Below are 121896 nucleotides of genomic sequence, written 5' to 3'. Positions count from 1 at the left end.
CCACCGGTCCCTTTTCATCGGAGCTGTGCTCTACACTTACATCTCCCAGCCTCTACTGACAGCGGGGGTTGCTGTGACCCAGATGCAAGATCCCGCACTTGCATTTGTTGAACCTCGTGAGGCTCTCTTGGACCCGCTGCTCGAGCCTGTCTAAATCTGTGGATGGCATCTCAGCCCTCAACTGTGCAAAAAAGCAGGGCGCTGGGCGCTGCGGGTGAGATCGAAGTCCGGTGCCCGTACGAGACACCCCGACGGGCGGCCCCGGCTGAGGCGGGAAGCAGCGGCCGCGCCCTCCCGCCCGCCCCCATGGCGGGGGCGCTTCGGCCGGGAGCAGCGGGCGGGCATGTGGACGTCGCTGGGCGCCGTTACGGAGCCGGTCGGCCCCAGGGCAGCGAGCGGCCGCTTCTGGGCCGTCACCCTGGGGGCAGCGGTTGGGCTTTTCCTCCTCGGGTTCCTCATCGGTACAGTGCGGACTTCAGCCCTTTTTGGAGCGGAGCCGGGCTGAGCGGCGGCCGGGTCGCGGGGGGTGGGGGCGGCAGGGAGAGGGCGGGAGTCGGGGAGCCGTGCTCAGGTGGCTCAGGATCGGGGATGGGGTGAAAGAAGGGGACAGACTCTTGATCAGGGCCTGTGGTGATAGGACAAGGGGAAATGGTTTTAACTGAAAAAAAGATTGAAATTGGATATAATAAAGAGGTTTTGTACTGTAATGATAGCGAAGCATTGGGGCAGGTTGCCCAGAGAAGCAGTGAATAGCCGATCCGTAGAGAGACACTGAAGGTCAGACAGGACGGGGCTCTGAGCACCTGATGGAGCTGTAGTGTCCCTGTTCAGTGCATGGGAGTTGAACTGGATGGCCTTTAAAGGTCCCTTCCCACTCCAAAGATTCTATGATTCTGTGTCCTGACTTAAAAATAAAAACAGGTGTCAGAAACTTTCTAGCCACGTGTTCCTTCATCACTTACTCTGGTAATGCCTGTATAGTAAGGGAAGGTTTCCAGAATAAGAACCAGAGACAGAGAACATAGTTAAAAGACATCTGTTCCTTAAAAAGGGACTCTGTTTCTTTCTTTTTTTTTAAAGCTGCTATCTTTCTGCAATGACTGGCAGCATCATGCTCTGTGTGCAGGGAAGATAGGAGTTCTCAACATCTCTTCATTTGGAGGAGAGGAGGCTTGTTGACACTCTTTACAACTCTCAGAAAGAAGGTTGCAGCCAAGTAGGGGTCAGCCTCTTCTCTGAGGTGAAAACGATAGGATGAGAGGTAATGGCCTTAAGTTGTGGCAGGGGAGGTTCAGGTTGGATATTAGGAAGAATTTCTTCTCAGAATGTGTGGTGATGAGTGGCACGGGCTGCCCAGGGAGGTGGTGGAGTCACCATCCCTGGAGGTGTTCAAGAGCCATGGAGATGTAGCACTGAGGGACATAGTGGACATTGTGAGAGTGGGCTGACAGTTGGACTAGGTGATCTTAGTGGTCTTTTCCAACCTTAGTGATTCTGTGATGTAAGATCTGCAGTAAAATGACTGTGATTGGTATAGCACTGTTTTCACTTCAGTGCCCTAGCTAACAAATACTGTGGTGCAGGGCTATCACTGCCATTACCAGTATCAAGTTGTGGCTGTTTTATTGTGCTGTGATAAAGAATAATGGTAAAATATGCAGTGAAAATCTTGTAATATTCAAGAAAAATGTGTTTTGATGTGTTGTATAGGCTGGTTTGCAAAACCTGTAGAAGAGAAGACACCTTTAAGACCTCATGTGGAGATGAAGGCGGCATTTATGGCTGAGATGAAAGCTGAAAACATCAAGCACTTTCTTTTGTAAGCAGTGTGTAGCCTTATCTGTCAAAAAAAATAATAATAATCAGGAACCAGCCCAAGGATACCACTAAACAGATCAGTGTGTAGGCTCTTGGCCATTGGTTTCAACTAATGTTTTCCAGTAAGATGAGAGAGACTACAGTCCGTCTTGACTCCTCTCATTCTTGTTTGTGTTGAAAACACTTGGAGTCATTCTCAGCAAACTCAGTACTTAAAAGTAATTAAGAGCTGGCCAAATTCTTGCTCTGCAGTTGGTGAATACTTGCACAAGCATAGTTCACTCTTTCATGTATGTGGCCTATTTAGACAACAGCAATGTTGACCTTACACTGTTTTTTTATGGAGGGTGTTTACTTCAAATTAGGCTTTATGAATGAACAGGACAGATTCAGTGCAAAGTAGTGGAGTTCTTAAACATAAAAGAGAAAAAAGTCATGCCAGTATTTGAGCTTGTGTTTCTTTGTGTGGAGACCTTTACACTTTTTTGCTGTTCTTCCAAATTTGTGACCACATTTGTGTTACTTGGCAGCATTCTGTCATGTTCTCACTTTCTTGAAGAAAGATGTTCCCAAGCACTCCCTCACCGCACAGTGAACAGCTAGAATGGTTATCTTTAAAGCTGTAAAGACACTTTTAAGACCATGGGTTTTTTTTCCCCAAGGAGGTTTTCTGCTCCAACAAGGAAAGATGCTAACTTCCTGAAAATTCAAGTGGTAAAAAATGACACTGTAGACTTTTAAAATCTATTGTAGTTGAATTACTGTAGTTAATTTCTTGATTTCTTAAAGTTTAGAAGCCTTAGCTGCTAGGAAGCTGATGCATTATTAATCGTTTGTTCTGGAGACCTTCTAAACAGATTTTCTACTAGGAAGGTGTGATATTTGTTAAAATAATATATTTATTCAAGCTAGAAGTCATAAATTATTGATAGAAATTGACTTTCTATGTAAAGAAAATTTTAAAGTGTCAGTGCTTTTAGAAGTAGGCAGTAGTTCTGGTTTTGCCTTTAAATCCCAGCCTGATTAAATAGCAGGAAGTTATATCTTACTGCAAAACATTACAAATTACAAAATTGCAAAACAAAACAAAACATGTTCAGCTTATTGATTGTGTCAATCCCACATATTTCGTTTTAAGTGCACTTCCACAAGCTATTGCAAATAAGTTAGCTGGAAAGCACATTCTCTTTACTGCGTTTATAGCCATGTCCTGGGCTATGTAAACATTGAAAACTTAAGATTTTTTGCACTCTTCAACCTGTTTTGGCTCCTGGAACACCAGCTGTTGCTCAACAGCTCTGTAAAAGAAGCTTTCTTCTCTCCAGTCTCTGTCTTGTGCCAGCAGGAACATTGTACCACATTTACTGACATGCAGCCAGTCTGTGGTGGAATACACAAGTGCTTAATCACTACTCAGAACTAGCAGTACAGGCAGTCAACAGATTAGAACAGGAAACGAAGAAAAACAAAGTTCTACTAAATGGGGGTATAACACAGGAGAACACTATTGCATAACTCAAATTGTAATCAAATGCAGAAAATGGTGCCTTGACTGCATGAGGAACAGTACAGCACAGTCTTGATAGAAGCTGTTGATGTTACCAGAAGAACATGGCTCTGTACAAAAGTCAGAAGTATATAATTCTTCCAAAGTACTTTGCTGTTTTTTGGTAACACTCAGTGGAACTTAAGAAGTAAAATTTTCCCCAACCTTATGCCTGGATCTTATCTGAGGTCTCCTTTCCTTCATTAACACCACTGGGTTCACGTGGCGTGCTGATGGCGCGGTCGTAAAACAGGATGAGAACATAATGATGATAATCTCATTCAATGGAGGCTTCTTTAGATCAGTTCACCACTGGGTTTTCTCATTAATCTGTCCAACTTTCATTTTCAGCTGATGAGTTGCTCACCATTCCTGGTATCATACACTATTTGTTATTCAGTGTACATGTCTCTTAAGTCACAAGCTGCTGAGTTTTTCTGTTCCTTGTTTGTAAGCTGCTACGAACTCATGCTTTTATTTGCCAACAAAACACACTCAGTGTCAACTTTCAGATAAATCAGTATTTGCACTAAAATTAATTAAAACAGTGGGATCTGAGGATACTTTCCAGCTAATTAAATATAGGGATCACAGTTTAATTATGCACATTTCTAAACTGAATACCTAGAAGTAATTATGCTCAGTTATTTTACTGCTTCAAGGAGGGCTGGTCTTATTATGCAGAGAAATGGCCCTAGGATGCCCAGAAGACAAGGAATAAAGCAAGAACAAGACCCCATGGCTGATTTTCTTCCATTCTTGCTAGGCTGCATTGCTAGCAAGATGTAAACACCTATGACTGAAACCTTTTGCCTCACGCTATGTGTATGGCAGACAAAAATATAAAAGCTGAAGAATCTTGGTCTTGATTCAGTCTGGATACATCTGGTCATATCCAGGAGATGTTTTTAGCTAGGTTAAGATCATATGCAGCAATGCCTGATCCTGACCAATTGCTTCTGTTTCTTCTAGCAATTTTACACAGCGTCCTCACCTTGCAGGAACAAAGGAGAATCTCCATCTGGCTCAGCAGGTTCAAGCTGACTGGAAGGAGTTTGGTTTGGATTCTGTTCAGTTGGTTCATTATGATGTCCTGCTCTCTTATCCTGATGAAAATAAACCAAATTACATCTCAATAATTGATGAGCGTGGAAATGAGGTACTGAAAACACCTGCTTTTGCAAACAGTGCAAAAAAACACCTTTATACACCTGGGAGGACTGCAAGGGAAAGCTGTCCTCTGCTCTGTTCATGGCACCTGATTCGGAGTTCATGGAAATTAGTGGTTCTCATTTGCTTTATTTATTTTTTCTTAATTTATATATTTGTTTCTTCATTTTTGTGCTGGGAATACTAATAACTGCACTGCTTCGTGCAGCTTACTGACACACATGGATGAAAGGAAAAGTGTGTGTTAGAGTTACTGTATGTAATTCAACTGTTTTAAAATTGCTGTGTTATTTAGGGAGAGGAAATCAACCATGGTTAGCATCATTACTTGTATTGAGTCATTTTACAGCATTGGTGATTGTGCTGAATTCAGTTCCTCGAAGATTACAGACTTTATGCCTCAAGATACACTGACACAAATAAAATCAGTTCATTACAGAGCAGCTCTACTGCTCACTGAAGGACGAGGGATGAGCAGAATGCAAACATTTTTCTATTATTGTGATCTAACCTTCTCTTACTTGCTATACTGACACCTTCAAAGGAACCTGGGTTCACATAAACAGGCTTCTCTGCTAAGTCTGTGACAGTGAGACTATCAAGATCACACACTGAATTCACATACAGAAAGTGAATCATTGGTTATTGAAGTTTTGGTCACATCTCATTTTGAGTTAAAAAAGTAGAGTCCTTTAAACATAAATGCCTGTGAAATGTGCCTGCATAAACAGTACTTCTTTTTCATATTTCCTGGTTTACTCTTTTGTTTGTTCCTTCCTAATAGGTGTTCAACACATCATTGTCAGAGCCGCCTCCTGCAGGGTATGAGGCAGTAGGAGATGTGGTGCCACCCTACAGTGCATTTTCAGCCCAAGGAATGCCTGAGGTAAAATGGTGGAATAGTGAAAGAGACAGAGATGGAAATAAGAGAAGATGGGATGCTGGAGCATAGCATAGTGTGAAGTAAATGGAATAGTATGGAATAGAGTAATGTAAAATTCCTGGGTCTTAGGCTGTGTGTGTACAAACCCTGACATACTACCAGTAAGAACGATGAGTCAGCCCTGATGTTATTGGGAGTTTTACATTGGAGCTGTGTTGAAAATGAACTGTCATACATACATGTTTGTTTGTTTTCCCCTCTAGTTTGACTTAAAATTGAATTGTTTTTCATTTTCCTAAAAATGTGAAAATAAGTCTTTTGTTTTATTCACTTCTTCAGCTTCTCTAGATATTGTGTGAATATGCACTATTGTTTTCCATCCTGGTGATCAAAATAAGACTTAAATTTAAAAGTAGGCAATTAACCAACCTCATTTTCAAAGTGCTGTTTTCCAGGGTCTGTCATACAGCTGTAGCTGTGCAGTGTACCATGGCTATTGCAAATGGCTATTGCTAGCATTTGTCTTTTCTCTGTTGCACAGATGGCACCAGCTAACAAACTGTCTATTCTGAAGCTGGTCTGTGTAACAGGAGTTTTCTGTTCTGTGGTCATTAATTGTTTTGATACATAATTTGTAAGAATAGGAAGTATTTTTTTGCTTGCTGTACCTTCCCTGTCTATACACAGAATAACATAGGTGGGGAGGGCCCTCTGGAGGTCCTCTCTTCCAAGCTGGCCTCTAAAATTGGAGCTGACTTTGGAATCTGCTAGCAGTATTAAATTCGTATTCTTTCTGAAGCTTGTTAATAAGCTGCACAAGCCCAGAAAGCAAAAGATATCCTATATTCATACTCGGAGGAAGCTGGAGAGCCAGACAGGTAGCCTGTCTCCTAGGATATGAGAATTATGAGCGTTTCAAGAATCACAGTGGGAATTTTCACAGATCACAGAATCACACAGAATCACAGAATCACCCGGGTTGGAAGGGACCCCAAGGATCATGTAGTTCCAACCCCCCTGCCTAGCAGGGCCACCAAACATACATATTCAGATCAGGTTGCCCAGGACCCCGTCCAACCTGGCCTTAAACACGTCCAAGGACGGGGCATCCACAACCTCCCTGGGCAGCCCGTTCCAGGGCCTAACCACTCTTCTAGTAAAGAACTTCCCCCTAACATCTAACCTAAATCTTCCCTCCTTCAACTTAAAACCATTTCCCCTAGTCCTGCTATTGTCAGCCCTTTTGAAGAGTTTACTCCCCTCCTGGGTGTAGGTTCCCTTCAGGTATTGATAGGCTGCAATGAGGTCATCCCGCAGCCTTCTCCAGGCTGAACAAGCCCAACTCCCTCAGCCTGTCCTCATAGGGGAGGTGCTCCAGCCCCCTGATCATCTTAGTCGCCCTCCTCTGGACCCTTTCCAAAATCTCAATGTCTTTCTTGTACTGAGGGCTCCACACCTGGACACAGTACTCCAGATGGGGCCTCACAAGAGCCGAGTAGAGAGGGACAATCACCTCCCTGTCCCTGCTGGCCACCCCTCTCCTGATGGAGCCCAGGATCCAATTATGGAAGGTAAAAGGCTACCTTTCCAATTTTGGAAGGTAATATAAGGTAAAATTCATCGATTCTGCCTTCCTGTTTTAATATTCCCACAGAAAGACAGAATATCCTCACTGTTTTATTTGATTTCTAGTGAGCTACTCTAAACGATGGAATATGGGAAGTAACAATAAAAACAAGTTTTAAAAGATGCAGCTTCCTTCTTTAGAAAATGATTTTATTTGAATTAAACAGGAGAACATTGTTTCTGAAAGAAACAATACCTAACGGACAGATTTTCTATTCAAAATATATTGCTTATGCTTCCCTTAAAGCATAATGGTTTGGTAATAGCTCCAGATACTGGTGCTGTTAGCCACAACGTTCTTCAGTAAGCAGTTGTTGCAGCTCTACTGCAAATAGCATAGGAGGGGGCACGTATAAAGCTCTGCAGTGGGATTGCTGCTTGCGTTTTGGGCTCGTCTGAGTTTTCCCATATCTCTTTATGTTAAAAGCCATTTTATTAAAAACAGAACTAGGCTGTGGAGACAGGTGTGGAACCTGCCAGGTGCATTCATTAATCTTAGGCTTTCTGCTCTGAATTTTGGGACAGTTCCTGCATAAAGCTCAAAGTTCAATGAAGGGAGAAGGCTGTCAAGAACCTGCATGCCAGCGTAACTGTAGTATCAAGAGTAGGACACTTTGCTGAGAAGTGGGAAGAAATGGATCAAAGTTCTTCATACTGAGAAAGGCCAGGAACTCAGCTTTCTTATCTTCTGGGTGAAAGCTCTAATCAGGGAGTTGTAGAGGTAGTTAGGCGCTGCTAGCACCATTACTATTTCCTGCAGCTGCTCTTTAAAAATAAGTGGTAGTGACTCTATTTTGAAGGTTATATACTGCCAGAGTGGGATGGTAGCTTCTTTTCTGCTAGAGAGAAACCCTGCAGAGATTCAGAAATAGCTGCTGCTCATTTCTGGTAGATGTAGTATTGTGACTGGGCTTTCTAGATCTGTCTGTGTCCGTGGCAGGAGAACAGCAGTTCCACAGGCCCACTGACCCAAAAAGGGGAGGGGAGGTTGTCAGTGGTTTGTGGGCAACTTCAGCCCAGTTCTGTGACTAATGGAGCATGGGACCCATGGATCCACACCCTGGGAAAGGGGAAGGGAAAAGGGGGAAGGGTAGGAAGATGGGAGATGGGCCTAAATACAGAACAGCAGCAACCATCTGAGGAGAAAAGATAATTTACTAAATATGATATCAGAATGCAGGATAACACACTATAATACAATATATTATTGGAATTTAGGCTAATAAATCAAATAAAATGAGAGAGAGAGTATCTGATACTGAAGGCCTTACTTTGAATTGAAGGTGGAATGGCTGGGAAGCACACCCACACACTGCCAGGCAGCAAGGGAGGGAGGAAGTCCCATGACTTGCGGGTCTTTCCTTCCCCTCTGAAGGAAAGTCTTCTGGGATATGTAGTTCTTTATCTCTTCTGTCCAGGTATCCAGAAGTCAGTCCAAGGAACTGGAGTATTAACTCTTTAATTCCACGAGCTTTACATGATGTGATGATGTGGAATACCAGTAACAAAAGTCATAAAACTATGACAAGTGTAACCTGGTCTCCGATACAATATATTTTTCTTCCTTGTGGTGTATTTCAACTAGATCCCAATAAACAGGAAAGAAGTTAAGTTTTGAGCAAAAGGTTCTTTTCTTATAAATCTTTAGTAGAAAGCTTATTTAGTGATGACGTGAAGTCACGTTCTTACATACAGTGGTATTGGTTTGGAACATTAGCATCTTAAATAGCAGTAAAATTCTATTCTTCATTGCTTTTTAAGTGACTGGAAAAATGCCTCATGCCTTTGGATGTCAGGGGGAAGTTCTTCACTATGAGAGTGGTGAGGTGCTGGAACAGGCTGCCCAGAGAGGCTGTGGATGCCCTGTTCCTGGAGTTGTTCAAGGCCAGGTTGGATGGGGCCCTGGGCCACCTGGTTTACTATTAAATGGGGAGGTTGGTGGCCCTGACTGTGGCAGGGGGATTGGAGATTCATGATCCTTGAGGTCCCTTCCAACTCGGGCCATTCTGTGAATCTGTGATGAAGCCAGTACAGTTAAAGGGCTGTACCTCAGTCTATGCTGTATGCTGTATTGCAAGGCCACCTGAATGTCTGGTTACAGACTGTGTTGGAGATTTAAGCTTACTCGTTTTTGAAATTAAATTGAATATCTCTCTGGAAGTGTGTGATCATACAGAGAAATGCACCTTGAGAAGAGTTATCTGTCACCTAAATTTAGCTGTCTGAAATGGCAAGTGTCTACCTTAAACTGGTTCTTCAGTCTCACTGTAGGCATTTATTCTAAAGAGGACAACGTGTTTCTTCCTAAGATAGTTTTGGGATACCTCCAACTGTCCAATGCTGACTGACTAGAGCTTAAGCAGGCTAGAGAGAAGAAAGGCCAATGCTCTGAGAGTTTACACTCAATTTCTGAATCATATCGTACGTTCTCTATAGAGTCTTGAGATCACACAGCTTTTTATATTACTGTAAATTCATGAGAAGTCACTTTCTTACCTAATTGTCTCTATCAGAGGAGAATTCATACAAGAGCCAATGCTGAAGATTATTGTTCCCAGCCTGTTGTCTTGCTAAATCCCATCCTCCTCCTGTTATGCTCACTGACATTCAAATTCTATTTCCTTCTATCAGGGTGAGTTAGTGTATGTCAATTATGGCCGCACCGAGGACTTCTTTAAGCTAGAACGTGAAATGGGAATTAACTGTACAGGAAAGATTGTTATTGCCAGATATGGGAAGATCTTCAGAGGAAATAAGGTAATCACTCTATATAGAAATGTAATTTATGCCATCCTTTAGTTGATTTCAAGAGACTGAAGCTTTTAACCAAAGTCTTCTCAAGCTTGTAGTGTAATTGAGGTTTTCATAGAGGTGCGTTCAAAGAAAATTATTTAATAGGAGATATAAAATATCTATTTGGTATGTATATAATACATCTAAAGGATAGAAGTGAGTTGGAAAATGTTACATATTTCAAAATGTATCTGCTTACTATTAATTGTTCCAAAATGTAACTAACTTGCTCCAGTAATATACTCTGAAGTAGTCTGTTCTTCCCAATTTGTTCAAATGCACCTTAATATAATTTGGGAAGTGCTGTATTTTGAATTTCTCAGTTAGATCTGAGTGTCAAACACTGAATATCCTCATTGGAATGCCAAAATTTATTACACAGACTTGAGTAATCTTCTGGAGAGGAACTCACTGGTTTACATACATACTATTTTCACCAGTGAAAAGTGACTTGTGGCTCTTAACTCTAAGTCAGATACCACTGTGACTGAATTTTTATAGGCTGCCACTCTTAAGGATACTATCTGAATGGAAAAGACTTAAACATTATAGAAGAATCTGAGTCATTTATTAAAATGAAATACAGATCAAAATTGCTCATAACCAGAGGGACAGGCAGTTGCCATTTATTTTGGAAGTAATATGTCCTCACTGACATAAGGGGATGATACGTTCACTCTTACAGTGGTGTTTTTAACAACTGTATATTGGTGTGCAAGTCTCCTACTTCACTATCTATGTATCTATATGATCTTTTTGATATGAGACAAGTATGGGACCTTTGTTTAGCTAAAGCTGTGTGAAAGGTTTCAAGTTATAATCACTGTAATTTATAATACTTTCTTTTGCCCCTTGAATGCTTATGTCAAGCTATAAAGGTCTGGATAGAAACCAGAGATGTGCTTTGCAGGTGAAAAATGCTGAGCTGGCAGGTGCCAAGGGAATTATTCTTTACTCGGACCCTGCTGACTACTGTGCTCCAGGAGTAGATCCGTATCCAAATGGCTGGAACCTTCCAGGTGGAGGAGCTCAGCGTGGAAATGTATTAAACCTGAACGGTGCAGGAGATCCTCTGACCCCAGGCTATCCTGCAAAAGGTGAAGTGTCTGTTCAGTGGACCAGCACACACTTCCTAAATGGGTGCTGAAATTTACAGTGGAGCTAGACATCTGTATGTCTTCAGTACTAAGAAGAAAGCCTCCATCAGAAAAGGTCACTGTGAATGCTGTATTAAGGACAAAATTCCATTCTATTCCACAACCTACTGGAAAAATGGCTTCCAAATGTTTATGTTTGTCCACACTGTGAAAATTTAGATTCTGGTTTGTGGGGGGAAAAAAAAAATATTTGAATTGTGTCTTGTCTGAGCCAAACCTCATTTATTTATGTATTTATTTTTGTGAACACAGCAGAACAAAATATTCATTAGTGTAGTGTGCAAGTCTGTATCTGAATCTCTGGCAGATGCCCAGCTCAGTGTTCCAAACATTAGGCTATGGGCTCATAGTTTAGTCTTGTTTTTTGGCTGTGTCTTTTTCTGAAGTTGCTTCCCACAAAGAGAAGTATTTCTGTATCATTTAAATGAAAAAAAAAAAAAAAAAAAAAGATTAAGAAATAGTTTTTAAATCTCCAGCCAATTCTGAATGTGTAACTGTAGATGCTGTGGGAGCGTGTTTTGTAGTGTTGTTTTGAAAGTGTGCTGATGGAGCACAAATAGGGAAGTCACCGAGGAAATGTCAGCCCAAGTTATAGGGAAGTGAAATGATTCTCTTTGAGACCTGTGGTGTCTTTAAGGACTGTGCTGTGAAATGTACAGATTGCTTCTGAGACTTCTAAGGACAGAAATCCTCGTCTTTGCCTTTCAGAATACACCTACCGCTTAGACAAAGCCAGTGCTGTAGGTCTCCCAAAAATTCCAGTTCATCCCATTGGCTACCATGATGCTGAGTCATTACTGAGGTAAGTGCTGGGGAGACAAAGAATTTTAAAATATGTTCAGTGACAATGAGAAGAGTGTTTGAAAAGAAAAGGAAAAGGTTTTTTCACTCAGCAACTTCTGTAGTTTTTGAAATCCTGTTTGTGATTAGGGATCTGTAGATCTACACGTGTTGCTACGTGCCAGATTCATGCAAAGTGTTTTGGAAAGGGCTGTTTTTAATACATCAGGTATTATGTGAAGTAACGATTAGCACAGGTACACTGAAGTTGTAAAGTTACTGTAGAGAAAAGGCAAGAACTTGTGGGCCTGCTGTGATGCTTGTTTTGTGAAAAAAAAAAAAAAAAACGAAAATAAGGAGTGTCCAGGTGAATACTTGACTATACATCTTTGATGGGACAGTATCTACATTGTGTTGTAGTAATATGAAGCCATATTTTTTCTCCTCATTTGTATTATGTTGTGTAAATGTGAAACGATGCTAGCACACGAATGTAAGGATACTGGAAAAGCTCTGGAGTGTTAAAAAGTATGTAATAGGTAGCCATATTTAAGGCAGTCTGCATACTAAGTGTGCAGGTGATCTGAAGACAGGCTCCGAGCTTTGCAGAGGATGGTATTAAAATTCATTTTTATGTTAACAAAACATACACACTGAAGAAACTAAGATGCAGTAGAGTTGGCAGGTGCAACACTGTCCTTAAACATTCAACTTGGAGCAAGAAAAGATGACTAGGACACATCATATTTGTTCAGTTTTAGACATCTTAAGAACACTTCAGCTATGTCTATGCCACCATATTAAATGGTGCCCAGAGACAGGCACTGAAAGACAATTGCCTGTGCTGTTAAACTGTTAGAATGGTCCAAATAACAATCTACTGAATGAAAACTGCAACTGCAGTTCAAGGCAGTAGAAAGTTCCAAGGACCATTTACAATGAGCAGTTTATATGCAAAACCCTTGGAAGCAAAGACTGTTTTCCATTCTGAACTGTCCTTAATACCCAGGAACAGTTCTTCTTGTTAAAATACTAGTATTAATGTAGCCAAAAATGTAGATTAGTCATCTTTGAAACCTTATGCTACAAAATGTTTAAGACAGTGACCATCACTGTGGTCTGCATTTGCATGGCTCTGAGAAAAATCTGTTTTCTGCTTCCTTGTTTGTGTTTGGTGCTGATTGTAATAACAGTGATACTACGTGTTTCTCTTCATAACAGTAATATGGGAGGATCTGCAGCACCGCATAGTAGCTGGAAAGGAAATTTGAATGTGTCTTACAATGTTGGTCCTGGTTTCACAACAAATTATTCTACAAGGTAAGTTCTGTTTCATAAGGGAAACATGTTTGGGATTGGAGAAAAAAAATTGGTAGAGCAATACAATTTGACTGAAAATACAATGGTCAAGGTTATATGCGTTGTTCCTTTGATTTTGGCCATTTCCTGGGCTGAACTGCTCTCTATGCAAAGCTGCAATAGATTCACGTCTAATTGGGCTCACATGACTGAATTGCTTTAGTTTTAAGCTAATATTGAACCAAGTTCATTTGACAGTCATTTAGCTTTTGGCAAGCTATTTGAATAGACGGGTTACTTTTTCAGAACAGAACCTATGTATTTGAAATTCTTGTTGGACTGGCTTTTGATCTTACCTTTTGCCATGTATAAAACAATATTAACCTACACTTCTAAGATTTCCAGAAAAAAATGCTGGAAGTGCAGTGTCATTTTTATTAACTCAGATTTGTGTTTAAGTAAATAATTACAGTTCAGGATCAATTCCAGGCATTTCACTATTGGCTGAACTACTGTATTGACTTCATATGAACCATTTGACCTTTTGTTTTTTAGTCAAACCTCTTCTTCCAGAAAAAATATGCAGGCATCTTTGAGGATGAGCTGTTGTACCTCCATCTGTGTTGTGGATAAACAGAGTCTGTGACACAACTCAGTTCATCTGATTTTCTGGTGTCTGAGGTGCCACATCAGTACGAACACGCAGACTGTGCTGAATTCATTACAGTTTATTCTGTATGCTTTTTAAAGGTGTTGATGCTTTACTATGTAATCTGGTTAACTTTTTCTTTGGATTTTTTTCCCAATGCACCAGAAAGGTAAAAATGCACATTCATAGCAACAACAAAATAACAAGAATTTACAATGTGATTGGTACCATCAGAGGCACAGTGGAACCAGGTAAAGTCATTTGTCTTCAGTGGAGTAGCTAGAAAGGGGAAATGAGGAAGATAGTTTTCTCTGAAATACTGCTTTGTGTGATACTTGGTGTTGAAATACTTACTGCGTCAGATTTCGTACAGTTAACAGTACAAGTGCTGAGTTCCAAAGGGAGAGTCATACTCTAGACAGAATATTTGTCTTCAAACAAGTAGTTTTGCAACTGAAGGAATACTCTTAAATGGATATTTTTCCCTATGAACGAGGGAATGATATTGCCAGTTGAAAGAATTCAAAACCAAATGGAAATGGCTCAAAACCAGGTTTTCCGTTCCACCTGAATACATCGTTTCCACCACTGTTGTCTGATCGCCTGTCTTATAGTTTTCTGCAGCCAATGTTATATTTACTTTTTTATATATTTATATAAAAATATAAATATAAAATATAATAAAAATAAAAAATAAAATATAAATAAATATATATTTATATTTTTTTTATTAAAAAAGCATAAATAGAGACATCCCTAGAATGATGCATTCATTTAATGTGTAACTGCAGCCCTTCCCTGTTCTCTGAAACACAACTGCTGACCGTATTACAGTATCACAGCTATCTAGTCTGACTTTGATCATATTAATCACATTTCCATCACGTTGAACACCTTTTTATGACTGACTATATACATACTCACAGATATACATGCTTCCAATGCTGGGAGTCAGCATGATGTACAGAAATACACACGCTATTGTAAAATGTGAAAAGATGCATCTATTTTCAGAGGCAAACCACAGAATTTCTAATAGTAGAAGTAATGTTATGAAATTTAAGAGATCTTATGTCCTATGGGTTGAATTGTTTGACAAGTTTTGTAGCACTGGCTGAAAATGTAGAAAAATGTCTGGATATTAAAAATATCTTTTGCCTTTACATTATGTGTGATACTAACTAGTAAGTTTTGTTACCTAACACCTACATGAAAAGCTAGAAATAAGTTCCAGTCCTGCTGTGTCCAGTTCTGGGCTCCTCAGTTCAAAAAGGACAGGGATCTTCTAGAAAAGGTCTAATGGAGGTTCACAAAGATGATTAGGAGTCTGGAACATCTCCCCTGTGAGGAAAGACTGAAAGACCTGCACCTCTTCAGACTGGAGAAGAGAAGGCTGAGAGTGGATCTCATCACTGTTCATAAATATCTGGAGTGTGAAGCTGATGGGGGCAGGCTCTTTTTGGTGGCATGCAGCAGTACCAGAGGGGGCGGTGGGCAAAAACTGAAACACAGGAAGTTCCATATGAACACAAGGAAGAATTTACTGTGGGAGTGATGAGCACTGGAGCAGGCAACCCAGAAAAGTTGTGGAGTCTCCTGCTCTGGAGATATTCAAGACCTATCTGGATGCCTTCCTGTGCAACCTGTTCTGTACGGAACCTGCTTTAGCAGGAGAGTTGTACTCTGTGATCTCTAAAGTTCCCTTCCAGCCACTACAATTCTATGATTCTGTGTGTAATTAACTCTATGGCAGGAAAATAATGTTTTTTTATCTAAGTAAACTTCCATATTTTTCTAGATAGATATGTCATCCTGGGAGGCCACCGTGACTCATGGGTATTTGGTGGCATTGATCCTCAGAGTGGAGCAGCCGTGGTTCATGAGATTGTGAGGAGCTTTGGAAAACTGAAAAAAGAAGGTAATTGTCATGAGGGAATAAAGCACACAAAAAACACCGCTTTCATCAGTGTCTGCTGATATCTCTGAGATTTAAGCATGTGCTTAAACTTTTATTTATCTCTGATCTCTCAAAGAAGCACATTGCTCTGCAGCTCTTAATTAATCACACAATCTCAGTATCTCTGTATTACATCTATTCAAGAGAAAATATACCTGAAGAAAAGCGAAAGTCAAACCATAAGTTATGAGAAGGATAGTAAAATAAATATGACATTCAGATAAAGTTGATTGCTGTTTACTTGATGTTGATCATCCTGGGAGTTTGAATGATGCTATAAAATTGATATTGTGGTGAACTGATTAATACTTCAGCAGGGCAGCATTGAAAGTATTCTGATCACTTGACTGGTCTGGAGGCAGACCCAAATACGAATAAAATCTGTGTGATGCAAAGAACGAGCTGTGCAAACATAGTAGGAGGTAATAGTTTTAAAAATACCTCTTACCTAGTTGTATTATAATAGGAGAAGAATATTAATTGACCAGATTTCTGTTTTTGTCAGAGCAAATGCTGATATCTCCGATAAAACTCAAGTAGTGTGTTACAGGAGCTTCTTTTGCCTTTCCATTGCATTATAAACCTATTAGCACTCCGTTTTCTCCTCTTTCCCTTGCAGTTATTGAATGTCAGGGGACACTCTCTTTGCAATGCAAGCTTAAATTAAAAAAAAAAAAAAAAAAAGTTATAAGGGGCAAACAAATGAAAGATTCCAGTATCCTCAAACTTTGTGCAAAGTTAGAGAGGTAAGGCAATACATTGGAGAGGCAAGCCTGCTGCGTTCAGCCTGGGTTTGAATGAACTTCAAGTGAAATAACTTTGTTTTGAAGATGATCTAGGTATGGAAATCTGATATTTGTGAAACAGGTCAAAGAAATTGAGTACTAGATGTGACAACTTTCCAAATACAACTTTTTTACAATCGTTTTACAGTGTGCACTAAGTTGAAATGAGCAAATAGAAAAGCTTTCTTTCAAGAATTTATGCACAGACATTCTTTTTTCTTGTTCAGTTTTAAATTTGAGGAAATTCTGTCAAGAGGAGAAGTGTACATGATATTAAAGTACGAGAATGCTAAAAAATAATAAAGCTTTATTAGATTAGAGAGAAAATTATGTTTAAAGTTCCTCTTTTTCCACAAATCAGGATTAAAGATGAACACCTCAGAAATGACATGAGCTGTTTTTATTTTGGTAATACACTTTTTATGGTCTTATTGCAGGATGGAGGCCACGGAGAACAGTGATATTTGCAAGCTGGGATGCAGAGGAGTTTGGCTTGTTAGGATCAACAGAGTGGGCTGAGGTAAACTAATGTGGCTACAAGACAAGTGTTCATAATGACATATCTTTAAGAAATCTGTTTAAGAAAGCAGCACTTCCTCTCTCAATTGCTCTCTGTCTGTCTTACATACACACAGTTTTCCTTACAGACTCCCCAAGGTAGATCTATTCAGTACAGATCAACAACCTTACCTGAAACAGCTGTTACTTCTGTGGTCAGAAAAATTGTTCTGAGGAGAAAAGTTTATCAACATTTTCTTTCTGTTTTCCTTCTCAGGAAAATGCCAAACTGTTGCAGTCCCGAGGAGTGGCTTATATCAATGCAGATTCTTCCATTGAAGGTATATTGTTTTGGCTTGCATTCTGTAGAAATGCCAGAGATGCATGTAGAAATGCAGAGATGGCATGTATGAATGACTGGGAGGCAGTTTGACTTAGAAATCTGTGAAAGCCTCAACATGATAATATTGTTGAGTTAATGTTATGCTGAATGTGGAAGGAAATGGTGACCCAGAATTGTAAAGCATCCTTCAGATATTCCATTCCTGGTGCTTTAGGGAAGAAGTACCTTATAGCAGCTGTATTATCTGGGGAGTCATGGTGAGCAACAATTGTTGTGCCTCTGTCAGCACTTCTGTAGCAACTCAGTAGGGTCTACATCCCCTCTCATAATGTTTGTAATCAGCATGGGGGCATAAGAAAAGCTCTTATGGTTGCTTAAGAAGTTGGTCTGTAATTCATCCTAACTAGCTCAAAGGAGAAGAGCCTCTCTACAGGAAGAATCAGCTTGTTTCTTGTAGAGTGTGTAATTTTCTGATGTCTTATTAACTAATAATGGCACAAGGCTTCAGTTGAACTTCCTTCTTCATATGAATATTTTTGTTCTGTTTTTCAGGAAACTATACGCTAAGAGTGGATTGCACACCACTGATGTACAAACTGGTGTACAGTGTGACCAAAGAGGTAATATTGCTTTAAATTTGTAGCCACAACATTCACTGTTTGTTTACTGGATGGGGCTTAGTGTATAAAATATGATGTCATGTTGCTTTCTTTTCTACCAAGGTAAAGGAAGTGTAAGAACTCAATGTAGGCATTTTCTGGCAATTGAAAGACAACAAATACAATTTAACTCTGTTAAAATTAGATGCCCAGTTGAAGATATTTCTGTCTGGAGCTGTGGAAGAGCTGATCACCTGCAGTTCCCATGGTAACTTGTGCTGAATGTGAGTGTTCAGAACTGCAGAAAATCAGGTCATTAGAGCCTTACTTTGGACACCAGAGCCATCATTAAATTGTTGACCTAAATACCAATAAACATGGTTGCATAACCCTTCCTTGAGCTGGAAAGCAGCAACAAAGGCCGATTAATGCACGTTACTACACCCTGTTGGTAGCTGGGGTCTGAAGAGATCACTCATCAGAAAGGAGGTTGTGTAACACCGTCCAAAATCAACCTGTGGCAGAAAATGTTAACACGCTTGTTTAGGCAGTTAGCTCCGTGTCCAAATAGCCAAGCATATTTTATTTTGATTGCTATCATGGAGTCATTCTTACAAATATATTAAAACAAAAATAGAGAGTAAAAAAATTTAATACAGTAAAAGCAATGAAACCTCAGCTGCCCATCAGTGAAGAGAAAGCTGAAAAATATACAGTGTTTATTGTGCTCAGTAATCTGGGAAATAATCTGAAAATAGTGATAGGAATGAACTAATAATGATTAGTTAATAATAATATACAATAATACTTGTATAGCTCTGTAGCAGTAATAATGATGGAAGCACTCAGTGCTGCATACTTTGTCCTTCTAAAGTCATTACTCTTTCTCTGGAAATCCTTGTTTTGAACTGAAACAAGGAAAAAAACAATTTTAAATTAAACCAAGACAGAATTCTTTGAAATTTCCTGCCAGATTGAAGCAAGAAGCTTTTTTTTCCCCCCATATTTTAGTATTTAAATTAAATGACTGAACATCTCATTGAAAGTATCAGAAGGTAAATATTGACATGAAATGTTCTGCTTTTCTTGTGCTTTCTTTCATTTAAAATTACTTATTTTTAGCAGATAAAATATTCCTTTGAAAAATGTGCATTTAAAACTTTGAACTGGAAATGTAGAAAGGATGAGGGATTATTTTCACTTATTTATTTATTATCCTAAGCCATAGGCTTTGAGTGATGGCCAGTTTTAGTTTCATTGACTGGTAATATTTAAAACTGTACCTTTTGTCTTTTTTTGCAATATATATTTTCTAGATACCAAGTCCTGATGAAGGGTTTGAAGGAAAATCTCTTTATGAGAGCTGGTATAAAAAAAATCCATCAACAGAATATAAAGAGGTGCCCAGGTTAGTGACAAAAGAAAATGAAGACAATGCCTTAACTTAAAGCAGCTTGTAGTTGTAGTTAAAGAAATACCTACTTGAAAAACTGAGCACTTGAATGAAACAGTGTGATTTTCAACAGATACGGATTTCAGAGTCTGATTGCTACTGATACAGTATTGTACAACACTTACATGAACTTGGACTTGTAGCATCAACAGCTTTGTGAGTTAAAAGTAGTGTTGGCATAGTTTAGAGGTGCAGACACATAAAGTATTTCACGTGAAAGGCAGTGGCAGGAGCACTAGATGATTACACAATAGCATTCCCTTGCAGTTTCTTCCAGTTTCCTGGCAGGCCTCTGAATTTCTATGGCTACGGAGCACACCAAGCAGGTTTTTGCAGTACTGTCCTTCAGAATTTACTGAATCTAAGAAACTGATTCTCTTATGTGAAGCCATGCTAGTACTGTTGTGTTTTTTTCTCAGTTGAGAGACTGGAAATAATGCAAGTTCAGCAGGAAGAAGGTGTTTTGGTCTTCTTAATTATTAAAGGCAGTGAGTTAAATTTTCCCCTTTAATGTTTTCTCTGCAATGGCTCTGTCCTCCTAAGAATACAGTTGTTGGTAGGAGATGAATACAGTGCAGGCTTTCAGTGAATTTGTGGTGTGTTGAAAGAAAGAACGTTCTAGGGAAAGATTATGTAGTGACTGTAGCAGGAGAATAAATAGCTATCTCAGTACTTGGAAACAAACTAGGAAATGTATGTTGAGTATTGTCACTCAAGGCATTTTCTTCTTTCTTGTTAAAAGAATAAATAAACTGGGTTCTGGCAATGACTTTGAGGTCTTTTTTCAACGTCTTGGCATCGCTTCAGGCAGAGCACGTTACAGTAAAAACTGGGTAAGTCTGCATCTTAGTAATTGCATCTCCCTTGCAATTGCCTGAATAATAACTGTAAATGAGCCATTCACAGTGGTAGCTTTTTGGAATAGTTCAGTTTACTGTGTCAGCGTGGAGTCTCAGTTCCTAACTAGAACTCTATATGCTACTATGCTACAAATACTTAATAAACAGGACTTGTCAACTTGGTGTCAATCAGACAAGAGAAGAGGAATTTTATTCAGAGTAAGTGGATGTACTCAAAATTATTTATGGTTCAGGAAGGGTTCACTGGCTTATGATGCCTTTCAAATGAATTTGATGGCTTATGAAGCTTTGAATTCAGCAGTAATTCATGTTTTGTGAAGAATATAGGGTCGACTCTGGTTCATGGTATGAAAACAACTGAGAAATGTTTGAGAAGCAATCCATTAAATTTAGTCTTTTCCTGTGAAAAAGCTCAGCCAAAGTCGTAAACAGAAATAGCTACTGAGATCCAAAGAGAGGAAGGGCAAAATCGCATTAATTCAGAAACTAGAAGTTGTGTCTGTTCTTGGCTAACTTCTTTAGGCCCAGTTCCAGGTCAGTGGAAAGAGCTTCTCCACATAACTATTTCATCATAAGCAGATGTCTAGAGCTAGCTCCACCACTGAGCAGTTCTTCCCATGTGATTGTCCATAGCGGCTACAGAGTAGCAGTGTGACCTGAACACTTAACTTTACTGTGCCTTAAATCCTACAGCCAAGCTTTTCAAACAAACAGAAAGTATCTGTAGCTGACTTGAATAATGAATTTGTTTGATTTTGTTTGTTTCAGAATGTAGAAAAATATAGCAGCTATCCAGTTTACCACAGTGTGTATGAAACCTATGAAATTGTGGAAAGATTTTATGATCCCTCTTTCAAGAATCATCTGACAGTAGCTCAGGTACGGGGAGGGTTGGTGTTTGAATTGGCCAATTCTATTCTACTTCCTTTTGACTGTAGAGATTATGCATCAGCTCTGAGCAGCTATGCTCATGTCATCTATAACATGTCAAGGAATCATGAGGAAGAACTGGCAGCATACAATGTATCCTTTGGTAGGTATAATCTTTTAATTCCTCTGTTAATTGTAGCGATGCCTTATTTTAATTTATAAGCCTTCCAATTCCTCCCTTTCTGCTTCTTCCAGATGCTCTCTTTTCAGCTGTGAAGAATTTTACAGAAGTTGCTGATAGCTTTCATGATAGACTGCAACAAATAGATATCAACAAGTAAGTTTAACTGTTTTTTCTTCCAGCCAAATCTTCATAGTCCTCTGGGCTCAGAGGGCATTGTCTTTGTTTGCATTGAGTCCCCTGAATAACCATGATGACCAATGGCAGGTGGCCATTTGAAGTCCTTACGGGCTCTTGTCTTTAAGGATCTGATTATTCTAAGAAACATAATATGGAAGTGTTGAACTAGTGGGCATCAGAGAGACACTGGAGAGCCTGGAAATCTAGCCATTTTCTCTTTGAAAAGTATCCAAGGTAATGAAAGTCAGTTCTGCTCAGAGGAGCACTTGGATGGTGCATGGTTGTGGCACAGAACTATACTTCTTTTATATATATGTAGATGTATGTTACATTTCATGGGAAGGGTGGAGCTTAGCCAGAGGCTTGCCCTTGTGGAATACTAAGAGTAAAAGCCCTATTTTTAATTGTGGCAACTTTGAAGAGAGATAAATTTATGTAAAATATTAGATTTATGACATATGGCATATTTGAGACATTTTTCTGGGCTTCATATTTCTATGGTGCTTATATCATGTTATTTGAAAAAAGGTTAGTTTGCATAAGCAGAAAAAATGACTTTTAAGCTAATGAATTCATTTTCTGTTTTGTGCTGCATTTGCAAATCATAACTTTCCTCCCGACTTTGTTAGATCTCTTCTGCTTTAGTTATTTTGATTTTGTAACTCCTGTCAGATTCCAAGCTTACACATTTGTAAATTTCAATGTATTTGTTTTCCTGCATGACTAGAATGTGTTGGTAAACATAGCTGAAGTTTCAAAGTAAATATAGAAGAGAACACTTTACCATTAATCTTTGTGATTCAGTAACATGTCTTGATAATTCTGCAGCACAGTAGCAAATGAGAAAGTTCAGTCTGAAATCATTTTACTGATGATTGACCTAAATCTAAACATTAATTCAGCCAACCAGATTCAGTTTATATCTGTATCAGTGTAAGCTTGAAACAATTTCATTGACAGTTGTAGAATTACTGCAGGCTTACAGTGATAGAAAATTTTCCACTTCTTCTTGGTGAGTGCTTTTGAAGCTTTACAGTAAGTTACTTTGGATGTGAACTATCAAACTCAGATATAGTCAGCATATTCTCCTTCACAGTTCTTGCATCAGTAGTATGCCCAGAGCTATTCAAAGCACACAGAAACAGATGGTCTGTGCTCCAGGGAATTTGCAGTCTGCTATCAGAAAAACAAAATTCTTGGATTACTCTAAAGATGATTCTAATGTTCCTGTTTCTCAGAGGTGATTTTATATAAATGCTAATGTGATTTTACTGAAGTAATTTGGTGTTGACTGGCTTTTTGGAAAATGGAGTCTTCTATAAAAGAAGAGAATGGTCTATCTAAGCATCCTAAGAAAAAGGAGGGAATAAAATAAAGCATGAAAGAAAATACCTGAAAGTCTGTCTTCTTTGACAATATTCCTTGGTCTGTAGAACAGCTTTAAAAAACTTTCAGGTCTTTTCTGTCCTCTGGGGAGACCTCATTGTGGCCTTGAAGGGAGCATATAAACAGGGGGGGGACGGCTGTTTACAGGGTGAAATAGGACAAGGGGAAATGGTTTTAAACTGGGACAGGGGAGGTTTAGGTTAGATATTAGGAGGAAGTTTTTCACCCAGAGGGTGGTGACACACTGGAACAGGTTGCCCAAGGAGGCTGTGGATGCCCCATGCCTGGAAGCATTCAAGGCCAGGCTGGATGTGGCTCTGGGCAGCCTGGTCTGATGGTTGGCGACCCTGCCCATAGCAGGGGGTTGGAACTAGGGGATCACTGTGGTCCATTTCAACCCATGGCCATTCTATGATTCTATGATTTATACACCAGACTGTCTCACAGTATAGAATAGCATAATTTGCTCATGCAGGTTAGTAGTCATGGTCTGTCTTCTGTGGGCTGTGGTTCAAGTTCAACACCCTGGATCTACTGTCCTTCATATTTCCAGAGCTGTATACATCTCATAGCATGAACAGAGTAAGCAAAAAAATAATTTGTTATATATAGCTGATGTCTTCTTTTGTTATTTTCTTTTTAGCCTGCTTGCTGTTAGATCGTTAAATGATCAAGTCATGTTTCTAGAAAGGGCTTTCATCGATCCACTTGGTTTACCTGGAAGGCCATTTTACAGGTAAGAAAGGGTTACTTTTCACTTTCTGCCTGAAATACTATATGAGAATTTCTTTGTAATTTATGGATCTCTAAATGAAATTGTAATGACTTTATTGAACATAGTAAAAGTACATTAAATAGGAAAAATAAGGTTGAAAGGGAAACAGTGCTAGGGAAAACTGCACTGAGAGACTCTATACAGAGTGAGTCTTGCTGTAAGCGTATACAAATCAAAAAATCCATTTCCATTGATCTTAGTGTGCTTCTAACCAGATCAGAAAGTTTGGCTCTGGTCCCAATGCAAATTCTCTGGTAAAAATTTTTTAGGAAGCTGTGAATTGGAAGTGACATAGGGTATACTGGAAACATCTAAAATTGGACCCATCGTAGCAGAACAGGCATGCTAGCAAATACATTATGGAGGGCAGTCCTCCAACAGCAGCAAATTCAGTAGTTCTCTCTTCCAGTTCAAGAAATAAATTTTGTTGGAGAGGCAGAATAGCCAAATCAAGCTTAGCTTTTTCGTCCTTATACTACTCTGCATTCTGAATAGTAATCTTTCCAATAAAAAGTAACTGGAGAAGGAGAATGTAAGATTCACAATCGTATCTCTCATGACTTCTGATTAAAAATCTCTTGAGAACAGCCTGTTGTTAGAACATCAACTTTCATACCTCAAAGCATGCCTGTATCTGTCAAAGGCTGTGTATATCTGTGAGAAGAGATGCTGGCTCTTTTTTTCTTTTTTTAATCTTTCCCTTTCTTCTGAAGTGAGGGAAAGGTGAATGCTTTAGTCAGTTTTATCTCAAGTCTTAGCTACAAAGTCGTTGAATTTGCATGGAGTAATGTAGCTTGTTTAATTTTCTTTCTTCATAGACTGTAGGCATTGTTGCTACAATGACAATATTTATTTACACCTTCAGTGTCAAGAATTTGACAAAGAATGTGGAAACACCAGATTTATTCAGAAAAAAATGTTTTATTTTCCTATTACAGAATTTTTTTTTTTCCCCTTAATTACAGACATGTTATCTTTGCTCCAAGCAGCCATAACAAGTATGCAGGAGAATCATTCCCAGGGATCTATGATGCCATGTTTGACATTGAAAACAAAGCTGATCAAGATGAAGCCTGGAAAGAAGTTAAGAGGCAGATCTCCATTGCAGCCTTCACTGTACAGGCAGCAGCAGGAACACTCAAAGAAGTAGCATAAATATCTGCATTATCATCAATGAAGACCATGTTTAACAGTGTGCAGAAGCCTCAAAACCAGAACATTTGAAAACACCAAGACAATTACTAGAAGTGCCACAAAACCCAAACAGTCTTGTTCTTTCTAATTATTATAACCAAGTGGAATGCACTTAGCAGTGTTAACAAGGTAATGATGTATTATATAAATTCTGGATAATGGATGCATTATATAAATTCTGAAGTGAAAGTCTGCATTAAAAAACACATATTTTCTCTGCTTCATATTTTAAGAATCTCTAGCAAGGGATTTATTTTCAGAGCTTTCAATTCTGCTTGCTTAATTTTGTATCTTTGTATTTTTTACCTTTGAGTTGCAGATTTGTACTCTGTGACCATCTTCTCACTTTCCTTTTACATGAAGATTCACATAGAAAGATGGGAAAACTGTCCCATACTGTGTGAAGAATGTATTAGGATCGTAACAAATTTTGAGCTGCCAGCCCAAAATGCTCATACCTATGTTGTATTATCTTGGCCATATCATAGCATTCTTAATATTAAGACAATTCATCATGTCTCTTGTGTGAAAGTTTACTAAATTATGAAAACCACCGCAGAACCTGTATTTCTGATTTTGGCATGCAGCTTACTCTTACACCAAGCTGCTGAAGGGACAACTGAAATCGGATGGAGAAGACTCAGAAAACCAGGTCAATTCATCTGACAGTCTGCCACTGCAGGAATTCAATAATATTTCTGTGAAATTTGATTTGTTATTTCATCTGAGTCCTCCACCATTTCGTAGAAGATTCATCTGTCATCTGGTGGATTTCAGTGTAGTGATTTTTTATTTTCCATAACAATTAATTTATTCTTAACAATTCTTCTCACATTAAAAACCTTTGTTGTTAGATCATTTTACATGGCAGCTACTCTTTCTCAAAATAATTCAGTTTATCAGGTAATGGGAAGTGCTCTTGCAGCCACAGTTGTTACCCAGTTGTTTACACATTTCTATGGAATTGATTAAGGCTGGAATAAAAGCATGAAGACACGTTCTCCAAAATCAAGTTGTGTGGATGGGAGGCAATGCTGTCTTAGTTTTATCACTGCTGTCTGCTCCACTGCTCCTTTTGTCAGTGAAGCAATGGATCATGATGTTCTATGGTCCAATTCTTGCAAAATTAGTGAGGCTAGTTTAGGTTATCAGTTAAGTTAACCTATAGGATTTTGTGTTTAAAGATCTCTTCTCTTCTCTTCTCTTCTCTTCTCTTCTCTTCTCTTCTCTTCTCTTCTCTTCTCTTCTCTTCTCTTCTCTTCTCTTCTCTTCTCTTCTCTTCTCTTCTCTTCTCTTCTCTTCTCCCCTCCCCTCCCCTCCCCTCCCCTCCCCTCCCCTCCCCTCTCCCCTCATTTTATTCTATTCAATTCTGGATTATGAGTTACAATGAATGAGCAAAAAATGAAAGAACAGTTTTGTGTGCACTGAGAAATGGCATTTCACATTACTCATTTACTAGGAGGACAGTAAGAAGCACAGGTCATGTGACATTTATGAATGAAGTCAAGGCAACTGGCACATGCCAGCAAATGAAGCATTCAGTTCCTATCAGCCTAGTGGCAAAACAACGGTTAAATAAACAATAAATAAGCATTCTGAGCCCTGCTTGTTAATATGTTCTTGAGAACTTTGTAACTTTACTGACAAATATTTCCAGTTCAGTGATTCTTAGAGCTCAGAAAACAGCCTGAACCAGCCACATGCACAAGGAGATACATCTTATGAGCAGGTCTCCTAAGACACACTGTGAGAAACCAGATTGAGGAACAGATAGTTTTTAAGCATCTGTTAGATCTGTCGGTGTAGCTCAGGTGTACAGCTGTTAGCTAACTGAAGCCCTGAGTGTGGAATCAGGGAGTGGTTGGTGTGTAAATTGGCTTCAGGTTGAAATGGAGCCCTGGAGGTCATCTAGTTCAACCCTGCTGTTGTGGGCAGGATACTTTTCACTAGATGGAGCTGCGCATGGCTCCCTTCCAGCCTGGCCTTCCAGGGATGGCACATCCATAGCTTCTCTGGGCAATCTTTTCCAGTGCCTCACCACCCTCATCCTAAAGGATTCCTCCCTTACATCTAATAAAAAAAACATAAGTCTTTTTTGTTGGACTTCTACAGTGAGTCAAACTTTTAAACATGCTACTAACATGCTACAAACATGCTACTAACATTCTACAAACATGCTACTAACTGCTGTTGACCAGATTAACCATTTTGACTCTTAAGCTTTGATATTAATCCACAATAATTGGCCAAGAAGGACTACTGAGTTAATTTTTTTACAACTGGTTGTAAATAGGAATAAAAAAGAAAATGAGTTGAATTTACAGTTAGTATACTGGTTGTATAACATGAGCAAGTTGTTCATGTAACTACAGATGTTTTCAGCTAGAGATGACCAATAGGGGAATTGCTTACTGTAACCAAGAGCTTTGTTCTCTAAATATGCTGTAATGACTACTTGGAAGAAATAACATCATACTTCCAGACAGCTCTTTGCATGGTCCTTGCAAACACTCATTTTTGATGTTTACAGCAGACAAATTCATTATGTCATTGATTTAAATGCAGAAGCAGCTGACTTAAATAGAAGTCAGGAGTTTTAAAAGTGTTAAGTAAGCAGAGGGGGGAACCTCTGGCATTATTAAGAGAAACAAAAAAAAAAAAAGTTTTTTTTATAAATAAAGTACATCTTCTCATATGTCATTAAACTGAATGCTGTAAAGATTTTCCAAAGAACTCCATGTGACCATACTGTGCACTGTATAGCAAATGAAATGAATGTATTGGAAAAGTAGAACCTATACTTGTATTAAAATTAATCCTTGATGTCAATGTTCGAGCAGTCCCTGGTAGTCAAGTTCTTTGAGACTGGACCTGTGCTTGTCTCTCTGTATGTAAGCTGGTTGAAATTTGCAGCTGGATCACAGACAGTGGTGTGGTGGAGCAGAGTAGACAACTCTAAACAGCTGCTGTCCGTGTGTGTCATTCTTTCATGTGACTCACAGCAGGTCCTGAGGGTAGGGGACTGCAATGCATAGAGCAACATCATTCAATCAGAGGATTGTAGGGTAATTCAGGCTGGAAGATACATCAGAGGACTGTAGTGCAAGTTGCTGTTCAATGCAGGATCAGCTCTGAGGGCAGATCAGGTTGCACAGGGCTTCGTCTAGTCTGGTCTTAAAGAACTCCTAGGACAGAGACTGCAAAACCAGTCTGTGCAGCATGTACCAGTGCTTCATTCTGTAATGAAGAAAAGCTGTTGCTTCAGTTGATGCCTACTGTTCTTCATGTTTCTTGAAAGACTTTTTGTAGACACCATTCGGTTGCTTTCGGTTTATGCTTAATGTGCAGTTCTTTACTCTTTCTATCTCACTTGGTTTATTCCCCTTGTAGAAGAAAGGCTCAAAGTCTGCAAGCTGAACTTAGCTGCCAGTAATGTAAACTTTATCTGGAATCTGATTAGGGACTTCTGAAGTTCAAGATAGCAGTCTCCAACTCAAGGCATCAAAATCTGCTGCCCTTTTAATCTAGCAGTCAGACAGATTGCAGAGGCCATGAGAGAGAGAACTCTGGGGAGACTGAGAAACTGGCAGAGTCAGAAGGGATCTGTTGACTTGAAATTGCAGTTGAGCATTCCTTGACTGCTAAATAAGATGCTCAGTGAGATCCATGCATTTCTGTTTGGAGCAGCTTCTTCTGCCTCCTCATAGATGTGATTTTCCATTCCAGGCATGCTGTATTTCAGGTCTCATATGTCAGGCTCATTTTTCTCTGGCTTCAGTTATTCTTAGATGTTTTAGCATAGTCAAGACATGCCAGTACAACTTTGGCTTTGTGATTTAGTAACATCTCTTGTGGGCTACTCAGGGCATGTATCAGGAAGTAGCAAATGTGCAGGACACAGGCTGCATTTCTTATGCTGCATACTTTAGAATTGGTAGTATGAGCAAGGAAGAGAAAGTAAGGGAATTAAAGAAATAGAAAATGACTGGGATGAGGGGGACAAGAAAATGAGCAGCAAAAAATACTAAAGAGAGCCCCCTCTTCCAGCTTAGGCAACGAGGCGAATGAAAGTGGGTACAGGAGGCATCATTCCCTTTCCCTTCTCTTGAGAAACAGTTCAAGCCACTGCCTCTGCACGCTCTGTAAGAATCATCTATGTTTCTGCACCCTGTTCCCCCTTCCAGAAGGGAAGATAGCAGCATCTACAAGTTCTGTGATCAAGCGTAAACTCCTGTTTCTCCATCATGAATGGATTTGGCCTTTAGATGTCATTCTTCTCATCTTCCTGCCAAGTGCGTAGATGGGATAATGGGATAGCTAATGTATACTCTTGCAGCATATCAGCAAGTGATTTTAATTCTATATATAGTAGATGTGATCCAGGAGAGAGCCAGCAAAAAAAGTTAGGTAGTAATGCCACTCCTTGAACTGGCCTCCACAGCACACCAAGATTATTGGAGGCACAGATTCATACTGTGGTATGCTTGTATTTAAATGAAACATAAGGTACTCTGCATGTGGCCAAACCATGGAGTCTAAGAGCATACCACAGCTAACAACTAATAGTATTAGAACTTTGTCTTAAACTGTAGAATCCACTGGGTTACTGCTGTATTAAACACAAGATGCCTGATTCAGTCTCTGTATATCTGATATTGTGAAGATATAGAAAGATACAGAAATAAATGTATTTCGTACTGTCTCATTGTTACTATTCTTACCTTCTTCCTCCACTGATGTTACCATCATGTGAGATCTAATTTAGGCATTAATCCCCAAAAGCCCTTGTCACTTTGCTGTCTATTATGTGCCAATCCCACACCTGTGGTGCTATATAAATGCCAATAATACACCGATATGCTCATTTGTTATATTTTCTGAAGGTAGAAATCCATCTGGCTTGTGTATGTCAAGTGAGATGGCGTGGAAAGACCTTGCTGTTCAGGATTGGTGATAGTTTATGAGCAGCTGGGAAACGACAGGAAAAAAAAATAAGAAAACTGGACTTGCTTATTGTTCTTGCTTATTGTTTGAACAAAGACATCCAGCCATGTGGCCGCATGCTCAAGTTCATGGCTTTGAGTGGAATAGAATCCCCAAGTCTTGCAACTCTTCTGTATCTCAGGCCTTCTTGAAAGGCCCTTCCTGTTGTGACTGGGATGCTAAGCAGCCTTTCCAGCTATTTCTGATTATTTTCCTCTCGGTACAGTCTGAGACATTTGAAGCACTTGGATACTTGATACTTGGAGCACTGCCGTTTCTTTCACAGGATCTATCTCCTTTGGACCTTTGGGATCGAGCAGTAAGAACAGTGTGCATGTCTGGGTTCCCAGAAAAGCTTTCCTGCCTTCATCCTGAGAAGCTGTCTCGTGGGCAGGCCCTCAGTTCCAGAAAGATCTGCCTTGGCTTCAGTGGCAGGGAGAGAGATACAGAGCCAGGGTAAGTTTCCACAAAAAGAATTGGCTTTTCCCTGGGCTGAGGCTGCATCCTTTCCCACGAAATACTGATGGATTTGGTAGAATTAGACTGTCAAAACTAGATCCTAGGGACCTCGTAGTCCAAAATGTAAAAAGCTAAAGGATGTAGGAAATCCTTTGGCAACGTATCTAAATTGGAAAGTGACATCTGGAAGTGTCCCCATTGGCTAATTTAAGTATTTATTGCTTGCCAACATAACCACAGATTACAAAGAGGAGCGATTCAATGCTTCCTCAGTAAAGAGAAAGTAATTTTCCCTTCCTCCGTTTCATCTTGCAGTCACTTCCACGGATTGTGGTTTCAGCTTGAAACAGGAACTTTCAAAAGCAGAAAGTCCTGATAATTAGTAGAAAATGGTTTTAAAAATAATAGTTAAGCACTGCTTGCTGCACAGCCTTTGTTCTGATACACAGACTGTCTTGTGGGGCGGTTTGCTGTGCTCAGAAAATCCTCCCATTCTCATCTCCGGGTTGCAGCTTCCTAGGCAGGACATGAGCTGAGGATCACCGAAGCTAGAGGCAGCCCTGGTGCCGAGGGGAGAAAGAGGAGGGGGAGAGAAAGGAGGAGAAAGAAGGCAGCAGCTTGCCTGCCCTCTTTGCCTGTCACAGAGCTGCCCGAATGGCCAGGAGCCGGGCCACCCTCTGCACATGGCTGGGCTGCCCTGCGCTGCTGGGCTGCTTTGTGCTGGGCTTTCTCATAGGTGAGTACAGAGCTCTGGGACTCAGCCTGCAGCTCTTGTCCTCCACAGACACTTCTATGCAACCCGTGTCGTGATTAAGTTCCCATCTAGGAGCTTGGGCTGCTGTCCAGGGACTTAGATAACGCTCACTTGCACCAAGAGTGTTCATCTCTCAGATTTGTGTCTTTGGAGAGGGAGAGGAATACAGCAGTCACGCTTCAGCAGAAGAGGAGCCACAGTGAGCTGACAGCTCCCTGCAACAGGCAATCCAGAGAGGAGAGGTTAACAGAAGAGTTTGAGATTTACATGACTGCAAAACCTCCAGGATTTTTCTTTCTTTAATTTTTATTTTGTGATTCCTTCTGAAGGTCTATTGAAATGCTCCTATTCTGTTAAAGGAATGCAGACAAGGAGGAGTGCTGTCTAACAGCCAGGAGCGGAGCTGCTGAATTTTCCATTGTGTCCAATGCACTGCACTACAACTTCAGATTCATTTCTGCAGTCACATGCAACATTTGATTTTATGTCTAAAATCGCATGTCTGCATCTGTCCTTTCTAACCTTGTGTTGCAACAGAAGCAAAGGGCTAAAGCATGAAGGAAGGCTATGAAATATAAAAGTTGTTGCTTTCATTTAGGAGATCCCTAAACAGCAAATTTCTGGTGATTTTGCTACAGGGGTTTTTGAGTCCTAGGCTTTTGTTTTGAATATGCTCATACACAGGTTTTTAAATACCTGTAAAATTAAGGAAACTTCACACATGATTGAGAATCTATACCATAGTTAAAAACTAACAAGAGATGAGTCTGCATTAAAAATTAACAATATCTACAAGAGGTTTAGCTTATGTTCTTTTAATGATGTCACTTATTTTGCAATTCAGCCAGTGAAATTTTTTTTGCTTCTCTGTTTCACTCCTCTGTTTGAGTCAGCAGGCACTGACAGAGAACACTCTAAGCCCCAGTCATCCTCTTGACTTTGATGTGACTGCTCTGTACTTGAAGTTCCACGTGGGCCCATATATGTGAGAGCTGGGGCTCTTGCTAAGTAGGATCTTTTCAATAATGACTTTTTCATAAATAACTTTTCAAAATGTCTTTCAGGATGGTTTACAAAGCCAACCGAAAAAAAACCCAACTCTTCAGATGTCTTTCAGAATGTGAGACAGAAACTTGTGGATGAAATGAAAGCCGAAAGCATCAAGCGATTCCTTCGGTAAGCCCTGCTCATCTTGCCTTGTGATTAATTTCATCAGCCAGGAAAGCTGGGAATTGATAACATCAGCTCCAAGAAACAGTCCCTGAAAGCAGAACTGCTAAGATGCATTGAAAATGCCTGGTTTGTGCAGGCTGCCTGGGGAGAGGGGAAGGGAGAGACCCACAACCCTTCTGCTGCTTTCCTCCCCATTTTTGAAATGGTCTTTTCAGCACATGGGTAATTCCCTCAAGCTCTATTGCTTCCAGTGCTCATCAGAAAATTTTGCTATGAAGATTTTCTATAGTCTACATCTAAAGTAGTATAACTGCTTTTTTCTTCATGATTCTCTGAAGCTCTAGCATCAGAGATGTGAAGAATTTTGTTCTTTGTTCTCCGACAGAGATTATTTTACTTTATTTGGTAAAGACTGATTGCTATTAATTACATTTGATTGATAATCTGTCCAATGTGTCCTTAATTTTTCAGTATAAGCAATAATCCAGTTAATCCAGTTAGTCCAAGTAGAAAATCTATACATTCAAAAGGTTACAATGCTTGCATGCCACTGAGTTATGTGTGTAGTTACAATTTGGAACAAAAGATGATGAAGAGAGGTGGCTCAGGTTTGATATTAGGAAAAATTTCACCTCAGATAGAGTGAAGTATTGGCACAGGCTGCCCAGGGAGGGTGTGCTGTCACCATCCATGGAGGTGTTCAAGAACTGTGTAGACGTGGCACTGAGTGACATGGTTAGTGGGCATGGTGGGGTTGGACTGTTGTTTGCATTTGATGATCTTAGAGTTCTTTTCCAACCTTAATCATGATTCTGTGATTCTTTGATTCAATGAACTGATAACTACTACTGGTGACCTTTTGTTTTATTCTAGCTCCTTTACCAAGTTGCCTCATCTTGCAGGAACTGAGCAGAATTTTCTTCTTGCCAAACAAATTCAAGGCCAGTGGAAGGAATTTGGATTGGATTCAGCAGAACTTGTTCATTATGATGTGCTGCTTTCCTACCCAAGTGAAACACAGCCAAACTACATCTCAGTAATTGATGATCAAGGGAATGAGGTGATATTTTTAACGATTAAGCTATATTTATGTAAGATCTCTTTTAAGAAATAATGTCTTCCTCTGTCTTCACACTCCCTCATCCCAGCACTGGGCTTCATATTCTGATAAAAAATCCAGTGGAAAGAGAACTCAAATGTAAAAATAGTTTTCCAGTCTGTGCAGCAAAACAGAATGGTGTGGCTTAAATCTCAGTGCCTCATACAGAAGAGAAAGGACATGAGAATAGGCAGGGACTCAGCACATGTATGCCACAACATGTGAGAATGACCACCGCTGGTTCATATTAGAGGTACATCTAGACCAAAATCCTCTTCCTGCAAACAGCTTTAAGTAGATACCCAGGCAAATTTAAGAAAAAGAAACGTGTCCAATGTGCATAATTCTTCCAGTGTCTAGATGTTTTCAGCTCAAATATGATTGTATCACATTCAGAGGACCTGTTAGACCTCTTTTCCAAGTATTTATTTGGTTAGTACTCTTATTATCTCTCTGTTCCAAGTGCCTATCCAGGGTCTGCTTGAATGGCTGTACAATTGTTTCCACACATAGCTGAGGAATGCCGTGCAGTGCTGCTCACTGTATGGAGTACTGCCTCTTTTCAATTGCTCTGAATATGATCTTACTGCCTTCCTGGGGTGTTGGAAGTAATAACAAATGACTTGTATGTAGTCACCTTCTTCATTTTTCACACCCAGGAGAATTAATAGGTAGCAGTGAAGAGGGAAGATGGAGCTGCTAGGGAAGCATCATAGCGCACTGTCAGGAATGGAGACCACTGGTAGGAACTGAGGAATATGTGCTTAGGAAGGTTAAAAGAATGGAGAGAGCCTTCCAGAAACTTCTTAACACAATCTCTGGGACTCTCACAAGGTAACAAAGAATAAAAGTAAACCTTGAGACAATGTGAGTGTTACAGATAGATAGTGGTGAAAGGCTGCATGTTTAACTGGAGTGTAAGTACTTCAGAGAGGTGAATAATGAATAGTAACATAGGTGGGAGTTATCAGAAGAAATGCCTGTGAAGGCATGGATGAACTAGGTGTGTCTGTATTGCCATCACCTCTTGGCATTTTTCAGCTACTTCTTTACTTAAGTGACTGATGAACATCTTCTGACAAGTGATCTGTATTCATAGCAGCGTTATGTTATAAAAATTCAGCCATGTATCCTCAGCTGGTTTTTCTTTGAAGTTACGCATGATGCTTAGCATTCCATCTTTTTGCTGACAGTTTAAGGAAATTAGCATATCATTTGCATTAACCAAACTTATACCTTGAGTTGCACTGCTTGACCAAAGACTTATGTTATTTACTGATAGATTTTCAATACTTCATCATTTGAACCACCTCCTGAGGGATATGAAAATGTTACTGATATATCGCCACCATATAATGCTTTTTCAGCACAAGGAACACCAGAGGTGAGAAAGAAAAGTAAGAGATTGACTGAAATCATGTTTTGAGAAACACTTGGAGTGGATTGCTTCAACATTTCAAAATTTATTTTAATAAAATTTTAATTAACCACTACTACAAGGGAAGAAGAAGACAGCTGGGCCACATATTGTGCGAAGTTTAGAAGGCTATTTAAAAGAAGCCTTCCTGAAAGTGTTAGAAATGTGGTTCGTGAAACAAGTGAAGAGCTTCTATTTCTATGGAAAACTGGATACATCTCAGATTACTACACATTACTCAGTCATGTGGAAAGGATTTCCATGAGTCTTAAGTGGAAATAACTATAGAAATCATTTTGAAAGACATTTTGGATTGAGTGTGTGTCTTCAGAGGTTAAAAAATCACTCAAACTAATAATTCTTCATGGATAGATCAGTCAGGGGCAGCACTGTTTTATATGTATATATGAATAAAATTATATAATAGCAAGTGTCTATGTGCACAAGAAAGCATTATTTATCCATGGCCACAGAACTTTGTTACGTTAGCAGACTGTGTTGCTTTCATTTGCAGCCTTGTTTTGTACGGCTGCTGGGCAGCATTTAAGTGCAGGGTAATACAGGAAGGTCAGCTGCCTAAGACAAGATTGCCTGTAGATATGATGGAAATATTTTGCTATTACTTTTATCGGGGCTGGAACTCATGTATGGAAATGCAAAGTATATCACACATGAAGAAAACTGAAGAGGTATTTTGTTTGTTTGATGACCAATTGCCAACAAACTGATGTTCTTTACTGTACAGGCAGATCTGGTATATGTGAATTATGGCCGCACTGAAGATTTTTTTAAGCTGGAGCGTGAAATGGGAATAAACTGTACAGGAAAGATTGTCATAGCCAGATATGGGAAGATCTTCAGAGGAAACAAAGTGAGTACTGTGTTTAATTTTATTTATTTATGTATTTATTTTTGTAGGTAGCTTTGTCTAATACTGCTCATAGTAAAGCCTGCAGGAGTTAACGACAAATGTAAGTTGCAATATATATGAGCAGAATCATAGAATCATAAAATAGCTTGGTTGGAAGGGACCTCAAGGTTCATGAAGCTCCAACCTCTCTGACACAGGCAGGATTGCCAACTGCTAACCTGGCCTTAAACACCTCCAGGAACCACAGCCTCTCTGGACAGCCTGTTCCAGCACCTCACTCCCATCTCAGTGAAAAACTTCCTCCTGACATCAAATCTAAATCTCCCTTCGATTTAAAACCATTTCCTCTTGTGTAAGCACTATCTACCCATGTAAAATGTTTATTTTCCTTCTGTTTATAATCTCCCTTTAAATATTGAAAGGCCTTACTGAAGTCACCCCACAGCCTTCTCTTCTCCAGTTGAACAAGCCGAGCTCCCTCAGCCTGTCTTTGCAGGGGAGGTGCTCCAGCACTCTTATCATCTTAATGGCCCTCCTCTGGATGCTCTCCAACAGTTCCCCATCTTTCCTGCGTTGGGACCCCCAGACCTGGAAGCAGATGGGACCTCATGAGGGCAGAGTAGAGTGGGACAGTTATCTCCCTTGTGCTGCTGCCAACCTCTTCTGATGCAGCCCAGGATATTGTTGGCCTTCCAGGCAGTAAGAGCGCACTGCTGGCTTGTGTTAAGTTTTCCATCTACCAGAACTCTAAGTCCTCAGCAAGGCTACTGTCAAGGATTTCTTCCCCCATTCTATATATACACCTGAAGTTACCCTGACCCAAGTGCAAAATTATGCACTTTGCTTTATTGAACCTCATTAGGTTGATATGGATCCATCTCTTGAGTTTATCAAGGTCCCTCTGGATGGCATCCCTTCCTTCTGCCCTATCAACTGCAATAGTCAGCTTGGTGACATCAGCAAACTTGCTGAGGGTGTGCTCGGTCCTATAGTCTGTGTCATTGATAAAGATGTTGAAGAGTCCTGGTAATGCATTCAGCATGTCTGCCTTCTTTACTATAACTTGTAACAGAAGGAAAATTGTTAAGCATACTAATCTTGTGAGAGTGATATGACTACAAACTCTTTAGACAGTTCTTGCAAGAGATTAGTTTGGGGAACGGAGTATTATGTAGAGCCAAGGTATTTACTACTTTTCATCTAAAGAACTGCAGTATTTTGGAGAAGGATTCAACATGGATTCTGATGTACAGACATTGAGTAACTACTCTGGCTTTGGACATCAACTCCAATAAAATTCAGGATAGAAGGAAAAGGAGGGTAGTGGTTAGTTTTTTTTTTCTCTCAGTGTTATGCCGTGTGCTTTATCTCACAGCTTTGAGGTATGATTTAAAGGTGTGACACAAATAATGAACTTAACGTCTTTTGTTGTGGTTTGCTCTGATGAGTCTGTGATCAGTTTCACTTTTCCATATATATATCTTCTAAAACTACGTCCCCATGGGAATAAATCACAGCACTCAAAATTGTTATTGCACTTAAGAAAACCTATATTTCTTAATGCCAAATCATTTTACAGGTTAAAAATGCCATTTTAGCAGGAGCCATAGGGGTCATACTTTATTCAGACCCTGCTGATTACTGTGCCCCAGGAGTAGATCCTTACCCAGATGGCTGGAACCTTCCAGGCAGAGGAGTCCAGCGTGGGAATGTGCTGAACCTGAATGGAGCTGGGGATCCTCTAACACCTGGTTATCCTGCAAAAGGTAAGTGGCAGATCTGTACTTGGACCATCAAGTACTTTCTAAAATGATACTGAAAGTTACTGTAGCTCTAGAAATTCGTCTGGTTTTGGTACAGATGCAAAGAGAAAAGCTACTTAGAATGACTTCTAGCAGTCATTCATTTTCCTGGTGCACAGTAGATTCTGCCTGTATATCATTTCGTCTGATTGCTTTTGAGTTAGGTGGGGATGGTTACATTTTCTGGAAAATCTCTTTGCATTTTCTCAGCCTTACAACTCTCAGATGAATGATTTCAGGTTTACAGACTGCAAAGTAGTTGAAAATGAGTAACAATTTACAGCTGTTTTTAAATCTCTGTGTTTCGCAAGAGGACAAGTTTAAACTACATTATATTCTATCATCAAAGAGAAGTAATAGCGTTGCTTGGAGGTATGTTTTCTTTCTCATCCGAAATTCCAAGTAGAAAAACAATTTAAAATTCTCTATACAGGGTGTAAATTTCTGTAATAAAAATAACAGTAGCCTAAAGCCTTTTGAAACTTGGCACCATATGCTTGTCTTGTCTCTATAGGCATCCTGAATTAAGGTGCCTACCAGTCCTGTCTGCCAAAGGGTTGGCAACAAAACAGTGCTTCTGGCTTGTGTGATCACTACTGGAGGCATCACACAACACCATATAGAAAAAAAGCAAACCTAACAGGGCAGGCTGTGTGCATTTGGCTCACTAGATTCAGAGAGACAGTGAAAGTCTGCAACTTAGATAAATCACAGCATCACAGAATTGTTGGAAGGACCTCCAGAGATCATCGAGTCCAACACCCACATGCACCTGTGGATGTCTGCTGAAGCTGGCAGAAAGCAAACACCAGCTTAGTTATCTCACATTCTCTTCAGCTTTGAAGAGACACAATAATGTAGATGGACATGCTAGCACGTAGATGGAAGGCTAGCAAATCTAGCCTTCAGTCAAATGTACATTCAGATTAGGGATTCATCCACACCAATAATCTCTTTCTACAACCAACTTTAAGGGATGCCCATGCAAGGTTAGAAACAAAGAAGTGTGTCTGATATGCATAATTCTTCCAGTGTCCAGATGTTTTCAGCTTGAATGTTCTCTGAATGTGATGCAGTCAGTCTCTTTCAGAGTCCTCTTTAGACCTCTTGTGGGGGCTGTGCAGACTCTCATTACGTTTTCTAGAAGCAATATCTAATAAATGATGTAAGAAATGATTTAGGAATTGATGTATGCTTGTGAGTGATATTTGGCTGCATCGATCAAAAGAAATCTCGGTCTAGTTTGGTGAAAGCTGATAAGAATGCTGTACAATGGATATTTTGTTCTGGCTTTTTAGAGTACACTTTCCGATACAAAGTGAATGAAGGTGTAGGGATTCCAAAAATCCCAGTTCATCCCATTGGATATCATGATGCAGAAGTGTTATTACGGTGAGTATACATCAGTCCTCTTCACTACAATTTAGCATTCACAAATGCACTGTGAGATTTTCTTGTTCTAAGATGGTGGAATCTGTATAGTTACTTGTATTTATTGTTATTCTGTAGTAGTGTGTGCTTCAGAAATTTCAAAGATTTGGAGCAGTGTTTCTGGCATGATGTTTTTAAGAGTTTTGTAAGCCCACTTTGGTTTAGGCGCACCAGCTTTTAAAGGAATTTCTGGTTTTAGCCCACTGTTCAACTGCTTTTCTTGGTTTTCACTTAACAGTGCAATGGGAGGACCTGCAGCTCCAGACAGCACCTGGAAGGGAGCTCTGAATGTATCATACAATGTAGGGCCAGGATTTGCAAACAACTTTTCAACAAGGTCTGTTTTAACACTCACCTGTTCATAAAAACTGCAAAAATGTCCACAAGAAAAAGACTGTGAAACAATACAATCAGATGCGTTCTAATAGCAACATACAATCATAGAATGGTTTTGAATGAGAGGGACCTTGAAGTCAAATCTAGTTCCAGCCACTCTGCCCTGGATAAATTAACTTCATTCTTAGTGGGGAGCACTTAATGATAAATATTAGAATTTGGAGGTAAATGTTGCTCAGTGTTCCCCAATGTAAATGGATAGACAGATGCAAAGAGTATATATCCAGTCTATCTATTTATTACTTTTCTTTAATGTTTCTAATGACCAAGGGGAAAATAGCTAAGCCAATTTGTCAGTGTCCAAAAGGGAAGCACTACTAATTAGGTAGTCCTCTTCTAGATAGCTTTCCATCATCCACTGGAAACCCCCCCAGTGTTCCTTTGAGCATAAGAGCTGTGGAATGGTTTGTGAGTCCATCAACTGTTTCCCAAAGCTGGTAGTTCCCACAGTGGAAAGCCTGTAAAATAGCAGGATATAAGAAAATGAAGCTCAATGTCTGACTAATTTGATTAGGGAGAAATTGGACGTGGAACTGTTGGATTAGTAATAGTATTTTGCTCTTTACCTTTTTTCATCTATGATGGAGAAATAAAACTGGTCAGGTCTCCAGCAGTTGCTGGAGCAACTTCGAGCAACTTCTTCCTGCAGAACAAGATATTATTTTGACACTATATAATTCTGCAAAGACTTCATTTATCCTTTTTCTTTCCTTGTCTGTTCTAACACTATCTGAAAATGAACAAAGTAGGAACAAAGTAGGAAAAAAATAAGAAAGCATAATCAAGGTGCTGTTTTGAATGTCTTCAAGAGTAATAAAACCAACAGTTAGGAAAGAACTACCATGATTCATTGTGAACACGTATGCAAAAGAAATATTTTTGAATGCACTCTTTAACATCTTCCCACTTGATAGGAGAAGTAGTTTTTGTAGAGATTAATCCTGCATGTACTTTTCTATCAGAGTAATTCCATATCAAAAGGAGACCTTTGAGTCTAGGTAGACAGTCACTTGCACATGAAAATGTGTAAGTGTAAGCATGTTCAAGTCACAGGTGCCAGTTTCTTTCTGGGCAGTGATCCAGTAGCTGTCTTGAGAAGTGGGTCTCGATTTTGACAGCCATGCAGATCCGCTGCCGAAAAGATGAGAAACTCTTGGAGTTTTGCCGGACCCCAAATCAGTGTTGTTTCATTCTTTGTGTCTTCTATAGGTTAAAAGGGGCTGAATAGTACATTATTTTTAGTTCTTCTAATACCTGAATTCCCTTTCTTTTTATGAAATTTCATGAGAAGTTTTTTTTTTAATGTTATTTTGCTTTGACAAATTTTGATCACTTTGATCTGCTGTCTTAAACAGAGATTTCAGTGTATTTGTGCATAACTGTTTATAATGACCATCTCTCCAACTTCTATCACAATTCATGTAGTTTTGCTAAAAAAATCACAGGGTATTCCTTATAAAGAGATTTATATCTGCAGTTATCATTTTGATCAAAATTCAGGTTCATTTTTAGTTACTGTGTAGACTTTTCAGTTTCCTGCTCTAACATACCTTTGACCAATTGTCACCCAGAAATAACAATTCAATAAATTCTGTCACCATTTGAAACTTTAGAAGCTGACCTGTATAGGCCTCTTCCTGTCAACAGTTTAACTTGAAATATGAAATGGGAAGCTGATGCAGCATGATGGATTAGATAACTGCTGAACACACAAAGCAAAACAGGAACATAAACTTTCTTACTTACAAGCTTCTCAGAGATGGTTACACCAACTGCTTTTCATTTCAGAAAAGTCAGAATGCACATTCATACAAACAATGAAATTGCTCGAATTTACAACGTCATTGGTGTCATCAAAGGAGCTGTGGAACCAGGTGAGCATAAGAATTCCTTCTTTATTGCTGTTTGGTGAAATTGTCATCGGGTTTCAAGAAAAAGTCACTTTCTAGGATAGCCAGAGAGTGTTGGAACCTGAGAAATCTTTAATAGCTTGTCCCATCCCTCCACTACACTGTTTTTAATAGGCATTCTCAAGAATATACTTGAATTATAATGCTAGAATGATAGACATAATTCTTTACATGCCTGTCCTTTTACCATGGGATTCTGCTTATATAATTAATATGGTTTGTCTGGCAAATCTTGACAGAATGCAAAGCGCAGAAAACTGGTTATGATTTAGGACCTTAACATCCTATTGTTGGGACTGAGTAACAAGACGTGCATAAAAGAATGTTAATTCAAAAAGTGTGTAGAATAGATTTGCTTGCATTGGAAGGGGCAGTAAAACCCACCCTGTTCCAACCCCCTGTCATGGGCTGGTTGCCCCCACCAACTCAGGCTGCCTAGGGCCCATCCAACCTGGCCCTGAGCACCTCCAGGGCTGGGGCACCCACAGCTCTTTGGTCAGCAGTGCCAGGGCCTCATAAAAAAGGCCCTGCCAAAATTGCCAAATAAAAATTTTCTTCCCTATATCTAATCCAACTCTCTTTTAGTTTAAAAGCTTAACTTGTTGTCCTATCTGCATGCTTTTGTAAAAAGTCTTTCTTCATCTTTCATATAAACCCCCTTTAGGCACTGAAGGGCTGTAGTAAGTTCTCCCCAGAGCCTTCAATTCTCCAGGCTGAACAACCCCAGCTGCCTTAGCCTTTCTTCATAAGAGATGTGTTCCAGCCCTCTGATCATCTTCATGGTACTCTGGACCCACCCTAAGAAATCCTTGTGTTTCTTTTATTGGAGACCCCAGACACAGATGCAGTACTCCAGGCAGGATCTCACAAGGGCAGAGCAGAGGGGGACAGTACCCTCTCTCACCCTGCTGCCTCCCTACTTTTGATGCAGCACAGGATACTGTTCTCCGTCTGGGCTGTAAGAGCACACTTGGCTCATGTCAAGCTTCTCCATCCTGAACACTGGCTTCTCAGGGCTGCCCTCAATCTACTCATCTCTCAGCCTACATCTGTGTTTGAAATTGCCCTGAGCCAGATGTAGGACCTTGCACTTGGCCTTGTTGAACCTCTCCAGCCTGTCCTGATCCCTCTGGATGGCATCCCTCCCCTCCAGAGTTTCAACCACACCGTGCAGCTCGGTGTCACTGACAAAGCTGGTGAGGGTGCACTGTCACAGAATCACCAAATCCCAGAATGGCCTGGGTTGGAAAGGACCTCAAAGATCATGAATCTCCAACCCCTGCCACATGCAGGGCCACCGACCTCCACATTTAATACGAGACCAGGCTGCCCAGGGCCCCATCCAACCTGGCCCTGAACACCTCCAGGGTCGGGGCATCCACGGACTCTCTGGGCAGCTGTTCCAGCACCTCACCACTCTCTCTGTAAAGAACTTCCCCCCGACATCCAACCTGAATCTTCCCTCTCTCAAAACCATTTCCCCTTGTCCTGCTGCTATCTACCCTTTCTAAGAGTTTATTCCCCTCCTGTCTGTAGGCTCCCTTTAGGTATTGAAAGGCTGCAATGAGGTCACCCTGCAGCCTTCTTTTCTCTGGGCTGAACAAGCCCAGCTCCCTCAGCCTGTCCTCATAGGGGAGGTGCTCCAATCCCCCCACTAAATTCAACTGTCCATGTTACTAACAAATATGTTGAATAATAATGGTAGAATCAACAGAAATGCAAATAACCTAAATGCATTTTTAAGTCAGGATTGATACTGTGTGCTTGTTTGCAGATAGATACATTATTTTAGGAGGTCATAGAGACTCCTGGGTATTTGGTGGTATTGATCCAAGTACGGGTGCAGCTGTTCTTCAAGAGGTCGTTCGAAGTTTTGGTAAAATGAAGATGGAAGGTAACTTAATTATTGTGGGCTTAAAGTGATGGATATGGAAAAGAACAGCTTTGAGAGACTGTGATGAATATTCCCAGTTGCAGCTGCTTTGATTTAAGCTTCACCTTTACAGAAAGTTGGTTGTATATTTCATTATGAAATATACAAATTTGTTGAAGAGATGCAAATGCAGCATTGCATCTTAGTTGGCTGAATTTATTCCCTCATTTTTCTTGTCAGTGTAATATTACTACTTTAGTTGTACGGAATGAAAATGTTACATTAAGAAGAAATGTCTTTGCAGTAATATGTTTCTCTAAAGAACCTAGAATTGTTGTTTCTTTTTTTTTTCCTGCTATTTCAATTAAGTCTATTTTTTTTAAAGAGATTCAATTAACTGTGGTGAAATTAAACTTGAAAATTAATTTGGTGACTGCAGGCTGGAGACCTAAGCGAACTATCATTTTTGCTAGCTGGGATGCAGAGGAGTTTGGATTGCTGGGTTCCACAGAATGGGCTGAGGTAAATAACATGGTTTTATTAGCACTGGAACATTTAACAGATTATTTGCTGTTAAAATTTCATTTATTATACATATTCTGTACTTATAGAACTTGGATTTTGCTTTCAAAATATGTAAAAGAAAATACTTAAATGTTTTTATTTAGTTTGTTTATCAGTAGAACACAAAATTGCAGAACAAAAACCAGAAACATAAAACAGCATCATTCATCTGTTAACAAAGCTGAGATTTCTCTTTCCTTGGACTTGCACTAATCTTTTCTCCCATGAAATTATGTTTTGCTTCCAGCTGCAATAGACACTCTGCCCCTTAATGTTGTTTTATGGGATATTAGACAAAGGAAACATAATATAAATTACTTTTAAAATTATTTATTGACTAGAGGAAGTTGGTTCTAAAACTTCATCTCTCCTGAATTCCAGTGGTAACAAAAGTGTACTGTATATTAATCTTTTATTTATGGTTTCTTTCTTTATCTATCTGGGCACGTTTAGATGCTATCAAGAGAAAAAAGAACAATTTTAAGTATGAGGTGTATGGAAGCATGATATTTAAAAGATCTATTTCTCTTGAGCAAGTAATGAATAGATTAGTTCTCTGTATGCTTGTTCTCGTATTACTACTGCTGCTCTGTAATGTTTTTTGTTTAATAATTTAACAGCCAGTAATCTATCATCTACTATTTCACTCCATGGCAGCTGTAGTAGATTAGAAGCCTCTAAGCACCTCTCATATCTGAACCTCAATGTTTTTCTGTTATTGTTTTCCTGCTTTGTCTCAGTGGTGTGCATTCCTCCTCTTTGACACCAAAATTAGATTTTAGTTTCTCTGGAGACATTCCTCACAGCTTACATTCATTTTCCTGCAGCTGCCAGATCTGCCATCTACTAAATCTTGGGAAAAATTAATCCATTATATTTACTGTCTTCTCTGTAACAAAGACTCTGCAAGTGTGGCAACGTCCTTTTCTTATATAAACACATCATGAAGGAATTTATGCTGCAAATATGCTTTTCCACATATGCATGGCCCCGTGTATGCACACACAAGATTGCTTTCTTCCTTCATATTCTCCTGCAGAATCTTCTCTAGTGTTTGTTTTGAAGATAGTGAGTGCATTATCGAGTTATCAATTATCAAGCTAATTTGTAGTTTGCGTGATTTAAAAATAATTAGTTTGTTATAAATTGAATGAATCAAGTATCAATTACTAACCTAATTAGAATATCTATTACAAAGCCAAGATTTAGTAACATATCCCTTCCTGATTAGAATATCAATTCCAAAAATAATTACCGGTTTGCAAAAAAAATTCAGCATATGTGTAAATATTTATCATGAAAGCAATGTGTAGTTGACTCAAAACTGCTTTGATTCATTGTTTTTAGGAATGAGTGAGTATAGAAATGACAGCAATACCCGCTTCATCATTGTTAAAATTCAGTTAAATACTGGAACGTGATACCAGTAGCAAAACTGGTGAGGCTACATTTAGAATACTGTGTCCAGTTCTGGGCTCCCTGGTTCAAAAAGGATAGAGATCTCCTAGAGAAAGTCCAGTGGAGGGCCACAAAGATGATAAAGAGCCTGAAGCATCTCCTGTACGAGGAAAGGCTGAGTAACCTGGGTCTGTTCAGCCTGAGGAAAAGAAAATTGAGGGGGAATCAGATTAATGTTTGTAAATATCTAAAAAGAGGTGGGAGGCAAACAAATGAGGCCAGGCTCTACTCGGTGTCTAGTGACAGGACAAGGAGCAGTGGCCTAAAACTTGAACATAGAAAAGTTCCATACAAACATGTGGGAGAGCTTCTTTATGGTAAGGGTGACAGAGCTTAGGAAGGAGGTTGCCCAGATAATTTGTTTAGACTCCTTCTATGGAGATATTGAAGACCCATCTGGACTCTCTCCAGTATGAGAGGTTGGTTGCTTTCCAGACAAAAATGAGTCCCAGAAGCAAGAGTGAATGCTGTATGCTCAGATCATTGACCCATCCTCAAACACCACAATGATTGGCGAAGAACATCGTGCTACTTATCCTGACTTGTTTTCTAAAGGTAATGTGGTTAAAACAAACAATAAAAAGCCCACCTAGTATACTTAATATGCTCTTCAGTAAATGTCACTACCTGAAGGTAATAATCACACTTTTACAACCCCAGGAAAATGCCAGAGTCCTCCAGGAACGGGCAGTGGCGTACATCAACACAGATTCTTCTATAGAAGGTGTGTCTTAAACTCACTTTACTTTATGGATGTCAGTTTTAGTAGTTCACTGTGTATTACTGTCGCTAGCAAACATCAATTATGTAATATTCAGTAATTGTAGCAAATACAGAATGAAGTGGAGGGAGAGGACAATCCAAATCCTCATGTTGCTTGCTTGTTGCAAGTAGTGCCGTCCATGAGCTGCAGTCCACATACCTGGAAGCCAGAAGGCCTCCTCTGTATTCAGTGTTCTGTGCAAATGAGCTGAGCAGTCTGAATTTTTAAATCTCTCTTAACTGCTTTAGCAATTATTATGCAATTATTGTTATGATGTATGGCTGACTTATACCTGCAGCTCCAGCTCCATTTACTGTGGAAGTGCAGTATCTTGGGACACTATAATTATTTACAGTCACAGGACAATTAGTGTCAAAACCTTGGGGTTATGTTTTGTAGGTGTGGGAAATCGTTTAGTTGCTTTGGGATGGGGTGCACCCCTTTGTGCAGTGCTGTGAAGAGGGAGGCTGTGCAGAGTTCAATGCAGAATATGCCTGAGCTGACATAGAAAAATAGGCTCTCAGGAGTGATTCACAAAAAAAGTGACCCACCGTTATTTAATTTACTGTGTCTTTCAGATTCTCAGAAGAATCTGGCATACAGGAATGCTGCTTATAAGCTAGACTTGGGAAGTTAGAGCAAGCACAATGACCTAAATCAGAATAGCAAGGATAATATCATTAAATTATTTTGAGCTTTGTTACAGAAGATCTTCATTTGCTGTTTTCTGTGCTGAAATCATCATACAATCATAGAACTGTTTGAGTTGGAAGAGAAAGAACCCTTAGAGGCCATCCAGCCCAACTCCCTTGCGATAAACAGGGACACGTACAGCTCCATCAGGTGCTTGGAGCCTGTCCAGCCTCACCTTGAGTGTCTCCAGGGATGGGGCATCCACTACCTTTCTGGGTAACCTGTGCCAGTGTCTCACCACTGTCATTGTGAAAAACTTCCTAATATCCAGTTTAAGTCACCCCTTGTTCTGTCGGAAACCATTTCCCTTGTCCTGTCACCACAGACCCTGCTAAAGAGTCTGTCCCCTTCTTTCTCACAGCCCCCTTTAGATACTGAAAGGACGCTCTCAGGTCTCCCTGGAGACTTCTCCTCTTCAGGCTGAACAGCCCCAGCTCTCTCAGCCTGTCCTTGTAGGGGAGGAGTTCCATCAGTAGAGCCCCATGAATCTGTTCAGCACAGTTCTTTCTGGCATTGCTTTTTCCATGTTAAACCCAACCGTTTTGTGCTTACTCTGTGTGAATAAAATGGATATCAGTAGGCACATTTAAAAACTCTTCTTACTCCTGTCAGCAGAAAATTCTGTCTGTCACAAAAGGATTGGAAGGAAAGAAAAGACAAACCCAGTTTCTAAATGCTGTGTTGGAGGTTGGCTGTAAGGACAGTAGAGCTGTTCCTTCAATTATACAGCGTACATGCTGTGGAAAAAGTGGAGCAGAAGTTCACACTTAGATCTCGTGGATGAAATAATAGCTTTACAACTGCTTCATATTCTCAGCATGGATTGCAACACGTTCATTTTTTTCAGCTGATCTGCAGCCAACATGCTGCTGCATTAACTATTTTCTTCCAAATCCTCGTTACTCAAACACGTCTCTTGCTTTGTGCATTAAAAAAAGTGCGAAAGTAAAACCAGTGGGAAAGATATGTAGTAAGGCAAAAAAGCACCATCATCAGAGGACTGTTTTAAGTATTCGGGCGTCTTTCACTTTCTTCTGAGCATCCGCTGTAGAGCCAAAACATCCATATAGTCTGGGAATTAATTTTTTTATCATAATGTTTTTTCTACAGTGCTTCTTGTGCCATGTTTCTATTCATTGGCCTTGAGACGTGAAAATCCATAAAAGGAACAGCAAGTCATTCTTTTGAGTATTTTTGTGTCTCTAATTTCCAGTTCTCAAATAGAGACTCTTGTTGGAAACATTATTAATGTTATCAATTGATTTTAACATTATCTAGAATTTTTTACAGTGCTGTTGGGTTTTCTGTAACTGTTAGTCCAACGCTGGCTCTTGTGGGCATGCAGTGGATGACTCCAGGTCTAAAGCAGTAACAAGACCTAATAACAGTGTTTTCTGATGTTTCATTATGTCAAAACCTTCTCACCCTTCTTGTTGTCCACATCTGAGGGGAGAGATGTTTGCCCAGCTGCTGTTGGGTGGTTACAGAAAAGACTGCATTGCAGACCTGCTTCCCTCAGCAGTGGCAGCAGTTTCTTTGCAGTGGGGCTCTTGCTGCTATGACTGACAGCTTCCCTATGAGATACTTACCCACTTACCACTCCATTCTGTTAAATGCAGGCTTTTGGGAGCATGTGAGAGACAAGGGTCAATGAGTGACAAGTAGCTGATGAAGGATAGTTGCACATATTCCAGAACTACGTGGAAACTTCACTACATTACTTTGCATGTTCAATAACCAGTGCATAATTGTGTAGAAACAGGAGCTTACAAAGTGTGACCAAATAAACAGTCTGTTTCTGTGTATATCCTGAGGAAAGATCTAAATTCTTTGCCTTGGAGTCGAGGAGTTTGTCTAAGAAAGGACTGCAGGGCTTAATCCATTAAGAAGATAATGCCAGTTGTATGTGGAGGGATTTCCATGTCTGTGCTTCATTTTCAGGCAACTACACATTAAGAGTTGACTGCACCCCTCTTCTCTACAAACTGATATATAATCTAACGAAAGAGGTACTGAATCAGAGTGTTTATTGTTCTTGATTTCCTGAGAATGCGCAAATTTATTGGATAAAATGGGACTATTGAGTAATATTGCTTTTGTCTTACAGCAATGCTGAAAGAATCTTGATCCTACTCAAATCAGTAGCAAAACATTCTCTCAATGGTTCACAATCCTGGCTCACAGTTCCCTGGTACGCTGAGCAAGGCTGAAATGTATCGCTGACATAGCTGGAATATTATTTGCAATGTATAGTGAAACAATTGTATGTAGAGATAACTGTATATATGTATGTATAAAACTTGGAATATAGATAATTGGATAAATAACTAAGTTTGAGATAAGAAAACACTTAAGCAAGATCAATTCTTGTAAGCATGCAAGGAAATAAACTGCATTTGACATTCAAGTGCCATCTATTACAATCTAAAATCTATTTCTTTTCACACTGGCTAGATACCAGTTGTTCTCAGATCCCCTTGAATCACCTCCAGATCTCACTGAGCTTCTGAAACACTGTAATAAATATCAGAGGACTGAATGGGCCTTGTAGTGGGCCAGATGTATGGATTTGCTTTACTACAAGTGGTCAGATAATGTCTCCTTTGCTTTTTTAACTCTCAGCACAAATTATCACGAGGCTGAAAGACTTATTTTCTCTCTCTGAAGAATCTCATCTACAATGCATTTTCTCTACATACTCTTTTTTTCTTTTTCTTTTTTTCTTTTTTTTCAGTTTTGTGCCACAGTTTTCTAGAGCATAAATTCTGGCTATCTTTTCTTACTTCTTGACTGGTGACTGCCTGCCATGGAAAATAAAATCATGGCTCAATTTTTACAGTGCTTCAATTTTGTAGTTTTCAATTCCAAACTACCTTAAATTTACCAATGTTGATGTGTCCCAAGTGGCCGCCTGTGACCACATATCTCTCATTCTGAAACCTTTCCTTCCTACTCCTTTGACCTTCCCTGTGAGATCATTAATAGAAGTTTTTGGGATTTCCCCAAGGAAAATGATGTTTTTTGATGGACTGAAGAAAAGAAATCAGAGATACTGAGGGCAATGTGTTGAAAAATCACTTCTACCTAGGCCACCATTTCTGGTAGCATAGAAACACATGTACAGGTGACTGATAAACATTGTAGAGCTGTGATATATCTTTTCCTTGCCTCACTGATTCTAGCATCACAGAATTTATGTAAGGATTTGAACATCTTTTTTCTCCTGGGATCTGATTCCAGACTTAAATCTAAGTTAGAATGGACAGTTCATTTTACAAGGTTCTTAGCATTGTATGAAAATGCTGGCCAATGGTTTTGATATGAGCAGAGCTGTTAGAATAACATCTCTGACAGAGCATGAAGCACTTTCACTTGCCCGTGTCAAGAGTTCAGCTTGCTTCTGTTATGCCATTTCCAATTTAGCCTTAAAACTTTACTGAAATGCCCTGAAAATGACAGCAGTCAAATGACTGCTTCACAAAGTTGTTATTTTTTCTGCTAACTGTTGCCATAATTTTAGAGGTCAGAGCTCCTAGGATTTTCAGGGATTTTTGGAGTCTGTATGTTTTTCAATGCTGTATTAAGACTCAACAATATTATGCATCTACCCATGCACATTTATGCTTTGCATTAAAAAAAAAAAAAGAGAGAGAAAGAAAAAGAGAAAAATCCCAATCTTGTGCAGATCATGGCCAATTTTACACTTGAAGGACAATGGTAGCTTTAGCCATAGCTGTCACAGACAGGTAAGCATAGCTGGAGACCTGGACCAGGGTTCTGATTTATGTGAAACTCTGCCATAGTTCTTCTAGCAGCTTTGAACAGCCAATTTCCTAGCTTCCTAATTTTCCATCATGGATACATAACTACCCTTTATTTTTTTTTTTTAAAGGAAAGTGTGTCTCGCACAACAGGGCTCCGATCTTGGCTGTGTTCCACTGACACTACTTCAGACCACAATTCCTTTACAAGCTTCCTGTAAGAAATGCCAATTTCAGGCTCAGCCTGTTGAGGGAACGCCATTGTTTTGTGGTGCAAAGTTGTGGTGGCTTAGGGCTGTCTGTTCTTCTTGCCAGCTGAGAGGTGAACAGCTGGAGCAGCTCCTCAGTACTGTCCTGTGCACTTGTACGTGTGCATACACAGCGCTATAATAAGTTGGTAAAAAGTCCTGGAAGCCCCAAGTACGCTTCTGCTTTCTTCCAAAACCAGATGGGTTTAATTTTGTGTCTTACAGCTTTTGTCTTGCTCTGCCCTCTGCCTGTGGTTGGTTCCAGGTGCCTGTGTGATGCTGTTTAGTTGCATATAGAAGTAAGCAGGGTAGGTGTGCCTCCTTGCATACGGCAGTGCTGTTGGTTAAGGTCTCTTTTGATACCAGTTTGACTTTGAGGTACTTCCAATGAGATTATAATGTATTCCTCTCCAGATTTCAAGCCCTGATTTAGGCTATGAAAATAAATCTCTTTATGAGAGTTGGCTTGAGAAAGACCCTGCGCCTGAAAATAACAGTTATCCCAGGTAAGTAATTTGTCTGTTTTCACTTTCCCAATGTTTTCATTGTGTCACAGCATGGCTCTTCTCTGGAATTCTTCAGGATGTGCTGTTGTTGACAGTGCTGCAAAAATCTTTTAGTACTTGAAGTCTCTAACAATATCTAAAATGAAATAAAATGTCATGACCTTTTTTTGAATGATTGTGACATCTATGTCCACTACAAGAACAAAATCTCACGCTCTTTGAAAGTCTGTTTTGAACAGAAAAACATTTTGGAAAACAAACACGGAAGTGCAGGGTGGGGAAAAAATCAAAGTATAGTTTAGTTACTCTTCTAAATAATATCAAGACTTATCTTGATAGACATATCAAGACATATCAAGTTATGCTAAGTAAGTACTTTGTTGAAAGAAACTGCCTCAGGCAGTAGTTAAAAGCTCTCATGATACTTATTCTTTGTTTGTACAATGGATGTAGACGTTATACGTTAAAAATCTATATCTGAAGATATTAAAACCTCAGCACGTTGTTTAAGCCCATGACTGGTATGGCTAAATCTTACATTCTCATAAGGCAAATAGAACTGCTCCCTGTATCATTTGACCCAAATATTCTGCATGGATGACCTTATCAACTTTTAAGCCTTGGTAACATGTTCTTCTAGACATATCAAACTCACTTAAGATTTCTTCCTTTTGAAAAACCTACTAGATCTAATCCGTCTTAGCTGATATTTTGCTTTTCCTTTGTCTTGCAACACCTATCCAGCAGATGGCAATATTTACTTGTAAGAGACAAATGTTAATGTTTTCTGCTGTGGAAATTATTTGCCAGGCTTTGTACTGTGGAGTACTTTAAGTATGTAAGCACATCTGTTTTTACATATATTGCCTCCCAATTCCTTTTAATTTGGGAATAAGTATTTAATATTTTAAGATTGCAGAGGCTTATCTGATGCAAATCATTTCTCGTGCACGCCACGTTCATTTTTTTCCTAATGTGGTCACAGTCAGGGATGCTACCATTAAGAGATCCTTGTAGTAATACTGGATACTGGATGGAATAAAGTTAGGGTAATTAAGCTTGCTGCTCATCTACTCTCTAATCTGACTGGCGTCCCTGGTGTCAGAAGCCTTGACCTCCATTTCTGTGAAAATCTGCATTTTGCATACATTACCACCATTTTATAAAATAAGTACTGCCTCTCTGATGTGTTCTGTTTCCTACATGCAGAATAAACAAACTGGGATCAGGCAGTGATTTTGAAGCTTACTTCCAGCGACTGGGAATTGCATCTGGCAGAGTGCGCTACACCAAGAACAGGGTGAGCCAACAGATTGCTCTGAGGGGTTCAGTGGTGCTGAACATTCATCTTTTAAAAGCATTTATTCATAGTTAATAAAAAAAAGCTTCAGTGAATTTTTGGCTCGTTTTTGACTCATCAGTACCATTTTAGAATTTAACAAGAAGCCTAATGGCGTGGAGAATAAAAACGTTACTGTAATGTGTACATTTTATGGGCTATCAAGTTCTCAGGAGTATATTTATAGTATCTGATCGGGAGGGTGGATTTCATTCCACTGTGCTATTAGCAGTCCCCTTAATATATACATCCCCCTGGAGTTTGTTCAGGAAACTGTGCATTATTCAGAGGGGCCACGGCTGAGGATTTCTGTGATCCCAAACTTCAGACTGATTTCCAAATCAGTGAAGGCCATGTCTGTACAAGGGAACTGAAGTCAGGTCTGCGTAGGTGGGAAGAAGGAAACCTGCTCCCTTATTCTTGTGTGACAGCCCATGGATTTGGGTTGCTTTATTTTCTGAAGATGAACACACAAAAAGAAGGGAAGGAGAGCAAATTGTGTTTTCTAAGAAGTAGCTTTTTTCATTTGGAAGCTGTGCAGAACATCATGGCAGCAATACAACCTTCACTGTAGTCACTGACAAATTTACCTGCTCTTTTTTTTCAGAAAACGGACAAATTCAGCAATTACCCTGTTTATCACACTGTGTACGAGACCTTTGAGTTAGTGGAAAAATTTTATGACCCCACCTTCACGAAACAGCTAGCAATTGCCAAGCTGCGAGGCAAACTGGTTTATGAACTTGCAGATTCCCAGGTCATTCCATTCGACTGTAGAGACTATGGAGAGGCCTTAAAAGGGTACAGCGACAGAATTTATGAATTGGCTAAGAAACATGAAAAACAGTTGGAAACATATGGAGTATCATTTGGTGAGTAACAGCCAAAGCAGAATTTGTTGAGTGGGTCAATTGGATTTATGCAGTGACATGATGTATCTGTTCTCTCTCTGAAACTGAATTCCTTTTCTGTTTCCAACCTGCTATCATATTAAGATCCACTAAAAAAAAGATCTTTCTGAACCTAACTGGAATGAATACGTTATTGTTTAGAGATGACTGAGTTACAATAATGTTCATTCATATCATTAGGTGTGTTATCACAGTACTGGTGAGCAGCCACAAACCAGAATCAAAAGCAGAACAAAGAGATAGTATCAATCTGGTTCTCACCCGTGACCAGATTATTTTCTCTTCCTTAAAAAAGAAGACAAATTGCCCCCCATTGTAAGGGCAGAGCCAGTCTGAGACTGCCTCATGAGAGTGAATGTGTACGAGTCTATGGGGCCGGTTTTCTGTAGTTATATTAGCAACTTCATTTCCAATTCAGAGCTTACAGCAGACAAAGTGGACCATTTGATGGATAAGAAACTGGTTGAAAGGCCGCAGGTGGTCATCAATGGCTCTGTGTCCAGGTGGAGGCCGGTAACGAGCAGCATCCCCCAGGGCTCTGTCTTGGGACCGGTGCTCTTCAACATCTTTATCAGTGACATCGATGACAGAGTGCACCCTCAGCAAGCTTGCTGAGGGATCACAGGTTAGAAGACATGTTAGCTTTAATATAGTCCTCTTTTGAGTTGTCTGAAATGTGAAGAAATTCAAATCAAATCCCCACTTGGGGGAAACCTAAAAAAGACATTTAAAACTTCCTATAATGGCCTAGGTAGAAAACTCTTGACCATTTTGTAGTGATGTTGTTTTTTGCCATCAGACCACAACGGAAGCCCTTTGTGATGTTGATGGGTTGCCCCGACTGAGAGTTTACCTAACAGAAAGACTTAATTCATTGAGAACTACAGTATATCGTATGAGGAAACATCAAGACTGGACTTTCTTTTTCCACTATTGGAATATCTCCCAACATTTCTATTAAATCTTTTATTTCCGTTGTTCGTATTTCTTTCCCATTTCACATTAGAACTTGACCAAATTAATTTCTAAATGATGCATACATATACTATACTGACATATACTATGTCAGGTAGGCTCTACAAGCAATTTTTGAGGCTTTTTTTCCCCATCACTGAAGTCCTTAAGAACTTCACAGATGGGGCACTTTGACAAGGCACATTTTTTTAACCTTTTTGTTATTTTTCATTATTTTCATGTCTCTCCTCTGATGCCTGATCCGTTTTAAAATATTTCTCAGATAAAACTATGATTCTCATTCTATGTTTATTCAGTGGCACCAGAGTGCATTGCAATAAAGATGTAGTTTTTTACATTACTGTGAAAATCGAAATTCATTTCACCCAACATTTCTATGGAGCTGCTTATTGACATCCCCGAATGTCAGAAAGCTGTTAATTAAAGCTGAATAAATCACATAATTGTCCTTCAAAACAGTTGATGAAGTTTTTAATTTGCCTTTGTGCTACCATTTCAGCTGTTCCTCTGCAACTATGAATGCTGGAAGCCTTTTCTTCATTAAATATTTACTTGTAATAATGAGCTATTTGGAAATAAGGCCTGCGGGGGAAAAAGAAAAAAAAGAAAAAGAAAAAAAGAAGTGATAATATTTCTCAAACAAAATTGGCAGCATGGAGTAGCTCATGAACATGAGCACAAATTCTCTTATATGTTTTCAGATGACCTTTCCTTTTTCTCTTAAATCCCCTCCTACTGCTTCTGAAATACAATCTGCTGCCTCAATGCAGCCATGATGTCAGCGGGACATCTGTCCTCTGGCAAGGTGATAACTACTGCCCCAGGGAAGTGCAGTCGTGGACAAGTGCAAATCCTCCCCAGCAAGGTGACTCCACACCACAGTCCATAAACAGGTTGCAGGTGCAAAATCTGTGCTTCTACTTATGTAGATTCTATGATATTCTGGATTATCTAAAGATTTCTGAAACTTGTAGGCAAAATATGCAAGTTGTGAAACTTCCTTCTGGGCAGTGAGTTTTGGTGAGGCCATTTCTGCTCACAGCACCCGCCTTGTTCTACAGAAATCAGCTGCAGAAATGGCTTCTTTTCCCCAGGTCTGTATCAAACAGCCCCTTCCACGGGGAAACCATTGCTGCTGATATTGTCATTAGCAGGAGGTCTGCTGCTTCTGCGGCTCAGCTATGGCACAGGGTTGGATGGGCTGCCAGGGGCAGAGCTGGAGAAAGCAACCAAATGTGTGGTCAGGTGTAGCAGGCAGAGTCTGGGGTAGCAATGATGTGGATGGCACACGGGGCCGTGGCTGAGGTCTTTCTTCCTGCTGGTAGTGCAGCTCTTCCAAGCCTGCACTGGGGAAAGTAATACATTCTGTGAGAGATGGGAAAACTACTGCAAGCAGCGCAGCCAAACACATGTAGTTGTGCTCCCTCTGGTTAAACGGAAGGTGTACTGGGCTCTGCAGATTGTCTGAAGTTGTTTAAATCCTTCCCATTCCAGATCCTCTTTTTTCTGCTGTGGGGAACTTCTCAGAGGCTGCTGCTGAATTTCACAGGAGGCTCGAGCAAGTGGACAGGAAGGAGTAAGTCTGAAAACATAAGGACGTGTGTATCTCATTTTGGTAAAAGCTCATCTCTTGGTATTTCCCTTCTTTGTCCCAGGGTACTCCTGAAACCCTCCATCAGACTTTGGTTGGCTGGAATAAGTTACAAATGCAGACCAGCTGAACTTTCAGTCAGTTCTGGATTTGCTCCTAGTGCAGCCTGCATTTCTTTCTCTCTGTGGGGTGATATTTATCTTGCTTAGTTTTCAGCCACCTTAAAGATATAATTACTTGTCTTGAGTCCCTTTATATTTAATGGAGCAAAATTAGTATTTTGAAGGGGCAGTTAATCACATCTTCTTTGGGTAGCGAGGACACTGACTGCACAGGGAGCCTGTCTGATTAGTATAGAGCAGAGCCCTTGAACTCTGAGACAGGCAATATCTGCCAGGATTAATTCTGCTTTCAGTGATGAATAGTATCAGCTGTAGAGCTTATAAATATCAGTTTGTCATTACAATTATTGTAATAAATGGAAAAGCAGATAGCAGTGGAAGTTAAAGTTGGACTGAGCTCTGTATTTAGACACCTATGCTTGAATGCTGTAGGTGTCACAAATATTTATACTTTTAGCACACCTAAAGGAGATAGAGTGATGCTTGAGAGTATATAAAACATTCATGTGCTTGAATACCTAGGGGGCAGCCCAATGGCCTTAAGTTGCACCAGAGGAGGTTCAGGTTGGAGGTTGGGAAACACTTCACAGAAAGAGTGTTGAGGCACTGGCACAGGCTGCCCATGGGGGTGGTGGAATCACCATCCCTAGGAGTGTTCAAGAACTGTGGAAATGTGGCACTGAGAGATGGTTAGGAGGCATAGGGGGTGGGTTGATGTTTGGGCGTGATCTTAGAGGTCTTTTCCAATCTTAATGATTCTGTGGGACTCACATGCCCTATGGGTGCGGTGGCTGGAGGCCACTATTTGCAAAGCTTCACCTTCTGTCCAAAGAAGAGAAGTATTTGAATGAAAAGGATCGGTCATGTTTCCTCACTATGTGAAATGCATCTTGTTTCCATTTTCTGCAGCCCAGTTGCAGTGCGAATCATCAATGATCAGCTGATGTTTATAGAAAGAGCTTTCATTGATCCTCTTGGCTTACCAGGAAGGAAGTTTTACAGGTGAGATAATAGCTTTCTTAACTTGTCCAAGTTCCTTAACTAAGTTAAGTCCTCTAGCTCTTAAATTTCTTAGCTGTCCAAGGTGATTTTGGAGATGAATTCCACTCAAACAAGTCAGCCAATTTAACTCCTATGTAGGCTGTAGGTAGGCATCATAGCTCAATGGATACTGTTTTAGGTATTATTCAGCAAGTAGGAGACTTTGTTGATAACTTGCAATCTGCACCACCCTCATTGGTCTTCCCAGTTCCAGCAGTCTATTAGCCAGGATACTCTGTGAAGTTTTTATACAGCCCATGAGCTGTTCTGTGGAGTCCTGTCCATCCCACCTTTAGTTGCTTGCTGTTGTCTTTAATCCTTAACTGGCTGTTATTGAAATTTTCTCTGTACAAGCCTGTGGGTCTGGAGGAAGGCAGTGCTCGATTCACCACCCTCTGTAGAAGTCCAATGCATTTCTTAGTTCCACTTGCCAGAAGCTAGCCTCCAATGTCAGGTGTGCAACTGCCTCACTTTGCTCACAATATCCCCCTTTTTCCAATGGCTGGATACATCTGATGGCTGGATGCACCTGATTCACTGGCTGATGGCACTTGCACCAAGCTAGAAGTCCCTCAGGCAGAGGGACTTCCATCCTCAGAGAATAAAGTGTTCACACTTGTGTAACAGTGAAATGGTTGTTTTCTGCAGTTCTTGTGAACACTGATTTATTGTTTATTTCTAGTTGGGGGGCATCTTTCACATACTACAAATGCACTTTTTTACCTTTTATGAACAAAATAAATTTAAAAGTAGGACTGCAATTATTCATTATAAAAAACAAAAAAAAAAAGTTATGATTTTGTCCACTCCTGATCCCATATAATTACTGCTCCTCCAAAGAATCCGTGCCTTTCTTACCTATTCTCCCATAATTTTCACACAGAATCACACAGAATCACCCGGGTTGGAAGGGACCCCAAGGATCATGTAGTTCCAACCCCCCTGCCTGGCAGGGCCACCAAACATACACATTCAGATCAGGTTGCCCAGGACCCCGTCCAACCTGGCCTTAAACACGTCCAAGGACGGGGCATCCACAACCTCCCTGGGCAGCCCGTTCCAGGGCCTAACCACTCTCCTAGTAAAGAACTTCCCCCTAACATCCAACCTAAATCTTCCCTCCTTCAACTTGGATCCATTTCCCTTAGTCCTGCTGTTGTCAGCCCTTTTGAAGAGTTTACTCCCCTCCTGGGTGTAGGTTCCCTTCAGGTATTGATAGGCTGCAATGAGGTCACCCCGCAGCCTTCTCTTCTCCAGGCTGAACAAGCCCAACTCCCTCAGCCTGTCCTCATAGGGGAGGTGCTCCAGCCCCCTGATCATCTTAGTTGCCCTCCTCTGGACCCTTTCCAAAATCTCAATGTCTTTCTTGTACTGAGGGCTCCACACCTGGACACAGTACTCCAGATGGGGCCTCACAAGAGCCGAGTAGAGAGGGACAATCACCTCCCTGTCCCTGCTGGCCACCCCTCTCCTGATGGAGCCCAGGATCCCGTTTGCCTTTCGAGCTGCCAGAGCGCACTGCTGGCTCATGTTCAGTCTCTCGTCCATCAGGACCCCCAGGTCCTTCTCTGCCGAGCTGCTCTCAAGGACCACTCCTCCCAGCCTGTACAGGTGCCTGGGGTTCTTCCGGCCCAAATGCAAAACCTTGCACTTTGCCGTGTTGAACCTCATCAGGTTCACCCGAGCCCAGCCCTCCAGCCTGTCGAGGTCCCTCTGAATGGCATCCCTTCCTTCCACCGTATCAACCGCACCACTCAGCTTGGTGTCGTCAGCAAACTTGCTGAGGGTGCACTCAATTCCCTCATCGATGTCATTAATAAAGATGTTAAAGAGCACCGGTCCCAAGACAGACCCTTGGGGGACACCACTTGTTACCGGCCTCCACCTGGACATAGAGCCATTGACCACCACCCTCTGTCTGCGGCCTTTCAACCAATTGCTTATCCATCGGGTCGTCCACCCATCAAATCCACTTCCCTCCAATTTGGAGATGAGGATGTGGTGGGGAACCATGTCAAAGGCCTTGCTCAGGTCCAGGTAAATGACATCAGTCGCCTTCCCTTCGTCCACCAATGCCGTCACTCCATCATAGAAGGCCACAAGATTAGTTAGGCATGACCTTCCTTTGGTGAAGCCGTGCTGGCTGTCTCGGATCACATGCTCATTCTTTATGTGACCGAGCATGTTGTCCAGGAGGATCTGTTCCATGATCTTCCCAGGCACGGAGGTGAGACTCACCGGCCTGTAGTTCCCCGGGTCCTCCCTGCTCCCCTTCTTGTATATGGGAGTGACGTGACCCTTCCTCCAGTCATCTGGGACCTCACCTGACAGCCACGACTTCTCAAATATGATGGAGAGCGGCTCGGCAACCACCTCAGCCAGCTCCTTCAGGACCCTGGGATGCACGCCATCCGGCCCCATAGACTTGTATTCATTCAGTCTAAGGAGGCACTCTCGGACTTGCTCTGCCCTTACAGTGGGGAGGGATTTACCTCCTTGGTCCCCACATAGAGGTTTGGTTATGCAGGGTTCAGGGACGTGAAAAAGACTAGAATCCTGGCCACCAGTGAAGACCAAGGTGAAGAACTCATTCAGCACCTCAGCTTTCTCTTCATCTGTTGAAGCCAGTTCTCCTTTTAGATTTACCAAAGTAGGTACACCCGTTTTGGCCTGTCTCTTCTGGGCAATGTACCTGTAGAAGGTTTTCTTATTGTTTTTCACGTCCCTTGCCAAGTTCAGTTCTGCCTGCGCCTTGGCTTCCCTGATCCCACATCTGCAAGTCCGGACGGCATTCCTGTACTCTTCCCAGGTGACACAGCCTTGTTTCCAGAGCTTGTACACCCCTTTCTTCGCCCTCAGTTCTCTCAGCAGGTCCTTGCTGAGCCATGCCGGTTTCCTACCTCGCCTGCCCACTTTCTTATTCAGAGTTTTCCACATTCCTTTCCCAGATCTCACAGTTACCACTCATTTGCTGCATTATTTTTTGGGACTCATGTACTTTTCTCCTCTGTTGTACATCCATTTGCTATTTTATCCCATGTTCTGTACTGTCACATTAGTTCAATATATTTGTTGAGCTCTCATTTACAAAAGTTCCTAACGTGGTTTCATTCCTAATTAGAGAAATGCACTGTGTTTTCCCAAGGAGAAGGTTCTCTGTGCTAAACCTGATCCCTTCCCTGTGGAGTTGGTCCTATGGGCTGGTCTGTTCTGTCTTTCTAAAGACAGTTCCAGCTAGACTACCTTTATATTTAGTGAATTCTAGTCTTCTTGCAATTCTTTAAGCGTTTTGTAGCACACATTTTTACAGTTTCCCCCAATGAATGCACATAATACTCATGATTTTTTTTACTTAGTATACTTACACTTTTTTTTTCCCCACAGACATGTCATCTTCGCTCCAAGCAGCCACAACAAATACACTGGAGAGTCCTTCCCAGGTATCTATGATGCCATGTTTGATATTGAAACCAAAACCGATCATCAAGGAGCCTGGGAAGAAGTTAAGAGGCAGATTTCCATTGCAGCCTTCACTGTGCAGGCAGCTGCAGAGACACTGAAAGAAGTAGCATAGGATGATGGCCTGGGAAAATGCGCTGTAGGCAGACTACTGCAGTGACCCAGCCTCAGCTAACTGCTGCTGTGCTCCCAACCTTCAAATGCGTTTTCTTGGAGATTTACACAAAGACTCACAACAGTGAGGTTCCACCACTCGGGCAGTTACTGTGTACTTCCATCCTGTAGTTGCTTTTTGGAAAACAGATTATGGGATAACTTTGCTCCTGTTGATGCTCTCGCCAATCCCAAACCAGTGGCAGCTTTTGCCTTTTTTTTTTTTTTTTTTTCTCTCCTGGAAGAGCTCTTTCACACAGTGATGTCCCTTCCAGATGAAGGGGGTGGATGACAGCACTGCCACTATTGCTGTAGGGCTGGTTGCATGGAGTAATTCTGTCTTCTGATAAGAGAGTTTCCCATCAGGAGCTGCATGTAGAATCATAGAATTCTTAGAGTTGGAAGGGATCTTTAATGGTCATCTAGTCCAACTCCTCTGCAATAAACAGGGTCATCTACAGCTAGATCAGGTGCTCAGGGCCTAGTCCAGCCTCACCTTGCAAGTCTCCAGGGACAGGGCATCCACCACAACTCCAGGCAACCTGTTCCAGTGCTTCACCACCCTCACTGCAAAACACTTTTTCCTTATATCCCACTTAAATCTACCCTCTTTAAGCTAGAAGCTATTTCTCCTTGTTCTATCACTACAGTCCGTGCTAGAGAGTCTGTGCCCCTCCTTCTTGTAGATCCCCTTTAGATATTGAAAGCCTAAACTGTACAAAAGTGTTACAGTAGTTCAATCCCTTGGGTGTTGGTTGCAGGGGAACGTGCTACCAAGAACGGTGACTCGTCCATAACCACTCTGGTGACTGTTCCCTTTTCTTGGGTAGCTCTTCCTCCCTCATAGATTTATGTTATCAGCAAGTAATTTATGCATCAACTAGTAACTGAGACTTCCCCAGGGAGAGGTTCCAATGCTCGGATGGTGGAAGAAAAGCCACTGGTGCCTCTTCCTCATGAACAGCTGTTGGTGGTCACTGCCTGGGGTCTGTCAGAGCATGTGACAGAGAAAAAAGAAATATATGGAGTAGCATGATTTCTTCATAATTGGCAGGTATCTTCATAATAAAATAAGCCACCTTTCATTTAAGTGAACGAATGCTCCACCAGTACACATATACTTTCAGTGCAAGTTTGTGAAGCTCTGTGCCATTACCTCACCACTGCAAAATAACCTGTCATCTCCTGTGGTTTCCATGCACTATTTGAAGCAGTACAAAGAGTGCCTAGCTAAAATCTATTGTTTCCTTCCCCTTCTCAACTTCACTGATAATTACGTATGAATGAATGAGTCATTATGACCTGCTACGTCCTGAAAACTCTGTGGAGCTTAGATCTCTTTCCCTTCCTCTGCTATGTTATAAAGGGATGGTGATACCCAAACACTTCTAGACGGCTTATGCTCACAGACTCACAGGAATTTAAAATTGGCATTAATTTAAAATAATCTCCAAAAACACCTTGCAGATCTTAAGCTTAATGAAAACAGAAGCTGATGTGGTACCTTTGCAGATGAAGCATTTGGGGGTAAGTGAGACCAGTGCTTCTCTCAACACTTGTAATGCTTCGGTTTAACAACCCTTCCCAACACAGTCATTCATCAAGAGACTGTTTTTGTGGAGCAGTGAAACTGAGGTTTCCCTCTCCCACTATCCTGACCACTGAAGTACACCATCAATTTGTAACTTCTGGTTTTGTAAGTCTTCTCAATGACAGTGTTGTTCATCTGTTAGAACGGAGCCTCGAGCTGTCCATGGTTTGGATCCAACCAAAGCAATGTCACGTTGCTTCAGCTGATCTCAGACTGCCTTCTTTTACAAGAGTGATAAAAACAGACCACACAGTGTAACTCAGGTACCTACTAAGGAAAAGGCACTGCAAGAGGAAGGTCCTAAAGCTATGAATCAGCCCATCAAGCATATGGTCACAATCAGTACCGGTGCTGTATACGCTGACTTCTGCACCAAGCCAATTTCTATAATTCAGTCCTTCTTCTATAGACAACCTGTAACATCTCTGCATGTTTGTAAGTGCCAAGAGAATGTGAACCATGTGGGCTGCCCATGATTTTGCTGCAGCAGAGGACCAAACCCCTCCAGTGAGCAGATTAAACATACCTGCTTTGTGCCTTTGCTTTGCTTTAGGAATCTGTGATTGTGAGTTTGCTGGGAAAATAACCTCTGTACTCTGAAACAGAGTACAAGGAAGCAGACTGGAATTTCCAGGCATCAGAAGCAACTGGAGAGCTGCCCTGAGCAGGGAGGAACAGGGTGTACTCACCATGACCTGTTAGTTTCCTCTCACTCTAAATTCCTGTTTTCAGACATGAGATTTTAATGCCATACAGTTAAGTGTGCCATTACCAGACCTAGATGAAGGTGAACATCATGGACTACACTGTAGCACTGAATGCAAAAGTGAAGTACAGAAACCTTGTGTCTGCTGTGCTGCTCTGACCCAAACCAAAGCAACGTGCTCCTTGCTGAGAAACACATCACCATGCAGCAACTATCCCTAGAGAAACTACTAGGAGCTGAATTTAGCTGCAACGAGACCAGAGCATTGCCATTACATGCCTGAGACCTAAAGTAGCACCAATGAAGTACACATGGCTCCTGTTTAACCCTGTAACTCAGCTGTAAGTATACAGCGTGCTAGACTTGAGGTTCAAGAGAAGCGCAGCAGGGACATCAGTTTCTGGCGGAAATCGTTGGGAGAAACACAGAAAGGCTTAGGACCTTGCAATGGATTGTTTCTATACTTGCTTGTGCCAGTTCTAATCCATCAAGCCAAGGCAGCTCATATCAGTATCAACTGGTTTTCCTGACGGATCCAATCTGGGGAGCTTCCCAAGTGTAGGAGAACTGGGTTCGAGGAACCTCCTGCAGAAGAGGCTGGACCTGGTTCAAGTAAGAATGCGTTACAGCCTTCCATAAGGGGAAAGAACGGGAGAGGCGATAACGGGAAAAGCATTTCACAGGAGGGCAGCAGATAAGAATAGACTTGCTGTGTTTACATGGCAGCTTCCCCAGATGTGCTCTGCTAGGCTGCTCGCTGACAGAAAGCTGCTGACGCACTGCTTACTCTGCCATCCCCATTACCTCCAAACTTGGCTGTCTTTTTAGGAGACAAGCCCCGGTTGCTGGACACAGCGACTGTTGTGGCAACACATCCTTAGGTAATCCACAAGCAACAGGACGTCAGCCTGGAGAAACAGGGTCAGCTGCAAACAGAGCACAGAAAGCTTTCGCTCCTCTGAGATCACTTTTCCCTCCTGATATTCCTGAAACCAGCATCTCCCTGCTGAACACAGCAGCTGAGCTTCAGTCCTCCAGCACCTCCTACATGCCCTGAAATACTGACTGCAGCCCACAGCTCAGAGCTTTGCCACCCACTGTCACAGCTGTGGGATAAAGCTGAAACTCCTCCCACTCTTGTTATGTGCAGAAAGAAGCACACTTCACAATTAAAGCCAAGCTTATTGTTAGTACCATAGAATCCTAGAATGGCCTGGGTTGAAAAGGCTCATAATGATCATCCAGTTCCAACCCCCTGCTATGTGCAGGGTCGCCAACCACCAGAACAGGCTGCCCAGAGCCACATCCAGCCTGGCCTTGAATGCCTCCAGGCATGGGGCATCCACAGCCTCCTTGGGCAACCAGTTCCAGTGCGTCAGCACCCTCTGGGTGAAAAACTTCTTCTGAATATGTAACCTAAACCTCCCCTGTCTCAGTTTAAAACCATTCCCCCACAAGCTGCCTGACATGGCCCTGGGCACCCTGCTCTGGGTGTCCCTGCAGGAGCAGGGGTGGGCCAGGTGAACCCAGAGATCCCATCTCCTCTTAACCAGTCTGTAATTCTCTGTGTGATTCTTTTTCCATCAGCCAAACAAGCTAAAACAACCCACCAGGAAGGTGGGGAGCACTCAAACCAAGCAGACTCAGCAACTCCCAAGAGACTGCAAGGCCAGAACGAAGCCTTGCTGCTAGCCATGGCAATGCTGTGTTCATGTAGCTGTTCGTGTAGATCTGCAGAGGGAGTACATGGGGAGAGCCCAAAAGTTTCATAAACCATAAACAGGGACAGCTATCTATACACTATCTAAAGACATACCCAGTTTTGGTAAACCTGAGGAACAGATGAAATGGACAGCTTTTCTCCTTTCACATAATTCTGCCTGAACATGCTTTAATTTTAGAAACATCTATCATTTCTAGCCACCTGCAGTCTGATAAATGATTTTTTGTTGGAGGGCTGTATGTTTATATGGGATTCAGAGTGTAACTGCAGAATTGAGCACTTGCTTCTTGGTCAGTACTACACTCAGCCTTGTACCAAAGAACAATTATCAGATGATATATCATAGCTAGTGCTCATTCTATACACAACCACATTCAAAATTTCTCAAATGGCTAGAATGGATGGAGGCAAAATCAGAATTGTTTGAGTTGGATGGGACTCCTAATGGTCATCTAGTCCAACTCCCCTGCAATCAACAGGGACACCAACAGGCAGATCAGGTTCAAAGCCCTGCTCAACTTGACCCTGGATACCACCAGGGAGAGAGCACCCACAGCTCTCTGTGCAATCTGTACCAGTGCTTCACCACCCTTACTGAAAAAAACTCACTCCTTACATACAGTCTAAATCTCCTCTCATAAAAATGAGGGTGCACAACACTGCCACAATTCAAACATGCATTTTAGTTAATAAGACAACTGTGAAGTGGAAAAACTCATGCAAATGGCACATTTTAGGTTTAGAACTATATATTCAATGTCTTGGTACTGCCACTCAGCAAAGTGCACGCCAGCTTTCGTTGAGCAAACCCCAACCACACCTCAGTTTTCAGGCAGTGGATCAACATAATGGTGCAATGATTTTAACAGGGTGATTTAAGGAAAAAAGCACTAGAGAGGAATAGAAGTAAAACACGTTCCACTTACTTTTTCCACCTTTATCTTCTTTCAGTTGTTAAACCACGGCTCTTGGCAAGCATAAGCATCCAAATTAATTTATAAATTCACCGAAGTAAAAATTCTGTCACAGAAGCGCTGACAGGCTTCTGATTTTCAGAGCTAATATCAAAGAGTAATTCTGAACAGAACACCTCTGCTTAGGTGATATTCACGAGTACACAATCCAAATGTTAACAGCATCCACAAGTAAAAACAGAAGTTCTGAAGTTTGGGCTCATGTCTGTGCATACAGTACTACCTGATTACAAAAATTAAGAAGTCCCTCAGGGTCTGGAAGTGCAGAGTAGCAGGTGCCTCCAACACACAGATCTCAGTTTCAATAAAGGAAGAACAAATGAGGGGAAGCATATTGAGTTTGAAGCACAGTCAGTTTTACCTTAAGCAATGAATTCTGTTATAGTACTGCAGTATCAATATTTATGTCAAATTTAAAATAAACATTTCAGAGAACAAGGTTTTTGGATTACAAATATTTCGGATGGCTGAAGGTGCAGCTCTGCCTCCAGCTAACTTCCAATGATTTTTGGTTGCAACGCAGCTTTTATTAATATTTAACCAAGAGTGATTTTTTCAAATACTCTATGCAAGAGGATGCTTCCTCTTACACAGGAGCAACTAGATGCAAAAACAAAAAAAACAAAAAAAAAAAAAAAAAAAGAAAACAAACACAAAAAAACACATTCTGAACATCCAGAATTGGTTGTCATATAGTGGATGATATTAAACTCATCATTCAACCTCAAGGAGAGAAGGTTTAGATTGGACGTCAGGGGAAGTTCTTCACAGGGAGACTGCGAGGGGCTGGAACAGACTGCCCAGAGGGTGCGGATGCTCCATCTGTGGTGGTGCTCAAGACCAGGATGGATGGGGTCCTGGGCAACCTGGTCTAGTATTAAATATGGAGGGTGGTGGCCCTACCTGTGGAAGGGAGTTGGAACTCGATGATCCCTGCAGTCTCTTCCAACCCAAGCCATTCTGTGATTCTGTGACTGCTCAACTGCACGATGAGTTAAGCTGAATTAAAAACACATTCAAGCATTTCACATACCTCTACATAACAGGAGCTCTTTCTACAACCCTTTTCCTCTTGGGCTCAAAAGACTGACTACAAATGCACACTTGATGGCACTCATGGGCAGCAGTGTCTTCATTCCTGTTCATGCTACCAAGAAAATAAAAAGGTCAGCAGTTCAACTGCAAATGTTGATTTTACAAACATCACTGGATGCTTGTGCCACTTGGCCACTGCACCCCTCACAGACAACAACCTGTGGATAATGCCCACAGCATGTTAGTAACTGCATTACAAACCCAAAGAGAAGCTCTCTCCTACAACAAAGTAAGTCAAAAAATCCAATTTTAACCAGCATGTAATAAGAATTTTATTGAGAAAAAAAGAAAACGAAGACATGAGATTAATTTCTGCATGAGTTTTATGAATGTGCAGAATCAAATAACCATGCAAAAGGACGTTTTCCACCCTCCCCCAACCGTAATTCAAGACTCTTATTTATAATGACAAAATTATCATTTCAAACAGTGTTCCAGACACGTAACTCATTACTTTAAATATGATCTCTCTCTTTCCTGAACAGAGACAAAAACAAACCAAAAAAAAAACCAGAAGCAACAGGAGAACACCATTGATTAATGGGTAGAGTACTTAACCAATAATCATGCCAGTTTTAAAGAATGCAAGCAAAAAAAATGCATTGTTACATAGAATAAGTAGCTGTTTCTTTTCAAGGCAAAATCCTATTCAAAATAGAACTAGTCCCTAAATTATTGAAATGGTGACTTGATAGTGCAAGTGCTCCAGAAGATCATCAGATGGAAGGATTTTTGTAAAGTTACATCAGTGCCATGTAAAATGTCAGAGCAGCTGAACAGCCCAGTGCTTAACAGTTCTAGCATTAAAACTAAACTACGTCCAAAGAATGTTCTGTTCTAGATACGCAGTGTAACAGTAAATAGGAAAATGGGCCTAAACATGAAGGAAAAGATTAAAAAGTTGTGACAAATTGGTACATACATTACTGCTTTTCTTATTAAAAACACATTATGAAGAAAAAGCTTGACATGCACCTGGACAGGTCTATCTGAGACATGTAACACTGAGTTACATAAGGTACACTGTGCTATGGTATGGGTTTGAAGTCTTACAAATTATAAAATTATAGCTAAACCATTAACCAACTTGTTAAATACAGCACAACGTTCAAGAACATGGAAAAGAGGGTAAATTAAACTGCAAATAACCCAGTATGTATTTGTTTGTACTATTGAATTTCACCATTATTAAACAAAAAATGCTTATCTTAGCTTTGAAATCTTGCTTTGGAGAGGTATTATGATTCGTTTGGTATACCACACTTTTTTTCCCCCTCATTTACTAATAAAAGTCACAGTCAAACCCACATACCATTGAAGTGTCAGCTCTCAGTAGCCATGTAAAGATGTCAGACATCAGTGTGCTAAATACTGTGCTGTGTACCACTCAAAGCACTCAGATTCAGCAAGTACATTCAGCAAGTTTTTGTATCTTAATGATGGTTAAATGTATTTAAAAAGCTGAAAAGAATGCAGTTAAACAAGAAACTTAGCACAGTCCATACTGTCCTTCCATTTTGAATGCCATCAGCCATGGAGGACTGGGCTGTTATTTGTAAAACCTAGACCTTCTCACCTCATCTAAGCTGGGATTTTTTTGTTTGCTTGCTTTTTTAAACAGGTGCTATTTAAAAGCCTTTACATCATCACTGATGTGATAAAAAATCATTATGCAACTCCTGATGCATTTGCAGAGTTCCCTGATGAGTACGAACAACAGGGAAAGAGTGGAAGGAATCAGTGAAAATACTAAAGCACAACTGAAGACCATGTCTGTAGGCTGCAGAAACTTTCATCCCTTCACTACCAAGCTGATCCAGGTCCCAGCAGAATCTAGTTCTAAAGAGGCAAATAGTTACAGGGTCTCAAAGCTGCAGCATTAACAGCAGAAATTCCATTCACTCAGATTTTCATGAATTGAGGGTCAAATGCATTCAGGCCATTTATTAAGTTAATTGCTTAAAAAGATATTTTTTTCCTGATGAAATTCAGTTTCCCTTGTAGTACTTTAAAAAGGATTCTTACAATGTAACTCACAGCATATGATGCTGCAATTATATTGAAAATCTGTAAAATAAAATGCAGAAAGGATACATTTACAGTATTTATATATCCACATGCATTTTAACCTGCTTGCTAAATTAGAATTTTATCCTGCATTTAAACATTGCCCAGACTTCTGCATGCAAGAACATAGATGGCATGCTGATAGCTACAGCTGTTTAGAGTTCTTCATCCACTTAAACCAATTTTTCTTAGCAGTGGACTAATAAGAGCTCCAGCTGTTGGCTCAGAACACATTGGGGAACATTGGAACAATTTTTAGAGGACCACCTGCAGGCCTATGCTTCCATAAGCTTGTACCCTACCACTTCACAGCATCTGACCCTTAAACAAAAACAGTTTTGAAAAGGGCATTATTAGAATTCAGTTGAATCTGTCACGTAAAATTTTGAGCTGCAACTTTTAATTATGGCCTAGCAGCCACAGTTCCTCCAAGTTGATGAGGAAATAGATGAAGAAGCACCAAAACACACCATTGGTGTGAGGGGCAGTTTATTTGGTGAAGTGTTTGCTACTTCATCAGGGATAAATACTGCTAGAGGCAGAACTCCGGACTCAAATTATACCTGCTGGAAAACAATAGGAGTCTTAGAAATCCCTGCTTCATTTCAGAATGAAAGTTCCCCATTTCTCTTGGATATCAGGTCAAGCAAAGGCAGGTAGGTAGATGAGCATCAGCACATTTTGTGGTCAACAGAGCTGCTTAAGTTTTAGCACAATTTTATATACTTTGCTTAACTTATATATGTAAAAATGTGTTTTCTTCCCCTCACCCCCCTTTCAGCTGCAACCCCAGATTGCTTTTGCAAGCAGAAAGAGAAAGCAACATTAGTGCATAAGTTTTGCTTAGGTAAAAGCCTCATCTGTAAAACTATCGTGCTTTCAGACACAAATCCTAAATGCTGCAGAACTGGAAACAAACGTAAGGTCTAGATTTCTAATTATAGTTCTGCTTATGCTTCTTCAAAAGAAAAGGTACTTTTAAAATATTTTATTTCAATGGTACACTTATGATTTGAGACAGACATTTTAACACTTGTTGTTTGCTTCTCCTAAGACTTGCTCTGTAAATTTAATTCTCAGATCACTCAGGAACAAGAGAAGCCATATCTGTAACAAAATAATTTTCCTGAGACAACTACATTGTGTACTGCCCTCTCCTACTACAGACATCCACACTGAAAATATTCAAGATGTTGAACCTTGTGGGATAGAACAGAGCATACATTCTGAAGATGCTGTGAAATACATACAGTACTTTGGCAGTTTTACAAATTTGAGGTACTCTTACTCATTTACTACCCCTTGTCTTTTGCATTTACCAAACCAAACAGCAAAGGTACAAGAACAAGAAATATCCTCTCTTGTCACCTTTGTTTTTATTTTAATTTGATCTCCTGCATTTATGCTTGAAAGACAGCAAGAGTCAGGAAGTACTGAAGCTCTTATCAAAATACCTTTTATTCCATCCCTTTACAGCCAACAGGTATTGAAACAAACATTAGTTCCAGCAGACAATAGAAGTCTACAAGTGCTTTTTAACATTTACTTTCATGGGTATTTTTAATTTAGATGTGGAATTGCATGGTCACCACTTGAAAAAGTCAGGCTTTTTTTCCCTTTAAAATTGTGTGCTTCACAATGAAGAGCTCTGATTCTAACAAGTACTACCGAAGAGTCCCAGTTTAAACACAGCACTTGGAAAATTAACACACACTGCAGACTGACAGCACATCTGCTTTCATGGTCAGTGCATAGTAGGTAAGGTTGTAAGCAGAAAGCAATAGCTCTTTTATTTTAAATCCTCATGGAGACACTCCAACTAGAATAAATATTCTCATGGGAGCAAGAGCAGAAGAAATAGTTATTACTCTTGAAGTTGATACTTTCATTCGCTGCGCATTAGAACTTTGTTGTAGAATGGAACAAGATCAAATATTAAAAAAACTATATAAAAATTAAATATTTGATTACAGTAGCAAGTCACCACTTCACAATAGGAAATCTCATCTCTTGGAATTATTATTGATCTGAATTCTCACTTGTTTGTTGAGTGTTGGATACTGGTAATTCAAGACTTGCCCATAATAGAGGCTCTGCTTTTCGCATAGTAACCTCAATCTTTGTAGCTGTCATGTTCACATAACTCCTCTTTACATCAATTACCTGAAACAGAAAACATATTTCACAGTTCGCCTCAAGAAATAAACATTCAGAGGTTTGGAATCAAGTTAGAAAGAGTATCTTATCATGAGACATCAGCAAATATTTAGGCAGGTGAAATTCCCTCTTATCTGGACAAAAACAGCTATTTCCCATTCTCCAGTTACAAATGTGTGTCACAAAACATGTGACTAATGCACACAGTATGCATACAACAGATCAAGTCAAGAGTTTTCTGTAACACAACTATCATATCCAGAATAAGATCTTAGGATAAACTGGCTTAGAAGGGGTTTCAAGAAGTCACCTCGTCTAACCTGCTGATCTAAGAAGAGTCAAATAGTCACTCAGGGCATTAGCTTTAGATTTGAATTTAACTATTGAATGATATGCAATTGAATTTCTTTCAATAAGCAAAGAAAGCAGGAAAAATAAACAGCTTTTAAAGAGAAGCAGCTGAAGGTTTGTGTGTTTTGTTGTGCTTGTTTTTTTTTTCAGAACAGAAAAATGGCTCTTATACTTACTCCCCATAATTTCACATTGCGATGAAATTCCTTTTCTCCTTCAAACACAATATGGATATTTAACTGAAGAGGAAAAACAGCAGAAAATTTAGTCAGACTAAGAACATGAAGCACCTCAACTATGTTTAAGTATGCTTAAGTAAAATGCATCACATCAGGACTCAGATCCTACATGAAAAGTGATCAAATGGTCACTCACACACAGAAGTGGAAATACATTCTACGAGACTGTGACACAGTACCACAGTGTGCATATAGTGGAAATCCTTGCATTTTGTCCAAAAGAGGAAGAAATCACAGAAACATCATTTTTAGCACTCCCTAAATATTACTGCCTATGAAACCGCCATCAAGAACAACGTTGAGTTACTTCAAGTCAAACACAATGGAATTAAAAATCTGTAATTATTTACATATATGCCAATGGAAGTCATTGCACTCAGGATTTAATTGCAGAAGTCTAATTAACGATTTTTTGCAATCTTATCAAAGTACAGATGTCTCAACAGGAAGGAAAAAAACCCAAAGTACGTATAGTTAAACACAAGGGTCAAGAATGGCATCTTAAGGCAGACACTCACCACTGTGCTATTTGCTTCTACATAGCTCAAATCAGGAACAGAGTTCTTAGCATATATAGAAACAGTCACTTCTCCTCCAGTCTGATGCCAATCATGCCTGCATGGAACTACTTTCTTCCCCTATATAAAGAAAAGGTCACGGAAAAAGAATTCAGAAGTATTTTTTACAATATTAGGATAAAATTCTGGGGCTATTCCAACAGCCAGTAAACATAGCTATGATATGACTGCATGTTCAGAAGTGAGAGCAAAACACTTTTTCATATACACTATACACACGTGTATAAAACTATAATGAATATATGTTTCATGACAGAAAATATGGGAATAAAAGAGGGGCACTGAAATGTAAAAGAAATATTTTCTGTTGGGTCAACCTCCTTTTCAAGACTGGAGTTTTCCAGCACGTAGCAGTATGGAACATAAAGAAAAAAGAAGTCAGAACTCCAAGAAATTTTTGTATCGCTGCAAAAAATTAAGTATTCCTCCCTGTTCCCAAATGCATGAAAAAATGAAATAGTAAAAAAACAAAACAAAAAAAACCCACAAGATCCAAATGAGTAAAAAGACAAATTTAAAAACAAAAAAAATCTGCAGTCAAACAACAATCAACTAGAAGTTCATTATCTGAATAGAAAAACATTTAATGAATTTCTTAACATTTGAGTAACTACTCTACCAGGCTACTCTCTTGCTTTAGGTTTATCACTTCAAATTTTCTGTTGGTTATTTATGTATCTGAAACTACCGCTTAGATACAAGCAAATCATAAAAGCAAGCAGCAATCTTCTGAGTAAGGAAGTAAAGCACTTGGAAAGCAGTCATTATAAAATGGGGTAACAGAATCACAGCTTCTGTAGTAAATCTTTGATTTTCTTTTGTTAAGTGACACGTTTGCTGCATCAAACTGAATTTACCTCAGCAATTAAGAATATTAATAAGAAACGTCTGTTAAGCTGCATCCAACAATAAGCCTCTCTATTAAAGCTGAATTTGCCAAGAACACTTTTACATTTAAACATGCATTAAGGCAAAGAAAGGCAGAAGCACACTTGTGATAGAGTACTACCACAGATCACTTCAAACTCCTTTTCTGTCCTGCCATGCTGTGCACAGTATCCTACACATTATTTCATAGGTAGTGATACAAAGCAGCTCAACAATAGTAAAACCTCAAACAGCCTATGAACTACGTTTCAGTACTGAAAGTTTAGAATAACCAGCTGCATAAGGCCATGCTAATGGTACTCACTGCATCCTTTTTAGTCCATACGTGTGTTCCTGTTGCACAGCCCTCTTGGGCTAAAAACGTATTGAAGTCAGATGTTTTCCTTTTACAGCAGCTCCAGTATTTCATCCTTTAAAGTTTGCAAAGAAAGTAATGAAAAAGCAATCTTCAGGACATTGTTGTGGATACTATCATTCCTTTAAGTAGAATTATTATTAATTTAGTAGACGTTTTTCAGTCATTACTATTTTTGATTGCAAGAAATACAGAATGAGTACAAGACAACATCTATGACAAGAGCAGTAGCAGATTAAAGACTAATTAAAAAATTAAACTGAGTACCAACCCTTCGTGAAATATAGGCACGCCAGAATGGTACTGACACACTTCTTCAGTGCTGTGTGGTCCTTGGTATGTCTAGTGAAACAAAGCATTTTACCATTACAGCAAGTTGGACCAAAGTTGAATAAAAACAAAAAAGAAAACAAAACACAACAAACAAAATGAACACTGAACAAAATACGATAAAGCTTTCCAGCAGTTAATCCAAGTCCAATCAGAATTATTATTTTGAAAAGATATCTCCATTCACAAAAGCTTCCTTGGCACACCATGCTTACAAGCTATGCTTTGTATTGCTTCAGTTGATACAGCACTGGTGTCACCATTTATGTTCACAGAGGTCACTTGAAAAACACTCTGAAAATTCAGAGGGAGTACTTAAAATAAAGTTGCCATTCATAAAAAACATGGATTCTCAAAAGAAAATAAATGATATATCTCTGATACTGAACACTACATCAGCTCCTCCTAATACAAACAAGTGAATTACATGAATTCCTCCCCCACCACAGTTTCAGCCAAGAGCCCACATCTGTCAGATGTACAGTGAATTACCAACTTAAAATTTATATATTATAAATTTTCTGTATATAACAATGGTGGCAGCAAAAAAACTTAACTGTCTGTTTCAGTGAGAATGTAATAAAAAGTCTAACTTCAGTGTTAGATGTTAAAATATTTTCTTTGGGGATTCCTTGGGCAGGATGCACTGAGTGGTAACCTCTGAAAATGCTTCTGAGGAATATACTGGTATGTATGTACATAAAAACAATTCAAGTGTTAACAGTAAGTCACCTCTTACCAATATTTTGTTTAGCATTTTAAGTTAATGTTTCAGTATTGTATGTTTGGTAAGCTTACTAATTAGAAGTTCAGGATGGATAACAAAAGAAAGAAATCTTAGACCTACTGCATGCACAATACAAAATAGCCCACGTGTGTCAATACTAATGTATGTTAACAACTGTATATTTGTTAAGCCCAGTGGAATTTATCTTATTTCCAGTCAATTTGTAGCAGAAAGAAAACAAAAAAAAAGAAACAAGAAACAGAACCCCGCATGTAATGGTTTAGGAAGAAGGCATAAAGGTGGAACTGAATGACTTACTTTTGAACAGCCTGCATTTTTACATGGTGTCCCTATCTTGATTTCATCACTGTCCTCCTCTGTAAACACAATCGTATTGTAGAAAAAAACAGCTTACAATAAAGAAGTTTACAATGTAAAAAACATTTTGCTGCTATTGAGAATTTAAAGGAATTAAAGAGTAGATTACAAAAAAAAAAAAAAAAAAAAAAAAAAGAAAAAGAAACAAGCAACTTCTGCATGTTATTGAAGTCTTCCAGAAGGGTACAAAGAAACAGAAATTAAGCTAATATTCCAATAACTTCATTATTTCTGCCTCAGATTTTAGCTTCTATACATTTACACTGTTTTAAGTGAAAGAAAAAAAAAAAGGGCTAAAAAGGAGTGCTACAATCATACACAAAGAGAAACAATCAGAAGACGCCAATCACTCATTATGTTTGGTTTATAAAGAATATCAAAGGATCCAACTGCTGCCTATAAATAGACACAAGCAAAGAATCTCAATACCAAGTACAAAAAAAAGCTAAATGACATTTTTTGCTAAAACATAAAAGGGTATAAAATTGCCATAAATGCACACAGATTGAATTCAGCAATTCTAGTGTCTCTAAAGGAATTAAATTTGAAGTGATCAGTGAGATAAAAAGAGGAAAAGCAGACAAGGGAGAACCAACCAGTTTTCAGGGGAATGTCACTGGTTACAAATAAGCAGCTCCAATAATTGCAGTGGGAATGTATTCCACCTACTACCCAAATTCCTACACTGTTCACATTTAACTTGGATTATAACTCTACAGAAGGAAAGTTATCTCCCAGATTACTGAGAACATGAATAATCTTGTCAAATAATTGCCTTAGAAAGAAACAACAACAAAAAAAGTAATTTGTCTGACAGTAAGTATCACATATCTACTTAACTTCCTTATATCCTTACCTTTTTTCTCTTCGTTTTCTGATGAGAGTTTCAGTTTATCTAGAGCTTGCTTCAAGGAAGCTGAAACTTTCAGCTGCAAATTTGTCATTGGCTCATCTGGGCTAAAAAAAAAATAAAAATAGTCCATGCATTCATATCAACTTCATGGAAAATAACTTATAAAAGATGACAGTAGTAACTTTTAATCTTTTGATAAGGCCCTTCCTTTCTAATGTCCCTTGAAGTAACAAACCAGATTCCTTGGTGTCCATTCTTACAGATTAGAAATTTCAAATGCCTTTCAACAAAGGTTGAAATCAACTAAGTGCTGTACAACAAAAACAAATCAGAGAGATTAGGGAATCTACATACAAACTCCTTAATGTTTAGTGTTAAGAATATATGAAACCATAGACATTACTACAAAACACTTCATAAGCTACAGAGCTTTACACTGCAATTTTGGTTTGCCATGCAGCTAAATGCTCAGCAATCCAGTGCTACCTTGTCTTAAACAGAATTCTTTTAGCTCACTTCAGAGACAACATAGTAGAGACATCACTGCAAGCAAAACCAAACTCTTTGGGAATTTTTACACTGTATGAAATGAGTAACGCTTAATAATCAAACAAGCTTTAATTTGGCAAATCAACCACCAAACCAAATTTGGGAAAGAAAAGGGGTTTTGTATACAATACCTTGGTCTTTTAATTGTTTCCAGTGGTTTTGGTGCTTGAATGATGTGTTCCTGAAATTTGGGTTTCAGTTCAGCTAGCTCTTTTCGCTCAGTGGTACTTTTGACATCTGGTTTAACAGGCTCAGGAGGTTTCTCACTGTTATGGAGACCCTTTGTACAGCCCTATCAGGGAAAGCATATGTTTTTATGCTTATACTTAAATGCTGCAGTTGCTGCAGTTTTTGATAAGTGTGCACTTATTTATAAGTTTATTTTTTGTGCACACTTACCAAAAACTGCAGCAAGTTCTTTTATATCTTCAGATCATCTTCCACTTTAGCCCACATATCACATTGGCCATGAAGGTAATCTTACAACTATGACAGAAAATACCTTCATCTGGATACACTTTAAAGAACAATACGTATTTTTTACAGTTGAGGGAAAAAAACATTGTCCTTCATTCCTACCAAGTGTAAATAAGTTTTGACAAAACAAAGCATGTCTATTAAAGCTTGAAACATAAGACGCAGCTACAGCTTTAGAGCAAGAAAATCAGCGTATCCAAGATTTAAGACAGCTGTAAAACAAGTAAGCAAACTTTAAACATGTAAGCAGATGTACCACTTGATATTTATCACTGTGATTTCACAAGCGTAATAACTGCAAATAGACATGAATACATACCACAATGCTTAAGAAGTCAGAGAAGTCTGTTGTTCTTCTCTTACAGCACGACCAACCCTATAAACAGTTTGGAACAAAAATAGAACAAGTGTGACTACACTACTTAGCTGCAGCTTCTGAAAGACCAGTTCTATTCTTTTACAAGATGGGACAATATTTTCAATCCCCTGCATTTTTAGAAGCCAAGTACAGCTGTTCCTTCTGCCATTTCTACTTCACTCATGTTGCCTTAATCAGAGAATTCACTGAACATTTTCATGACAAGTTAGGTGCCAACTCCATATGAGAAAAAGCAGAAACGTTACTTCAACCCTTAAGTTAACATTTGAGAAGAATAAACAAATTTTATACCTGAGACTACATTCACCTGCGGCAAAAGATAAAATGAAGAGACTTTCTTTCTAGTCAGATCTCTCAAGTACTCACTTCCCCCCACAGTTCTGGAGATCTGCACTGCAGATACCCTTTCCCACCACATTGAGAGCTGAAGCAGTGGGGCACTGGCTCACTGTTCAAGTAGATGGTTTGAAAATATACTTAAAATATTCACTTTTTACACAGTCCAAGAGGTAAAAGGTTAACCTCTGCTCACTTGGATTACCTGCAATCCACATTAAGAAGAAAACCTAGAAAACTATGATAAATTTAATTAGGCCTAGAGTTAGAAAAGCAGGGGTGAGAGGGAAGAAACTGAAGCATGCTCATTTAAGAGAAAGCAAACACAGCCTTTTGAGGTATCTTTATAATTTTTGTCCTTGTAATTATGTAGAAGTCTTAAGCACTGTACTATGAGTACAGTTACAACCTTATTTAGACTATGGCAATTTATTTTCTTTAACTGAATTGTACTGCACAGCAAAATCACCATCAGCTCACAGAAAACGTGATACCCAGCACACAAGTACCTCCATGTACTCCAAACCACCACATGGCTGGACATGGATGAGACATACTGTCAGCAGAAGCAGTTTCTAAATACCATGGAAAACTGCTTGCTCCACAGTTAAATAACAGCTCCAAATCCTATGAAAGGCCACTTACGCTTCAACTGTATTAGTATTTTGAACAGTGCTGGGTCCTGGACACCAGATTCCTGACCTGCTGAATGGTTAAAAAGTATTTTCAGTACTGTTTTGGCCTACCTATGCAGTTCTCTGTCAAATAATTCCCAACAGGCATTGTGTATATATCGAGCAGATCCTGAAGCAGGAAAACAGTTCAGTAGAATGAATGCGGGCTATGGAGTTGGCCAAAGCACACACAGCCATCACAGATATATTTAATTCATTACTGAAGATTTATCCTGAGAACACTGGACAGATACACCAGAGGCAACGGGTGAGCAGTCCCAACTTAACCAAGGTATCAGGTTATCAGGTTAACATAATGCAATTATTTTCTGCGGCAGACAAATGTCACGCTCACGTTAGTGCTCTAGTTGTATAAGAGTGCATGCATCTGGTCTACATTCCAAACAGATTAATTAACAGAGAGTAAGATAACTCTCAATACCTCCAGAGATCTATTCACAGGACCTAATTAAACTGTTGAGAGTCAAATGATAGAAACAAGGCACGTGAACTTGTATGACTTAAACCATATGGATACAGTAAGCTACACTAAGCTTCTTCTGCAGCTTTGTGGAATTTCATGGGGTTCCTCAAAAATGACAGACCAGACAGAGAGACTGACAGCCTTTGAAAAGAGAAAGAGGAAAAGAAGTGCACTGTTTTACATATATGGAAAAAAGGTGAGACTTAAAAAGGCATTTGCATACTCACTTTGAGAGCATCATGAAAGACTGGCACACCTGGATGATACGTGCATGAATCTAGAAAAAAATGGTTATTATTAATATTCAGGTGTACCAAGAATTCTTATCTGTTTGATCACAAACATACAAGCACTATGAGTTCAATGAAATCAATAAGTATCTTGTTCTTACACCACTGCTTGTGATCTCCTAGGTTGTTTGAGGTCATGAAGACAGAGGCCAATCCTCCAACACGCACAATTTAGTTCTGTCAATACTATCAATTGCTACTAGGTTCTGTACAAACGATGCTAAAATACTTCTTTCATTAATTGAACCGTGGATATTCATAGATGTTTATCAACATTACAGTTTTCTACGTAGCAACTGTTCCTTTTTACTTAATATATGTACACTTTCCAAGTGTAATATAACTGCCTTCACTATGTAACACTTCTGACATATACCGTATGCATAATTTAATGATGTGAATCAAAACCAAGATGGGAAATACCAGCTGCATTCCAGCCTTTAAAGCAATTTGTTTTTTTATTTCTATTTTTTTGTAGAAACAGCTAAAATTAAAAATGACACAAACTAACATTTTTTAATAAGCCTCCATAAAACACAAGTGTGCATAATACCACATTTCAAATAATAAGATGAGCAACACACAACTTTACTAATATGCTGCCTACAGATTTTAAGTGGACTATTGACAAATCAGTATGTTTTATATGTGTGTGTATATATATATAAAAGTATGTAGAATTTGAAGGACTTTTTTCTCTTGCTTAGTATCTTCTTTCATCATATACTCAGTGCTTAAGTCTCAAGCACTAATGTGTTCAGACAGACACACTGCCTTACGATGACGTTTCTTATCTCAGTCAAAAGGAACACATTTTAGGACATTAGTCCTTCAGGAAAACTTACATATCCTCATACTACCACCAATACTTTCAGCTTCAGGATGAAAAGCTAATGCTAATAAAGCTTTTAAGAATAAAAGAAAACACATTTCTTTTGTACAAAGAGCACAGGGCTTCACTGTCTTTTTTTTTTTTTTTTTTTTTTTTAACTTAAAAACAAAGGGTGCACTTTTCCAAATTTATGAAAGCAAGCCATCACAAGCGTCATCATGGTAGCAGAACTAAGCTATCTGCACCTCAGATTATTTTTGAATGAGAAGACCTAAATTACTACTCAGTACATGAGTTTAAAAGAGAGAGGTGCTATTAATTAGAGCTATGTTTCTCAAAACTTAGAGACAATCTTAGAAACAATTCAGGGTAGCTATCTCTCACGTATCAGATGCAGACAAGCACCTGTTTGGCCTGTTTGTCCATCTGGCCAAGCCCAGTCCTTTCTCCTTGCTTCCTTAAGCCCCCTTGGCAGGCAGTATATTATGAAGAAACAACAACCCACTCTCTGCTGCTATCTCATGAGAGCCACGTGCACACAACAACAGAAGTTGCAGAGGCAAGCAGCTCTACAGTGCTTCAAGAAGAGGCAGCGGCAGTTTATCTCTAAGCAGTCTGACCATCCTATGCATCAGAGAACAGAAGAACATCCCTTGTTACCATTTGTACTGAGACCAGCAACACTTGTCTAAGTGAAGTTTACATTCATAAAAAATATCCTGTATCTGATTAGCAGGGAGTAGAAAGGATCAGGACACACATCAGCAGTATGCAGAAGTATGATCAATTTCTGATTTGAGTTCAGCTTCCAGCCTTTGAGTGCTATTCAACATTTTTTCAACTCACCTCTCCAGTGCTGTTAATACCTCTCCTTAAAAACAAAACAAAACACTTTTCAAAGCAATCAATATTTCTCCCTTCACTTCTCAATGAAGAGAGAAATCATTTCAAATCATTTCTGTAGATGCAAGTACCACACTGTCATGTTTCTTTAAATGAAAATTTGATACTCAAATCAATTCCAGTCTACCAGTGCACACGCTGTTGCCTGCTATTACTTTACTTCTACATCCCTGCTTACCCATTCTTATACTTCTTGTTACAAGGCAAAGTAGAAAAAACAGTAAAGGTTTTCCAAACTTAAAGGTATTTACAACGGAATCCTGCTGAATTCTTGATGACAAAGTGAGGTATGTCTACATATAACTTATAAATGATTTGCTGCCCTCTGGGAGCACTCCAATACTTCACAAGCTATGCTTTGCAGCTCAGAAGCAATGGAAGTTCATTTAACTCAATGAACTTTATCCAGCTCCTCGGGAACGTGAATGTGATCAGGAGGGTGCTGATTCCACTTAATTTCTTAGTATTGGAATAAAACGTAGATAACATGAAAAATATTGTATGTGAAGAGCTTATAAACAGTTCACAAAGAAAGATTCAGGCTGAGAAACAGAATGGATCAGAGGATGCACTTTAAAGTAACAGAGTTTGAATAATGGAGACCAAAGTTAAACAAAGTTGAAAGGTCAGATAAAAATCTAGGCTATCACTGCTTTCGACTCCAGCTCACCCCACCTCAGAAATATGTAAAATAAGTTTTCATCAGCTCTATGATCACGTTGATCCTGCAGGTGCAATACCAATACCCTTGACAAATGAGCAAAGCCCTTCAGTTCTGGCAACAAACCAAATAAAACTGCATTAACAAAGATTCTAATTGCAGCCTAAAACAAAGCATTGCAGTAAAGTGAGGAAGCTGAGACAAACATGTGTACACCTTCAACCTCTTTGTGAGCAAAACCTTTTTAAATCTATACAGAAGTATTACATTACACCACTGTATTAGTGGCAAAATTGGACGTGGTATTGAAATGGATTAGAAATGTCCACACGGTCATTAATTCCCAGAGAAATAAACTAAAACTTTACTGCCCCTTTTGGAAGCTAAGTTCTACATCCAACACTGCACAGCTCTCTAACTGTATGGATGTAGCTAGTTGTTACTGTATCTGAAATGCATGTTAAATTTGTACCTTGCTAGGCATGCCACAAATGATTTCATAACTGTGTTCAGTCATACCTGTGTAGTCATACCTTTAATGCTTTCCCTCAGGCTGTTTTTTCTGCCTCTCTTTAAGAGGCACTGCGTCCTTTGTGTCAGCCAGTTGCCACCTGATCATTTTTTTGAAACAGTGACAGCTTCTACAGAAAATACATGCACGTTACACCAGCCCTCTGATTCTAAAGAGCACATTAAAGGCCTCTTACATCAATCATTGCTATGGGATATCTATTCTGTAGGCTGAAATTGTGATACATCCATAACATCTTTGAAGCCTGTGGGCCTCATCTTCCATTTTTGTTGGGGAAAAAAAAGATATAAAAACCTCCTCATAACTATTGATCCTAAGCTTAAGTGATAGATTATATCAATATAAAGCTTATCAAGATTACAGGAATACATATTTTGGTGTCTAATATGCATTTCACTTAATCCTTAAGACTTAAATGTTCTCCCCAGCTCTAAAACACTTAAAGCTGACAGCTAAATGCAGCTAGATAGGGTCTTAGGTGCCCAAGTAGCCATCGCCTTATTGATCTTAGTGAAGTTTAGTGGTGCTGAAAGCTTAAATTACTCTCTTTCAGCTAAAGATGTTAGACCTGGTCTTCTAGAGCGCTCTTGAAAAACCGCATCAGAACTGCCTAGGCCAGGACATAGGAACTCCAAGACCCAATCACTTACTGAATAAACTTCATTGTAGGAAGCTGCCTGTCACAATCACACAGCATAGGGCCATGTCCATCAGGTCTGGTCCACTCCAACTTATATCACGTACATCAGAAAACACAGTGAAAAACTGTTGTTACAACAAAGAGAGCAGGTCATAAAGACCTAATGAAAGTTTCTGATATAGGAAAACCTATCTAAAGCCTGTCTACTTTGCCTTTTCAGCCGAGCTGGAGTGGGGTAGGATTTCTGAATGGCAGCATTCCAAAACCGTGTGCCCACTTTTGCTGTTCCTAACGTTAGCAAGCCTTACCCAAAGCGCTGCCCCTCTCTTTGGAGATATTTATCTCAGAACAATAACATTTTACGCAGTGATTTCTTAGTCGCACGTGTCAGATCGCATCAGCCGACTTCTAAACTCGTGCACTGCGCTAGAAATTACGCTACCACAGAAGGCCCATCTCCTAGAAATTAATCCTCGCAAATCAGACAAGTTGCAAAGCTTGTTGAGAACCGCAGCCGGTCGGACGGGGGGCAGCCCGATCTACTGGGGGGCAGCCAGCCCACAACGGGGCACTAGAACAGACGGGCTTTAAGGTTCCTTCCCACCCAAGCCGGAAGAACAGGCACTCGCTGGCAGCCCCCAGGCGGGCAGCCGGGCTGCGGGCTCAGCCCTGCAGGCTCAGCCGCAGCTCAGCCGTCCTTCGCTATCCAGTCAATCTGAGGCCGCGCCCCCTCACCGCCCGGCATCCCGGCTCCCTCAGGTACCCGCGCCGTGACGGACCCCCCGCCCCGTCCTCACCCTCCGTGTTGGTCTCGGGGTCGAAGCGCTGGCCGCAGCCCCGGTTGTAGCACAGCAAGGACATGGCGGCGTTCCGCGGAGCAGAGGAGAGCAGCGGCAGCGCGGCGAAACGGGATGCGGCAACCGGAAGCCGGGGGGTGTTGGGGGGCGGCGCGGCGGAAGCAGCCGGCCGCAGCCTTCCGGAAGCTTCACGAACCTTCGGGGGAAGGGGAGAAAGACCGGCGGTCACTGCGCATGTGCTGCCGCGCGGCGCGGGAGCCGTGAGTGCTGAAGGGAAACCAAAGAGCCCGGAGTGCCGCGGCGGGGCGCATGCGCACGGCGGGGCGCGCGGTGGGCGGGGCGCATGCGCGTGGTTTGGCGGGAAGGTTGTGTGGAAAGGTTGTGTGGGGTGGCGGCTGCGTTTTGTCCGCAGCGACGTGGATTGGAGATGATGAGTGTAGGGATGCTGTCAAATGGCTGCACTCCTCTGTGGTCAGGAGACACCGAGGAACCGGTCTGAGGCTGATTCCGTCACGGCACTCGGCTTCTCGTTGTTTAATTATGTTTGAGGGTTGCATAGTCACCTCAGAAATATATGTGAAGACGTGGCAATTAGAGCTTTGGTTGTTAGGTGTCTGGTATGTGGGCACTTAGTTTAAAAAACGTGTAGTAGGGATCATCTGCTTTGTGCTGAAATGAGGGCAATTGCACCTGGAATTTAGAATTTGTATTGCTGATAGGATTTGTTCTGCTGAGTGCTGCCGTCACCCGATGGCCCTATGGCTTCTTTAATGTGTTACAGCAGTGATAACTACCTACATTTATATGGGCAAAACAAATAGCCTTCTATTAACTTAATGTCTGCTACACAGTTTTTAACTATGGAAATGCTGAGTTTATAACACCAGTTTATAAGGCACCTGGTATCCTAAAGCAGATGTGCTTTTTGCTAAAAACATTTCCTTAAAGGATGTGAAAAAAGACCATGAGGAGATTTCTTCCAGTGTATCTACCAACTGGAAGTTAATATCAAATGTGCTCTATTCACAGATTCACAGAATGGCCAGGATTGGAAGGGACCTCAAGGATCATGAATCTCCAACCCCCCTGCCCTAGGTAGGGCCACTGACCTCCACATTCAATACTACACCAGGCTGCCTAGGGCCCCGTCCATCCTGAACACCTCCAGGGACGGGAGCATCCACAACCTCTCTGGGCAGCCTGTTTTAGCACCTCACCATTCTCTCTGTAAAGAACTTCCCCCTGACATCCAACCTAAATCTTCTCTCCCTCAACTTAAAACATTCACTTCATTATATATCATACCTGACGCAGATATTTGGTAGAGCTATCAAGACCAAGAGGTTGCTTCAGCTCTTAGTCAAAATAAAGCTCCCATGGAGGCTTCTTGTAGGATAAATGTAGGATAAACTGCTTTGAACCCAGCAGAAAAAAAAAAAAAAAAAAAAAAAAGCTGTCTTGCTATTTAGCAAGAACATTTTAATGTAGGGTGTGGTAATAATTTACAAAGGAATGAGTAAGAATATAATTAAGTCTTAAGTTTTCTTATTCATATTGAAAACATTTCAGTTGTTTCTGTTTGTTGGGTAGCCTCGTTTGTAAGGAGAAGATTGATGGGAACATACAGAATCACAGAATGGCTGGGGTTGGAAGGGACCTTAAGGATCATGAATCTCCAACCCCCCTGCCACAGTCAGGGCCACCAACCTCCACATTTAATACTAGACCAGGCTGCCCAGGGCCCCATCCAACCTGGCCTTGAACACCTCATACAGGAGAATGTAATTAAGGGCATTTGTTGTCTTAGGGCCAAGAATTGTTCTTAAAACTTGAAATTCACTTTACACAGTGTCAACAAAAGTAACACATGAGAATAAAAATCTAATTTACATCTGTAAAGTAAACATTGTGCTCTTCCTGTGTCTGTGGTTGTATTTTAACCATTGTGTGCATCATGCTTCTGTTTGAGAAAACCAATTTCTTTCATTCTTGTCCTGAGAATATTTGGGGAACAATTCAAAAACATTATTATTATGACATTATGTTTGCTGGATTAAGCAATAGCATTCTTATTGACTTAGTAATGGATTTTGTTATAAACATTAACAAACAAAAGATGGAGAAAAATGAAGTAGAAAATCCACAGTTCCCCAGAAGTATCATGTGGTGCTACTCCACTCTTAGTTGCTACTTCAGTGGCATAGAAATCTACTCATGGATTTTCCAGAAGGAAATCCATTGAAAATATGTTTGTTTCACAGTTCAGAATTTTGTGGTGTATCACATTAAAAAATATATTTTTTGCTACTAACTTTCATATACACTTACTGTGAAGGTTACCAAGCTTTATTGGTCTGCTCTGCACGTAGTGTTAAAGAGACTCAGTTTTTCTGTTTCCCAGCATACAAGTGAATACTGTTTTGCAATTAAGTGGGTCTTTTGAAGTTGCCTATCACTGCCTACATGAAGCACTGCAGTTTGCAGCACACAGTGATGATCTCACAGAACTGGGTAGAACTTCAAATGGCAGTTTCAATGCTTAGAGGAAGGCATAAGACATTTTCAATCCACTTTTGAAGATTCGGAGAGTAAACTGTTCACATACGATTTAGACTGTCATTATGTGTGTATGACAGTACATTTTAAAAGCTTTGTTTATGATTGTAGAATATTTATTGCATAGAAACCTCTGTTTTCAGCAGATTTGAAATGATACTCAGTATCTTTTCAATGTTTTCAGATCCCTGGCATTTAAAACATTCAAATTCTATATATAATTTTTGATGAGTTTTATCCTTTGATTTACAAAGTCTTGACAAACTGTTACAATGTGTTTAATGATTGACTCTTTTATTTGTTTTTCTGAGAAGCTTTACTAGAGAAGCAGTAAATGATGGGTGAGAAATAATCTGTCAGTCCCAGTCTGACAGTAAGAACACAACTTCTTCTGCTGATTGGAGTTGGTGACAAAATAGGTGAATTTTCTGATAACAGGGATTTCTGAAGTAACTCTAGAGATAGGTCAGACTTCATCATTGTATAATTCCATGGAAAACTGCTCTTCTAGATACAGTCACTGAAATTAATGAAAAGGAGTATGAAAAATCAATGGTGGAGGAAATAAATCTCTTTTTCCCAGAGAAAACCCTTTTAATTTGGGAAAGACTGAAGTGTCAGCAACACATTCATTATGATGGTATTTTTTTCTCTTTCTCAGTCCTTTCTGCTTTCGCCGAAGTGGAAGTTAGAGTGAGCTAGTACCACAAGAAATGTGTGTTCATTCCTTGTTTGCAGAGCTACTGCCCATCCTGTGATGCTGAGAAGCCACGAAATATGTTTTCTTACTAGCTCCTGGAGATGACCACTGTCATACAAAGCATTCTCATCTTTTCCATCCAACTACTGTGGGGTATGCTGTATTGTTCTTAACATTTATATTCCTAAAACCTATGCTTCAATATTTTATGACTCGGTAGCTAAGTTTTCATTTCAAGACACTCTGTACCAAGTAGGAAGCCTCTACCAAGTTTGTATTTGCTGCTTCAGAACAAGCAGGTGGGTGAAAGGAACAGAACACATGAGCAGAATCATAGAATCACCAAGATTGGAAAAGACCTAAAAGATCATCCAGTCCAACCGTTCACCTATTACCAATAGCTCCCACTAAACCATGTCTTTCAACACAACATCCAGTCTTTCCTTGAACACCCCCGAGGTCAGTGACTCCACCACCTCCCTTGGCAGTCCATTCCAGCGCCAGCTTGAATCTCCCCTGCCGTAGCTTGAAACCGTTCCCTCTGGTCCTAAGAGGCTGTTGAATTGTCAAAGGACAGATTGCAGAGCGGTTCTTTCTCAAAGACTGCCTTAGGTAGAAAGAAATGCCTATTTATTGTGCTTGGTGCTTGAAAATGCATCATTAGGTCTGTCATGTTTTAGTAAAGTTATTCTCTGTCAGCTCCACTGCATGGTAGCATGTCAGTATTTCCCACATCGATCCCTTGGATGCTGAATGCTTTCCATGTAACCTGACATGCTGTATGTGTTTTCTGGCTATTAGCAGAAGCATTTGTGTCTCTCTTTGAGCTAGATTTTGTGCAGAGATTCCCTCTGCCAAAAAGTCACTCTGGATATCTAACAGTCAAAAGTTGTCCCATCACACACATACGTTATGGAACTGATACAAGAATTGTGTTTGAAGCAACAGCATTTCACTGCAAACATGAATCTTTAAAGAAAAGGAGTATTTCATTTAACTTCTCGAAATGCAGAAGCTGCTGCAGTATTTTACTATTTTTTTTTTCTGGAAGATCATTGAGTCTCGCTATCTGCAAGCCAGGACATTTTTCACACAGACTTGCTAATCCCAGGATTTCCCCAAACCCCAGACTATACCAGTTCTGAATAAAACTGACAGAGGCAGGGGAGTGATTGTCAAGGCTCTACCTCCAGATAGTGACAGAACAAAGGAAAATGGCTTTAAACTGGAAGAGGGTAGATTTGGACTAGATATTAGAAATAAATCCTTTACTGTGAGGGTGGTGAGACACTGGAACAGGTTGCCCAGTGAGGCTGTGGATGTCCCCTCCCCGGAAGCATTCAAAGCCAGGCTGGATGGGGTTGTGAGCAACCTGGTCTAGAGGGAGGTGTCCCTGCCTATAGCAGGAGGTTGGAACTGAATGATCTTAAAGTTCCCTTCCAACCCAAACCATTCTGTGCTTCTATGATAGAGCTGCTGCTATGGGTAATAAAATGCTACCTGAATGTTCTAGCTTCTTGTTAGTGGCAGTGGGCAATTTGGCCTCCCTCAGCTTCCTTGGAACAGACAAGGAACTCTGGAAATTTAAAGGGAATCTAAGGAGTCCATGACAGTCAGGGCAGGGAGCTTTGTTTCAGATCTAGAAATGTAAGAATTAAAAACAATTCCTTTCTTCAGGTAACTTAGGGGAGGTTTAAAATAAGATCACAGAATCACAGAATCACCCAGGTTGGAAGGGACCTCAAGGATCATGTAGTTCCAACCCCCCTGCCTGGCAGGGCCACCAAACATACACATTCAGATCAGGTTGCCCAGGACCCCGTCCAACCTGGCCTTAAACACGTCCAAGGACGGGGCATCCACAACCTCCCTGGGCAGCCCGTTCCAGGGCCTAACCACTCTCCTAGTAAAGAACTTCCCCCTAACATCCAACCTAAATCTTCCCTCCTTCAACTTGGATCCATTTCCCCTAGTCCTGCTATTGTCAGCCCTTTTGAAGAGTTTACTCCCCTCTTGGGTGTAGGTTCCCTTCAGGTATTGATAGGCTGCAATGAGGTCACCCCGCAGCCTTCTCTTCTCCAGGCTGAACAAGCCCAACTCCCTCAGCCTGTCCTCATAGGGGAGGTGCTCCAGCCCCCTGATCATCTTAGTCGCCCTCCTCTGGACCCTTTCCAAAATCTCAATGTCTTTCTTGTACTGAGGGCTCCACACCTGGACACAGTACTCCAGGTGGGGCCTCACAAGAGCCGAGTAGAGAGGGACAATCACCTCCCTGTCCCTGCTGACCACCCCTCTCCTGATGGAGCCCAGGATCCCATTTGCCTTTCGAGCTGCCAGAGCGCACTGCTGGCTCATGTTCAGTCTCTCGTCCATCAGGACCCCCAGGTCCTTCTCTGCCGAGCTGCTCTCAAGGACCGCTCCTCCCAGCCGGTACAGGTGCCTGGGGTTCCTCCGGCCCAAATGCAAAACCCTGCACTTTGCCGTGTTGAACCTCATCAGGTTCACCCGAGCCCAGCCCTCCAGCCTGTCGAGGTCCCTCTGAATGGCATCCCTTCCTTCCACCGTATCAACCGCACCACTCAGCTTGGTGTCGTCAGCAAACTTGCTGAGGGTGCACTCAATTCCCTCTTCGATGTCATTAATAAAGATGTTAAAGAGCACCGGTCCCAAGACAGACCCTTGGGGGACACCACTTGTTACCGGCCTCCACCTGGACATAGAGCCATTGACCACCACCCTCTGTCTGCAGCCTTTCAACCAATTGCTTATCCATCGGGTCGTCCTCCCATCAAATCCACTTCCCTCCAATTTGGAGATGAGGATGTGGTGGGGGACCATGTCAAAGGCCTTGCTCAGGTCCAGGTAAATGACATCGGTCGCCTTCCCTTCGTCCACCAATGCCGTCACTCCATCATAGAAGGCCACAAGATTAGTTAGGCATGACCTTCCTTTGGTGAAGCCGTGCTGGCTGTCTCGGATCACATGCTCGTTCTTTATGTGACCGAGCATGTTGTCCAGGAGGATCTGTTCCATGATCTTCCCAGGCACGGAGGTGAGACTCACCGGCCTGTAGTTCCCCGGGTCCTCCCTGCTCCCCTTCTTGTATATGGGAGTGACGTGACCCTTCCTCCAGTCATCCGGGACCTCACCTGATAGCCATGACTTCTCAAATATGATGGAGAGCGGCTCGGCAACCACCTCAGCCAGCTCCTTCAGGACCCTGGGATGCACGCCATCCAGCCCCATAGACATAGACATTCATTCAGTCTAAGGAGGCACTCTCGGACTTGCTCTGCCCTTACAGTGGGGAGGGATTTACCTCCTTGGTCCCCACATAGAGGTTTGGGGAAAAAAAAAAAAAACTAAGAGTCACAAGCCTGCAAAGCTTGCAATACACTGTCCGGTTCAACTGAACATAGTCAGATATGATGGGCAGAGAATTTGAAAATGTCACATCTCACAGAGAAACAGAACAACTGGCTTTTCAGGCTTTTTTCATCCCTTCTGTGATTGCTGTTCCTAACATTTTTTAAATGCCAGTTTTTCCCAGGAGGTAAGAGATTAAAGAGCACCCACTTCTAATAATCCACTTGAACTCTTGCTGCTAAAAGATGGCCTGAATTTGAGTAGATGCTTCATTAAAGCTTGCCATCTCCCTTTAATATCTGGCTTTTGATTTTAAGAATTCATTTAAGGTAGAATTTTCAAAGATGTCATCTAAGTAACCTAGATGCCTGCATCTCATTTTGAGAGACGCTTAGACAGTTATGGCTGGATTCCCAAGGGGTCTTTGAAATCTAAAAAATGTGATTTTTTAATCAGTTTTCAGTGGTCTGCTTTCAGGAGACTGGAAATTTCTTTATTGAATTCAGTAGGATATGGGTTAAGTACAAATAATGCAGTGATACTTCATCTGTTTTTTTTTCTAAGCCTTAGTTGCGGAGTGGAACCTCTTTGATGCAATCTCTACCTTTCTTTACAGCCGTTATGTAGAGTAGTGCTTTGTAATAACTTGCAGTGGTACATATATTATAATGATCGTTTTCATCCTTCCCACAGCTGAAACAAGGATGAAATACAACAGGACCTATGAATATTTAAAAAATACAACTCCCTAGGTGGGAGAAAATACTCAGATAAGTCATGTACTTGTAAGTACACATAGTACGCTAATGCTGCGACCCAAAGGAATTTGAAAATAAAGGTGTTGGATTAGATGAATACCTGTGGGAGAGAAAACAAAACAAAACAACGCCGCAACAATTAAGATATTGAAATCAGATATTAAAAATGTGTTCACTTCAACATGTTCAGTATAACCAAATGCATGGTTGAGCTTCCGCTGTCTCCGGGTATTTTGTCCTTTTCTCTTCTTTTTACTAGAAGGAAGTAATGTGTACAATAATGTTTTTGTGGATGATGATGGGGGGGGGGGGGGGTTCAAACCTCCTGTTTCAGCAATAGGGAAGGCTTATGTTAGATGAAGAAACCTGGTTTTCGTTATGGAAATTTCTAATCTTTACTCTGTACTCTTTGCTCATGTTTTCAGTCTCATTTGGTCAGTATTGCCAAACTCAGACATTCAAGGTTCTCCCTTGGAGAGTTCCCCAGGTCCAACACTGTTTTAAAATAAGGTAATTTAAAGTATTGAAATACTGAGTTATTTTTGTTTACCATCAAAATTATTCCTACAGGTGTTACTTTTTGGGGGTATATTTCTTATTTATGAATTAAAGAAAATGGGGCAGTATTGTGTCAAGTGTGCAGATTGAAGGAACAGTAGATGCATTATGAACTCTGTGTGCTGGTTAAATAAGCATGAAGTATTTCTGGCAGCCAGAAGGTGGTAGCAGAATCCTCTCTAACAGCTCTGAATTGTGTTCCAGCAAGCATTCTCAATACAAAGTGATTTTGAAATGCAGTTCAGAAAACATATTTTTTCTTGTGGCAGGAACAAATAGCATTGACACTTTTTTTCGTTTGGCAGCATTGTTCAGTAGAAAAGTGCCTGCTCTTATCCCTGAGATGTGATGCATTGGGGATGTATGTGGGATCTGTTACTTGTTTTTTGTCTGTGGGTTTTTTTTTTTTTTTATTTGCAATTGTAATTAAGATTTCTACAGACTTTTTAATGCCAAAAGGAGTCATTTACAGGCTGACATGACAAGGTATGTGTTATATGTCGTAGTATTGCAAGACTGGAAGATGTCAGTATTATGAGGTGACCAGATAGTGTATTATTTCCACCCAGAGGAATTATATAGTTGTCTGCGGCTTTCCATTCTTCCAGATACCAGCAAAAGGCAGAGAGTGTCCCCCAGGGCTGGGGCTGATGCCACATTATACTGTTAGCATTCTTACCAACTATTACACTTTGAAGATGTGAGATACAACTCTTACTATTGTTTTATTGTTTTGTGAAGGACTTGTGATACTCATGTGACCCACTGATAAGTCATTCACTGTGCAGTCATTCATATATCACCAGAAACACTCTGCATCACTGAGAGAAACGAATGAGGAATTCAGGCTCAGGAACACAGCCTCCCCTTCATTTTCTTCTGAAGCACTGTATCACTGCTCTGGTGATGCTCAATCCTCCTGTGCAGACTTCTTTAAGAAACTGTTCTCTATCTTAGATATAGTTTCTATGGTAACTATGTGTGTGGTTTTTTTTTTTTTTTTTTTTTTTTTTTTTTTTTTTTTTTAACTTAGTGGACAGTTTGGAGATGGAAGGAACAGAGTTTTAATGTGACATTGGGAATGCAGTGATGAAATAGGCTGGAAAAACAAAATATTCTGTATCTGATCTATTTATCAGTAAACTGAAATAGCAATTCAAGAGGCCATCAGTCTCCCGACCTGGCTTATAAGACAAGCAGCTCAGAGCTGCCAGAACTGTAGAGGAAAGCAAAGAAGAAGCCCAAAGCAAGTCCTGCCACTGCTAAAATTTTGCAGCTAGCAGTCTTTTAGAATTGGACGCTTTTTACAGTGCCTGCAGCTTTCATTGTTTCCTTCTGCCAAAGTTCTGACAGAGCAAAGTATTCAGCAGAGGTTACAACAACAGTGTTATTTCATTGTTCTCCTCTCCTCATTTCTTGTTCTTCACAGTACAAATACAAAACTGTTTGTGGTAGTGTCCGTAGGGCAGTATGTATTAGATCCTCAGCAATTATAGTGATAAAGAGACTTAATGAGATGATTAAGAAAGCAGCAAACAATTGCAGCAGATGTAAATAACGGGTATGTATAGCTATGGATATTGATACAGGGATACAAAGCATAGTTAAAAAGAACCTACGTGTATATACAACATAGAAAACATACATAGATATTTAGATCATCTGTTTTGCACATATGCAGGGAAGGCATACTCACAGGGCAGAGGGTGTTTTAGGAAAAAACTAGGTGTTACCTAAGGAAGAATTGGCTGTGGATTGCCAGGTAGCACCTGAGCAATTGAAAAGATGAATGGCAGTTTTGCCGATAACCCTTTTCTTTTTTTTTTTTTTTTTTAATGTTGATGCTATAGCTCATACAGGGATAAACCAAAAGAAAACTTAGACGGTGAAAATAACTGCTTTTATGGTTAAAAAGGGACTTGATTTAGTCTTATTTGGAGATCTGAATGAGCTGACGAAGGATGATGTGAAGGAAAAGATGCTGTTGGTACTGATAAAAGAAATGCATTATCCTCGTGTTTCCTTACAGTGTAGGGGAAAAGAGACCACATTAATCAAAAGTATTTTGCAGATTAGTTCAGCATAATACTGCAGTGACTGAACTTTCCCTCAAATGTACAGAATACAAAAGTAGAATTTCTGGATTGGCGCAAATGAGTATTTTAGAAATAATATATATATTCTATATCTCCAAGTCTTTGAGAAGTGTTCATGAAACCCAGAGACGTTCCCAATTGCTTTAAATTGATACTTGGCATCTCCTTGGAGGTTTTTGAAGGTTATTTTCTCTTCATGTAGTGCTGAGTGACTACTTGCTGAAAAACGGAGGTTCTTTTAAGATGTTTTGTGTCAGACACCAAATTAATTGGGGTACCTGAACTCTATTAGTCATCTGAAACATCTTGGTCTGTATTTCCTGCTCCTACTGACTTATTAATGTGGTTGTGTCAAGAGTGTAAGAGGGCAGAGAAGAAAATGTCAATGCAGTTATTTGCAGCTAATGCTTCCATCTGGAGAGAAAGGAGCACAGCTAGTCTTGCAGAGAGGACAGAATGCACACACGTTCTGTAGAGTAAGATTCCTAGAAATGAACTGAAAACCCTATTCTAGTAAAGTGTAGGAAAGACCGCAACAGAAAAAAAAAATTACTATACCTATCTTTAGTTATGAAAAGGTTAGGCGTGTAATATCAGCCAGCCCTTATACTACCCTTGTAGTCTGTGGAAAGAGGAAGCAGCATTTTTATAGTGATTTCTCCTATCTGGTTTTGATACATGCTCAGGAAGGCAAAGCTTGTATCAAACCCTTTGAAATTTTGCTCTGCTGTTGATGGTTAGAGACCAAGCGAAGCATGAGGAGGCCCAAATGCTACTTTTACTCCACACTGGTCTTATTTCTCTGTATCTTATAGCACTGATGAAAGTGAAATCTGTAGCCTGTGTCTATTTAACTGTAAATAAATGGATGTGTCAGTCAGTAAGAAATTTTACAAAGAAGTAGGAAAGCTGTGCAATTGATCATATGTAACAAGTATGGGAAAGTAAGCTCTGAAACTGCTGATGCTGATCATGTTGTCAGGCATGAGTAATTAGAAGAAAGACTGACAGAACCAGGGTGTGTGTAATTTAAGCTGCCTGGCTGGACTTGCAGTTCTCCAAAGCAAGATGCAAGTAGTCCTGTGTCTTTCTTGTTAAGACTAAATCCATAATAAAAATAATGAGTTATTGCATAAGGTATATGAGCAGGCAATTAAGTACTAGAACAAAGTATTCAAAGTACTGTTTGTGGATGATACCACATTAAGTGGGAATGTTGATCAGCTTGAGTGTAGGAAAACTTTGCATAGAGATGTGGATAGGCTGCATCAATGAGTCGAATCTAATTGTATGGCATTCAGTAATTGCTTGGTGCTGCTCTCGGATCTCAACTACCCCAAGCAAGGCTTCAAGCTTGGAGAACAGAGGCTGGCAGAAAAGGACCTGGAGCTGCTGGTCGACAGCTGGCTGAACACAGGTCAGCAGTGTCCCCAGGTGGCCAAGAAGGCTGATGGCATCCTTGCCTGCATCTGAAATAGTGTGACCCCAGGGCTTGGGAAGGCATTGTCCCCTTGTTCATACATGGCGCTGCTGATATGCACCTCCAGTGCTCAGGTTTGGGCCCTTCCCTACAAGAAGAATATGAATTTGCAAAGTAGAGCAACAGAACTGGTGAAGGTACCAGAAAAGAAGAGTTATGAGGAGTGTCACAGGGAACTGGGGGTTTAATCTGAAGAAGAGACTGAGAGGAGACCTCATTGCTCTGTACAACTACGTAAAAGGAGGTTGCAGTGAATAGGATATCAATCTCTCCTCATGTGACAAGTGATAGGACACAAGGAGATGGTCTCCAGTGGTGCCAAGGAGAATTTCCTCAAAGAGGGGATGGCTAGGCTTTGGAACAAGATGGGAGATGTGTGGATGTGACCCAAGGGACGTGGTGTAGTCATGGAACTTGGTAGGTCATGTTGATGATCTTGAAGATATTTTTCAAACTAAATTATGATGTGATTTTGTGATGAATATTTTTCATGTAAGATGAGTTGGATGTTCTGTCTTCAAACTTCTTGTTGGAAAACAGGTCCCAGTAGATGTAAGAGCATTGAAAGCTGACTTATTGCTGCTAACAGAAGACCTCAGAAGCTGTGGAGCAGCTCTTCTGGGTGGATGCTCAGGTGGAAAAAATTTGATATGATGGTCGCATCTGCTTTAGGATTATCCCAGCACCGTAGGTTGAACTGTAAATTAAAACAGTGCCTTTCAGTGCGTGCTCAAATATTTGTATGAACTACGCTGTGTAGTCTAAGCGCTGCAGCACCTGCCTGAGGATGGATTCCTGATCTCTGCAGTTGATGACAGTTTCCTTTCCATGTCATTTGCCTCTGTTGTGATATGCCACAATCACTGCTTAAGATCTCCTCTATGGCAGCAATCAAAATATTTATCTACACACTGCAGCCTGTTTCTGAGATTAAGGTGATGAGGTGTGTATTTTCCTTACAATCTCCTAGTAATTTCAGTTACTATTCCACACTGGAAAAATGATCTCATCAGTAGGAGCTGTGAGATTTCCCTGCGTTCACAGTTATGTGAATGCCACCCTTCCTGGAGTAATAATCACTCGTTAACCTTACATTTACTGCTCTTTTGGATTTCACAGCCAGAATTGACACTGCTGACAGCTTGATAAACTGTTTGCCACTCATGATGGCTTTGCCTCTTCCCAGAACACTCTTTTCCGTGTGTACTCACTTTGAGGAACTACCCTTATTTTAATCTGAAGCTTCTGTGCAAATTAGGCAACCTTTGCTGCTGCAAAATTACTAAGGTTAACGTGTGAGATTCTAGTTCATGAAAATGTGGCTCCCAGTCAGTGAATGGTTTGTGTGCAATAATAGCTCTGCAGCACTGGCAATATGGCTACGCCTTGTTGTGGGACCTTGTTGCACATGAGGTCTTGGCAGTAAGATGGCACCCTTGAGGATATACTTCGCAGGTCATATCACAGCATTTCATTTTATGGTCTGTGCTGACGATTTCCTATTTGCTTTATATAACTTTGTAACAAATTTGCTGAGAGATGGTGCTACTGCACTGTATCCAGCGTATTCTGACTTGCTTTGGAAAAAAAACACTAAAACTTCTTTTTTTTTCAATATCACAGTAATTTCTGAGGCTCTAAAGAAAAATAATATTAAATATTACTCATGTAATCTTTTCCATGTATTCCTAGGATGAAAATTATAATAATGAATCAGGATTTTCTTTTTTAATTATAGCAGTGTTACTGTACATAGCATCTCTCAAAACAATTAGATTGTTCCCACATGGGAGAGATCTTGGATTGTCTGATTCTTCTTCCATGGACTCTTGGAACATCAGTGTACATTTTCTTAATACTTTCTGAAGTAATTAAATATTTCCATGCATCATGCACGGGAACAGAGATACAGAAACATAGCTTGTCTGAATGAGACAGAAAGTCTTTGTCAAGGCAAGGAAATAAATCCAGGTATCCTATGTCATACCTAATTTGCTTGCTGATGGTCAGATGCTCCCTCCTTAGGAAATAATTTGGGAATGGATGTTTATCCAATCTGGCAATGACAGAAACACATGTGTAACAGCAGATTGAGCAGGAATGTGGTTACACTACCTACGTCCTCTTTTCCAGAAGCAATGAGGCATAGCTATTTTATTACATTTGGTTTTAGGTATTTGTTAGGGCTACTGCTTGTTTGTCCAAGGCTACCTGTAGACACAATGTGATTCATGCAAAACTGCTCAAGGAATGGCTTGACTCCAAAAGCACAGTTTAGCCTTTATTTCACAGTTGTTTGCTTAATGCAGAAAATGTCTATGAAACCTATGAAAAATGAATCTGTGCTGTAACACACTGCTTGTATAATCCACTTCATGTATCCTGCGGAGGATATTACAGTATAAGGGAATAATAAAGACAGTGCCAACCTTGATTTTCTTTTATTTTTTTATTTTTTGACTATGTTGTCACCTTCCATATTATAGCAATAGATTTCGGCCTAGATGGAGATATCGTAACTAATAAAATGTCTTTATAATCAAAGTTATCTTCTGAGCTGAGATGCTGAGCTTTAAAAAGGACCTTTTTTTATTTTCATCTAATTGTAACATGCGTGGAATTGTCTTCCCCTTGTACGATTACTCTGATTTAATCTTGGACCATATGGGAGAGATGCAATGGAACGGAATAATAAAGCACAGCTACCTCTCCAGAAGTAGGGCATAGACAACATGTACTGGGATGCTGTCATTATTGCCACTTCTCTTTTTCTGTGGATAATCTAAAATAATGAGCAGAAATTAGGTCTCTGAGGGGCTTTAAACTTTTTCCTCAGATCTTGGAGAAGGTTTTAGAGTATGACAAGTATATTGTTTCAATGTGAAACAGAGGGTTGCAATTTCCAATGAAAAACAGAAAATAAATCAGTATTCTACAAAATAGGAAAATTTGAAAATCGTTGTTCTAGATGGTGTTTTGTTCAGAAAATGAAAGTGCAGTGGTGAGCAATGCAAATGCAAAACTGCAGAAACAAAACATCTCCATGCTGTTTTGCAGGAAGGAAGCCAAATTTTTTTGACCTAGCTAAAGTAGACTAAGGAGAAAATAGTCTGAAATAAAATGCCAATTCTGGAGCTGGATTCATCTCCATTAGCATTTTAATTTGGATCAAGAGTGCACTTTGGAATTGAATCTCCAAACCCTTGGCATGCTTTGATTCACAGCACAGGATGGGAGTCTGGTAGCATGTCTAACACATTTTGGTTGGTGATGAGAATGCATGAGATGGGTTTGGACTAGAAAAATGCTGAAGAAAGCCCCTGAAATGATGTGATATGGAGGTGGTCCTCTCCCTCTGTTCTGCCCTGGTGAGCCCACGTTTAGAATACTGGGTCCAGTTCTGGGCTTCCCAGTTCAGAAAAGACAAGGATCTCCTAGAGAGAGTCCAGTGGATGGACACAAAGATGATAAAGGGCCTGCAGCATCTCCTGTATGAGGAAAAGCTGAGTAACCTGTGTTTGTTCAGCATGAGGAAGACTGAGAGGAGTTTATAAATATCTAAAGGGAGGTGGGAGGCAAATGGGTGAGGCCAGGCTCTTGACAGCACTATGTAGTGATACGACAAGGAGCAGTGCTCTAAAACTGGATCATAGGAAGTTCCATACAAACATGTGGAATAAGTTCTTTATGAGGACTGGGACAGGTTACCCAGGGAGGTTCTGTATTTTTCTTCTCACGTACCTCTGTGGCCTGTTTTCAGGAATTTGCTTTAACAGGGAGATTGAATTCGATGCTCTTGAGGTCGCTTCCAACCCCCGCAATTCAGTGATTCTGTCATTACATCCTCAAGGCATGGCACATGCCTTTTGGTTACTGATCCTTTTGTGGCTGTCTGTACTTACAGACCCCGACACAACGGGCTTCAAACACTGACTATGGGCCAGAACCTTCATATGGAGATGCACAGCAGCATTCATGCTTTTAAAATAGCTGCTTTCTGTTGTAGGTGAGACCTCTGTGGGCCCTAGTTAACACCCTCATTGGCAGTGAGAGAACAACTGCTGAATCGAGCTCCAGCCAACCAAGGTGATGAAGGTGGGTGGCAGGTGGGCTCTGTCAACAAGAAAGGGGACAACTGAGGGGACAGAGCCCCAGTGGTTGTGCTCAGGGGACCAGTAGGTTTGCAAAGCACTCAAAAAAATTGAGGAATGTTGCATTCTCCCTGCTGGAGTCCCAGTCATGCATAATTGTTCCCCTAAAATGTTTATATTGGCCTGCTCTTGTATCTTCTTGTTTTAAACTTCCAAGCCCTGGTAAACACAAGTTGGTTTAGCTCTCTTACGTGGTATAAATAATTCTCTTCATTCCTTGATATTGCATCCTTCTAGGTATTTAAACTGTTTTTATCATCTCCCTTCAGGCTCCTTTTATCTGACAGTATATATTAGGTTCCTGTTTTCTCTATATTTATGTCACAGTCTCCAATCTTGCTTTCATTTATTTGTCTATCTCTGTCTTTAAATGTGTGGGCTAAGCTAGCATACTGATATGGCATTTTGCTGAGGTAATATAACATTTCCTATAATTCTAGGTAGATAATTACTCTACCATATAAAGCCCCACATATTCAGTTTAAACTGTATTAAAGACACCTGCTCTTATAGTTTCTCTTAGTTATCCAGCTTTGTTAAATTATATATCTAATGGATGTGGGGCTTTTTTGTGTGCATGTGTATAATTTCAGGGAAACTTGCAGTATTATGGCCATTCATTTAAAGAATTTATAAACAGGAGGGAAATAAACTTTTTACATGGGTAGATGGTGATAGCACAAGGGGAAGTGCTTTTAAAGCAAAGAGGGAAAAATTTAGATCAGATGTCAGGGAAGTTTTTCACTGAGATGGCAATGAGGTGCTGGAGAAGGTTGCCCAGAGAGGCTTTTGATGCCCCATCCCTGGAGGTGGCAGGAGGGTTGGATTTTGATGATCCTTGAGGTCCCTTCCAACCCAAGCCATTCTATGATTGCATGATATTAGTTTTGTACAACTTTGTGAAAGAAAAGGGAATAGATTTTCATTTGGTTTGGTTCAATTAGCTGCTTCCATATGGAATTTTCTGGTTGAGTTCAGGATAGCAGAACCATATTTACAAATGTCTGTACCTGTTGATGGTTGAGAAGAGCCTGATTTTGGAACCATAGCATTTTTTTTAACCAGCTTGCTGAAGCAAATATGCTTTGGTATATTTAATCAGTCAGAGTTTATCAGTGTGAGGGGCCAGAACCATAAAGTGTAATTGGGCAAAGATTTCCTGGCAATTAATCTTACAGTCTAGCTTTAAAATTATATGGCACTTTTTAATCCTATATCAAATTCTTTAGCATATTTCTGTAGAGTTGAGCTTATCTACTCAGAGAGAATAAGCTTATTTTCTCAACTGTCAGAACTACTGGCCTTTTTGTATAGATGTATTTTTCAGATCATTCATTTAAGTATAAATTTAGCCCCAGGCTGATTAGCATATGAAGTCTGAAAAGATCATAATGTTAGGTGGCACAAAAATAAGTTGTGAGATAATTCTAAATGTTCTTTAAATTGAGACAGGGGTGTCATGTATATTGCTCCATGTAGAATGAGATGAAGGATGCTGATGTTTTCCAGATAAAGCCACTGACATAAACATGTTAAACAAACAAAAATAAGGCAGAGATTTATCAGAGAGGAGCACTTTAGGTGTAAATAAGCCTGTTATCCACAAGGCCTTTCATAGGGAAGAACTGGCTGAAAAAAACTATCTCTTGTCTTGTGCTTTGGTCTACAATTCACTCAGCACTGCTTCTGAGTGAAAGCTGCTGTGATGATTCCCCTAGCCGCAGGGCAGCTGTCCATTTTCCATTCTCCTCCTTATTCCTCAGTTTACTCTTCCTTCATTCTTTTGTTCTTTCCTTCCTTTCTCTCTTCCTCCCTTCCTTCCTTCTCAGTTCCCTACCTTCCTTCCTTCCATCCACCCTTTTCCCTTCCTTCTTCTTCCTATCCCTTCCAAACATCTCATATGTTACTACAGCAGTAATACAGACAGAAAAGGAATGAACCATAAAGTCACTGACAGATCAAGAAAAAAAACCCAAAAACTTAGCATGTATCACAGGGGAGCACAGTACTCAGAATAAGTTATTGGATTTTTCTTTATTATTATTTTAAAGTTAGAATTGGAATGATAAAATCAGAAGTAATTGAAGAATGAAAATCCATAATTCTGTAATTCTGAACAATGATTTCAAGAGCTTTTCAGTTATCTCGTACAGCCATCTCTATACCCGTCTTATTGGAAACCATATCCTGTTCTGTCCAGACGCTGAAAGTATCCAGTTGGGGTTTTCTGTTAAGGAAACATGCCTGACAATCCAAGAAGCTGATGAAAGAAACCTCAGAAAATTGCACAAAGACAGCTTGGTTGAGTCAACCTGTAGGGATCTAGGAGATGTTCACTTTTCATAGACAAGTCCACTGTTAACATCAAGTATAATCCTTAAAATTCATAGAATCATAGAATTCTTTGACTTGGAGAAGACCTTTCAAGACCATCTAGTCCAACTCCCCTGCAATGAGCAGGGACACCTACAGTGCCATCGGGTGCTCAGAGCCCAGCCAGCCTGACCTTGAGTGTCTCCAGGGATGGGGCATCCATCATCTCTCTGGGCAACCTGTGCCAGTGCTACACCACCTTTACTGTAAAAAACTTCCTTGTAGTCAATCTAAATCTCTCCTTTTCTAGTTTGAAAGCACTCCCCATTGTCCTATCACCACAAATCCTGCTAAAGAGTCTCTCTTTTCTGATAACTACCCTTTAGATCCTGAAAGTCTGCTCTTGGGTCTCCACAGGGCCCTCTGCAGGCTGAACAGCCCCAGCTCTCTCAGCCTGTCCTCACAGGAGAGGTGTTCCATCCCTTGGACCATTTTTGTTGCCCTCCTCTGGACGCACTCTGACAGCTCCATGCCTCCCCTTTACTGAGGACTCTACATCTGCATGCAGTACTCCAGGTGAGGTCTCATAGAGCAGAGCAGAGCAGCAGGATCACCTCCCTCATCCTGCTGACTACACTTTTGTTGGTGCAACCCAGGATACAGATGGCTTTCTAGGCTGTAAAAACACACTGCTGGCTCATGTCCAGCTTCCTACCCACCAGTGCTCCCAGTCTTTTCCATCAGGGCTGTGCCCTGTCCTTTTGTCTACCAGCTTGTACTGACAGCAGGGGCTGCTGCCACCCAGGTGTGAGACCTTGCACTTAGATTTATGAAACTGCATGAGGTTTTCCTAGGCCCACTGCTTCAGCTAGGTCTTCGTGGTTGGCATCCTGTCCCTTGGGTGTGTTCACCACACCACACAGCTTGGAGAAAGTAATATTAATTCTCCTATGGTAGAGAGAATGGTATGTTCAGCAGCAGGGTTTTTTGTACTAAAATAATTGAGCAATGAAAAAGCCTGCTCAGGACTGTATAAACAATTAATCAAATTTGGGCATGTTATAAAATATGGCTTGGATGTTCATCCGATGCAAATCAGCTCTTGTTTGAAATCAATAGAGCTGTGGCAATTTATGCCAGCAAAGGGCTTGGCTCTTTTTCATTTGAATGAATAATATACCCAAACTATTCATTTTTCTTATTACAAGTGCCAGATTTCAACCTGATCATTCACAAAGCTGTGGAATACAACCAGTTTTAAACTTCCCTGTCTCACATAATTCAGTGCCTTCTAGGGTAGGGTTTGTCATTGTCCATTTTTCTCTTGTGTCATCCAGATTAAATAACACAATTGTGAATTTAGTCATGCTGCTTGTCTGACTTAAAAAGTTAAGTAGAACTGTAGTCTTCTGTATGCCTCCAAAAACCTGGTGTAATGCTCATGACATTGTAAGTGTTACAGTAGCTTGAGATAACTCTTGCCGTTGGATACTTAATGACATGAAAGCAAAGCCAGAAGATTTAGACTGATGAGGAGCTGGTTGGTTTTTTGGTTTTTTGGTTTTTTGGTTTTTTTTTGTTTTTGTTTTTGTTTTTGTTTTTTTTTTGACAGGAACAGGGAAGTATTTGTAGGAAATAATGTAGCAAATCTCAGTGGGAGATGTTATAGCAGAAAGGTGATTATATTTCAAAATCAAACTGGTTTCATTGATTCATTCATATATTTCCACAAGAATATACAGGCACCAAGATGCATGTCAGGTAGTCTACCTGCTATTGGAGCACCAAGATGCTGGAGTGCAGGCACAGTGGGCAAAAGGAAACAGGCCAGCTCCTCTTCATGTCCTCTGAGTTCAACTTATATTGCTGATTTTTGACACAGTTTTTGTTCCCCTTGCAAATTGGCAGGAATTGGTCTCTGCCTCCTGTCCCACCTAGGAGTCATTAGGTTTTGACTGCTATCTTTTTCTTCCCAGGTTGGGTATCCTAGGAAGAAACACAAGGATGTTCTACCATCTTGATGACCTCATGATTTATGTGGCATCAACACATTGTTATTTTAGCCCTTCTCTTGCCATTTGCTCCTTCTGGTATTCCCACACCCATGCATCTTTATTCCTATCTATCTAAATATCTCTACTGCAGCTCTCTACAACGAGGCAGATGCTGTTCTGTTCCCCCAGTGTTTAATGTAGGCATTTCTGATGGACTGTGATGTTGAAAGATACATTAATAGGGGCATTACAGAACTGATATTCAATTCTTGTCATAAATTGCCATATTAAATATCAGTATATCATTACTGCTATATTATTTCCCTCTAGAAGAAATATTGCAATAGTAAGACGATTATGGGCTTGAGGAGAAGGTACATTAGGCTTGTTTCTTAATCCACAATTGAGTATACCTCATAACATGGGCAATTGCTGCTAAGATGTATTAACATAATCGGCGTCTCTCCTTGTTCGTGGGACAGAATTAATCTCATCTAAGTATGGACATCTGCAGAGCTGACATTTACTTTTGAGCTCCCCACCTGAAATTTTATGTTATTAGTAAAGAGAAATTTCTAGGGTGCTGTTGTTTTGACCTGTTTCAGACGCCTACTTTAACATACAAAAATCAGGAACTAAAAATGTTTACTTTTTTCTTACTGATTATAAAAGAAGCCTAGAGAGAGTAGTTCAAATGCAGAGGTATATATTTAAGCAGTAATTATTACTACAGATGTCTGCTGTTATAATAATGGCCCCACGACTACCACTGTGACCAGGTGTGGACAAAATAAAATTTGCCAGCTGCCCCCTGAAGAGTCATATCAGTGGAGGAAACATTTCTGGAATATAAAGAATTTGAACTAAAGTGCATTTTCCATATATGTAGGGTGGAAGGATTGACTTCCTTTTGGGTGCAATTAAATATACTTCTATTTAGTGGAGGGAACAAACTCCATTTATGCAAGGAAAGGATTTTATGCAGAATCTCTCTCTCTTTTTTTTTTTTTTTTTTTTTTTTTTTTTTTTTTTTTGCCTAGCAAAGGTAGCAGTCGATCAAATGTTGCTTGCTCATGAGAGAATTTTGTATTCAATTTTCATCTTAACAGTAACTAAATCAATAACCTCTTTAGCTCCTCTAGCAAATGGAGATCAGCACCAATCACAGTTAACAGTGGCAATTGCACTCTACCTGCTGTATTTCTAACTTTTCAGTTTTCAGTCATGACTACCATAGTTTTGAACTGCTGCTATCCTTGCTAGTCTTAAGACTCAGATTTTACCTTTTTTTTATTTCCAGATAACTGATTCATAACTTTCTTAAATACCCTGATGTCACTGCTGTCAAGGTGTAATGACTGTGCAGTTCCTGTTTTAGCATTACGGCCAAGAATTGCAAATGTGAATACTGATTTTCAATACTTACTCTGAAATACTTGAATGACGCTTTATATTTAGTGTTATCTGAAAATCAGGTACATTAGCTCAGAGTTTTGGTGTTCATGAATGGAGACCTTTCTTGTGAAATTCAGATTCAGCCACATACTCACAGGTGTCTCCTGAGACATCGTATGTTTTCAGAGATGAGCTACTTCAGTTTAACTCCCACTTCTGTTTATGAGGTGATAGAGCTTAACTCAGTTGCCTCTATATACGCGTCTGCTGGGGCTCAACTACCAGATGTAAGTGTCTGGCATTTAGGGTATTCTTCCACATAATAGCACAGAACAGCACAGATCTTACCAGTGACGTGTCTGACAGCTCCATAAGGACATTAGAATACATTAGTGAGCCCCCAAATGGTGCAAATGCCTTAATTTGGGTAACTGAATCCAACCCCAATTGCTTTTGAAATTCTTGGGCAAAAATAAAAGGCAGGGTGGGGTCTTTTTGAGTCTCATTTCACTAACGTAAAGGAGAAAGTAGATTGTCATGAATGGAATTCTCTTTGAATGACACAAGGCTCATTCCCCTACCATAAACCACTTTTCCACCCTCTCAGGACCCAAAACCCCAAGTCCCAACATGTGTAATTATTGTTAGATTACATCCAGATGTTAAGAAATAACAAACTGTTATTAAAAGTTCAGTGGAAACATTTCAGCAAAATGAAATGCAGTGAAGATGGTCACAAGTATATCCTGTCCAATGCTGCCCTGCAAATGCTGTGTCACTATTCATTTTTTGACTGTGATGCATGTTAATAAACCAAGTCTGATTCTTTCTTTTTTCCTTCTTGAGTTATTCTTTAACGTTAGTTTCTTTGTACAAAAGATCCTAGCAAGTCATCCACTTGTCATGTGCAAAGAGCTTGCCTACAGGAATAAAATGGAGTTCTTTGAAAAAGTGTGTAGGATCAGGAACAATGGTTAATATTTACTGGTTTACAAAAGCAGATGATAAATAATAATCAGTTGCACAGCAACACGAAGTCAGACTATTGCACAAAATTGCAATCAGTCCTTAAGACTTTTCTTTATTGCTATGAAATTCTGCTGAAACTGATAAAGAGGGGTCACAAATAATGGCTCCTTCAGAATAAGGATTGCCAGCAAAAGGAGTAATTGTACCATGTGGCATTTGAAATGGAGAGAAATGGAAGTATGCTCAGTCCCAGAGCTCTGCTGCAGAGGACTTGTACTCAAATAAAAGAGTACAGCTGAAGAACCCAAGAGCAAGATGGTGGCAGTGTGAAGTGCATTTGAGAGACAGGACCAGCAAAGACCATTCAACTTATGAAGAATTGTAAGAGCTACTCATATCATTGCATTACGTTCATAACTTCTTTTACAGCTTTTCTGTAAAATCTGAGATTATGCCATGGCTTTGCCCTTTGTATGTACCATCATCTCAAGACAGTATCGTGCAAAGATGCTGTATGTAGATGAAGAAATGTGATTTAACTTCCTTGTTAAGGTCTCTTGGATTTTTTCATTTCTTTCTTTTTAGAGAAGAACTTGCAGCATCTGCTGTTTAGGAGCCCTGATAAAAATTCAGAAACAAAAAATGTGAAGGGGAAAGACCTTGAACTTTTCTCAGTGAAGTTTCCCATTGTGTTGGCTTTATTGTTTTAATTAGCCCCACCACTGACAACATACATTTTGATGATTATGTTCCTGTTCAGCGCTATTAAGTCAAATGCTGTGGTTTTAGCTGCAATGCAGAATGCTGATTGCAGGTCCTTTTGCAATGCACCAGTATTCTTGTGTCAGTATTACTGCACATGTGTTACTTGTAAACATCTTCCTTCTACAACACTAAAACTTTGCATATCTGTGGTCAGGTCTTGCTTTCCTTACATACACAGTGCATTAATGACAATGGCTAAGTGACAACTGGCTGAAAGACCAAGCTCTGAAATTTAAAACAATGTTTTCCCAAATCTATAATCAATAAAACTGACATTATTAAACCCATAGTTGCTTCCATCCATACCCAGAACTCTGAATAGTGCAATTTGAATAGTGCAATACTTGTGCAGTCAGTACTTTATACACAAGGAGTAGCATCCCAGAAGCAGTAGGGCATTAGGAGCTTTGAATTATTTCATCATTTTGAGGCGGAGTGTGTAACTGGTGCTAAGGGCAAACTTTTCTTCAACAAATCTCTTTTAGAAGCTGTATCACAGACTGTCTTCCAACCTTAATCTGAGCTAGATTGCAGTGAATATTGATAGAGAACAGAGTAAGGATCCTATGGTGGTCCTACATCAGAACCTGTCTGGATTTTGTAACACTGTTATGTTCTTATGGTCCAGTGTGTGGAAAGAAAATGTCTAGATGTTGTTATGCTGTGTATTTCGTGTCAGAAATGCTGGGAAAACATGCAGGGGTAGAGAAGGATTTCTGCAAATGGCCAGTAAAAGCTAAGTGCATCATGTAAACTACTCTGTGCCACCAGCATGACTTAAATAACTGGAGGTACTCTGTTGGCTGTCTTCCCAAATCCCAAACCTATGGAACCAGTGGAATGGCAGAGGGGAAAATGGGTTTATTCACCTGCCCTAACTGAAACAGACATACATTTAAAGACCAAATCTGGACGATTCATCAAACTCTGTTTTTATATTCAGGATGTGATTCATCTCATGCTAGCATAGAAACTTTTAAACTAGCTCCCAGGAATCCAGAGTTTCAGAAGTCGCTGCTCACAGCCTTCTACACTGCACATTCCAGAACCCTGTTCTTATACTCATTATGATTTTTTTAATGATTTCTTTCAAGTGCTCAAAGATAGTTATTGAATGATATTAATGAGTGCACTGTCACTTCTGACATGATATGGGAGTGATTCAGTTATTACCCAGGCTTTTGAATGCTCAAGAAGGTAGAGACTTGGAAGATAAAGTATTTACATATATGAATTGACACAAGCATGGAGTGATTTACACAAAGGCATTCAATGATACATGAAGCACTTAAGTCTAATGTTATTATAGGCATTGCTTTATAATAGTCTTTGGATATTCTATAGGAGTCCACAAAATAGGTACTCATCCAAAACATTGCAGATTCTGTAACACTGGTATGAATGCTATACTCATTCATTGAATCCAATCATTCTGTATTATAAATTGGTGTCAATAACAAGAGCCAGTCACAGTGTTTACTCATACCTCACCTTTCACAGATCTTTTCACAGTAATGATTTCACCAATTTCTTATTGCTAAGCATCATGAAGTGCCTTGCAGTTGCACTGAATGCTTTGCCCAAAAGGCACAGGGAGTATGTTTCTGTCATCACTGTATATGGATTCAAGGCCTAGAGCTTGTGGATTACGAAGTAAATTAGCCACATGCTAGGTTGCCACTAATTTTGGAAAGTTGCAAAACTTTTTGAGCTCTGGCACCATCATACTTACAATGTCAAGTTCAACACCTTGATTAGGCCATCTGAACAGGACACTTGAAAATAACTGACAGTAACAAACTCTGAAGGTGGATTTCAAGATGTCATGAAATCATGGAATCATAAAATTGTTTGAGTTGGAGGAGAGCCTTAAATGTTACCTGGTCCGACTCCCCTGCAATGAACAGGGGCATCTACAGCTTGATCAGGTGTTCAGAGTCCCGTCCCCAGTGTCTTCAGAGATGGGGCATCCACCACCTTTGGGCAACATCTAGCTCTTAATCTTCATCTATGCACGAAACTCTCTTATTTTAAAAAACTCATTTCAGGGTTTAGACAGGAATGACTGCTCTTTTTACCCACAATATACTTTATATAAAACTTTTCACAGTACCAAAACGAGCAAATGCTATTGTGCAACTAAGTCTTCCCATACTGTAACAGTATCACCGACTGCCTTTTGGGGATCGAGTAACAAAGGCATGTTTACACAATAGAAGAACATGAGAGCTATATATTATTTCCTAGTAAACATAGACTCAGCAACCCCACAGCACTATAAATTGGTTTCTTAATAGTAAATAAACCCATCTCTCACTTTGTCAGTCAGCAGTGGAATCTGATATTCCCCGCACTCCAGCTCTGATAATATTGTTTATTTTATACCCCTGGAGGCTGTTTCCATGCTGATCTAACAGGCATTAACATCAACCAATCCACCTTGTAAATAGCTCTGAGATGCTTTATTGCCCAGCTCCCTGGTACTCTGCTTTACTTCCATACTAACATCAGCCACTTTTAACCTTCTAGCGACAGAGGAGATGAGTTACAGAAAGTCTATTTCCTGGAAATAGAGAAGTGCTGAAGAGCTGTTTACATTTCAGTGCTTTTGGAGAAGTGTTTGGTGGCCAGAAGTGGTGGTAGTGTTGGAAGCTAAGGGCTAGTGCTTGAGTAGTTTGAAACTGTCACAACCCTAATAAATGTAAGGGAACTACATTGACTTACTCTAGACAACTAGAGCTCAAGGCTGTAACACTGCAGCCTAACTCAGAATGATCAGCTCCACACAGAGGTATTATCTCAAGACATTTGGGGAGCACAGCTATTCAGCTCCCACATAATAGCAGTGCCGCATGGAAAAATGCTCTACGTGGTGGAAAGGAGGGGATGCATTGTGTCAAGGTGTCATGGTTGTTGAAGAGGAGGACAGAAACCTCATCTAAAGGCAAATGAAGACTCATGGCTACAAGCAGCATAAAAAGCACCAGTTTCAGTGCAGGACTTCATGACTATACCAATACCTCCCTTTTGTGAGTGAGGAAATGAAACAAAGTAAGACATTTAAAGGTATTATAAAATGAATCACAGAACAGTGGAGGTTGGAAGGGACCTCAAGAGATCATCGAGTCCAACCCTCGTGCTAAAGCAGGTTCCTTAAAATAGGTTGCACAGGCTAGGTGTTCAAACTGGCCTTGAATATCTCCAGAGAAGGAGACTTTATAACCTCTCTGGACAACCTTTTCCAGTGTTCTGTCACCCTTGCCATAAAGAAGTTCTTCAGCGTTTTCCTATGATCCAGTTTTAGGCCATTTCTCCTTGTCCTATCACTACATACTACGCACTGTGAAGAGCCTGGCCTCGTCCATTTGCCTCTCACCTCCTTTTAGATATTTATAAACATTAATCTCTGAGTCTTCTTTTCCCCAGGCTGAACAGACCCAGGTCGCTCAACCTTTCCTCTTATGGGAGATGCTGCAGGCCCTTTATAATCCTTGTGGCCCTCCACTGGGGCAACCCATCTCTCTAGGAGATCCCTGTCTTTTCTGAACTGAGAAGCCCAGAAGTGGATGCAGTATTTTAAATGTGGTCTTAGCAGGGCAGAATAACGTGGAAGGATCACCTACCTCTACCTCTGGCCAAGTGTTTTTAATGCACACAAGGTGCATTGGCCTTCTTGACCACGAGGTAGCACTGCTGGCTTGTGGCTAACCTTTTGTCCACCAGAACACCCAGGTTCTTCTCTGCAGAGCTCATCTCTAGCAGGTCATCACCTAATTTGTACTGATGCATGCAGAATGGATGTGGAATATTTGGAGCAGGAAGAAAAAAGAAGTATGTCCTCACTAAAATCTGACACATTTCCCTGGGCCACGGACAGAGAGAGCCTTTGCCATTAATGCCAGAGCACATGTCCTGCCCTGGATCCAGCTGTGATGGTAGAAGATGTGAGCACTATCATCATTCCCATGATCATAGAATCATAGAATCACTAAGGTTGGAAAAGACCTAAAAGATCACCCAGTCCAACCGTTCACCTATTCCCAATAGCTCCTACTAAACCATGTCCCTCAACACAACATCCAGTGTTAGATATATAACCATGATAGAATGTTAGATGTTAGATGTTAGATGTTAGATATATAGACCATGATAGAAGATATCACCATCATTCCCGTTGCTGGTGAATGTGGCTTCTGCAGTTCTGCTCTTGCAAAGCAATTGTAGCTAGGAAATTTTAGCTGAGCTAGAAAAAGCAGTGTTATATAGATCAGCAGTGTCAGCATGAAGGAAATTGAAAAATGCCACAGAAACTGCTCAAGTGGTGACTGGAGAGGGTAACATTCAAGCCAGTGTGTGGTAACCAGCAGTCAAGGCAGCATCACCCAAAGGGGAATCTTGGCTGTTCATCACTTTGAAGATCAATGAAACGGAGAGGTTAGCTAAAAAATACATACTGCGTGTTGGAAAGGCTGATGAGGGGTATAGCTGCTACAAACACAGTACATTCACGTTTGCTCTCCTTACCTTTTCTCCCACATTCCCTTCCTTCCCCATCCCTTTCACTGACAAAATCTTCCCATTTCCTGTGTACAAGGACATGTCTGTGTCTTTAAATCTATGAATTCTTCTTTCTTCACTCCACTCCAATATTTTCACCGGCAAAGAAGCCAGTCTCATCCTAACATACCTAAATTTCCTCTGCTAAAGCATGAGCTAGATATTGGTTTTTAAATTATTTCTAGTCTTCTTTTTTTCTTTTTTTCTTTTTTTTTCTTTTTGGTAAAGCCAGGATGCAGTTTGAAAGGCCTCTAATTCCTTTTTTAGGCCTCTAAGTCCTTTAATTAAAATAGTCTGTAAGCATGTCATAGCTTCAGAAGTGCTACATATGAGGGTGTCGTATCTCTATTACTGGAAAACAGATAGTCGAGTTGAATGTGTCCAGGAAGTTTTCACTGGTGGCATTTCTCAGTTACACCAATAGATGGCAATCTGTCTTCACTTCCCTTTGCTTCTTTAAAAGGGAATTTAAAGGTGAGGCAGAAAGGAAAAAAACAATTTTTCTCCAATGCTTTCTCCCTTTTATGTGTCAAAGTTTCAAAGCTAAATGTTCAAATGCCCTGGAAATGAGAAATTATCTGAAAACTAGTACACTGCATGCTACCACAGCACAAATTACCCCATGCTGTCCTGTCAGATTTAATCGGCCTGACTCGTTTTTGGAAGGGATGATGCGGGATTTAGTTGCCATGTGAGCTACTAAACTGAGATTAGCAGTGTTCATGGCACTATTGAGTATTTTAATCTATGGATCAATTTATTGTCTGACTTCTGTTTTGAGAAATCTTCACTAGATATTAAAAAGGCAAAAATAAATAATAAATGAAAAGCAGTCTTAAATCATATGAAAGGTCTCCGATCTCCTCATCTGATTCTGCACCGTGCTACTGTAGTGTCAGATTAGCAGAATGACACCCGGGCTGTTTCACTTGTTTGCTCTGCAGCAAATGCAGGACAGCATTTATGGAGTTTGGAGCTATTTTCTTTGTGTATGTTTGATGGCCTCAGCTTTTCTTGGAGAATCTGATTGCTGAATTAGCTCAACCTTTTTTACTCCTTTTATTTACTCATGTACTACTACTGCATGCAGTGAGTCAGTGGTCATATGCCATTTATTTAGGAGATACTTCTTCAAAAACTTTTTTTTTCTCTGCTGAGTTGCTTAAAAAGTGAAAAATAAAACCAAGTGGATACCTTTGCCTTGAATGTGCAGTTCTCTCCACCTTAGAATAAACTGAGACTAGCAAGTTCATTTCATTTGAAACATGTTTTTCTTCTTCCCAGTCTCCAATGAATGAGATTTTACACATAGATCCATGCAATGGGGAAAGCATCGTTCCCTCTATCTGGCAGCTGTTAGTGGGACAGAGCTGTGCAGGTGCCAGGAGGCATGGCTCTGAGAGCCACTCAGCCCTGCCACAGCTGGCCCCTAAAGCTTGGAGTTGCCCTCCCACAGCTTCTGCACTGGGCTCTGCTTTCTGAAAATTGGCAGGACCACTCCTTTGGTCCACCAGCCCCAAGTTATTTGGAAAGAAAGTATGCTCTTGGATACCACATACCTTTTCTGTTAAATTCTCTGCATCCTGTAATTCATGCATCATCATGTCTTTCCCTTCACCAGTAAGTGGAATAATCCAAGGGTCAATCCCAACACCTTTAGCCTGATAAAGGAGAAGTCCTCCAGCCCTCCGACCATCTTCACTGCCCTCCTCTGGACCCACTCCAACAGCTCTGTCTTTCTTGTGTTAGGGGTTCAGGCCAGAATGCAGGACTCCAGATGGAGCTTCGTGAGGGCAGAACAAAGGGGGACAATCATCTCCTTTCCCTACTGGCCACAATACAGATAATGTTAAAAATCTACTAGCATGCAAGCAGAACTTTCTTATGCAAGTTTCCATATACTAACCCAGTGCCTCATGCATAAGGAAGAGCTATCCTATCTCAGCTACAAGTATTTCTTTTTGTGGGGTGCTCACAGCTGATGCTGGAGAGGGCACTGTGGATGCTAATGTCAGTCAGAGCTGGTGGAACAGAATGTTAAAGGAAACTGAAGCTTCACTCAGCATTTGCCCATTCCAAGAGTAAACATTTTGTGCTTTCTGGGAATAAGAGGGCTTCTGGCCTTCAAGTGTGGAAAGCAGCTTCAAGCTTTCAAACTTTTCAAACTTTGCAGTGCCCTTTACTTTCCCTGGGATTTGTGCTCCAGATGTACACTGCCATCTGATTCAGATGCTTTGAGCATTGCCTGCATGAAAGGTGCTGCTTCTGTCATGATATGTGCCATTTATCTCCAGAAGGAATCTGATTGTACTTCGTGTTTTATGAAGCTTTTCCTTTAAAAATAATAAAAAAAAATAAACCACAGCCAAGGATTATGAAGTGTGGACAGAACACACAAAGCCTGGCTCTAAGCTTCACAGCTGAATCACCATAATCCAAAGCCAATCCCAGATGAGGTGCTGCAGGGCTGCTGGTTAAGTCTTGATACCATTCCTTCTCATCTCTGACCTGCAAGGATTGATTACCTACTTCTGGAGTATTAATGCATTTGTTGAGTGGCTTGCAGCAAAACCATGGGCATGAACTTTCTTTTGCCTAAGAGAATGGAGAACTCTGTGAGGCTGTTTTCAGGGCTCTGGTTTTATTGCTGATACAGGGGATTGTGTCACCTCAGCAATGACCAGTGGCACAATATCTTCCATGGAGAACACAGGTGGGAGGAATACAAAGAAGGGAAAACACACTAGCATGATTTTTCTGCTTTCAAATACAAATTTGGTAATACATTTAATAAATATTGACAAGGTACAAGTCCCTGTGCCTCCCCCAGGCAGTTCCCCGGTTGATCCATAGCACTCTGATCTGAGTGAAAGGTTGTCAGTTTCATTAATGCCAGCATTCTCCAGACACGCATTAATTAATCAAGCATGTTACAACAAGTTAATGAGTATAAAACTAGTAGGGTACTTTTGCTACCTTTCATAGTTATTTGTGAACAAACGGTGTGCTTATTCCTGGAGCTATAGAGCAAAGTTCAAAGACCACTAAGTCAGTAGTTGTGGGTTTTTTGTTTTGTTTTGTTTGTCCATTTGTTTTTGCTTTGTTTTTTAAAATCAATTTCAGTGAACTCTGGAGTAGGATCTTGTAGTATAAGCATAGCAGAGAAAAGTGGCCTCATCCAGGGAGGCCTAGACAGGCTGAGCAATGGGCCCTGAGAACCTCATGAGGTTCAACAAATCCAAGAGCAAGGTCTTGCACCTGGGTGATAGCAACCCCCATGATCAATAGAAGCTGGGGAATGTAAGGATAGAGCACAGTTGTGCCAAAAAGGGAGTTGGGGGTACTGGTGGATGGCCAGCAGGACACGAGCCAGCAGTGTGCCTGTTCCATTGCAGGGAAGCTGAACGAGATGACCTTTAAGGTTTCCTTCCAACTTGAACAATTCTTTGATTCTTTGATTCTACAAGCTTTAATGTCAGGTTGCTGATCTGCTGCACACCCTTTACCAGTCATTCTCCCATTGTGCCTCAGTTTCCCCCCAAATTCCTATCACTTCAAAGTGGGGCTCTTTCAGGTTGCTCCAGTTGTAATGGAGATGAACACACCTGGGGAGACCACTAGCAAAGGAATGCAATGTATTGGACTCAGATGGTAATCACAGGGTAAGAAATTCTTGGTCAGCAATCATAGCAGTGTTCATTGCAGCCACGCACATACTCTGCTCTGTCTCACTGCAGACCTTTGGCTTCTGCACTGTTTTAGTTCTGGATACTTTCTGTGCACAGCTTGTCAATCCCACCAAACAAGGGCAAAAGGACTAAACACAGGCAGTTTACAAAACAAATGCAGAAAACAGCAGTTCATGCAACATTAAGTTTCCTGTATGAATGCTCAGCTGCACTGCTGTTTATTTCATAGCATGCTCGCACATTGAATGTATGTTTGGAAAGGAAAAAATAGCTTAAGGAATGTAACTTCACCTGTCACCTGGGGAAAGTTACCTTGTTAATTTTCTATTGTTCAGCATTCTGAGCTCTTGAGGAAAAGCATCAGGAGATTTATCCCTGCCAAAGGATATGGCTTTTGGTGAACTGAAAAGCACAGCATGCAATTTCTGTCTTCAACTCATAATATTGCATCGCTTGTTATATGTATGCAAATGTCTTCTGACACAGTGAGAGAAACTGGAAACGTTCATGTGCAAACTCACAGAGACTACTGGTTAATTCACTAAAGAAAAGGTACCACACAAACACAGCTCTTCTTGTGGAGTAGGAATAGGAGCAATCCTTGTGTAGTATTGGAACAAATTCCTATCAAATGGAAGATGTTTCTTCTGCTGTCAATGGATGGGATGATTGGTCCCACAAGGGAAACTGGAATTATTCTGAGTCATTGCTTGTGTTAAAATCTCTGTTTATCCAGAGATCTGTATATGGGCAGACAGACAGTCGTATTACTCATTACGAGAAAAACATCGAAGCTCTGGAGTGTGTCCAGAGAATGGCAAAAGAGCTGGTGAAGGGTCTTAAAAGGAGTGGCTGAGGGAATTGGATGGTTCAGTCTGGAGAAGAGGAGGTTCAGAGGAGACTTTATTGCTCTCTACAGCTCCCTCACAGGAGGCTGTGGTAAGGTGGAGGCTTGGCCTGTTCTCCCAGGTAGCAGTGATAGGATGAAAGGGAATGGCCTCAGGTTGCACCAGGGGAGGTTCAGGTTGGATATTAGGAAGAATTTATTCTCAGAAAGTGTGGTGAGGCATTGGCACAGGCTGCCCAGGGAGTGGGTGAAGTCACCATCACTGGAGATGTTTAAAGAAAGGACAGATATTGTACTTAGGGACATGGTTTAGTGGGCAACAATTGCTGTAAGAGAATGGTTGGGCTAGGTGATCTTAGTGGTCTTTTCCAACCTTAATGATTCTGTGATTCTAATTAGTGTAAGTTGAGATCATGAACCCTAAAATGTCATAACTCCTTTTTCTATAGCATCTCCCTAAACAGAGCTGATGTTTTTGACATGTAACCTTGGCTCTGATTCTTCTGAGTTTATAGTACTGCTAGGTTTGGGAGAAATGTCCCAATGTCTCTAAATGTCTCTGAGGAAGAAAGGTCTATAAAGAAGCAAGTTACTGATCCCTTATGAAACAGAGGGAGATATAGCATCCATTGCAGCCCCTGAGAAAAAATTACCAAAACTAACCTTTGGGGAGTAGGCAGAAAGCATTGCAGAGAAGCTTCTGAGAAAGGCAGAAACCTTGTGTGATGCCCAGGGCAAGCCCCTCTTTTTTCACACTATCCCTCAGAGCTTTTCCCAATTTCCTTTCCTGATATCTCTTGTGTCAGCAGAAAAATACAGTTTATTGAAGGCTTGGATGCACCGGCTGTCTCTGCATCCTCCCCAGTGTTTCATGGCTCGGTATACTACATCCTTCCTCTTCAGCCTTTAAATTCACTTCTGCTCCCCATTGCTGTATTCAGAGCACCTCTGGTGAATTTCCCCAATCTGCTTTGGCTGTGCTTCTCGAAGAGGCTGCCTCTTGCATTTGTAGTTCTCTCCCTAAGCTCCAATGAGTAAACGTAAGATGGCAGTTTGTGTCCAGGAAATTTTCCAGTAGGGTCTTATTTATGCACACCTAAGCAGCAAGGCTCTACAGCATTCCAGTGAGGGCGGAAATATTTCTGCAATGCAGATGGGATGCACAGCTTAGTGTTGTTTCATGTTTTTTTATTCTATTTAGAATATCTGATGCTTCCTGTGATGAGAATGCCTGTAAGCACAGCCATGGCTGCTCAAGGACGGGCTGCGTGGCGTGCCAGACATGAAGACAGTGACCGCTGTCCTTCCTGTGCTTGCTGCTTGCCCTCCTGCAGGGCAGAGCACAGACAGAGGCTGCCAGTCTGTTTCCTGCTTTCTGCAAAGTGCCTTCTCATCTGATCGTGCTGATTCACATCAGAGATGACAACCAGCTATTGCCATCAATTACTCCATTAGTTCAAATAGTTGAAAGCTATCTGGGATACGTAAGAGATTCAACCTGGCTTGATAAATAGAAGTGACGCCACGTGATAGAAAAGCTTCTGGCTTGTTTGATGGTGGAGTTTTCCTGCATGCTGTAGAACAGAATACTTTCCCCATATGCCATCCCTTCATTTGCACATCTCAAATTAGTCTCTTGGCCATTTTCACAAGTTGAATCTAGTCCGTTTATTTAGTCAGATAAATGTCTGATCTGAAATCTCATTAGCCCAACAATTACCTTTGACACTACAGATGAACAAAGTCTCTTTGCCATGTAAATTACAAAATCACAGCAAGTCTTTCCAGTTCTGAGAGGGCACAGTTTCGAAAAGCATTCAAAATGCAGAACATCAGTTAAAGTCATTAATATTTCTATGATGGGTGCAGTTCAGATTGGACTGCCTGGATCCCATCAGCCATACTATTTTATTATATTTCCTCATGAGAAAGATCTCCCTGTGCATCATACGAGGATGAGAGTGTCCATTTACAACATTAATCATTTCATTTGATAATTCTTTCAGCTCTCACCTTATGGCCTTTCTTCGGAAAACTGCAAAATGAATGACAAGAACAAGGACTGATCAGGTGAGTGGAAAATAAGAAGGCTACTCCATTCTTGCAGACTCCCATCTGAATACCTTTAATTATCAGTCCCCTCATTGAGCAGTATTATGTGTTGGTGAAAAACATAATTTACAGTGCCAGAAATTTAGATTTGGGACCTGATTCCCTCTTCCCCTTCTCTTGTATTCTCTCGGATGTGGTAAAAGCCTCTCAGTTGAGTGCGTTTGCTCAAATTTCAAAGGCGCTGAAGTCCCATTCCTAGTCAGCAGTGTTTGGGTGGCTCTGACACTTTGCTATTTGGAAAATTTCACCAGAATCTTTTCAAAGTGACAGGCACTGGTATATTCAGTGTTTGGTTTCCCAGTCCCTCAGGTCTTTTTACAAGTATTATCTGAACGGAATATTGCTTGGAAAGGGGAGTTTTTTAATGGGCTGTGTTTGTTCAGAGAACCTATATAAGCTGGTAACATGAAAGTGTGTGCTCACAAAAGAAAAAGAGCTTCATATGAAGTTTTCCGTTCATGTATCTGTGTTCTGACATTCTTTCAGAATAAATGGAGCTACATAGTTTTTCCCACGCAGCAGAAAAATAATTGGATTTCCAACAGAAGTGCCAGAGCCTTGTTTACCCAGATGTATTTCCCTTATGTTACTGCAGCTCCTCTAATTCTGTGGGGCTGTTCTGGCCACTGAGGTCACCAGCAGCCCCCTTAATGTATACAGGTAAGGTATGTCCAGAGCAAATAGTATGACTGATAAAGAGAGCAAATGGTGATTAACTGTGGCAGGGATCGCAGTAAGAGTAGATTATTTTTTAATATTTAAATTACATTTAAACCACTCCAGTAAAGATGAGCAGAGAGCAGAAGTAGAAAGAAGAAAATAATGATGCGATTAATATTCACACACAAAAAAAGAATTAATTCTTCCCATCTGTCATGGATCATTTTGTGTTCCATACCTATCTTCCATTAATCAGCAGCAGACTGACAATTGGAAAAAGAAATAGCCATTTCTTCAGAGAGCTGCATTTCTTTTCATGTTTTAGCTTGTTGTCTGTTATCTCAATTTTACAAATGTGATTATTGTCCATAACTCTTTCCTGACTCCTTTTTGCAATTATGCTTTTGACCTATAGCTGCTTTGGCCAGAAAGCATTTGTGCAGGATTGGCCTGTTAAGTAGTGTAGGTCTTGACTGCTAAGTGCACCCCTAATTCCTGCTGAAAGCAGCAGGATTTATAGCAGTGAGCTTTAAGGATGGTTCTACTTGTAGAACTGGACAACTTGCCTAATCTCTGCAAACTATATGGCTTTTGCTAGAGTAATTTCTTTGATCACTACACAAATCTTTTTGATTAAACAAATGTGTTTTGAGCCCAGAAGTCTTTTATTGCAAACATTTATACTGCTGTCCCTCTGACCTGAGCAGTTAGCATTTGAGGCCTGGTCAGGCTGTTTCCATTAAGAGGAGAAACTGATGACAGGAATCAGATTGGCTGCTTTGGTACTGCCTTGCTTATTTACAATGAATTCCCACAAAGTTACGCTTCCCTGCATTTGTCAGAAGCCACTAGAAGCAGCTTCTGAACAGTTTAAAATCCAGTACCTCAAGTATCTTTAATCTGGCCCCTCTCGGAGCCACCCACACAACCCACATGAGACATTTCTTCTGTTCACTGTTGGCTTTGGCCTCCACCTTGACCCCTGTCACCAAGACCCGTGGCCTTGCAAACCCTGCTCCTGGCACAGCTAAATTCAGCCCACACAAAGTATCTGAGCTGAGGTCCCTTCTCACTTGGCCACCAGATACTGCTGCTACCAGGCCCTTTCTTCCATAAAGGAACATAATTTCCTTCCCTGCAGGTGAAAGAATGGTATTTAATGAATCCCAAGATAAACGACAGCTGCCAATACCTTCTAAGAACATAATATAAATTCACTATTGCTCACACAAAGTTATTGCATGCATAAAAGTGGTGCTAAATGAAAACAAAAGCTGTGAATCAAGACTGATGTTTTTGGTTTTGTTAGAATTTGCAGGTAAAACTGATTGCAATTATTTTTAGATTAAAAATGCAATTTCTTCAGTGTCAAAAAGTTGTGGTTTTGTTTTTGTTTTAATTTTGATTTGGAAATGAACTTTCCTTTGCGAAGAACCAGTGGGATTGTTTTATTTTGGTTTGGGTTGACCCTGGTAGAGGTACTCCACTCTGTTAAGCTGAATCTTAAATTTGCTTTTTAGAAAATTGTTATCCTGCATTCCAGTTCTTTGCACTGGGGCATGAGATGGCAGTTTGAGATGTTATCATCTCTGATGATCTAGAGGTCTCCAAAGGGCAGCTTCTTTCCTTCACAAGACAAAATGGATTTCCTTGTGAGTATACTGTGTTTCAAGGTAACAATCATATGACTCTGGTGCATCATAAAAGATGATAAAGCAGTCTAATTTGTGAAAGAGAACATGGGCATCACTCTCCTGAGATACAATGCCTGTGTGGTGAGGCATTATAATGGGTAACATCCTGCAGGTGTATAAAACTAATTTCAAACAAAGAGTGTGAGATCATATCAGTAATCAAAGTGAGGCTGTTCAGAACTTCAGTCAAAATATTTTATTCCAAATGAGAATGCCAAAAGAAAATTTTCATATTACTGGAAATATTTGTAAAATTTTTCTTTAAATTTTTTTGTCAGCATTCAGAACGTACATACAAAAAATAAAAACTGTCATATCTGTTTTTCCTCCAAGATAAGTTACAAATTTTGTTCTCCTCTGAGGGTAATCCATTATTTGAAGATATAGGTCCCCTGACTGTAGTGCAGCACATTTTTGTATTGCACGTTGACATAAAATGCCAGTATATGCCAGGAGTTTCAGACAAATGTATGAATTGCTACCCTCTTTTTTTTTCTTATTCTATGAGTTCTCAAATTGTAAGCCATCTTTCATGAAGAGTATATGTGCACTAGTTTCTCTTTAAGGCTTCTGGATATTGACAATTTTTTAACTTACCTAATCATACATTCCATTTCTCTCTTTCATGCATCTTGCCAGTCCTGTGGCTTTCAACTTCTTTCAGTTCTGAACTCCTAAGAGGTTTCCTGTGGAAGTGTAGACCTCTGAATACCACTTTTTTAGCCATCTGAAAAAAGCCCTATATTTCATGGTTGCCCTCTGACCTTAGAAATTTTCCATGGGCTGTCAGGCCAAATATCCAAATATTTGCCATAAAAACCATGTCTGTTGGACTGTTATTTCTCTCTCCCAATTGCATATTAACACTCCTATTTATAGGAAATATATATTCTTTGCAAATGAGAAGTTCATCTCTTACCAAGAAATTCCAAAAGAAAAACCTTTACCATGATTACCCTTTCCAGCTTTTATTGGCTTTGGTTCTTCCAAGATTTCCTGATAAAGGCTACTGAGGTCTTGTACTCGTTAGTGAGGAAAAAAAATCATTAATCAAAAGAAAAACCAAACCTGAAACTGTGAAACATTAAAGTTTCTAAGGAACGTGGAGAACCAGAAAATGAGACATTGCTCGGAACTAGTTGGCTCAGTTTTGTATTTTCCTTTACACCACTGCATTCAGTCTACTCTTTCAGTCACAACTGTTTTCTGCATTGCTACATATGTATTTTATATTAATATTAAAAGTGCTTTATATTAATATTATAAGGGATTGATATTTATATTAAAAGCGATTTTTGAGCTCTTATACCCTATTTCTTCTTACCATGAGGACTCTGACTAAACACTTGCCTGAATCAAGACGACACTGAAGCAGTATAAACTTTCCTTTGGTGTTCATGTTGGGTATCTGGACAGTAGAACTTTGAGGTACTTGTGAGACCTCTGGTGGTATACAGGGCACTTTATATTGCACAACCAACCAGAAATTTGACAAGTGTGACTGAAAAGGTAGAGTTGGGAATGGTACATTTGTGTATTTGTTGTAAAAAGTTTTACAAGCTATGACTGTACCCTTGTGTCTCCTTCCCCTGGATTTTTACTGTGTGAACAGCAGAAGACCTAAAAGATCCCAAATAACCTGCCTTTTGTGTATTTGTTTTATGGAGAATCCTTTAAACTATGCTGTAGATAATGCACAGGTTCATTTTGTGGGGTTCCAAGGACTTTTGTTATCCCCTTTGGGTCTTTCCTAACAGAAGAGTACTTATTGGCCAACAAGGGAAATACTTAAAAATAACTCCTTATGCTGACTAGCAGTGGGTATATCCTGTGCTGTGGTTTAATTCAGCAGATGCTGTGCACCACACAGCCCCAGTGGGATGGGGGAAAGAATTGAAAAAAGCAACCATGTAGAACTCTTGGATCTCAATCCAAGATAAAACAATTTATTAAGATGGAGAAAAGGAAAAGAATAATTATGACATATATATATATATACACACACACAAAAAGAAGTATACAAGTGATGCACAAGCTATTGCTCACCATCCCCTAATCAATGTCCAGCTATCCCCCCCGAGCACTGGAAGAGCAAGAGATGAATTCCCACCCCTTT

General features: G+C 40.3%; 3 protein-coding genes across 7 annotated transcripts; 2 read left to right on the top strand and 1 right to left on the bottom strand.

The window, feature by feature from the left end:
- The first annotated feature begins 305 nt into the window (after positions 1-305).
- Positions 306-29676, top strand: LOC125703952 (putative N-acetylated-alpha-linked acidic dipeptidase). Of its 3 annotated transcripts, XM_048969140.1 has the most exons (19): positions 306-461; positions 1711-1819; positions 4337-4523; positions 5319-5420; positions 9675-9800; positions 10747-10933; positions 11702-11795; positions 12995-13093; positions 13887-13972; positions 15520-15639; positions 16901-16983; positions 17239-17302; positions 17857-17924; positions 19220-19311; positions 20099-20189; positions 20985-21249; positions 21342-21423; positions 23477-23569; positions 24574-29676. In XM_048969140.1, the coding sequence occupies exons 1-19, from the start codon at positions 344-346 to the stop codon at positions 24761-24763; spliced, it is 2256 nt and encodes a 751-aa protein (XP_048825097.1). In that variant the 5' UTR covers positions 306-343; the 3' UTR covers positions 24764-29676. The 3 variants fall into 3 exon arrangements, 2 of the variants coding, with proteins under 2 accessions (XP_048825097.1, XP_048825109.1); XR_007380996.1 differs by lacking the exon at positions 24574-29676 and having other exon boundaries at positions 20985-21095; positions 23477-23533; XM_048969152.1 differs by lacking the exons at positions 23477-23569; positions 24574-29676 and having other exon boundaries at positions 20985-21095; positions 21357-21419.
- Positions 29677-30084: 408 nt separating this feature from the next.
- Positions 30085-67192, top strand: LOC125695064 (N-acetylated-alpha-linked acidic dipeptidase 2-like). 3 transcript variants are annotated; one of them, XM_048949135.1, is made up of 19 exons: positions 30085-30241; positions 32063-32174; positions 33045-33231; positions 34553-34654; positions 35433-35558; positions 37138-37324; positions 38659-38752; positions 39030-39128; positions 40976-41061; positions 42872-42991; positions 43410-43492; positions 45653-45716; positions 48390-48457; positions 50872-50963; positions 52173-52263; positions 52910-53174; positions 55683-55764; positions 56811-56903; positions 60327-67192. In XM_048949135.1, exons 2-19 carry the CDS (start codon positions 32143-32145, stop codon positions 60514-60516), a joined length of 2061 nt encoding a protein of 686 aa, XP_048805092.1. In that variant the 5' UTR covers positions 30085-30241; positions 32063-32142; the 3' UTR covers positions 60517-67192. The 3 variants fall into 3 exon arrangements, with proteins under 3 accessions (XP_048805092.1, XP_048805083.1, XP_048805100.1); XM_048949126.1 differs by lacking the exon at positions 30085-30241 and adding an exon at positions 30792-30980; XM_048949143.1 differs by lacking the exons at positions 30085-30241; positions 32063-32174; positions 33045-33231 and having other exon boundaries at positions 34555-34667.
- A 2958-nt stretch (positions 67193-70150) lies between these two features.
- CHORDC1 (cysteine and histidine rich domain containing 1) lies at positions 70151-83364 on the bottom strand. The gene is made up of 11 exons (XM_048949482.1): positions 83121-83364; positions 78693-78742; positions 76912-76968; positions 76247-76407; positions 75570-75670; positions 74654-74712; positions 73550-73620; positions 73228-73333; positions 71976-72095; positions 71395-71457; positions 70151-70873 (listed from the first exon to the last, which is right to left on the bottom strand). The coding sequence occupies exons 1-11, from the start codon at positions 83182-83184 to the stop codon at positions 70730-70732; spliced, it is 996 nt and encodes a 331-aa protein (XP_048805439.1). The 5' UTR covers positions 83185-83364; the 3' UTR covers positions 70151-70729.
- Between the last annotated feature and the right edge of the window lie 38532 nt (positions 83365-121896).

Source organism: Lagopus muta, chromosome 1 (genome assembly GCF_023343835.1).
Source record: "Lagopus muta isolate bLagMut1 chromosome 1, bLagMut1 primary, whole genome shotgun sequence".
Classification (NCBI taxonomy): Eukaryota; Metazoa; Chordata; class Aves; order Galliformes; family Phasianidae; genus Lagopus; species Lagopus muta.
Note: the sequence above shows the minus strand (reverse complement) of the source record. Positions and strands in the feature narration are given on the sequence as shown.

Bases quoted from the DNA above. Each gene is read 5' to 3' on its own strand.
- LOC125703952 (XM_048969140.1), top strand. From the start codon at position 344: ATGTGGACGTCGCTGGGCGCCGTTACGGAGCCGGTCGGCCCCAGGGCA. The intron at 21,250-21,341 runs GTAGGTATAATC...TGCTTCTTCCAG, and splicing joins AGCATACAATGTATCCTTTG to ATGCTCTCTTTTCAGCTGTG. The intron at 21,424-23,476 runs GTAAGTTTAACT...TTTTCTTTTTAG, and splicing joins CAACAAATAGATATCAACAA to CCTGCTTGCTGTTAGATCGT.
- LOC125695064 (XM_048949126.1), top strand. From the start codon at position 30,899: ATGGCCAGGAGCCGGGCCACCCTCTGCACATGGCTGGGCTGCCCTGCG. The intron at 30,981-32,062 runs GTGAGTACAGAG...AATGTCTTTCAG, and splicing joins TGTGCTGGGCTTTCTCATAG to GATGGTTTACAAAGCCAACC. The intron at 41,062-42,871 runs GTGAGCATAAGA...GCTTGTTTGCAG, and splicing joins CAAAGGAGCTGTGGAACCAG to ATAGATACATTATTTTAGGA.
- CHORDC1 (XM_048949482.1), bottom strand. From the start codon at position 83,184: ATGTCCTTGCTGTGCTACAACCGGGGCTGCGGCCAGCGCTTCGACCCC. The intron at 73,621-74,653 runs GTAAGTCATTCA...TTGTTTCACTAG, and splicing joins AAAATGCAGGCTGTTCAAAA to ACATACCAAGGACCACACAG. The intron at 71,458-71,975 runs GTGAGTGTCTGC...TTTCCTCTTCAG, and splicing joins TAGAAGCAAATAGCACAGTG to TTAAATATCCATATTGTGTT.